This window comes from Scardinius erythrophthalmus (genome assembly GCF_964197995.2).
Source record: "Scardinius erythrophthalmus genome assembly, chromosome: 7".
NCBI classification, from domain to species: domain Eukaryota; kingdom Metazoa; phylum Chordata; class Actinopteri; order Cypriniformes; family Leuciscidae; genus Scardinius; species Scardinius erythrophthalmus.
Genome location: NC_138227.1, coordinates 37,212,204 through 37,356,382, shown reverse-complemented (window position 1 = coordinate 37,356,382; position 144,179 = coordinate 37,212,204). Strand labels below are relative to the sequence as shown.

The window sequence follows — 144,179 nt, the reverse complement described above, 5'->3', positions numbered from 1 at the left end:
GCTCCACCTTGGTCAGTCGGCGTTGGTCAGGCAGAGGCCTGCGCCACAGACTTCCGGTTCTTCATCTGCGCCTCGTCCCTCCACCCCTTCAGCTCCATCAGGCTCTGCCTTCCCTCCACCTCAGTCCTCTGGCGCCCTGGCTCCACCTCGGTTGCTTGTCACTGTGGCTTCACCCTGCCCTCCAGGACCTTCGCCGTCCCTTCCGTCCCGCGGCTCCACCTGAATCTCCACTGACAGCTGACATCTTGGTCAGTCATCTTCCTCGGTCCAGCTGCCAAGCCTTCCCCATGCCTCCTCCCTCCCTCAACTCAGCCGTGGGCCTGCATCCTTGCCCTCCTGCTGAGGCTTCTGCCCTGGCTCCTCCCACCTTCTGTTCCTCCCTGGTCCCTATTTTCTTCCATGTTCCAGCCCTGTCCCCCCCACCTAAGCCCCCTCCCGCCCTCCTCTATTGGACTGTTTATGTACATAGATTCACCTTTGTGTGTGTGTGTGTGTGGGGGGGGGGGGGGTAATGTGACAGCAATGGCAAAGAGCACTTTTTCGCTGTTTGCAACATGGAATAACATTAGGCAACCACTAGAGACCAAACTGCCAGCCACTGGCGATATGCAGTGACAAAGTCGCTGATGGTGTGAATAGGCCTTCAGAGACTGACTATTGTGCAATGATGTACAATTATTTGTCGATTTCTTGCACTAGAGGCAGTCATATGCAAATATAATTGTCCGTGTGACGTCACAGATACCATAACATCCCATCGAACCATTAAATAAATGCTTAGTTAACACACTCTGTGCTTAGTTAGCAAATGCTGTGTAATTTCACACATCATAGGAATGATGCCTAGACACACTGTATTGACAGAGTGTGCTTACATGCATTTATTAATGTGTGTGTCCTGCATTTGGGAATGTTCAGTATTTTTGAGCTCATGTGGGTGTGGGTTAGAGAATGTTCGTGTATGTTTGTGTGTCTGTGTGTTTGCAGGACAGTGCGCTGTTTCAGCTGTAGGCTATTGTCGCACTGTGATTCTCCCTTACTGAGAAAATATTGTGGTACATCTGTTCACACTTAGCCTTACCACACACACATACACACACACAGGGAGAGATTAGAGATCAGATGAGATTCTGAAATACTTTAGGGTGTTTTTAGAGAGCTGAGGCAAGAAATTATCATCTGAGCATTCAAACATCATTAAAAGTCATAATGCCTATGTAACACAGATGCACCACTCTTTAAAAAGTGAAAGCATAAGGAGTGTGCTTCAGGAGCAACTCGATCTGCCCCTAAAATGTACTTTTGTTGGTTTAGGTCGATTCTGTCTAACAAATAATATTTGAGGAATATTTATATTATAAAATAAATAATATGTGACTTGATTACTTGATTAGAGGTTCAAGCCCTAATAATAGGTTCAAGTAATTGTTAAAATTTCCATGGATCAACATTCTCACCTAAAACTGATGGGGCAGACGGCAGCATCCAATGAAGTTTGAGCAGCTATCAGACAAGGTTTACGGAGGCTGATCGGAACGAAACTTGCTGGGCCTGTTTGACTTTTGGCCCTACAGGCCTGTGAGAAATTTGAAAGAAATCGGACACCAGGGGGCGCCTTCACGTTTTTCACCTGCGTAAAGGATTGTGTACCACGTGATTTTTTGTACAAGCCCACGACATTCATACGGCATGGTAGAACTCTTCATTCTGAGCAACTTTGCCTCTAGGACCACCGCCGTCAATCATTTCAAAGACCAACTTTCGGGAACTAGTCCTAGGTTTTTGGCTCAACCTCGATAAAACCCCTGCGACACAATTCTCGGGACTCTCTAAGTCAATAATTATATATATATATATATATATATATATATATATATATATATATATATATATATATATATAAAGTGAACTTTGGCCTTTGGATGGGGCATTTAGAAAATAGGCGTAGACAAGTTCACCCAAAAGCCTATCATTCCTAAACGAAAACTCGATAATAGGTGAGAAAATGTGACATGATTCTAAACAAGCATGCACACTTTTATGGGGATCGGCCCATAGGTGGGACTATAGCTGTCAAAAAGCTTTAAAACCTTATTATCCTCTGTAAATTGCCTGTAAATGGTGTTTTCCATCAATGATCTTGGTTGTTACAGGCGAGTTATGCTTGTGCTTAAAGGCCTTAAAACGTCCGAACCTCAATAATTGCTGCTTGCAGCTATATTTTATATAGGTTTATTTTCAAACCACACTTTTTCAAACACATAGACCAGAAGCTATATTAGTGAGGACCTCCCATAACAATTTCTCATAGTAGTAACATTTTAAATGCTGAGAACAACTTCAGATGTCCTTACAAGTATTTTTTTTTTTTTGACAATTTCACTGTATTTATGAGGACATTTTCAAATATTATGTATATACGGAATAACATAGTGAACATAACTTTGTCTTTGCTTGAGTGTGTGTGTGTGTGTGTGTGTGTGTGTGTGTGTGTGTGTGTGTGTGTGAAAATATAAGCTCCAACTTTTCCAACTACACTGTAGTGATGTAGTCATATAGTCATATACAGTACTGTGTCTGAAAAAAGTCTTTGGCACGTTAGTATTTTTACCCCCCAAAAAGAGTTTTAAGCCAGTTATTTATTTCTTTAGCTGTAGTATGTCAGTAGGAAATATCAGTTTACATTTCAAAACATTCCTTTTGCCATTAATTGTAATAATCCAGTGAGGTTTTTGTATTCATAAGGAGTCTGACAACAGCCGGTGCTCCACACAGAAGCTGTTGCTTTTCTCAAATGTGAAATTTTGGTGTTTGAATTCAAAACCATCCCTTCCTCTGAGATCTCAAACTATAATGCCTATTAAAAAAAACAACACTTAGTATGATTATAAGCCGTTTTCCTCATGGGAACCAAAAAAATTCCCCACAAGGACAAGGATTTCGGATATTGTCATAGATAGAAATGGAACATTTAGTTGTTTTCCAGGACCCCATACGCACACACACACACACACACACACACACACACACACACACACACACACACACACACACACACACACACACACACACACACACACACACACACACACACACACATATATATTTATATATGCGTATATACTCACACATTGACTTCTATGCATTCTGTGTGCAGAATGACCTTCCTTATTTCAGATGTGGTAACTGTATCTTCGCTGACCCCTTCAACCTTTCCAAAGCTCACCCCCTGCCATCTCTGCCTCTCTCACACACACATGGCCGGGGCAGCTCAGTCCCTTATTTGTTCAGTATGCAGGACTAATTTTTCGCATGTAGCGAGTGCACAAGTTGTGCGGCTGACCGATCTCAACCCTCACTTACCTTATGGAGTTAGTTACTGTCACACACAGTTCAACCCTGACACTACCAATCCAATCATGCGATCCGACAAAGAAAGAGAGAGAGAGAGATTGCTTGAAGGGTTCCAATGTCTTTCCAGCCAGTGTCTCACCCCCTGTTTAAAGCTCTGATCCTTATCGTAATTAATTCAATAAACCCGCAATGTGCCGGCAACCTCTTAGCCCCTCCGTCAGACATGGATTGATTTTCACTATTCATGTCTCTATGCTTGTGTGTTATGTGTGTGTGTGTGGACATACAAAGCAAACTGTTCTCTGTGAGGAGTTTTCAGTTCGGTGTATGAGCTACTTTTTTAGCAGTTGTCTCTGAGTGTGTGACTGGGATTGTATTGGGTGTGTGTGCACGTTGATATCAGGGATAATCAGGAACAGACTTGGCACAAACCTTTTTCTTGCAGTGGGGCAAAGTATGAAAGGCTACTTAATTTGTTTAAGACTTTAAAAAGGCTCATAGAGGTTTGTCTTAATAACTTAATAAAAACAAAAAAGGGAAACCCTAGGCCTAAAACCTAAACCCTAAGCACATCAGTGTCACTGCAATCATTTCCAGTGTGTGCCTTGTCTGGACCTCAAAATTAATTGAAATAATTGTATCTACAGAACATTGCTTTATTGACTTCATTCTACAACATTTTTGAAGCTAAACTAATTAGCTTGATTCTGAATGACTTTAATGAGCGTCATGATACTTTTTGAAAGAGGTTTTTCCTGTGAATATGAGTATGACCGTGTCTCAGAACCCAGTTAGATGACTTGCTGTCTACTGCCTTGTTTATTTTGTTTAAATTACTGTAATTACAAAATAATAACCGATAAATGAATCAGCCTGATTCTAATGACTTGAATAATGCTTTGGAAATTTTTAAAAGAGCTTTTCCTGTGATTAATTGACAAGATCACACTAACGTGAGGACTGTGTTTTAAAACCAAGTAAGCTTCATGTTTAAATTAGCATAATTACAAGATTTGACAAGCTGTTCATGTCCTCAAAAATGATTTGCTCCAACCACAATGGGTTTAGGTATTTTAGAAAGTAGCATCATTTTGCTATTGTAATTTACAAATTCCCATCATGCATCATCACATCATACTACTGTAAATGCGTACATCATCAATGTACTGTAGATTCAGGGGTGTGCAACAAAAAAGCTAGTCAAGTCAAATCAGCTTTATTTATATAGCGCTTTTAACAATATAGATCGTTTCAAAGCAGCTTTACAGTGATAATAGGAGATTACAGTAACAGAGATTATTTTGGCTTTACAGCAGCTCTAGAATAACGTTATTGTCCAGCTAAAGTTAGTTTTGATTGATTCACTTCCGTCGCAAAGATCATTAGTTATTAACTTAGGGGCCGCTAACACGACACAGTTTTAACTGAAAACAGAAAACTTTTAATGTGTTCTGGCCGTTCATTTGCACGACAACAGTGTTTGGTGGATTGACAACGCAAACTTTAAAATAGGTTCCAAGGACCAAGTTTTGAAAATTCTTGAAAAATGTTAGCATCTCTGTGTAAACTTCAAAAACGTGAATCTGTCAAGCTAATCAACTAGTCTGTCAACTAGTCAGTCCCCTATAGGTTTTGGTACACACAATTTTTATATAATCACACACACAGCACTTAGCGTTTCAATCTTCTTCCAGGATTTCAGTGCAGTGCTGATTGATGCTATGGTAACCAGATTCACCAGCACCTGGCTTCATCTGCAGGCTTCACACAGGTAACTGAACACTACCTATCTCAAGGAAATCAGGCAGCACAGATGCATGCAGGTCACATAATGACTACACCAAACGCCATTAGCTACGATAATATTAATATTATCAGTATAAACAGACTAAATGTCATCATTGAGATTTAAAATAATTGGGAAGGTGATATGGATGGACTCGGAACAAAAGCGATCGGCATGTTATGGTTTGCTTGGAAGTTTTTTTAAGCTGCAGGTTGTGTGAGTAAAGAGCGGAGACTGCTAACCGTAGACGAGAGGCAGATTTGCTCAGGGCTCAACAGAGCTTACTGAGAGTTTTTTAGGATTCGGGGTAAGCTGGGCCACCTATATCCAGGGTTTATGTTTATTTTTTTGGGTTTATCTCTCATAAAACAGACATATATAGATACGTGTGTTTCTGTATGGATCTTTTCCTCTGCTCACATATTTCTGACAAAACACACCTTTTCAAAAGTGTTTCAGCTGAATTAATTTGGGTAACACTTTAGAATAATGGTTCGTCGTAACATAAACATGTCTGAGATTTAAACAATTGTCTTTTATTGTTATTTTTTACTTTTTTTACTCTCAACGTGTTATAAAATGCATCACTAATAGTTGCCTAGTCATTCAAGAACTGCTAGTGATCTGGACCATTATTTTATAGATCACTAGTAGTTCCTGCAGAGTGACTAGGCAATACTTGACTAATTAGTGTTGCATTTTATAACTATATTCAGAGTAAAAAAAAAGAAGAAGATTTGTTACGTCTCAGACACACAATAATGGGTAACACTTTATTTTATAGTGTCCTTGTTATATATGTTACATGTAGTTACCATAGTAATAACAGTAAATTAGGCATATATAATTAATTACATGCAACTAACCCATTACATGTTGTTAATTATTACTCAGTACTTAAATATATAATTACACTATAACAATGACACCTTACAATATAAGTGTAACCCAATAATGTTGCCATTAGTAATTAACTGGTAATTATTTATAATTTGTCATAGTTGATAGTTCTTAATGAGATTAATCTCATTTCGTAATTATTGATTACCTAATAACCACATCTTAGTAATTTGAAATTACTTACTGATTAGTTAAGCTTTTCTCCATATTAGTTAATAGTAGCTGAAGTGTTAATGTAGTACTACTCATTTGTCCTGCATTAATTCCTGCATAGTTACCTATTAATGTCGAACCCTTATTCTAAAGTGTTACTGTTATTTGTATTCAGAGGTGTGTGAGCATTGCTGCATTATCAGTTCTTTGAGCATTAACAGTCTGCTAATACATATACATATAACATAATCTACAAAGCAGTAAATATGAATTTCCCAAATGTAAGATGTAACAAATTTGCTAGGTTACACTTTAGACATTCTTCTAACTATAAGTAACTTTGCAACTACAGTCAAACCAAAAATTATTCAGACACCATATATAATGTTTTATATTTTTTTTGCTAGTGGTTGCAGGACACTATAGTTAATTTATGTAAGTTAGGATAGCAAGATGTCTGAATAATTTTGGTTTGACTGTACAGGTCAACTTATTCTTCTAACCCTACCAGTCTACTAATACTCTACTAATGAGAGTTAGTAGACATGTAGTTGCAAAGTTACTTATAGTTAGTAGAATGTCTAAATTGGACCATCAAAATAAAGTGTAACCTATCAAATAAGTACTATGAGCAACTTTACAGCTACATGTCGACTAACTCTCATTAGAGTATTAGTAGACTGTTAGGGTTAGTAGAATAAGTAGAATATAGTCAGTATAATGTATGTTGGAGGAGCATCACAATAAAGACTTAAGAGATATTAAGCAGACAGTCTACTGATACTCTAATGAGAATTAGTTGACATGTTGCAAAGTTACTTATAGTTAGTAGAATGTCTAAAGTGGGCTATTAAAGTAAAGTGTTATTGCTACAGTATTCGGAGATCAGGAAGAGTGACCGTAATCAAACTGTGTCACGAAATAGAGCATCAGTCAAATACAAGTTCAGAGAGATGCAGCGTCCTGCGGTCACCAACTTATCACATTTCAGAGCATGTTACGCTATTTACCGCTGACCCGCGGCCCCACCGGTGAGTCACAGTGACCGCCATGGATCAGGGTAGGGAAAGGGTTTCGGGGGGGTAATGCATTCAGGATATTTGACCAGAATTTGCCCTCTGCCGCACCCCCGCCCGCCCTGTCCTCTCCGTTCCCTCTCAGATCAGTCAAATTGGATCAAGATGACACCAATAATTGATTCAAGCTGCAGTCGCGCTCAGACCCAACGATCCATATCTGAGTGCGTTTGTAACTGGTGTCTGTGTTCACAGCGCTCACGCAGCCCAGTTTACCTTGGCTCGGCCCGGCTATCCTTTCAGCCCGATCCCCCTCAGAGAGTCCTTACGCCATGACATCATGAGAGGAACAGCGAGGTTACAGTTTTCACAGATATTTGGGAAATTACAACTCCATCTTTTCATCAGCTTTTCATTTTGCACAATTAGCATGTGCTCTCTTACAAAATGGACAGTTCTGGTCAGTCTGGATGTTTGTGGAGTTGCTGAGGATGTAGAGGGAATTTTGAAATTTTGTAGCCTACTATATTAATACCATGGTACTGTGATATACTGTATACCATGGCACTGAATGATCACCATTATCATGTACCATTGAACTTACATGGTACTCCAAGTACTTCAAAGAATACCACGGTGAAGGGATGCACGATATATCGGCCACCGTATCGGAATCGGCCGATATATGTTCATTTTTAATGTTAGCGTTATCGGCTCAATAAGAAAATGTGGCCGATATATTAAAGCCGATGAGTAATGGATTATTTCCTTCAGCTGAGACACTTCAGATGCGCACTGTTCACCATGATGATTTTTAATAGCTTGAAATATGATTGGAATCACTTCAAAAAAGAAAAATACAGTTCAGTGCAACATGCGCAGCGCAAACATAGGCTACATAAAATTATAATGAGAACATTATAATTGTGTGTTTGGGACGTGGCTTTTAATGGTGAGACTTTTGTTTTTGTAATCAGTGAAATTTGCAATGTGTATGAAATGTAAAGTCACCATAAGAACCGGTACATCATAAAACTCAAATGCTCTGACAATTAGAATGTTTTTTCTACACTCAAAGGTTGAATGGAGTTCTATATAGAACCTTGGAGTTCTTGACTCAATTTTAAGGAACCCTTCATGCCAAAAAGGTTCTAAACAAGGAGAAATGCATAGTTGCTCATGTTATTTCAGTTTTTTTTTCCTGTAGGGATAAAGCATTTTAAAATCTTTTTAATTCATACTATTAAAAAGGAATTCAAACAAAATGAATGAATTAAAATTAAATCCATAAAATGATTCCATGAACCCTGTATAAAACCTGTTCTACTAAGAGTGTAGTTGCTCCAATGACAGTATATATAAGAGAGGCAGAGTTCAAATGGTCTATATAGATTAGCTTGACATTATTTGTTTAGAGTTTTAAATATTTTCCCACTTCTGATTAGCAATTGTCAGCCTGCTTGGGTCCAAGGAAAATGTTTAAAGTTGTAATGAACTTAAATCAAATAATAACAGAGCAAAGAGAGATATGAGCATGCTTGCGCACAGTCAGTGTAACGTACGGACAGAGGCGGTCAGATCCATATGCAGCACTTTATTTCAGCATCAAACACAAGCAGACATAAACTCCGGCATACAGTTAAACAAGGGGCAATCCAGTAACTCGTGGTGATAACAGGCTTTGGTCGAGGCAGGCAGCACAGGTTCATACACAGTCCAAGAAGCAGGCAAGGGTCAAGAGTCCAGAGAAACACGGAATACACAAACATGGAAGAATGCTCAGAGATGTACGCTTACAGTGTGACAAGACTTCGCACCGGACACAGAGATCACTCAGACTTATATAAGGAACTCAATAACCCATAATCAAACACCACTGAAACATAGTTAAACATAATGAGTCCATGGTGAAACAATGCAGGGAGAGAGTGCCCTCCAGTGGCTCACACGGGCACTCCACATCACATAGCCCCCCCCCAAAGGAGCGGCTTCCAGACGCTCCTAAAAACTCTGGGGGGAGGTCAACGGGGGCTGGGATGGAGGGCCAGGCCCGTGGAGAGGTAGGAGGCCAGACCCATGGAGAGACCTAGGGCCTGGAAACCCGAGCAGGGTAAGAGACCATGGGGAAGCACGTGTCGTAGGCAACCAGGGTAGAACACACTTGACCGGAAACCAGGGTTGAGCACACTTGGAGAGGTGCCAGGACGAAGCCCACTTAGGCGGAGACAAGGACGGAGCAGACTCAGGACTGGACGTAACCAGTGGCATGGGAAGCACAGGATCAGACAGGACTAGCGGCATAAGAAGCTCAAGTGGAAATAGCACAGACAGGGTCCATGTCAGCGCCACCTCCATGGCCCTCACAGGATACCTACTGCCCCCCCCCAAAAAGTTCTTGGGGAAATTTAAGGCTATAGCCTCCGGGCTGGAAACAGCCTCTGGAAAAGGCTCCCAGAGCTTGATAGGCGTTGGCGAGGTGAGGCGCAGAGGCGGGGCCGGCAGAGCGAGGCGCAGAGGCGGGGCCGGCAGGGCGAGGCGCAGAGGCGGGGCCGGCAGGGCGAGGCGCAGAGGCGGGGCCGGCAGGGCGAGGCGCAGAGGCGGGGCCGGCAGGGCGAGGCGCAGAGGCGGGGCCGGCAGGGCGAGGCGCAGAGGCGGGGCCGGCAGGGCGAGGCGCAGAGGCGGGGCCGGCAGGGCGAGGCGCAGAGGCGGGGCCGGCAGGGCGAGGCGCAGAGGCGGGGCCGGCAAGGCGAGGCGCAGAGGCAGGGCCGGCAGGGCGAGACGCAGAGGCGGGGCCGACAGGGCGAGGAGTCTAGGTACGCTCACTGGAGCCTGGCGAGCCGAGTGAGTCCTCCTCCTCTTCCTCCTGCGACGGCGCACTGTTGGAACTGATAACTCTGGATCCAGGGGAACATAATCGTTTCGCTTAACTGGACCTGACTCCATAAATTCAACCGAACTTGACTCACTTTCCACACTGGATTCACTTGATTCGGGACTTGATCCACTTGACTCAGGGCTAGATTCACTTGACTCGGGATTCGGTTCACTGGACTCGGGATTCAGTTCACTGGACTTGGGATTTGGTTCACTGGACTCGGGATTCAGTTCACTGGACTCACTGGACTCGGGATTCGGTTCACTGGACTCACTGAACTCGGGATTCGGTTCACTGGACTCACTGGACTCGGGATTCGGTTCACTGGACTCGGGATTCAGTTCACTGAACTCACTGGACTCGGGATTCAGTTCACTGGGCTCACTGGACTCGGGATTCGGTTCACTGAACTCGGGATTCAGTTCACTGGACTCACTGGACTCGGGATTCGGTTCACTGAACTCGGGATTCAGTTCACTGGACTCACTGGACTCGGGATTCGGTTCACTGGACTCACTGAACTCGGGATTCGGTTCACTGGACTCACTGGACTCGGGATTCGGTTCACTGGACTCGGGATTCAGTTCACTGAACTCACTGGACTCGGGATTCAGTTCACTGGGCTCACTGGACTCGGGATTCGGTTCACTGGACTCGGGATTCGGTTCACTGGACTCACTGGACTCACTCGACTCGATACTCGATTCTTTCGAGTCGGCTGGCACGCGCTCAAACTCCAGTTCGGCCGGCGAAACCTCCGCTGTCTCCGGATTAACAAGTTCAACAAGACCAGTGAGGAATACGGGCTTGAGGGGTCCGACACGAAGAATGGGTTTGGCAGAAACTGTATACTTGAAAGCCCCTCTAATGGTCATCAAGGGAGGATCGAACAGCTTGGCGAGATGAGGCTTTAGTGGCGTTCGGAATGAGTGAGAGAAATCCGCCACATACGAATCTCCCCGACGCAGAGACAAGAGCAGTTCTTCAGGATCCTCTTCTCCTGCGGGGAGTTCAAAAGCCTCTCTAAATAGAGCGATAAACACATCATAAGAAGGGAACGATACCCGACCTGATTCCCAGAACGCGCCTACCCACTCCAGAGCCTTTCCAGTGAACAGTGAACAAATGAAAGAAATGCGGTCATCATCCGAGGTGTAAAACTGGGGCTGATGATTCATATATAAGCTGCACTGCTGAAGGAATCCTTCACACGCCACAGGTGAGCCATTAAACCTTTCAGGAAATGACAGACTAGAATAATTAGATGCAGCACTCACACTGGGTTGCGGTGGGACAGGTGCAGCGGGAGCTTGGACTTGATTAGTGGCTGTGCTTGAGCTCTGCGAAGACACAGATTGCGTAAAGCTTGTAAGTTCCTCGAGGAGAGATGTTAGTCTCGTCAGCTGTAAATGATGAGAGGCTAGCATGGAAACTTGGGTCTTGGCCACGGTGGATAAATGCTGAAAGTCCGCTGGATCCTGTAGGGGCGAAGTCTTCTGTAACGTACGGACAGAGGCGGTCAGATCCATATGCAGCACTTTATTTCAGCATCAAACACAAGCAGACATAAACTCCGGCATACAGTTAAACAAGGGGCAATCCAGTAACTCGTGGTGATAACAGGCTTTGGTCGAGGCAGGCAGCACAGGTTCATACACAGTCCAAGAAGCAGGCAAGGGTCAAGAGTCCAGAGAAACACGGAATACACAAACATGGAAGAATGCTCAGAGATGTACGCTTACAGTGTGACAAGACTTCGCACCGGACACAGAGATCACTCAGACTTATATAAGGAACTCAATAACCCATAATCAAACACCACTGAAACATAGTTAAACATAATGAGTCCATGGTGAAACAATGCAGGGAGAGAGTGCCCTCCAGTGGCTCACACGGGCACTCCACATCACAGTCAGACACACACACTCACACACACACACAATATGAGAGAGCGAATGTGCAGTCTTAACTAGTAATGACATATTTATTTTCATTTCACATCTAGACTACTGAAACCTTCATCACCCCACACTGCTATCACAACCTCAAGCTCACACACAGAAACACACTCAGCACTGATACACACTAAAGCACTAATATTATCCGTGTATAGAGGAGGAGTAAAAAATAAAGAAAGACCTGGGGTAGTTATTAGATTTGGTAACACTTTACAATAAGGTTTCATTTGTTAACATTAGTTGATGTATTAACTAACATTAACTAATCATGAGCTATATATATATATTTTTTTTACTGTATTTGTTAATCTTTGTTAATAAAAATACAGCTTTTCATTGTTTGTTCATGTTAGTTCACAGTGCATTAACTAATGTTAACAAAAACAACTTTTGATTTTAATAATGTATTAGTAAATGTTGAAATTAACAAAGATTAATAAATGCTGTAGAAGTTCATTATTAGCATTGAAAATTAATGTTAATTAGTGTTAACAATGCTAATTAATGTAGTCAACTAGTGTTAACTATTGAAACCTTATTGTACCTTGTATTTTTTTATCTTTCAGATAAACTTTTTGAAAGTTAGATTTTTTTTAATAACAAATCTTGACAACAAAAAAAGCAAATTAACATTCTCCTAATTTTGCCTTAGAAAAAAAAAATGAATATAGGCCTATTTTGAATCCAACAAACGTTCATCCCCTTTTTTTCATCATCCCTCCGCCACCCCGACTCCTCACTCTCGGCTGTTTCTATCCCATCCAGGGATACGGGGGAGTACTTCGAGCTCTGAGTCGTCCCCTTGGACAGCACGCTAAATATTTATACTCCTTTACTATATCAGATTATTTGTAAGTGTAACTCGTGAAATGATGGTATTGGAATTTTGGAGCAGCAATCACAAAATAATTGTACTGTAGTTTAAGACAGTGTTGAATAGGGATTGAAACTAATATACAAAACCAGAGAAAGCAAGCATGTTCGAAATGTACTTTTTTATTATTATTGCTTCATATCCCAGCTCCTGGTCCTTCCTTGGTCCCGTCCCTCTAATTTGCTTTCTTTTCATACTTTCAAATAGTCCAGTCTGAATAAAGGCAAAAATGCCAAAAAGAAACTTTTAACCAAAGCAATATGCAGTGCATTCAAGGTATAGCAACATTTTGCATTTAGCAACAGTCCATATGTGTGTGATCCCTGGGAATTGAACCCATGACCTTGGTGTTCTAGCACACACACAGTTTATTTACATAAGCGTGACCTCTCACCTCACTATCAACAGCAAAAGCATCATAATTTTAGTCTTTTTGTGTGTTTCTCAGTGTCACTCATCTGACGTCATGGTGTAGTCCATTCTGATGCTGCTACCACAACACAAAGACCATATCCTCCTATTGTGCCTCTCTCTCTCTCTCTCTCTCTCTCTCTCTCTCTCTCTCTCTCTCTCTCTCTCTCTCTCATTCACTCACATACGTCTGGTTCACCCTCTTTGTGAGGACTCTCCATAGACGTAATGGTTTTTAAACTGTACAAACTGTATATTCTGTCCCCATACACTAACCCGACCCTTAAACCTACCCATCACACCAAACTTTCGGCATTTTTACATAAAAAAATAAAATAAAAAATCATTCTGTATGATTTATAAGCTTGTTTCCTAATGGGGACCTCAATTTAGGTCCCCACAGTGACACAAGCCCCCATGAGTCTGTGTGTATTCTATCCCCACCGGGATAGAAAAACATGTACACACACACACAGGATTTTTTGTTTGTTTAATTTAAAAAATGAATCAATACATCAATCTTTTTTCCAAAATGTGTTTTTGTCTTACCCTGATTCTCTATGTGAAGAAAATCATACGTGTTTATAGTTTTAGACCTGTCGGGATGGTTTTCACTGAAAATTGCGTACATATGTCAATCGCCCGTGCCAATCTCATCATATCCGTATAAGAAGTTGCTCCGGCTACTTTGACGTGTGTCTGGTGTGGGAGTGTCATAAGTTAGTTGTCACAACGAGTGAGAAAGCTTGACATGGATCAGCTAAATCTCCAACCTCCGGGGAATCACCCGTTTTAAACAAACGAGTCTGCTAGGAAAGAGAGAACGCGACAGAGCTCGTAATAAAACAAGAACCAAAATTGGATTGGCTTTTCAGAGATGGCGAGAACTGAAGGATTTGAAATGTTATAGAATCGATGCAGAGATGGCTTTTTTATTTCTCAACAGGTGAGTAAGGTATTTAACTGAACAGATAAACTGTCATTTGTAGCTCTCTAACAGAGTTCATTGTAAAGCATTGTCTATTGTGAAGGGTCATTTCATTATGGTTGTTGTAGCACTATGCCGGAATATATTTTCAAGGAAGTACCGTGAATACTAATGGGTAAAGCTACAGTAACGTCTTCAGATAATCAGCTTGAAATAGTTAATTCCATCGAAACTTGTTATATCTCTAGTAGTGAATGTTTTATGAGCAGTAAAATAATCTCTCTCTTTGGCCAGAATATCAGTTTTAATTTATTTTTACTGCATTTGAAAAAATCAGACTGGCAATCATCATGATAACTTTTGTAACATCATTCATTTAAAAATATCAGTGTTTCCAATTAGTCAAAATAACATATTATAACAATAATAAAATATTGCACTTTCATGCAACAATTGTCACCTGATGGCTAGAGGTATGAGGAAGACGTACATACTATAATTTAAACACACTCCTATGCAAGCAGGTGGTTCGCTTTATTTTACAATACGAAAAATATAATTTACATAAATGAAAACACAAAAAAAATTATTTACAGCTATATACACAACTTAAGCAAAATAAAAATGATAATTGAAATAAGCCACATAGAGAAAGAAGATGAGCAGTGCCAAGCAAACAAAAATAACAAAACCAAAGCACACACTAACTAATCCCCACCCTCTAAACTAACTGAAGACAAAAACAGAAAATATAGAACTTTTTCAGCGTTTAACACGCCATAACTAAAGCTTCACTAACTAAAACAAAACTTACACAGAGTTGCACACAGAGTTCCCTAGTGTGTCTAACAGAGGTAATTCTACGTGTTTGCAAAATGTATGCACTAACCCTTGCCCCGGAAGAGGAGCTCTCTAGTAAGTCTGACTAGGGGTGTGAGCCCGAGACACCTGTGGCTGAGGGTATACTGGTGGAAATAGAGACTGAGGACTGGCTGAGGGACTTCAGCGCTTCAGCTGCTTCTAAACCACACTATGAACTGTTTGGACTATGATTTGTCTCTAGACAGCACTAAGAACTGTTTGGACTTTGATTTTCCTGAATCACCATTACTGTTTCTAGACAGCACTGAGACTGTTTCGTTGACATGTTGGGAATTGGAATTACTATAATTTATCTCGTCAAGTCTCTATCTGCCACCATCACTGCAGAGCTCAGCCAGTCGTCCCGCCTCTGCTGGAGGTTTGAAGCCCTTCACCATCTCCGGGGATGCCCTGCTGTGACGTCGAGCCTCAGGTCTTGCAACCACCAGCAGTGCATGAGCGGACAGATCCTGTGGCTCTGCATCCGGCCTCAGATCACCTTGCTCCATCTTGGCCCATCAGACTGTCAGCTCCGCTTTTGCTCCTCCCACCTCAACCAAACACCCTCAGCCTTGCAGCTCCACTAGGTTCCCTCTCGTCCCACCAGCTCCCCCTTGGTCAGTCTTCATTCCACTTCCACCACAGACTTGCGGGCTATCCACTGTGCTCCGTTCCTCCACCCCTACGGCTGCAGTGTGCCTTCCCTTCGGCTTTGCCTCTGTCCTCATTGACAATTGATCATCGCCTCAGTCCTCGGGCATTCTGGCTCCACCTCAGATGCTCATTGCCACTGCATCGCCTAGGTCTCCAGTGCCAGCGATGTCTATCAGCTCCATCGGCTCTCTGTCTGCGCCTTTGGATCAATCGGCCTCGTCTCCGTTGATCATCCCCCAGATGTCGTCAGCCACAACTACATCTTGGCTCCTCCTTCACTCGTCATCGAGCCCTTTCTCTTTCATCGCCGCCCAGGTCTCGTCGTCCTACTGTCACCATCCCTCCGCAGCCAACTATCGCAATCCTTTCGCCGTCTCCTACTATCGCAATCCTTTCGCCGTCTCCTGTCACCTTCCCTTCATCCGCCTCCTAAGCCTCCGCCTCTCCACGGCGCAAGGTCACACCATCCAGGAGGGGGCGTTCTGTCACCATATGTCATTTGTGTTTGTTAGTCTCTTTTTCATGGACTTTTAGTTTGTTTTCATCAGTCATATCTTTGAGAAAACATTAGGTGAAACCTCTATTGTTCAATATAATTCCCAGGTAGAAACAGGTGAAATTCCCCATGGCGAAACCAACATGGAGGAATCTTGGAATAATCTATTCCTGGCGGAACCTATATCCCAGTCACTACCAGGGGAAGTGGTTGCTGATATTGTTTCTTCTTCAATCCTTGAGTTTACGCCATTCTTGGAATCAAAAGTTTTACATGTTTTGCAGAACATTGATTCCAAGAAGGCAGCTGGGCCAGATGGACTTGATCCTGTTTTTTTAAAAATGGCAGCAGAAATTATAGTGAAACCACTCACTTATATCTTTAACCTGTCCATTTGCACAGATACAGTGCCTATTTCGTGGAAGCAGGCTTACGTCACACCATTACTAAAATCTGGGGATCCATGTGATGCAAATAATTACAGACCTATCTCAAATCTTTCGGTTTTAGCTAAGGTTTTGGAGATTTTAGTGTCTGATCAATTAAAAACTTTTTTGGTTTCACAAAATATTCTTAACAACATGCAATCTGGTTTTAGATCTGGCCACAGCACAGTTGCTGCCTGCTTAAAAGTTATCGATGATATAAAAGCGGCAATTGATAAAAAGTTATTCTGTATGGCTGTGTTCATTGACCTTACAAAGGCATTTGACACAGTGAACCACTTCATTCTAATCAAAACCTTGTTGAATATTGGTGTTGGTCATAGAGCTGTAAATTGATTTCACAGCTATCTCTCTGAACGGATGCAAATTGTAAGACATGGGAATGTAACATCTGACCCTGTCGTTCCTAAAAAAGGGTGTCCCACAAGGATCAGTTTTAGGTCCTTTGCTTTTTATTATCTATATAAATAATGTTTGTGGTGAATTTAAATATTCACAGTATCATTTGTATGCCGATGACACAATTATGTATTCTTGTGCCTCTACACCTGAGACTGCCTGTGCAAATTTGCAGTCAGATTTCACCTCATTACAATCCGCCTTGTTTGATTTGAAGCTACTTTTAAATGCAAAAAAGACGAAGGCAATGATTTTTGCCCCCGTAGGTACTAAAGTCCCAGTTCTTGCTATTAAGATACTCCAAGATGAAGCTATTGAACTTGTTGATACTTACAAGTATTTGGGTATCTGGCTTGATAAAGGTTTTACCTTTAAAAAACACATTGAAGCTCTCGCTATGAAACTTAAATTCACTCTGGCATTCTTATATAGATTAAAATCTTGCTTTTTTAGGACTATAAGAAAAAGACTGGTTGCAGGATTATTCCTGTCTCAGATAGATTATGGGGATATCATCTATCAATTTGCTTGTCCATCTACTCTGTCAATACTAGACCCTCTTTATCATGCGGCTCTCAGGTTTATTACAAATGCTGATGGCTATCAGACACATCATTGCATCTTATACAATATGGTAAATTGGCCGTCACTTAAATCGCGCAGGATGCGACATTGGTACATTTTTAATTATAAAGCGATTTTAGGTATCTTGCCGTCTTATATTTGTTTAAAATTTGTTCGTACCCAAAGTACATATCGATTAAGATCTAGTGATGTACTAATTTTTAATGTACCAAGAATGAGGACAGAAGCAGGAAAGAGGGGTCTGTCATTCTATGGTCCTTCGTCCTGGAATGAACTCCAGTCTAGACTTAAGATTGGTGCGCTAATTTCATTAGCTGCTTTTAAAAAAAGAATATCGGATATGCGGACGGACATGTGTAATTGCTTTAATTAATGGTGGGTGGATATTGACTTCTAGCCACTATTTTCGTTTGTTTATATATTTTAAACTCACTGCATCTTCACATGCAAATATTTTGTAAATTTTGTGTAAATCTGCATTGTATTTTATATTGTAATTTATTTTCTTGTAACCTATGATTGCACGTGCTATACAGGACTCCCTTGTAAAAGAGACTGTGTCTCAATGGGACTTTTCCTGTTTAAATAAAGGTTATATATAGTCACGTTTTCCAATTCCTTCACCCTCTTAAAGTTATGATTAGGATATTTAAGGAGGTCATGGGTGTTCTACTGAGAACTGGAGGGTCTGAACAAGTTAATAAGGAGACAGAAGGCTCAGACTCTTTGAAGGATCAGCTGATCTAAGTGTCCTTTCTAGTCAGCACTGATACAGTAAATGACACAGGACCGGACTGAGCAATCACATTGGAGGGCACCCATTTTGGACCTGAGGCCCAAAGCGAGTTACCACATCTTTGAGAGTAGGATATCTCAGTAAGTCAACCAGCTGCAGGCACTCTTACACAAGAGAGGCTGGAGAGGGTGACACCAGTGAATGCCTTTTTGACCTTGAGATGCTCTTGGACCATAACCATTGGTCACTGGGTAGTAAGGAGATGATTTAGTGTGTTGTATGCCACAAGCTAAGACAGAACTGTGGTCCAATGTCATTGATGAGCTACTCAGGGTAGTCAAAACAGCTATTAGCTATTATCTACTGTTTCTCAGCAGTTGTGAAATGCATGAAGGCAACTTGCTATGTGAGTCTCCTACCACAAAAAGCATTTTGTCTTCAGTTGGACTGACAAAGTCCACATGTATATGCAGCCAGTTCATCTCAGGCTTATCTCATGGGTATAATGGTGCAAGCTAGGATTTATTTATTTAGCTAGTCTGGTGTAAAATAAATTTTAGACTAAATGTCAGAAAATCCCTGCATCTATGTTCAGATGTGAAAGACTGATTGAAACATTATAATAAATAACAAATACCTCAAATTTCACAAAGAAAACCAAAATACGGATGTCAACTAGGGGAAGCATCACAGAAGTCATCCACAAAATGCTCTGGTTGGCTGTGATTGATTGTGAACATTTTGCTGTTCAGTGTCGACAGATAAATTACCTGTTGACGGAATTTTGTCCCATTGCAAAGGACAAGGTTATAGGGAAAGGAACTTGGAAAGCTATGGATGTTCATGGTATTAACACTAACTTTTTAAAAACCTTTTTTTTTTAAATTTGTAAAGGTTTTACACCACTGCATCAAATGCAGTTCGGTTTCCGGCCCAACCACTCCACAGAGACAGCGAATTACTTTTTAATTGAAAAGATCAAGTGTTTACTGGATAAGAGTCCTTGTGTAGGAGCCGTATTTTTAGACCTTAAGAAGGCGTTTGACACAGTCAACCATCAAGTACTGCTTACCAAGCTCACACACCTTAACTTTTCCACAGATGCTATATTATGGTTTCAATCATACTTATCAAATAGAACACAATGTGTTAATATAGATGGTGTCAAATCCCCTTCCCTTAGCTATCATGTTGGAGTTCTGCAGGGCTCAATTCTCGGGCCTCTATTATTCTCAATGTACATTAATGATCTTCCAGATGTCTGTATGGATCTTAATGTACAGCTGTATGTGGATGACGCTGTGATCTTCATACATGGTAAAGATGCAAAGATAATAGCTACAAATCTTACAAATGCACTAACCAAAGTTCAAAACTGGTTAAATCAAATTTGTCTCGTTCTTAATACCAAAAAGACCGTTGTGATGATGTTTACCAAAAAAAATAAAAAATCTGTGAAACCAAATACTATAGAATTTGACTGTAAAGGCCTGTTCACACCGGGACGAATTTCGCGCGCGATATTCGCCGACGTTTAACGCCTCATGACTAAACAAAGGGCGCCAATGTGAGTGTGCACACCGGCTCGAAAAACGCCACGCGTAAAAGCGTCATTTTTTTAAAAACGCCTCGGGTTCGTTTTTTTGGTTTGACGCGCCACATCAAAAACTATCCGACCAATGAGATTGCCGCTTTTGTTTACGTGTCTGGAGCTTCTGAAGTTACAGTAAAACACAACTTGGGGGCGCTCAAACACAAAACGGTCTTGCCGAGCACACATACGTAACGGCGAAGAAGATATACACCAAGTAGCGTCTACACTGCCGGGAAGAAATAAGACGAGGAAGATGCAAGGCAAGATGAATGTAGAGCTGCTGGTCTCGTTGGTGTCGGAACATAAAGAACTATATGACGAACGCGACAGCGACTACAAAAATCTTGATAAAAGAGAACTGTTATGGAGTGGTTTCTGTTTTACATTAAGCGCCATCTAATGTCAGGGAATGAATTTGCATGTTCACTCGGCTCATCGTCAGCGAAAATCGCTTGGGTGTGAACACAAAAAACGCGTTGAAAAACGCTGGCGAATAACGTGCGCCGATATTCGTCCCGGTGTGTAGGGCCCTTAAGGCCTGTTAAAAGCGTAAAAGCGTCATTTTTTTAAAAAACGCCTCGGGTTCGTTTTTTTGGTTTGACGCGCCGCGTCAAAAACTAAGTCTAAGTCTTGCCGTGCACACATACGTAACGGCGATCAAGATATACACCAAGAAGCGTCTATACTGCCGGGAAGATATAAATAAGACGAGGAAGATGCAAGGCAAGATGAATGTAGAGCTGCTGGTCTAGTTGGTGTCGGAACATAAAGAACTATATGACAAACGCGACAGCGACTACAAAAATCTTGATAAAAGAGAACTGTTATGGAGTGGTTTCTGTTTTACATTAAGCGCCATCTAATGTCAGGGAATGAATTTGCATGTTCACTCGGCTCATCATCAGCGAAAATCGCTTGGGTGTGAACACAAAAAATGCGTTGAAAAACGCTGACGAATAACGCGCACCGATATTCGTTCCGGTGTGTAGGGCCCTTAAGACGCCCACTGAAAAACCACCAACAAGAAGTAAATCTTCTGTGTTTTTGGGAGGTGAGGAATTGGAGTTGGTAGCCCAGTTTAAGTACCTTGGGGTTATTCTAGATTCAAAACTCACTTTCACAAAGCACATACAAAAGGTAACTAATGCTATAAAATTTAATTTACAAAATTACAAACAAATCAGGTCTTTCATTACAACAGAGGCTGCTAAATCCTATCTCCATTGTATGATTTTTTCTCACATTGAATACTGCTTCACAGTCTGTTTTTTTTTGTTGTTGTTGCTGGTGTTACTGCACTAAAACCCATTGATCAACTCTACAAAAGAGCAATTAAGGTATTTGACAGGAAACCTCAGTCGTTTCGCCTTTGTTCAATTCTAGAGAAGTATCAATTCCTAAGTTTTGAAAATTTTAAAGTTTTTAAAAGTAGCTGTCTTGTATATAGATCAATTAATGGAATGGCCCCACCACCACCCCTGGGGGATTTTATCATAAAGAGAAATAGCGAGACTAGTACTAGATCAATTACTCGGGGGGGGATTGTGAAGTACAATTTAGAAAGTCTACTTTTGCACAAAACATCCTTTTTATTAAAGGCTGCACAAATTGGAACAGTATGCCAATGGTAATTAGAGGTAGCCCCACGTTTGTTTAATTTAAGAAACAGCTTAAAAGATGGCTGAATAACAATAAAAAATGTGCACATAAGGTAAGAAGGTAGATTTTGATAGGTAGACAGATAGATTTATATATTTATAACAAGCACTTTGGGATGTCTATGCACAGGCATTTACGCACCTTAAATAATTATTATAATAAGTACTTTATATAGTATAGGTACTTTTACTGTTTTTTTAGCTTTATTTGTCTATTAGTTGTTATGTATGTTTTTTTTTCTTTGTTTTTTTTCTATGTCTGGGACTACGGATGGAAATTAGCATTGTGCTAAATCCGAGTAGCGGCGTATTTACGTTAATTTCTATTGTACGTTCATTAATATACACTGTCCCATCCAAAAAAAAAAAAAAAAAATGGTACTTGCAACCAGACGGCCCTCGTCATAGATCCTCAGCAAAGACCACGAGAACCAAACAAATGTCCTCTGCATAGACCCATATGGCCAGCTTCAACTCCTCCTCCCTCCAAATGCCGGCGTGATGTATTCTGATCTTCAAGCAGAAGGCACTGGATGAAAATACTCTGAATGATCAATCCATAATCTGACTTGTGATGCAGCCTGGAAACACACTCACACCATAGCCGTTTTTCCACCATCGGGCCCGTGTGAGATGGCCGTATCCAGACCAGATGGAGGACCTACGCCTAGACACGACCACAATGCATGATGTAGTCAGCCAGATCCGGGCCGTACCCAGATCAGATGGAGGACCTGCACCTAGACACGACCACAACATATGATGTAGTCAGCCGGATCCAGGCCGTACCCAGATCAGATGGAGGACCTGCACCTAGACACGACCACAACATATGATGTAGTCAGCCGGATCCAGGCCGTACCCAGATCAGATGGAGGACCTGCGCCTAGACACGACCACAACATATGATGTAGTCAGCCGGATCCGGGCCGTATCCAGATCAGATGGAGGACCTGTGCCTAGACACGACCACAACATATGATGTAGTCAGCCGGATCCAGGCAGTACCCAGATCAGATGGAGGACCTGCGCCTAGACACGACCACAACATATGATGTAGTCAGCCGGATCCAGGCCGTACCCAGATCAGATGGAGGACCTGCGCCTAGACACAACCACAACATATGATGTAGTCAGCCGGATCCAGGCCGTACCCAGATCAGATGGAGGACCTGCGCCTAGACACGACCACAACATATGATGTAGTCAGCCGGATCCAGGCCGTACCCAGATCAGATGGAGGACCTGTGCCTAGACACGACCACAACATATGATGTAGTCAGCCGGATCCAGGCCGTACCCAGATCAGATGGAGGACCTGCGCCTAGACACGACCACAACATATGATGTAGTCAGCCGGATCCAGGCCGTACCCAGATCAGATGGAGGACCTGCGCCTAGACACGACCACAACATATGATGTAGTCAGCCGGATCCAGGCCGTACCCAGATCAGATGGAGGACCTGTGCCTAGACACGACCACAACATATGATGTAGTCAGCCGGGTCCAGGCCGTACCCAGATCAGATGGAGGACCTGTGCCTAGACACGACCACAACATATGATGTAGTCAGCCGGATCCGGGCCGTACCCAGATCAGATGGAGGACCTGTGCCTAGACACGACCACAACGCATCCCTGAAGTGTCAGCAGAGGTTGTGTCAACTAGACTCTCCCCTGTGAAGGCGTCATCGACACGACAGCCATCGGCACTGATCCTCAACAAACTCCTCTCCATATCTTCCATACCTGACTCTGATCTTCAACCAGATGGAACTGGATAATACTCTGAATGTTCTGATCCAATCTGACTTCTGACCTGTAATGCTGCCTGAATCCATAATCATACATTGTTCGTTCGTTGGCCAGAGGAGAACTGGCCCCCGACTGAGCCTGGTTTCTCCCAATGGTACCCCCTCCATTCTGTCACCTGATGGAGTTTTGGTTCCTTGCCACTGTTACCTTTGGCTTTTGGCTTGTTTAGTTGGGGACATTTAATATTCAACAATTTAACAAGTTCGTTTGCCCTTAAAATCTTTACGATTTAAACTTATTTGGCTTGCTGCCCACTGATGAGGGGTCGATGAAGCAGCTTCAACTCGAGCTCTGATACACCTCCCCACAGTGGCTAAATGTAGGTTATGATTGCGAAGGGCAAGGTACCTTAGATGAAGGTGGAGTTTGGGGAGGTGGAGGGATGCTGGAACAGCTGATGCTCGAGAGAGGTAAGCGGCTGCTTATATACTCTGGCTGTTGATTGAAAGCTTAGATGGGCTCACTCCTCCCCTAATTTACGTTCAGGAACTTCATATCTGTCTGCATTGACACCATTATATGAGAACTGAACAGAGCTGGACGATAACAACACTGTTTTCTTCAGAGCAGCTATATAGATAAAGATAATATAAAGATAATTTCCCTGTTATCACTATAACACTATATCACGTTATAAGCTGCTTTGAAACAATCTGGTTGTAAAAAGCACTGTTAAATAAAGGTGACTTGACTTGACTGAACAATATTGAATGCTAGAGCTAGTTCATTTACACGACAATGGCATTTTGGGTGCCTGAAAATGCAAATTTATGAAAACAGGTTTCACAGCAAGATTCTGAATACGGTCTCCATGTAAACAACAAAAACATGAATCTGTGAAAAAATTATGTCATGCACATGCTTTATTATGTGTTCAGTCTAAATCTGACTCAAGTGTCATAACAGGGGAATAGTGTGGTGCAAGTATGACGTCATTTTAAAGGCCAACCACTCTTGTTCCCTCGACAAACCCCCGATAGGATTTTGGATTGTTGCATAAAACAAGCTCTGTGATCAACAAAAGTTTTTGATACTTGCACATTTTGTCCATCAAGATAATTTTCACAGATGAACACAACTTTTATGAGTTTTTAAGCCTGAATGCAGTCGCTAGAAGTAAAAAGCTAAAGGTAGGCTATAGACGAACTACACCACTGTCCCACGACTTCAACGTCACAATCGTTAAGCTTCCAACAACTCTTTTTATCTAAAAACATTTTCCCAGAACGTTTGAGTTAGAATAATTTATAATAGCACGATTATAAAGCATAATGAGGCTGTAAAAGCGGACTGAGTTTACCCGAGAGGCTTCCTGACAGCCTTGGAAGTCCCATTTAGCCACTTGTTAGCAACAGCTTTTTTCAAGACACGTAACAGCTTTAAAAAATCACGAGTGGTGTAATACTGATGTATTTTATGTCGTAGAATAAAACGTGAAAGTGTCTTGAGCTTGTGTTCACCTCAGACCTTATTTCAGCCATTTAACCAAAACCCCAATAAAAAAAAAAAACATTAACTTCGGGATGATGGAACCGTGCGTTTCAGCCTTACAAAGTGATTTAATACCTGGACCACTCCATTCCCTGAACCTGTTTATAGTTCAGGGAAATGCTTTTTATTTTTATTTTATAAATGGGGTTATTGTTTGGAAATCTTTGTTCAAAAGCTTGGTTATAGAGTTTAAGCAATTGAGAAAAACTGTAATAAGACAAAGGAGTCGGCAATCTTATTCCAAAAATGTGTATAAATGTAATTTGCTCAACGGAATGCTGTTAAACACAATAACTGAGATGAAATGACACAGTGGTGAGAATTTTCATGACTGTAAGAAAATTACAAAAATTGTAGAATTCATATATATGCTATATGTTTGTCCACTGTCAGATATCGATATGAGGCACATTAAATAGACTGAAAGTTTTCACAGGACCAAAAGTGTGTGACAAGACCAAGACAATATACTGTATATATATTTTTACCTTTGACTCTAACTCATTTCTGTATTCTTTTCTGCTATCTAGGGTGTTTTCCTTCTCACGGCCCAAGATACTTGGAGCATCCCAGTGACAAGGGGTTTGGAAAATTGATGGATTTTTGAATATCGTTTTGTCACAATTAAATATTTTTGTGTATAAAAAGTGCAACACTAAATTCAAAATGCACATGTTGTTTAGCCAAAAAAAAAAAAAAATCCACTACTTCTTGAAAAATCCTACAGACTGCATGATTAGAGAGAAGGAGAGATCTGATGAGGGAGAGAAAGAGATGAAGGTCTCCTCCACACAGCTGTCTTATTATCAGTGTGTGTGTGTCTGTTATGTGTGGTAAAAGTACAGTTTGCGCTTATCTTCAGGGTCACTGTGCACTGCTGAGATCCAGCTGCTGTGTGTGTGTGTGTGTGTGTGTGTGTGTGTGTGTGTGTGTGAGAGAGAGAGAGAGAGAGAGAGAGAGAGAGAGAGAGAGAAAGAGAGCAATTTCTGTGATAAGAAGTATCATTGCCAAAAGTGTGTTCAGAAACAATGCAAGTCCATCACTGTTTTACTCTTTGTGTTCTCGCGTGTAAACTCATTTCCAGAGTTTCTGGAGCCGACAGTGATCAACAAGCATCTTTTCCGCAGTTTCTGATTGGTCTGTGAGAATAAGGCAGCATTAAAATGAGGCCTATATTTAGAGTCCCTCTCATTCATCAGCTAAATTTGCTCTGTGTGTGTGTTTGTATTAGTAAGTACTTTCCTGTATTGTTGGTGATTACAGTCTTCCTACTGTTGTCTTTGTAGCATGGTATTTGTGTGTGTAGATATAGTGCCTGATTCTGAATTTCAGTGACTTTCTATTCTTCGGTTTCAGTCACGGGACCTTTTTCTCACAGTCACCATATTTATAACGCCAGTGGAAGGAAAGCAATGGCAGAGAATTCAAAAACATTCGACAATCCAAGAATTAATATTGATCATGTTTTTGATCTGTACCAGGAAAAAAAATCAAAAGAGTCAGCAAAGATATTGACAAATCTGACATTTGCAGATGCGACATCGATGTGTATCAGTATGTAGAACTTATATAAAACTTGCTGTTTTAAGGATTTGGTCTCAATATTACAAAAAAATACAAAAATATAGTGAGATGTCCCAGCCTGAATGAAATGGGTCCTCGAAAAGGCAACCAAGCATACATATGTGCCAAAGCTTTTGTCATTTGCCAGTTATTTTAAAACTGTTGCTTTTTATTAATGTTGTTATTCATTTAAAAGTGTCCGTGTAAAATGTGAGTAAACAGCGCACATCACTTTATCAAGCTTTAGAAACAGAAGTAAAAGTTATAATGCACAGTCATACAGTGACTGACCAAAAGCTTAAAACAACATTAAATACAACAAGACCAGTGACACTTCAAGGGAAATCAAATTATCTAGACTGTAGCAAAGTTTAAATGTGAAATAAAAAGCTGTGGTTACATTTTATTTGGTAACATTTTATTTTACAGTGTCCTTGTTACATATGTTACATGTACTTACCATAGTATTAACAGTAAATTATGCATAATTACATGCAACTAACCCTCAACCAAACCCTAATCCTACCCTAACCCTATAGTAAGCACATGTTGTTGCTTAATATTACTCAGAACTTAAATATATAATTACACTGTAACAATGACACCTTAAAATAAAGTGTAACCTAATTAATAAATAATTTTAGCCTGGAAATCCAGACCTAAATCTGAAAGATTAATGGTCTGGCGTCGACTAATGAAAATCGGCCAGCTCGAGGGGCGGCACCAAGCATGCATTTGAAAATCTCACTGCACGCAATTGGATAACACTACGACCAATCACAACAATAAACCTCATACGCTTAGCTTCCAGCAGAGCTAACTGGTAGATTATACTCTTACCAAATCCGGTCAGCAAAACAGCAAAAACGTCCTTCTTGCAAAGGAACGATTTGAGCGCTGTCTTCTGTTCCTCTTTTAGATAAAAAGTCTAAATCTTTCATTGTAGCGGCCAAAGCCGTTTCAAACAACTGGTGTTCATCCATAGCCATCTTGCAATGTTTACTAATGACTTGGACGTCACAGCGCTGTCGTCTTCTGTTTAGCTCGCCTCTGGCCTGCCTATATCAGATAACCCGATGTGATTGGTGCAGCTCAGATCGAGGGGCATATTTAATGAGCATCATTACTCAACACCAGAGTAACTCGCTGAGCAAATTCAACTTGTGCTCTCGCGAGAACTCTGGATTACCAGGGTAAAATAATTTAGCAATATTAAATAATAACAGACACTCCTATAAGGTTAGGGTTGGGATTAGGTTCAGGATTGGTTTGTAATTATGTATAATTTAGTAAAACACTGTAAAAAAATATTTTACCCAAACTGTTTATTTATTATATTTAAGTATAGGGCTGGTAAAAACTTTAAGATAAAGCTTCTACAAGAACAAACGGCTGGTTAGTTGAGAAAACAACAAAAACTATTTCGAATTTAGAAAGGCAAACTAATCTTACTATTCATACTATTTTAGCAATGCCAAGGTTGTGGGATTGATTCCCAGGAAATGCATGAACTGATAAAATGTGTACCTTGAATCAAGGTTGTTTTTGGGCAAAGGCATAAATGTGAGACCAATTGGGTTTATATATATATAAACTGAATTAAAAATGCAAATGAATGAAAATTGCTCATGAGATAATTTGGATGCTTAATTAAACATGCAGGCTTGTGAGGTCATAGAGGGGTGACAACAGTGTAGTGTACTAGCGTTTGTAGTGAGCTAATGATATTGTTATCCTTGATTATTACTATCATTTTTTTTTAGGATTTGATTTATTTATTGTGAAACAAACAAACAAAACTTCTAATAAACTTCGATATCACTGACAAAAAATTATGCAGCATTAATAAAGATTGCAAGATTGCTTTTTAAAAAAGAAAGCAGAAATATAATGGAAAGGAGGAGTATGAGTGATTGTGATAAGGATGAGAGAAAACAAGAGCGAGTAATTCTGGAAAGCACACAGAGCTTGAGTGTCACTATGCCCTTTCCCAATCTCTCCTTCACTTCCCTCCCGCTGAAATGAGAAATACCAATGCTCCAGTTCTTGAAGCCTTGTAGCTGCCGCACACACACACACACACACACACACACACACACACACACACACACACACACACACACACACACACACACACACACACACACGCACACACACACACACACACGCACACACACACACACACACACACACACACACACACACACACACACACACGCACACACACACACACACACACACACACACGCACACACACACACACACACACACACGCACACACACACACACACACACACACACACAGCTCACAGCACACCAACAAACATCTTTCCATTTTACTGAAGTAAACCAAAACAAGCACACACTGAATTAGTCTTTATGTACAATATTGTGTGCATACACACGTGTAATAACACAATCACACACGTTCCCTGTGCAGGCAATCCTGGGTCAAGCTCTGACCTTCCTGGAGACACAATACACACACGTTTACTTGGCTAACTGAATGGGGATAGTGCATAGACTTCTGTTGTTTTATATACAGCCAAACCCTAATCATAAAACTTTATTTTTATACTGTGTTTGTTTGTTTGTTTGTTTTGCGAATGAGAAGGTTTTTGACAGACTTAGTTCACTTCTGAGTAATTTTCTCTCTGAAATTATGTAGGTACACACACACACACATACACACACACACACACGTGTGTGTGTGTGTGTGTGTGTGTGTGTGTGTGTGTGTGTCTGGTTCAATATGGAGACAGCTGTTGCTTGTTGAAAGGGTAAGTCTTGCCTCTGGTGACTATCCTACACCATTAACATGTTCACACACACACACACACACACACACACACACACACACACACACACACACACACACACACACACACACACACACACACACACACACACACACACACACACACACACACACATATTATTTTTTCATGTTTTTTTCTTTGTTTCAAGAATTTTGTGGAAAATTCACTAATAGTTTTGGGACAAATTTTTCCACAGACAAAATGTCCCTTCGAGGACATTTACAGTTGTTGTTTTATTATTTGTATTATAATTTAAAAATGCTGTAGATTTTCTTTTAGCGGATGATTTAGGGTTAGTGTTAGGGTTAGGTAAGTGGCCTATACATCTACTGATATCAGCAGGTGTGTGTGAGGGGATAAAGGTAGAGGTTGCATTTTACCAAATGCAATCATCGCTGTATAAAAAACTCTCCAGTCTATGTGATATCCTCACTGTTAAAGGGACACCAGTGTGTGAGCATTATTAATATATCCTTCATCAGCTGAGTTCACACCTGCAAAAGACCTTTATTCTGACTCTTATCCATTGCTGCCATCTATCACTGATACACACCATACGCACATTTTTTGTTTGTTTCACCATATTTTTTTTTTTTTACAATCGCTCAGACACATTTCACAATACTTAGGTCACTTTTTCTACGCTCTTCACACAGTGATCACAACAGCAGTCTATGTGAGCTAAACTGTGGATCATTTATCATAGCTTTGGCACAAAATGCATTCAATGACGACATTTTGAAAATTACATGAATACATTTCTCAGTTATAGAGTAGAGACAAACAAAAAAACTCAAGTTTCAAAACTGTTAAACTCAAGTTCAAAGCCTAATAATAAAAACATGACAGAAAATGAAGAGTGTTCTGGAAGAATGACTTTACTCGAGGCATGAATGAAGTGTTTTTAGAGCATTATGAATGTGAAATGAACTGCCGTGCCAAGATGAAAGTTGGTAGGGGAACTGAGAGTTGTGAAAAAGTGACGTGAGTATTGAGAAATGTGTGTAGCTATTGTAAGAAAACTGTGGACATCTCATAGACTTCCATTGTTTATGTCAGGTTAATGATATTTTCTTTTGCCTATAAGCATAACCCTCATAGAAACTTGTGCTAACATTATTTGATTACACTTTATTTTAAGGTGATGGATCTACATACTTACTCAAATTAGTACTGAGTAATATTAATGAACTACATGTATAGAGTTACGGTTAGGATTTGGTTTAGGGTTAGTTACTTGTATTTATGCATAATTTACTGTTATTACTATAGTAAGTACATGCAGAAATGTGTAACTATGCTCCGCCTTAAAATAAAGTGTTACCTACTATTTAATTATAAACATGATTTGACCGATTTATAATTTAGGTCCAGCTTAGTAATGGATGTTCAAAATATTTTAGTAATGAGGACGTTTTGGACTTCACAAGTGTAGTCAAACACACACACACACACACACACACACACACACACACACACACACACACACACACACACTGGTTTAATCTTGGTCAACAACAGCAATGAAAACGGAGACAGTATGACTCCATCAACAAATCATCAGATTTTTGTAAATAAATTACTTACAGTAATAAGTCTGTTAGTGGTGAGACAGACTGACATCCTAAACTCTCAATAAATGAATGAATAAAAAATAATATCAAATGAACATTATGTGAGCCACATGCAGCAACAAACAAACACAATCTAGGGGTGGGGCTTTACATTACATCAACATTATATAGTTGGTATGTGGAGATATTTTTTAATTACCTTATATTTGCTTGCAAAACTGTATGAAAAATGTCAACATAGGGCATAGCAATCGAGCAAAATATGAGCAAGCACATCAGCAAGAGTACAACATGAGAAGAGGTTGATTAATAACATAATTGCTTTTACAGTGAACAGAGCTTTATGATCTGGGCATAACACCATGGCTGATAATATAGACGATCTTGTTTTTAACTATATCTTTTTAATCATTAGATTAGCTATATAACATTCAAAAAGCAGGAAATGTCATTGGACATTGGAATGTGAACTATTTTTCTATTTTGTTTTTCTGTTTTCTATTTTCTTTTCTTATTTTTTTTTTACTTGTTTATGTTTGTGTAGGTAGGCTATGAATAAATAAATAATAAATATAAATAAATGAATGAATAAACAATCATATCAAATGAACAGTATGTGAGCCACATGCAGCACCCATCCAAAAGTGAAACATTTTTTTTTGTCTATTTTGTTTTTCTATTTTCTTTACCTATTATTTAAACATACTTACTATGTTTGTGTAGGTAGGCTATCTATTTTTAAAGTATAAAGATATGTTTAGTCGTTGTTGCGCATAATGCATCAGTGCACGGATGAGTGTAAACCTCTGGCGCCATCTACTGACTGAAATCTGCTCATGCAGTCACGCACACTTACTGTAAGCTGATTTGACCTGCAGGTTCACCTCTGTAGTCTGTACCAATACATATTTTGTGGTCTAATAAATTATAAAAACATGCGCAGCAAGAGCTTGTGCCATTCTTTTAAAAAACAAGAGTTTTAAAATGATTTGTTTCATGGTAGGCCTTATGAAACACACACACACACACACACACACACACACACACACACACACACACACACACACACACACACACACAAAAAGTCTTTATTCTAAATTATTACACGGAGTCTGGTTTCTGTACTTTAACGTGGACTAATATGTGCAGGGCTTGCCTTTAACCCTATCTTTTTTTAATCTTTTTATCCCTATATTTGTTGTATTTGTAGGCCTATTTGGCCATGCAACTGCACTTTAGATAAACAAACATATTTGCTTTTTTAATTATTATTCTAATGAACCTACATCTCTTCTTTTGTGTTATACTGGGTAGCTTTGCATCATCGATGCGTCATGGGGAATTGGTCTATTATTATTATTATTATGAACGGTAGACCTACACGCGATCTTGTTTTGGCCCTCTCAGTTGCTGGCTGTGTCAATACATGCTTCATTTTGTCATGTAATTTTTATTGTTACGCAGAAAGAATACTTCTGTAGAGTCATTCAGTTTCTAATAATAGCCTATATTACTTATCAAATTATTTGTTTCTAAAAAGACGCTGGTAGTAAGAAATGGATTAATCATGATTTTTGTTTTAAATATATGTATGTATGTATTTATGTATGTATTTACTTATTTAGTATAAAAACGTTATTGCGCAGATTTTATGCTCAAATATTTTACGGTTAGAGAGGAGAAGTCCCTGGACTACATTTCCCAGCATTCCCAGCGGCTCTCTGAAAGGTGAAAGTTCAACACACAACCGCAGTGATGATGTCACTTACAGCATGGCCGCGCTCAGTGTTGCAAGGCGTTTAGTAAAGTCTTACTCTTGCGTTAAATGTGTAGATAAAAATGTGCACTCGCGGTTACAGACCACAACGCGAATGTTTTGTGTCTCAGCAGCATCACGCAGCGGTAAGTACAGTCGCTGGAAATGTGACGTTTACGATTACATGCTTTACAGTAGTGGAGAATTGACCTTGTATATTAACGTTTTGTCGTTTTAATGTCTCGTGTGGTTAACTATATGTAAAACAGCTTTAGAGTCATTAGAGCTCAAGCCTGATGAAATAGTACAGTAGATTTGATGTTGTTATACTTATTAGATTTTTTTTTTTTTTTAATTCATTCTGCAAGATTGTCTGTTAATAAAGATCACTTCATCTGGGAAGCATCTGCTGTTTACAAACATCTGATAGATGTTTTTAAGATGTCAGTTTTACATTCTAAATCATAAACGTCTTAAAGACATTCTAAACGTCTATTTGACATCTGACAGGAAACGTCCTATAGACGTGTTGCAGATGAGCAAACACTAAAAAATATGTCTTCCAGTTGTAAATACGCACATCAAATAGACATCTTTGTGATGTACGTGTGCTATCAGTGTATGTAAAACCGACATCTTAAAGACGTCTATCAGATGTTAGTAAACAGCAGATGCTTTCCAGATGAAGTGATCTTTAACATACATCTTGCAGACATACGTGTGCTAGGCTATATATGCTGTTTGAATATGGTTAAGTATGTCAATAATATTATACAGTAGTCAACATTTGAAGTGGATCAAAACCTTTCATCAAAGTTATACATGAATTTTGAACAATACCCGTTCTTGTCTTTGGACAACTTTTTGTTTGTTTGCATGTAAGCACAATTACTGAAGTTGATCGATGTTTCTTTTTCGCCGTCCAGGCTCCGTGGATGTGCCTAAAGCTCAGTTCACAGATACAGAGGTTCAAGACATCCTGAGCAAAATCACGGGTCTGGATCTGGAGAAAGTGTTTCGACCCTTAAGACAGAAGCTAACGCCACCTAAATACAAGCTCATGACAGACGCAGAATTAGAGGAGGTGAGATTTGATGATGGGCTGGAAGTCATGAGGGTTTGAGATGCATGACGTAATGGAAAGGGATTCAGTATAGCGTTTTGGAATAACTTGAGATATGATTTGTGATATGATTGTACAGTTATGCTGCAGTCTTGATCATGTTCATGTGTAGGCTGTGGTTAAAGCAGAGGAACAGGCGAAACATTTGCTGAAGATGCCGCCGGTCCTGCCTGAGAGGAAGCCCATAGATGAGGTGCTTTCTGAAGATCGGATGCTAGAAGGCATGGACACTGCTAAATATGTATTCACAGACATCAACTTTAACGTCCCGCATCGAGTAAGAAAAAAGGCATTCTGTTTTATGACCAAGTTTAGCATATCTGTGTCGTAGGGCTGTGGAACCAAAATAAAAGCTTGTGTTTACATAATGTAGGCTATATGTGTGTGTACTGTGTAAAATTATTTTGTATACAGGTGAAACTCGAAAAATTTGAATGTATTTCAGTAATTCAACTTAAAAGGTGAAACTAATATATTATATAGACTCATTACATGCAAAGTGAGATATTTCAAGCCTTTATTTGTTATAATTTTGATGATTATGGCTTACAGCTTATGAATATTTTCAAAATTTCTGAGATTTTGAATTTGAAGCTGTAAAACCATAATCATCAAAATTATAACAAATAAAGGCTTAAAATATCTCACTTTGCATGTAATGAGTCTATATAATACATTAATTTCACCTTTCAAGTTGAATTACTGAAATAAATGAACTTTTGCACAATATTTACATTTTTCGAGTTTCACCTGTGTATAAATGCATGTATATATTTAAGAAAAATGTGTTATTTACATATACAATATTTATTTTTATATATAATATAAATTATATATGAATATATATACAGTATATACATGCAGTTATTTCTTAAATAGATACATGCATGTGTGTGTATTTATATATACAAAATAATTGTACACAGTACACACACATATGTCATTTTACATTGGTTTTAAATGCAATTATTCAACGTTCCTGTTGTTCAAATATAATAACCCAGTAATGCAATACTTTATTTCCTGTAATTTCCTGTTCATTTTCTGATCTTTTAATGTGATTTCAGAGAGATCTGGTACAGTGTTATTTATCTTTCGTGTTGTTGGCCTGTTTCTGTTTCTCTCACCAATATCCCAAAGGAAAGATTCATAGTCGTGAGAGAGCCCAGTGGAACCCTGAGAAAAGCATCATGGAACGAAAGAGACAGGATAATACAAGTCTATTTCCCCAAAGAGGGTCGCAAAGTCACGCCACCAGCCATCTTTAAAGAAGAAAACCTCACGGTATGAGAAGTGCAAAAGCTGAAGAGGTCTTGCCGATTTGCACATGTATTGAGTGTTTCTCTCTGTGTGCAGGTGGCCTTTGAACAGGATAAACACGAGGATGTGCTAAACCAGTGCGTTGCCCAATTTGAGCCGGACTCTGCAGAATTTAAAAATGTGAGTTTTTGTTGTGTTTTTTGTTGCTGACAGACACATTTCTAAAGAAAGCAAGGGTGGGCGATGCTGTACCAGTGCATAAAAACATCTTATTCTGTTTCTCGAAGAGTGCTCGGTAACATCGGTGTCATGAATGTGTGGTTTGCCCTGTTTCTCTTGTTTTTTTGTGTTGTCCAGCACTCTGGACAGCTGTGTTTGCTGATTTGAAATGTGCTAAATAAATAAAACAAACTTGAAACTTTGTTTTAAGGTGACATAGTTACACATTACTGCATGTATCTACTATAGCAATAACAGTTAATTATTCATAATTTACAAGTAACTAATCCTAAACCACACCCTAACCGTAACTCAATAGTAAGTACATGTAGTTAATTCATATTACTCAGTACTTATTTGAGCAAATAGAGTGTAACGTCACCTTAAAATAAAGTGTAACCGAGCGCTCTGGTTACGTCACTTATTTTCTGTGAACTGCTGTGGCAATTGAGGGTTTGCATTGACGTCACTTTCCCGCCGGATCGCACTCGCATAACCTCTATATCTGTGGAAGGACTGACTAATAATAGTAATATGGTCTTGTGCGATTAGGTGCTCATGCTGACCTATGAGGACATTGAAAAGCATGGGAAATACGATGTGCTCAGATCCACACGGTTCTTTGGTGGTTTGGCCTGGCATCTGGTCAACGGTCGGCGAATTGATGGCCTTCTGGTGGACATGTTGCAGAGAGACCTGTGAGTATGTATGTGTGTGTGTGTGGAGATCAAAAAGGAAATGCTGACAGTTACCACAGAAAATGATTTTGATTTATGTAAAAAGACGAAAACGTGCTTAGAGTGATGCACTCGCAATGAAAGTCAATGGGTGTACCTTCTATTATTGACATGAAGTATTCCATAGCAATGTTTGTTGTCATAAAGATGTATAAATCATCTTCTTGAGGTGTTGCCACTTTTCTAGGTGGCTAAACTGAGTCCTGCATTGCAGATGTAATTCCAACAGGGAAAAGTTTACTCCATGTAAAAATCGCCTTATAAATAGTGTCATCACTTCCCTTTCTGGGATACTTGCATGTGTCATAATGAGAGTTTCTGGGTTAAACAGGTTTACACTGTCATGACATGAACTAGAGCTGATGTTCAATGATTGACCTGTATCTATTAAACAGGTACGATCACAGCGAACATTCAGATCTGCTTTAAGTTGCTGCCGCTGACCCAAAGAGAGTCTTTTCAGTCACACAGTATCATTATTTCAGTGTTACAAATATGCATATTATTAGTACTGGGATAAAAGTTTATAGTTGGGATATAAACACTGATATCCGCGGTAGTGATCTAAATGGAGCAAATCAGCTTTTGAAAGAAACTTGACACTTCAGCGATTGTATCGATTATATCGTTACACCAGTAGGTGGCGACAAGTGATGTAAAAAACGTATTTGTCATTGAATCGTTCATTCAAAAAACACTGATTTATCCAGTAATTAAACGAGTGAAGTTATGTCAGTCAGTGAGTCATTCATTCAAACCCTAACCCTTTTTAAATCATTTATTCAGATTAATTAAACATTTTAAAAAGATTGCAGCAATTAACATAGTCAGAACCTCTAGTAAATGACGTTATTTTCTTCAGTTGTCTGTTCAGAATCGTGGGAGAATTTGTGCAGCTCTAACATGAACTGACAGATTGGATATAACTTAACACAGACAAGTCTGAACGTATCACACAAGTCTGATAATAATGTGATTTTTTTTTTATAGTTTTTATGATACAATTGTGAAACTAGTAGTAGTAGAGAAATTCGCCTGTATTGTAATCGCTAATATATAGCTATAGCCCTATTCGGAGTGGACTAGACGTTGGAGAAATTCATGTTTCACGGGTGTATTTTGTGATTTTAATCCTGTCCGAATGTGAATGTCTGTGATGGCTGATATTTGTCCTGCAATATCACACAGATTTCTGCCGCCTATAAGTAAAAATAGGCTCAGTCTGGGTCTGACGGAAGGTCTTGCTTGGTTGGCGTCACTTACAGCACCTTTAATTTCAGTAAAAGCATGTGTTATGTTGTGTGTCTGTTGGCGGTTGTCTCTGTGTGATGCGCATGTGTTGTCATGGTTGCAGAATGCCGGATGCGGTGAGGTTGGTGCGTCTGCTTCATCTCGTTCATCCTCAGAGTGAGTCTGCGCAGGACGCCCGAAGACAACAGGCCACGCACCTCGACCTTCTGAAGGTGAACAACTCATCAATTCCACAATACAGTTCAAACATTACCAAACATTACTGCATATAATGCTGTGAAATCAAGGTTTCCTATAGAGTGCATTGGCGCCGTTAGTTCCAGAAGCGTTTTTCCCATATTTTGGGTAGCCTATATTCGATTAGTGTATAGCTCATTTGCATATTCAAATTCATTTTCAAAGAAACTTGTAATACAAAATTTTTTACTTTTCATGGGTACTTGCATTGCGTAAAGTTTCATTTTGATAGGAGTAAAGGAAAAAAATAGCCCCATTGGGGTGTATTGTTGCCTGGCCTCGGATCAATCTCGGATTGATGAGAAAGAATTTAACATATTTCCTCAACTAGGATTTCTTAGGACTTTTAGTATGTTGTTCTGGACACCTCATAGAAATGATCTATGCTGAAAAAATTATTTTACAATTAGTTCTATTTTTGGCTCCAAAATGAGATACTTTGCCTGGACTAACAATACAGTTCAAACATTACTGCATATAATGCTGTGAAATCAAGGTTTCCTATAGAGTGCATTGGCACCATTAGTTCCAGAAGCGTTTTTCCCATAGGAATAAATAAATAAAAGGCTTTTAAAAATAATATTTTTTTATATAAAATAACGTTTTTGAATATAAAATGATTAAAAAAAGAAAAAAGAACTAAAAACCGCCAGTAGGTTGCAGCAGATCATTTAATGAATGAATCACAGAATCATTTATTCAACCGATTCGTTATAAGCTGCTGATTCATTCAGCAACGAAACACTGCAGTGTGTTGCTCGGAAACGCACAGCAATAGGATTCGTTTGAAACTATTTTTGTTGCCGAAATAGAGAAAAAAACTTGTTCAAAATTGTGTCTAAAATGTGAGTCGCTTAATATTAACTGAATATTAGTATTATCAACACTTAATATTAACTAAAATCAACATCACGTTTGCAGTCGTGCTCATATTCATGAAAACTGCTCTCTTTTCCTCTTGTGATATTGCTTAATTATATATGTTATAATATAAAAAACAAGATTCCATACAAGTAGCTACTTTTTTTGCAATCAAATCTTGAAAGTTTTGGGCATTTGTATTAATTTTTTTACATTTTTGACACCGTTCCCCATTTATTTCTGACCTGGCACAACAGTAACAAAAGAAATCAAATTAGAAATAAGTTATTGATTGCATTTGAGTTTTACATCAAGTCACAGTAATAATGTGAACAAATAAATCAGACAGTGCACTGGCAATTTACTGATATCCAGACGCTGGGGTCTAGACTGGTCTTGAAATAAAATCCTGAGTCTGAAACCAAGACTAGACAAAGTATAAATGCCTTCAAGACATTAATAATACATTTTCAACATTAATAATAATGAGGAATGTTTCTTGAGCATCAAATCAGCATATTAGAGTGATTTCAGAAGGATCATGTGACACTGAAGACTGGAGTAATGATGATGAAAATTCAGCTTTACAGGAATAAATTACACTTTAAAATTTATTAAAATAGAAAACAGTTCTTCTAAATTGTAATAATATTTCACAATATTACTGTACTAAAATAAATGCAGCCTCTCTGACCATAAGAGATTTCTTTCACATATATATATATATATATATGAAGAGTTCAGATGCAAAAGCCTCTAAGTGCCATCTGAAATTTTCTTCTAGAATGATCATTTTTATCAAGCTTGTATATTTAAGTTATGTAATTTCACTTAAATGGCAATGAAAATTACCTATTAATTGTCATTTAAGTGAAATTACTGAACTTAAATATACAAGCTTGATAAAAATAATCATTCTAGAAGAAAATTTCAGATGGCACTTAGAGGATTTTGCATCTGAACTCTTCATATATATATATATATATATATATATATATATATATATATATATATATATATATATATATATATATATATATATATATATATATATATATATATATATATATATATATATATATATATATATATATATAATATTTCCAAATCTTTGATGGGGACTGTATAGTAAAATAATAAATTATTATTATAATAAATGTTTAATTTAAATGCCCAAAACCTTCATAAGGGACATAAGCCAAGAATCCATAACGTTAGACTATAATACTACAGTGTTAAATAGGGCGTAAATCTATCCACAAATACACTATAAACATTTACTCAAGTGCTAAACCATCTCTCTCACATGAGAACATGACTGATATGAGCCCTGGAAACAGGGAAGACGGGGTCAGGCTCAGGGTACATCACTTCACATCAGCCTGTGGTTAGACCTTTAACCCGCGCCTGGACGTCATCCAGAGAGAACGCAGTAAACCAAGGCGAAAAATGCCACCAGTAATTTGGTAGAGATGGTCGAGTGACAGGTTTTAATGTGTGTGCATATTAGATTCTGTGAAAGGAAATAGGAAAGCATGGCAGACCTGATGAGGGGCCCGTGTTTAGTCACGGTTCAGGATTACTGCACGCTCAACCCTGTTTATGTCACATTGACCCTGTGACCCCTGTGACAGGAAGTCAGCATTTCAGTGTTTGTTTTGCTAATTAAAATAAGCAAAATTATTCTTGCAAAAACAATAAATAGCACTTATAGAAACATCATTAACTCTTTCCCTGCCAGAGTTTTAAAAAGTAGTTACCAGCTCCTGCATTTTGATCATTTTCACAAAAATGTTATGGCCATCAGAATATTGTGTGGCATGAAGATCTGAACATGCAATATATCAAAAGAAATAACAGATCCTCTACTTTTAAACAAAAAAACTTGTTTTATTCTAGCTTCATGCTTCTTTTTTTAATCAACGCTTTAATGTGGATAAGTTTGGTAACACTTTATTTTACAGTGTCCTTGTTACATACAGTCCTATGCATAAGTTTAGACACCCATACTGAAGTTGACTAAAAAGAGGAATAAAAAAATCATCTTTTGGAAACTGAACTTAATGCCTTAATTTAAAAAAATTGGAAAAATCCAACCTTTAAGGACACCAATTTTCTTTGTGAATGAATAATGTATCGTAAATAAATAAATGTTCTTCCTTAAAATACATGGTGCATAAGTTAGTACACCCCTATGTTAAATTCCCATAGAGGCAGGCAGATTTTTATTTTTAAGTATTTTTTTTTTTTTAGGATACTATGCATCCTGATAAAGTTCCCTTGGCCTTTGGAATTAAAATAGCCCCACATCATCACATAGCCTTCACCATACCTAGAGATTGGCATGGTTTTATTTCAGTTAGCCTAAAAGCTAGTTTGATTTGCATTGAGAGATGATCTTATGGAAAGTACCCCATGCCAATCTCTAGGTATGGTGAAGGCTATGTGATGATGTGGGGCTATTTTAATTCCAAAGGCCAAGGGAACTTTATCAGGATGCATAGTATCCTAAAAAAAAAAAATACTTAAAAATAAAAATCTGCCTGCCTCTATGGGAATTTAACATAGGGGTGTACTAACTTATGCACCCTGTATTTTAAGGAAGAACATTTATTTATTTACGATACATTATTCATTCACAAAGAAAATTGGTGTCCTTAAAGGTTGGATTTGTCCTAATTTTTTAAATTAAGGCATTAAGTTCAATTTCCAAAAGATGATTTTTTTATTCCTCTTTTTAGTCAACTTTAGCATGGGTGTCTAAACCTATGCATAGCACTGTATGTTGCATGTACTTACCATAGTAATAACTGTAAATTATGCATAATTACATGTAATTAACCCTCAACCAAACCCTAATCCTACCCTAACCCTATAGTAAGTACATGTAGTTGCTTAATATTACTCAGTACTTAAATATATAATTACATTGTAACAATGACACCTTAAAATAAAGTGTAACTGTAAGTTTCATTAAAAAATAAAAAGAAGCTACATTTTGAACAAAAAGCTGAGAAAATCACATTTTTTGTCAAAGATTCGTCTGGATGGGGTTCAGAACGATGATCAAAACACAGATGTCCATCAACACTTCAGTCCTATAGCTCATCCTGGGTCGTCATTTCATTCAGTAACATCAGGTTTAATGTTGATGATCGTGTTATTATACATATGCGTAAGCAATGCTTCCATCACTTGTTTCTGCTTCTACTTTTCCTGTGTTTCGCCTCTTTCAGTAGATGCGTGATAACCCCTGCCGTATAACAGTGAAAACATGGATTTCCATACATTTTCATCAATGGCAGGGAAGCGTTGTTAGAAATGACGGAATAATCTGTCAGTGGCGGTGAAAGAGTTCAAATTATACACAATTATATATATATAGTTTATACTCGTATCAGTTTTATAAGACATAAAAGCTGTTTTATGCTGGCTGCCATCTTAACATCAATAAAGAACAACTGTTAAGAGAAACAGTTTGTCTGCGCATCCTCACACAAACGGGTCCTAATGCATTTTGTGTCTTTCTTTCCCTCTCATTCTTAGATCTATGCCCAGCACGAGTCGAACAGAGCTGGATTCATCGAGCTGGCCCTGCAAAACTACCAACAGACTAAAGCACTGAGCTCTGTTTAAATACAGCAAAGCGCTCGGATTCTGGAAAACTAACATTTATCATGAACGGAAGTATCTGTCGTATTGTTTCAAATGTTCATGTCAAGTTTTGAAATGCACTCATTCTGTACATAATAAAGAAATCTTTGTGTACAAAGTCTCAGTGTCTTTATGTAAATATCAAGTGTAGTTAGGGCAGAGCTTGTAAAAGCAGACCGAAGACGATCACATTTGCTGTTGGCAGGAATGATTTTGTGCCCTTCCTAAAATGTAAAGGACGGTAGCTATTAATCTCATTCATAAATTCCCATTTATACAGTGTGAGACATGTTTGCATAATAAAGAATGTAACATAGTATCAGGGAAATATTGACTCTGGTAATCCTGTGCTTTCTGAACATCAACATTTTTGAGTTTAGTCCATCTGAACAATTTTAACGTTAATTAAGTGAATCTATTTAGCAATTAGTTGAATTTCATTGAATTTATTTTAGACATTTGGACTAAGATTCTGAGAGAGAGAGGACTCCTTTTAATGAACACTATAGCGGCACCGGTTTATCTCAGAAGATTTTTTAGTTCAAACATGGACATTAATAATTCAAAAAGTATAAGGCATTGTAGTTCAGTTCAGAGTTTATGAAACAGAATAACATCAACTAACATAAAATGAACATATATTAAAATAATATTAATACAAAAAAGTACTGGGATATAAAGTGCTATATAATGTGAACATGAAAGCTTTACATTTTTTTTTGTTTTTATAAGCTTTTTGTTTTGTGATCTCAAGTTTGAAAGGATTTCAAAGTGTATAGTGAGATCAGTATTACAAGGTAATATATGAAAGTTTCTTTGAGAGTTATTTTTGTCTTATGAATATAACATTTTGACAAAATAATTAAAAGATTAATCATGTCATTTTGTTTTTCAGAAAGATATGGGTTTTAAAAACCAAGTAAAATGTTTAAATTAAAAGTTTTGTTTAAATTCTTTGCCATGTCTATTTTAAAGTCAAAAAATAGAAAAAGGGAAATAAAAATAAATGTTCAGTATCTTGGAATGATGTGTTACAAAATGTACATTTATCACAAACAGTATGAATAGTTTAAATGAATGAATGAATACTTTAAAATAAGGTCTCATTCGTTAACATTCGTTAACATTAGTTAACGTTAACATCATAACTAACATGAACTATAAGCAATACATTTGTTACAGTATTTCTTAATCGTTAATCTTTAATGTTAGTTACTAAAACAATGGACTGTCGTTCATTGTTTGTTCATGTTAGTTCACAGTGTGTTAACTATCACATCAATCCATTAGAGAAGGCATTTAAATTATATATATATATATATATATATATATATATATATATATATATATATATATATATATATTAGGGCTGTCAAAAGATTAATCATGATTAATCCATTCCAAAGTAAAAGTTTGTGTTTACATAATATATGTGTGTACTCTGTATAATTATTTTGTATACAGTATATAAATACATACACATGCATGTATATATTTAAGAAATATTTGCATACATATACTGTATATATTTATATATAATTTATATTATATATAAATATATTTTTTTTTTACATAAATTTAGAAAGAATAAGAAACATTTTTCTTAAATATATACAAGCATGTGTGTGTATTTATATATACAAATTTAATTATACACAGTACACAAACTTTTATTTTGGATGCGATTAATCGCGATTAATATTTTGACAGCCCTAATATATATATATATATATATATATAATTTTCTTCTAAAATGGTAATTTTTATCAAGCTCGTATATTTAAGTTCAGTTATTTCACTTAAGTGGCAATAAAAATGACCTATTAATTGTCATTTAAGTGAAATTACTGAACTTAAATATACGATCTTGATAAAAATGATCATTCTAGAAGAACATTTCAGATGGCACTTAGAGGCTTTTGCATCTGAACTCTTCATATATAATCTCTTAAAAAATATGAGAATAGACATCAGATCAGTTAGCAAAAGAGGCAAAAAAAAAGGATATAGAGATTGAAGATTCATTAGGAAGAGGAGAAATTAAATCCAATTATTAAATCAAATACTCAAAAAGAGTTGCAGAGGAAGTGACAGCTGATACAGCTAGGACACGTTTTATTATAAAATTAACTAATCAGTCAAAGAAATATATAATTTTGGAAAAGGAATGAAAGATGAGGTGGTTTTAACAACATTACAATTTGGACACACAGGTCTAAATGCATCACTATTCAAAATAGGTATTACAGGTAAATGTGCCTTTTGTGGGGTAATACAAACAGTTGAACATGTAATATTAAAATGTAGGTAATATAATAGAGAGAAATAAAATGTTAAAGAACTTAAAATGTAATACTAAGGGGAAAATAAGATAAACTGGACATTAAAGGAGTATTACAGTAATCAAAGGGTATGAAATATATAGACAAACGAATTTGATTGGGAATCACATTACTTAACCCTCAGAGAGTCTTCGTTTAGCAGTCACACTCAGTGCCTTCCCGGTCAGAAGTGACCGGACACCTAAAAATGAAACTTCCTCCATCCCAGTAAAAACCAATGCAATTTATTTTTGTTCTATAATATTTATTCTTTTTAAATTAGTATTTTGAGACAATTTGATTGAACTTATTAATATTTATGCAATATTTATAGTCCATTTTTTGCCATTGAAAATAATGTTTTTTTTTTAATTATTATTATTTTTTATTTTTATTTTTCTATGCGGTATTTTCGGTTAAAATAGAGACTAGGCTTTCAGAAAAAAAATAAAAATAAAAAAATAAATCAATTTATTAAACATAAAATTAAATAAATCATGTTATTGCATGGGTTTACCACTAGATGCCTGTAATAGCTCTAAATGGAGATGCTTGTGAATTCTAGTTGTTTTTGGACCAAATTACTTACTTTTAAGATGTGGATTGATTGTATTTTTTTTAGAAATTCTCAAATAATACTTTTTGCCAAGGTTTATAACATTTTATTAATTATTATTTTAATAATTTTAATAATTATTATATTAATTTTATATATATATATATATATATATATATATATATATATATATATATATATATATATATTAATTATAATTATTAATTATGTTATGTTTTTCACTCTTGATGTTTTAGAGTTTCACCCCTTCATTGCTGAGCACTTTTTTTCTGCATCGTGGCCGATTTGTAGCGAATTTTTGTGTTTTTGTCAATTTCCCATTCATTTACTATGGGGGTCATTTTTGACCGAAGACCATGAGTGTGACTATTTTTTTTACGACCACTTAGCATGCTCGGATCATGACCTCAATTTTTTTCTGTGTTCACATACCTAATGCCAGAAAAGTCATAAAGTTTCGTAACATTCCAATGAAGCTGTGATTTTTAAAAATTCAAAACAGATTTTTTGTAATCTGAATTTATTGGTGTGTATGTGTATAAAAGTGTGTTTCTATGTGTGTGTGTGTGTGTGGGTGGGTGTGAATTTTTTGCACTCTTGATGTTGTAGAGTGTCACCCCTTTACTGCGGTGTACTTTTTTTTAGAATCGTGGCCAATTTGTAGATTGTACAGACAAAAATTCAGAGAATTTTTGTGTTTTTGTAAATTTCCCATTCATTTCCTATGGGTCGGTCATTTTTGACCGAAGGCACTGAGTGTGACTATTTTTTTTACGACCACTTAGCATGCTCGGATCATGACCTCAATTTTTTTTTGCATACACATACCTAATGCCATAAAAGTCACCAAGTATCATAACCTTCCGATGAAGCTGTGATTTTTTAAAATTCAAAACAGAAAATTTTTCGGTCAGAAGTGACCGAAGACTCTCTGAGGGTTAAAACACAAAGGTACAGGCTGGGAACACACAAGCTGGGGATTTACCATGGGAACTGAACACACAGCAGACAGAAATACAGAAACATGTAGCCTACTGTGAACCCGAAATTATACAAAATAATAGAGATGTGACCATCATCCGTGTAAGAACAGGAACAGTAGATGGCGGTGTGTGCCTGTGGTGCAGAGTTTCAAAGAAGAAGAAAAAGAAGAAGAAGTCTTCAAGAAGAAGAAGATCATCTGGAGGGGACTCTCGATTTCTCACAACATAAACCGCTGTACGTCAGAGGAAAACATGATGACGTCCTAAAAAAATAAACTACTCTTCTTAAAGACAGAGGCGGATATTATCCGTGTTTTCATTGTGTTGTGACGAGTATCCTCCAGTTAAACAGCTAAAGTCCACATAACTACAGTGCTAGTCTTCATACACAGCTCTGCTCTGCTCTGGGATTGTGAATATATAACGATTCTGGTCAAAGGGCATCGATGGCATTCGTGTTCAGTTCTGCGTTCAGAAGTAAGTCTCACAGTTTGATCAACTAACGTTAACTGCATTTGTTCTGAATACTCACATTAACCACATTTACCGTTTCTAGAAGTATTAAGGATTGAACACTAGAAAAAATTAAGAATCAACACTCAATTTTGTTCGTTTTTTAAACCAATGTGTTATTAATTGTAACTGTGACTGAATGTAGGTGAAGGTGTCATTACAGACTGTTAACTGGGTGAAAGGTCACACACTCAATAATATGTTATTTTCTCTTTGAGTGAATTATTAAATATATTTAATGGGTAAATCAAGTTTTAAAACGTGCTGTAATTGCAAGCTGGAACGGGTATATAAATTAATAATATAAAAATGTATGGAAACATTCTATGAAAATGTCTTGAGATATTATTGATAACAATTAGTATTTGGACACTTAAAGCACGCATTTATGTTTTACATAACTTATCAAACCAATTGGAATATATTTTAAAGAAAGGTAACCTAAGCCATTTTTCAACCAAAACAAAATACTATATATATTTGGGATAATTTGTTAACATTTAACTTGAAATAAAACGTATTAAAACTTTGTAAACATATTTCATGTGGGTAATATACTATCTTATTCATTTTCTTTCTTAATGCATTAAAATGTATTAGGATAGAGTATGCGGAAATTAGCATTAACCTAGATTAATAAATGCTGTAAAGTATTGTTTGTTGTTAGATCATATTACCTAACGTTAACGAATTAAACATTGTATATGTTACCTTAATAATAATACAATATTTCGTCAGATCAGGGATGTATTATGGGCCAATTTCTCATCCCCTTTTGCCTAAAATGCCTTTATTTAAATGCTAATATAATATGATTGTAATTTAAAGTGCTAGAATTTAAAACACCTGTGGGATCTTTATGGCAACAAACTCCATAAAGTTTACAAGTTAGCTAGAACCAGTGATTGCAAAAATGGCTAAATTAATTCTGAGATACAGTTTAGTATCATTTGTTTGCAGATTGTACTTGGTTTGTTATTTTGATATCCATTGGAATGAATGATGATTCATCAATGATGATGACTGCAAAATTATTGGTTTCTCTTGATTTACTATACAGTCATGTGAAAAAGAAAGGACACCCTATTGCATTCTATGGTGTTATGTCTCAGGACATGATAAAAAAGTCATCTTGGCACATCTTAAAATTAGGTAAGAAATCACAGGAATTAAGAGGGCAAGTATCCGTCAGGCGCTGCTAATCAAATGCCTTTGATTAACTGATCATCAGCAAGTGTGATCACCTCTATAAAAGCAGAAGTTTTGTCAGTTTGCTGGTCTGGAGCCTTCTTGTGTGTGTTAACACAATGACAAGGAGGAAAGACATCAGCAATGATCTTAGAGAAGCAGTTGTTGCTGCCATCAATCTGAGAAGGGTTATACGGCCATTTGCAAACCATCTGAAGTCCATTACTCTACAGTGAACATTCAAAACATTCAAGACAGTTGCTAACCTTCCCAGTAGTGGACGTCCCAGCAAATTCACTCCAAGGGCATACTGTGCAATGCTCTGAGAAATCACAAAACACTCAAGAACTACATCTCAGACTCTACAGGCCTCAGTTAACATGTTAAATGTTAAAGTTCATGACACTACAATTAGAAAAAGACGGGACAACTGCGGCATGTTTGGAAGGGTTGCCAGGAGAAAGCTTCTTCTCTCTAAAAACAACATGCAGTACAGCTTAGGTTTGCATAGTTGAATCTGAACAAACCTCAAGCAATGTCTTTCAGACAGATGAGACCAATGTGGAGATGTTTGGCCATAATGCACTGCACCACTTTTGGTGAAAACCAAACACAGCAAATCAGCACAAACACCTCATACCAACTGTGGTGGAGGGGTGATGATTTTGGCTGGTTTTGCAGACACAGGACCGACTGGGAACCTTGCGGTCACTGAGTCGACCCTGAACTCTATGTGTCAAATGTGAGGTTATCTGTCCGACAGCTAAAGCTTGGCTGAAATTGAGTCATGCAACAGGACAACAATCCCAAGAACACCAGCAAATCTACAACAATTTCTGAACAAGAAAAGAATCAAGGTGTTGCACCGGCCCAGTCAAAGCCCAGACCTCAACCCGACTGAAATGTTGCAGCGGGACCTTGAGAGCTGTGCATAAACAAATGCCTGCAAACCTCAATGAACTGAAGCAACGTTATACAGAAGAGCGAGCCAAAATTCCTCAAGAACAATGTGAGAGACGGATACTGTCATACAGAATTCGATTCCTTCAACTTGATAAAACTCGCTCTACAAGCAATTGAATCATTGGGTGAACTTAGTTTGTTATCCATGGCTTTTCCTTTTTGGCTTAATTTTTTTTAAATACAGTAAGTAATGACATGGTGTAATATGTCATTTGTTGTTGTTCATCTGAGGTTGTATTAACCTAATTTTAAGACCAGCTTAAGACCAAATGATTTATTAAAAGTAAAACCATAAAAATTTTAAGGGTGTCCTTTCTTTTTCACATGACTGCATGTATGCACACACACGCATATATATATATATATATATATGAACTTTTATGTTAAATATGATTCATCTATTTGACAGCAGTAATGTATTTATATATATGTGTATATGTATATATGTGTGTTTGAGTTAAATGAAAAAAAAAATGTATGTGTTCTATAAACGACTGATAACATTTCTTCAAAATTTCAAATAAAAGTATTGTCATTTAGAACATGTGCAGAAAATGACAACTGGTTAAAATAAGGAAAAAAGATGCCATGTTTTTAGACCAATTCTAATGCTTTAACTTAGGAAGAGCTCAGAAATCAATATTTGGTGGAATAACCTTGATTTTCAATCACAGCTTTCATGCGTTTTGAGATGATCTTTGCCAGTTTGCTGTTGGGCGACTTTATGCCACTCTTGGTGAAAAAAATCAGCTCGACTCTTCCTCTTGATCACATTCCAGAGGTTTTCAATGGGTTCAGGTCTAGAGATTGGGCTGGACATGACAGGGTCTTGATCTGGTGGTCCTCCATCCACACCTTGATTGGCCTGGCTAGATTGGATCATTGTCCTGCTGGAAAAAACAATCCTCGGAACACTGCTGAGCAGAAGGAAGCAAGTTTTCTTCCAGGATAACCTTGAGTCACGCCTGACTCTGATCTTCTCTGATGAGTCCTGTTTTCAGCTTTGCCCAACACCTGGTCATCTAATGGTTAGACAGAGACCTGGAGAGGCCTACAAGCCACACTGTGAAATTTAGTGGAGGATCGGTGATGATCTGGAGGTTCTTCAGGAAGGCTGGAATTGGGAATATCCAAATAAATGCTGTAAATGACAAGAAATGTTGGCGATAGTTTATATAATCCATCAAAAATGTTCTTTTTACTCAAACACATACATATAAATAGTAAATTCAGAGAAACTGCTATATATACTGTACATGTACAGTATTCCTCACTAGTTATTCAGATTAATATCAAACAGCTGTGTCCTCTACATGCCAGAAGTGTAAACTTGTGATTTTTTTCTGTGTTTTGTGATTAGAACAGGGTCTGTTCGCACCTTTCCTGAACGCTGTAAGAGGAATGTCTTCATCAGGAGGGCCCACCCCCCCTTTCACAACCCTGTCAGTCAGCCGGCCAGTGGACACCGTCACTCACGTCGAGATCTGCCGGCCGGAGAAACGCAATGCGATGAACAAGGCATTCTGGCTGTACGACCTCATGTCCATATTACACACTGATATCCATATCAATAATTCATTTAATTTCTTTTAAGATTTCCTGTAAGGCTTTGTAAACAAACAAGTGTAGAGTGACATGAATAGTACTTTTATTCAAGTCAGTGCTTTATAAAGTACATTAATACAGAGAAGAATGACAGAATCAATGATGCAAACTTCATCAAACTCTGCTGTAAAAAAGACAATAGTCAGTTGAGTTCACTGTTGATTAATTTCAGTTCAATAACATTTAATACAATATTAAAATGTTTACAAAGTATATCTCATCATTCATGCTAGAAAGAGCGACATAAAAGTGCCCATTTATGCCATTTCTATGCTCTCTTAAAATATTCAGTGTGAGATTGGAATTTGAAGTGCACAGTGATCTCAGTTATCTAAAATAATTGCAATCACATCATGACTGAATTAGTGTGTGTGTGTATTTTTGTTGTACCTGCAGTGAAATGGTTGACTGCTTCAATCAGATAGCTGAAGACTCGGAGTGTCGTGTCGTGGTTTTCTCAGGCGCTGGAAAGCTCTTCACTTCCGGTAAAGCTATCATTGACATTTTGTTTTAGTCAGTTCAACTTAGATGTTCTTGTACTTCATGTGGTAACATCTACAATAACTGTTTTTTTTTAAATGAAATAAATGATTTAAGATTACTGATTAAAATCGAGTACAACCAACCTTAAAAAAACACTCAATTACTGAAGCATAACTGACACTTGATTTCTCCAGCTAGATAGCATTAATTAATTAAGTTTGATATAATCTTTTGTTTTATACGATGAAAGTCCTTTTCCACCTTGATGTAAATATACTAAAACTAATTAATTACCCTTATTTACTTTAAGTGAAGACATTTTTATTTGAAGACACAACTTAATTTAGTTTATTCAAATTAAATCAGTTTAGTTTTGTCAACGATGTTTTTCATCATTATGTGCAATGTATATAATGAACTACTAAGTAAAGTCAGGTGTCAGTACTGACATTAGCATATAAGCACAAGCGCTACTCTTCAGCACAATGATAACCACAAAATTCAATAACAGAAACTCCTCTAAATGTCCAACTGAACAATAAACATTAACATAACCTAGCAACATCTTTCCCTTTACTGTAAAACACATAAAATAACACTTAATCCCTAAATTTACTCTCCTAATGCAGTCACTTGCAAAGCATGATAGGAACTACAGATCCACTGCCCAGGGCTGCGTTTAGGATTGTGAGCCCTAGTAGATTGTAGAGCCTTTGCCACCAATGGTCTGTAAGATCAACTTGGCTCACGATGCTTTTGAGAAATGCAGCCCTGGATCTGTAGTCCCAGCATGCTTTGTCGCTTTTTTTGTTTGTTTGCTTAGGCACGCTGTCAATTGCGATTGGTCAAATTTCACTTTGATGTAACTTAATGTGTTTAATAACCACAAATCACAATTTCTCATTTAAAGGGATACTTCACCTCTGGGAAGATGAATGTGCATTTAAAATAGGTCATTTAAGTAGAAGAAATGTGGAGAAATTTTTGAATTTGGAGCTTTCTAGACTGAGAAAAGCCAGAAAATGTATTTTTGGCTTATGTGGATGAAAGACAACAACTCCCAGAATGCACTTGCTTCGCTGCCTTAGGAGGCCACGCCTACCGGTTAGAGAGCACAGTTGAAAACAACAAGGCTAGCCTAAGTAAGTGATGAGTTTGCCAGGGATTTAGAGACCCAAAATGTCCGGGATTCGGCTTTTGCGTTCTACAGTCGCCATTCATTATGTTTACTGTGGCGAGCAGGACGAGGCTGAGGGACGCGGGAGAACGGCGCGAGGCCGGTGGCGTCATTACTGAGACGCGCCGGTCTCGTATCTCTCACGGAGGAGCGGAAATTTTCTTAGCAAGGGTAAAGCGCACATCAACCGATCACTTGTTTAGCGTTCATGTAAACACTACAGTCAGATTCACCGATCGGAATTAATTCAGTTAGATTGAAACGAGAGGTGTGCATGTAAACAATGAATGGCGACCGCAGAACGCAAAAGCCGAATCCCGGACATTTTTAACAGTCTCGCCCGCCGGACAAGTCCGGGAAAAGGAAGATGGTAACCCCTACTTACTCAGCTTTCTCCTATTATTCAGCTTTCTCCACAGAACAAGAGCCTACAAGCTTAGCTTCCAAAGAAAGACGGCTGATACTGTGTACATTCTGTGAGTGAGATCCCACCCTCTATGGGCGGGCTGAAAACATGCGGAACAACGCCTTCTACTGGCTGTAGTCTTTAGCCTCTGGACAGAAAATCCTCCGATGACGCGAAATGACGATTTTTGCGTCATCGGAGGATTTTTTCCAGACAAAAAATACATAAATCTCTCCTCTCAGGGGGATATGAGGGGGGAAAGCATGGTAATTCGAAAATACTACAGGTTTTCTACTAATACAAAGCTTAATGCTAAATCCTGAAGTAACCCTTTAAGCAAAATTCGCTGTGATCAGCAAAGAGCAGGTGCGCATGTGTTGAATATATCCATCCTGAACTTTAATGGAAATTGTATGTTGGGGGAGTGTAACTCAATTAAGTTAAAACAGCTTTCCCTTGGTTAATGATGTATCAAACTGATTGAAGGAGGTTACAACAACAAAATTTGAATTTGTAGGTTGAATCATGTAGAAATACCTCCTTAAAGCAACAACTGCACATGTTCACTTTTAACACACTGTTCTTGCAACATCTTACCAAATTTGACCAGTTGCCTGGTCTTTTCATTTTTTGTTTGTTTATTTTGTTTCTGAAAACTGTTCAGTTTTCAGAAACTGTTTCTCATCATATGAAAATACAAATGATATTTTATCTCAACAACATTTTGACAACTAGCAACTGAAATTAAACTAAGATTCTTTATTTTGGCAACATGGACTGATTCAGCTAACAATAGCTAGATTTCAAATTTTCTAACAATGTTTAACACTTATAATGCATTTTTATGTATTATATGCCATATATGTAGCCTGGCAAGCCAAACCTACATCAAGATGTTAGGTCTGGCAACTCACCATTGGCACAGCTCAATCCGAGGGGCGGGATAAACGGTTGTCTCTCAGAATCCCTCTGCACGCAATAGGATAGCGCTACAACCAATCAGAGCAACGAAGATGGCTAGTTGGTATATTAAACTTTTGCCGTATCCAGTCGGCAAAACTCCGAACACATCTTACTTTTTTAAAAATGACTTAAGTGCCATTCTTTGCTCTTTTCTCAAAGAAAAGCTTAACTCCAAGTCCTCCAGAGTCGCGGCCAAAGCCGATTCGAAAGACCGCTGTTCGCCAGCAGCAGCAACTCTTCTTTGTTTTCAAGTAGCAGGGAACCGTCGCAACTCTGTCGTCATTATGTTAAGCCCGCCCCGCCTACTCTATACTCGATGTGATTGGCCTGACCTGAGTTTGGTTTTTCCAGCTCGAAAGTCAAAGGAGAGTTGCTAGACTACACTGGCTGCAAAATTAAATTTGCTGCCGCTAGGGTGCATCTAGATATTTAGGCTACCATATATGATTATTTCATCATTAACTGAATAGTAATGATCTGTGTGCAGGTATTGACCTCATGGGCATGGCCAGTGATATCCTACAGCCTGAAGGAGATGACACCGCCAGGATCTCATGGAACGTGCGCCGCGCCTTAGCTAAATACCAAGAGACCTTCACTGTTATTGAAAAGGTTACTATTTTAAAACATTATTCATTTACCCTGAAAACATCTCAGTACATACACTATATGGACAAAATTATTGGGACACACCTCTTAATTCCTGAATTCAGGTGTTTCAATCAGACCCATTGTCACAGGTGTATAAAATCAATGCAGTGTGCATTTACAAACATTTGTGAAAAATGGGTTGTCCTGAAGAGCGATACTGTGATAGGATGCCACCTTTACAATAAGTCAGTTTGTTAACTTTTATCCCTGCTAGATATTCCATGGTGAACTGTAAGTGGTATTATTGGAAAGTGGAAGCGTTTAGGAACAGCAGCAACTCCATGAAGCAGAAAACTACGTAAAGTCATAGAGCGAGTGCTAGGTCACCGAGTGCTAAGGCACATTTGTGTGTAAAAATCACCAACGCTCTGCTGATTCCACAGCTGAAGAGATCCAAACTTCCACTGGCATTAATATTAGCACAAAAACTGTGTGGCGGGAGCTTCACGGAATGGGTTTCCATGGCCGAGCATCTGCATCCAAGCATTACATCACCAAATACAATGCCAAGCGTCAGATGCAGTGGTGTAAAGCACGCCGCCACTGGACTCTGTAGCGGTTAAAACGTGTTCTCTGGAGTGACGAATCACACTTCTCTGTTTGGCAGTCTGATGGACGAGTCTGGGTTTGACGGATGGTCTGGAGAATGTTTCCTGCCTGACTGCATTGTGCCAACTGTAAAGTTTGGTGGAGGAGGGATAATGGTGTGGGGTTGTTTTTCAGGGGTTGGGCTTGGCCCCTTACTTCCAGTGTAGGGAAATCTTAATGCTTCAGCTTACCAAGACATTTTGGACAATGCTATGCATCCAACTTTGAGGGAAGGCCCTTTTCTATTTCAGCATGACTGTGCCCCAGTGCACAAAGCAAGGTTCATAAAGACATGGTTGGATGAGTTGGGTGTGGATCAGTGGCGGCTGCTGGTCTTTCAAAGAGGGGAAGCTCATTTTCGGCCTACATTATAAAAAATATTCATTTATACGTAAATTCTACGTTCCTTTTCAAGAAAATGCTCTGTGAAAAATGAATGTAATAATATAATAAAGGTAGAAATAATAATATAATAAAATATAATAATAATTCTACAAATAATAATATTTTTTTTTAATTATTACTAATAATAATAATATTAAAAAATATAATAAGTAATAATATAATAAAGGTATAAATGTATAATTGTGTGAAATGTATTATACAAATTGGCTAGAAATTTCGACAAGCAAATACCAAGAAATAAAATGCAGCAGTTTGTCTTTGAAAAATCCGCGATGGGACTGAGCTCGAACAGCTTCAACATCAGCGACTTTTTATCGTATGAAATCGCTGTCAATCAAAAGGAGACGCAGCCTCGACAGACCCTCCAATCATCACCCGGAAGCCCGGAGTCCGGGCCAGCCCACTCCCCATTCACTACCAGAGAAGCTGAGCTTCCATGGGCGGGACATAATCGCAGCATTTATCCAATGACCGTCTAGTTTCGAAGCGCTGGAAAAAAAACGTTTGAAGCAGCCCCATAGAAGTCAATGGAAGCTGGGCTTCAACGGGGGAATGCACTGTGACGCTACGGGAATGTAAGGAAATCGAGTCAGCCGACCTGTAACTGATTCTGAACGAACTCGTCTTTGAGACGAACGTCTTCTAACGCATTTTAGTCAATAAAATGTTAATACAATAGTACATATTTGACCATTCATTTTTTGACATTATAGGGGAAGCCGAGCTTCCCTTGCAGTCTTAAAGAAATCGCCACTGGTGTGGATGAACTTGACTGGCCTACACAGAGCCCTGACCTCAATACCATTGAACACCTTTGGGATGAACTGGAACAGAGATTGCGAGCCAGGCCTTCTCGTCCAACATCAGTGCCTGACCTCACAAATGAGCTTCTAGAAGAATGATCAAAAATTCCCATAAACACACTCTTAAACCTTGTGGAAAGCCTTCCCAGAAGAGTTGAAACTGTTATAGCTGCAAAGGCGGATTAACTTCTCATTAACGTCTATGTCTTTAGAATGAGATGTCATTACAGTCCCTGTTGGGGTAATGGTCTGGTGTCCCAGTACTTTTGTCCATATATTGTACAAGAGAATATATGTATTGTATACCATAAATGGGATATAGGTAATATGGGAAAAATACTCAAAAGTTCGTACAAAAATGAAGATTTGTTCTTTATGCATATTTGAGAACAGTGGCAAAAAGGCATGACATGAAAATGATAAGAGGATTGTAGTATTTCTAGATGGACATTAATATTTGGCTATTACATTCAATGGCAACTAACTAACTACTTTATCTCAATGCACAAGTCATGTTTCATCATGTCTCTTGTGTTTCTTTGTACAGTGTCCAAAACCAGTGATTGTGGCCGTTCACGGTGCATGTATAGGAGGAGGTTAGTTTCCCTCTGTTAAGAAATTTCCACAACATTTATACTTTATTGTGAATATATAGAACAAATTCATTATAGAACAGATTCCTTCTTTACTATTATTTGATGTTGAAGAAATCAGTATTTGTTCCCTATTGTATTTTTTGTTTATTATTATTACTGTAGTTATTATAGCTTGCTATAATTATGACAGACATTAAAATGTCTTAATGGAATTATTGATCCATTTGACTTGAAATTTTGCATGCAGTGTCTTTATCCAAGGCACCATCATTGTTTATAGTTATGCAAATAAAATCTGGCCAGCAATGACCAATAATCATTGAGTAGTTATTAGACAAGAATGTCCTACCAAGCCAAACTTTGGTGGGCCTTTGGACAAATGACCTCAAAGACAGGAGGCGCTATGATGTAATGATACAGACACAAGTAATTCATGTAATTCATTCTTTCATGATCGGCCTCCTCAACTTAAACAACTTTGTACTAGTGAAGTTAGTTTCTCCATTAGAAGTTTGCTGCTTCACCAGATAGAAAATGATTCTTCATAACCATATATAAAACGTTATCATTTCATTGTGTCTTCTTTTACAGGAGTGGACTTGATCACAGCATGTGATATACGACTGTGTACGCAGGATGCCTGGTTTCAGGTCAAGGTGTGGGCAGTCTCATTAGATTGTCGTTGTGATTTTAATTGACCATTTAATGCCATTTTAGAATAACCGTAGATTTGCAGAGATTTAAATTTGAATGCCTGATTTGATCACCCATTCCTGTTCAGGAGGTTGACATTGGTTTGGCAGCTGATGTCGGGACTTTGCAACGTCTCCCCAGAGTGATTGGAAGTCGAAGGTACTAGCTTGATCTTAAAGCATGTTATAGATAGCAGTGCCCTGTTTTTATGCAATTGATAGTAAAGTTTGCTCCCACTGTCTCTCAGTCTAGTGAATGAGTTGGCTTTCACTGCAAGGAAGATGTACGCTGATGAAGCCAAGAGCTGTGGATTGGTCAGGTGAGATATTTAAGCAATAAGATATGAGATGATGTGCTATTTTGAATTTATAATATATACTGTACATTCACAATATAGTGATTAGTGATTTTAAAAAATAAAAACGTTCCTACTGTAGATTTAAGAACTCTGTAATGATTGGCTATCCTCTTCACATGTGGAAAGAGTGAACACAATTACACTCATTGGCCATATTATTAGGTCCACCTGTTCAACTGCTCATTAACGTAAAACATCTAATCAGCCAATCACATGACCTCCTATCACATGACCTCAACTCAATGCGTTTAGGCATTCAGACACGTTCAAGACGATCTGCTAAAGTGCAAAACTGAGCATCAGAATGGGGAAGAAAGGGGATTTAAGGGACTTTGAACGTGTCCTGGTTGTTGTTCTGGGTATTTCAGAAACTGCTGATCTGCTGGGATTTTCACACACAACCATCTCTAGGGTTTATAGAGAATTATCCGAAATAGAGAAAATCCAGTGAGCGACAGTTCTGTTGGAGAAAATACCTTGGAGAATGGAGAGGAGAATGACCAGACTGGTTCAGCTGATAGAAAGGCAACAGTAACTCAAATAAGCATTAGTTACACCCGTCTGCAGAAGAGCACCTCTGAACACTCAACACATCAAACCTTGAAGCAGAAGAGCATCTCTGAACACTCAACACATCAAACCTTGAAGCAGAAGAGCAACTCTGAACACTCAACACATCAAACCTTGTAGCAGAAGAGCAACTCTGAACACTCAACACATCAAACCTTGTAGCAGAAGAGCAACTCTGAACACTCAACACATCAAACCTTGTAGCAGAAGAGCAACTCTGAACACTCAACACATCAAACCTTGAAGCAGAAGAGCATCTTTGAACGCACAACACGTCAAACCTTGAAGCAGAAGAGCATCTCTGAACACTCAACACGTCAAACCTTGAAGCAGAAGAGCATCTCTGAACACTCAACACGTCAAACCTTGAAGCAGAAGAGCACCTCTGAACACTCAACACATCAAACCTTGAAGCAGAAGAGCACCTCTGAACACTCAACACATCAAACCTTGAAGCAGAAGAGCATCTTTGAACACTCAACACATCAAACCTTGAAGCAGAAGAGCATCTCTGAACACTCAACACATCAAACCTTGAAGCAGAAGAGCATCTCTGAACACTCAACACATCAAACCTTGAAGCAGAAGAGCATCTCTGAACACTCAACACATCAAACCTTGAAGCAGAAGAGCATCTCTGAACACACAACACGTCAAACCTTGAAGCAGAAGAGCATCTCTGAACACACAACACGTCAAACCTTGAAGCAGAAGAGCATCTCTGAACACTCAACACATCAAACCTTAAAGCAGAAGAGCATCTCTGAACACTCAACACATCAAACCTTGACGCAGAAGAGCATCTTTGAACACTCAACACATCAAACCTTGAAGCAGAAGAGCATCTCTGAACACACAACACGTCAAACCTTGAAGCAGAAGAGCACCTCTGAACACTCAACACATCAAACCTTAAAGCAGAAGAGCATCTCTGAACACTCAACACATCAAACCTTGTAGCAGAAGAGCAACTCTGAACACTCAACACATCAAACCTTGTAGCAGAAGAGCAACTCTGAACACTCAACACATCAAACCTTGAAGCAGAAGAGCATCTTTGAATGCACAACACGTCAAACCTTGAAGCAGAAGAGCATCTCTGAACACTCAACACGTCAAACCTTGAAGCAGAAGAGCATCTCTGAACACTCAACACTTCAAACCTTGAAGCAGAAGAGCACCTCTGAACACTCAACACATCAAACCTTGAAGCAGAAGAGCACCTCTGAACACTCAACACATCAAACCTTGAAGCAGAAGAGCACCTCTGAACACTCAACACATCAAACCTTGAAGCAGAAGAGCATCTTTGAACACTCAACACATCAAACCTTGAAGCAGAAGAGCATCTCTGAACACTCAACACATCAAACCTTGAAGCAGAAGAGCATCTCTGAACACACAACACGTCAAACCTTGAAGCAGAAGAGCATCTCTGAACACACAACACGTCAAACCTTGAAGCAGAAGAGCATCTCTGAACACTCAACACATCAAACCTTGAAGCAGAAGAGCACCTCTGAACACTCAACACATCAAACCTTGAAGCAGAAGAGCACCTCTGAACACTCAACACGTCAAACCTTGAAGCAGAAGAGCATCTCTGAACACTCAACACGTCAAACCTTGAAGCAGAAGAGCATCTCTGAACACTCAACACGTCAAACCTTGAAGCAGAAGAGCATCTCTGAACACTCAACACATCAAACCTTGAAGCAGAAGAGCATCTTTAGCCGCGTTTCCACCGAAATTACCCGGAACAATTTGTCCCAGGAACTTTTTTCCCAGGAACTTTTTTTGCCCCAGACCGGTTGCTTTCTGCGTTTACACCGCGGTCTAAAGTACCGGGAAGGTAAACTGCGCGCAACTGCTCCTCCCAGTCTGCGACGGACAGTAATCATGGAGGAGACTCAAACTGTGCTGCAGTTATGTATTGGTTTACTAACGAGGTAATTAACAAAACAAAATAGACTAGCACTGACACTAAAGCGTGTTCAGAAAACTCGTATGCGTATAAAATTAGACAACGTGTTATCAGTTATTGTGAGATGCCAGGGACGAACGCGCAAAAATTTCCTCTTTCGCAAATACTCTTAAAAAAAGCCTGAACCCCGTCTATCAATCATAAATAGTTACAGTCAAATAGTTGTTTGTTACCAACCTCAACGCGCTATTTCAATCCTGGCATAGTAAATTTATAACTTTAGAGTGCCTTGCTTTAGAGTGCCTAGATGATGTGTAAACATAATGACTTAATATTATAATAAAAGCTGTGGCAGAAAAGAGACGAGCACTGATACAGCGTGTTCAGTAAGCTCGTAATGTTTAGATATAAAATTTGTATATGTTATCAGCTATTGCGGACAGACCGTGAGATGGCTGGGACGAACGCGCAGAAAGTTTCCTCTTCCACAAAATAAAGCCTGAAACTCATTGTCAGTCCACCAGTTTTTTTTAATTAAATTCCATATTTGCAGACAGACAACTCTTACTGCATGAAGCCACGACACGAAACGCAATTGATTTTTTTAAAAAGGGAGGTTAAAAATAAATAAAATGCTGCGTGGAGTCATCCAACCAAAATGCGGCGTGAACACAACCAATCAGCTTGTGCAGCGCGCAAGTCCCACCCCTGAAAGTTCCTGAACTTTGAAAAAGTACTACCTCGTGAGCAGGGACTATCGGAGGGGGAAATATTTACCCGGAACTTCATTTAGACCCTGGTTCCTGCGGTGTAAACACATCGAGTACCAGCCCAAAGTTCCTAGTTCCTGGGGAAAGTCCCTGCGGTGGAAACGCGGCTTTTGAACACTCAACACATCAAACCTTGTAGCAGAAGAGCATCACTGAACACTCAACACGTCAAACCTTGAAGCAGAAGAGCATCTCTGAACACACAACACGTCAAACCTTGAAGCAGAAGAGCATCTCTGAACACTCAACACATCAAACCTTGTAGCAGAAGAGCAACTCTGAACACTCAACACATCAAACCTTGTAGCAGAAGAGCAACTCTGAACACTCAACACATCAAACCTTGAAGCAGAAGAGCATCTTTGAACACTCAACACATCGAACCTTGTAGCAGAAGAGCATCACTGAACACTCAACACGTCAAACCTTGAAGCAGAAGAGCACCTCTGAACACTCAACACATCAAACCTTAAAGCAGAAGAGCATCTCTGAACACTCAACACATCAAACCTTGAAGCAGAAGAGCATCACTGAACACTCAACACGTCAAACCTTGTAGCAGAAGAGCATCTCTGAACACACAACACATCAAACCTTGTAGCAGAAGAGCATCTCTGAACACTCAACACATCAAACCTTGTAGCAGAAGAGCATCACTGAACACTCAACACGTCAAACCTTGTAGCAGAAGAGCATCTCTGAACACACAACACATCAAACCTTGTAGCAGAAGAGCATCTCTGAACACTCAACACATCAAACCTTGAAGCAGAAGAGCAACTCTGAACACTCAACACATCAAACCTTGTAGCAGAAGAGCATCTTTGAACACTCAACACATCAAACCTTGTAGCAGAAGAGTATCTTTGAACACACAACACGTCAAACCTTGAAGCAGAAGAGCATCTCTGAACACACAACACGTCAAACATTGTAGCAGAAGAAGAAACACACCGGTGAAACTCCTGTCAGCTGACAACAACAAACTGAGGCTACAATTCACCAAAACTGGACAATAGAAGATTGGAAAAACGTTGCCTGGTCTGATGAGTCTGGATTTCTGCTGCAACTTTTAAATGGTCGGGTCAGAATTTGGTGTAAACAACATGTAAGCATGGATCCTTCCTGCCTCATATCGTCAGTTCAGGCTGTTGATGGTGTGGAGGATATTTTATTGGCACACTTTGGGTCCCTTAGTACCAATTGAGCATCATTTAAACACCCCAGTCTACCTGAGTATTGTTGCTGACCATGTCCATCCCTTTATGACCACAGTGGATCATCTTCTGATGCTACTTCCAGTAAAGGCCATGTCACAAAGATCAGATCATCTCAAACTGGTTTCTTGAACATGCTCTATACTGAAAATGACTCCACAGTCTCCAGATCTCAATACAATAGAGCAGCTTTTGGGATGAGGAGGAACGGCAGATTCACATCATGGATGTGCAGACGACAAATCTGCAGCAACTGCGTGATGATATCATGTCAATATGGACACAAATCTCAGAGGAATGTTTCCAGAACCTTGTTGAGTCTCTGCCACAAGGAATTAAGGCAGTTCTGAAGGCAAAAGAGGTCCAATCCTGGACTAGCAAGGTGTACCTAATAAAGTGGCCTAATAAAGTGTATGAAAAATCTAATAGTTTCTGTGTGCGTTTGTTCTCTCTCGTTGCCCACAGTCGTGTGTTCCCAGATAAAGAGGCTATGATGGCCGGAGCTCTGGAGATGGCAGGAGAGATCGCCAGCAAAAGTCCTGTAGCAGTGCAGGGAACCAAAGTCAACCTCGTTTACTCCAGAGACCACAGTGTTGCAGACTCCCTGGACTACATGGTGAGATCACAACTCACATCAGCCAAACATCCAAACAGACAAGTGTATATAACATGACATAGTGGCATAATAATATAATTTTTATAATAACAAGGAAAAATACAGAAAAACTAATATGGGATCAAATTCCCGCCAAATATATAGCGGTCGCGTATAAAAAAATAATGAGCGTGAATCAAAAATTTAAAAACACATGTAAAAATATATTGCACAAACTGAAAAAAAGAATGCAAAATGATCAGAATAGCAAACAACGTGGTCACGGATCAAAATATAATAAGCGTGAATAAAGAAATAACAAGCATGAATAAAAACTTTAAACACATTAAAAGTTATTTTGCACAAAACTTAAACTTATGGTCATGCTTTGTTAAAAAGTATGGTTTTATTACTGTGTACTTTGGGCTTTCTTGCATTTTCTGCTCATATTTTACTCTTTTGTACGCTTGTGATGTTTTTCTCTTCGCTCTTCTTTCTATGTTCTGTGCTTGCTCTTCCAAATGTTGCAGTTCAAGTTTCATGTAAATTAGGGCGGGCTTAAGCGTCACCATTGGTCCACTAGTTCTAGATTGACAGATACTCCTCTAGCCAATCAATCGAAGAGGGGAGTTGACGTCACACCAATGCGACTCGTGGTACAAGCTGTTTATGTTTGTACAATTTCTTCAATTCCATTATAATATACTAAAATGTTATTTTTCTAATACTTTTATATACTGTTCAATTTCTTATTTGTGCTTTGATATGTGCATTTATTAAATTAATTATTTTCGCTTGGCATACCAGCGTGATTGCGTCACCGCCATAGACTGTAAAAAAATAGGCCACCGCACACTTCAGTGGGTGGTGCGCGCCCGTGAAGCACTTCATTCTGAGTAAATATAACAACAAAGAAGCACTGCTGCACTCTCTTTTATTTCATTTTTCTTTAATCGTTATACTCCTTTTCAGGAGTGCTACACTTACATGAGAATCTTGCGCTGGCCAGTGTTACACTCACTTATACTGACACCTACTGGCGTGCCTCTGTGCAGCATCACGCAAAAATAAAGGTTTACAGTAACGGACGCGACTGTTAATACGTTATTCGTAGTGACCCATGATAGATTTGTTTCGTGTCTTTCCTAGAATGGGCAGTTTGTGACTTTGCGAGATAAACAACATAAAGTAGCTCTGGTATTACAAAACATTCAGTGGCACATGCCAATCAAATACAGACGTGACACAAATAACACGTTTGAAAAAATATTAATGCACTTTAATTGGTATTTTAAATATCACAAAATTATGCTATTTATTTAGGATTTTGTGCCACAAATACGTCAGTAGGCTATGAGGTGTTCGATTAATCTGTCAGTCACTACTGGAGGTGTCGCAACACGGTGACATGTTCCGCGACTCGGTGTCAGTCAGGTGACATGTCAGTGTCAGTGTGTTGCGATGTCAGTGCACTGCCACTGACACATGCCACTATCCACCACTGGCACATGCCAATAATGTCAGTGACACATGCCACTATCCACTGGCACATGCCAATGAAGACCGGATGTGCCACCGGATGTGCCAATGCGCATAGTGGCATGTGCCATTGGCTTCTGTGCGTCAGATGCCATGTCACTTAATGTTAATACCGCCTCTCCAATATTACTTGGCTCATGATGTCAATATGTTAAGGCTGCTTGTAAGCGAAACATCCTGCAATTATGAAACACTACAATTCGTTGCAAAAACTAAGTTAAAAACGGCCATTGTCTGAAGACTTTAGGACTTTGAACTGTCGCCGCTACGCATTGCCTACCTTTTTTTTATTAACCTCGCCAAATTTGACAAGATTATTGAAAATGATTGTGTTACAGAGAAGATATAGAGAAACCAGTTGAATTTAATACAGTGGTTTATTACAAACTTACTGTGTTTACTTACATAGCTACATAATTGCATATTACTTTAGAATTAATGTTTTAAATATAGCTTAAAATTTGAATACAGCAACATCTCCATCAGCGATGTAACGCTGTTTCTAGAGTGCCGCTGTCCTGCAGAGTTTAGCGTCAACTCCGATTAAAAACCTCACCTGTCTTAAATATCCTAAAGACGATGATTAGCTGGTTCAGGTGTGTTTGATTAGGGTTGAAGGAGCTAAACTCTGCACCCAGGACCGACATTACACATCCTTGTTATTGATTAAATATGAAAGTAAAACGGCCAGTAGGTGGTGGCTGCTCGGAGAAGATCGACGCTCGCGGTGCCAGGTCAAGTGCATTAGAGGTGAATGATGGATCATCAGACAGGCATAACTGTAACAGGTCGTTGTTAGGATGACGAATTTAACTATACCATATTGCCAGGTATACGTATACCGGCAACAGTTTGAGTTGCAGGCACACATGCAGTTTAAAGGTGTCCTGTTGATGGTCGTCTTCCCCTGTATAACAAGTAAGCATCAGTAGCCACGAGTCGCATTGGTGTGACGTCAACTCCCCTCTTCGATTGATTGGCTAGAGGAGTATCTGTCAATCTAGAACTAGTGGACCAATGGTGACGCTTAAGCCCGCACTAATTTACATGAAACTTGAACTGCAACATTTGGAAGAGCAAGCGCAGAACATAGAAAGAAGAGCGAAGAGAAAAACATCACAAGCGTACAAAAGAGTAAAATATGAGCAGAAAATGCAAGAAAGCACAAAGTACACAGTAATAAAACCATACTTTTTAACAAAGCATGACCATAAGTTTAAGTTTTGTGCAAAATAACTTTTAATGTGTTTAAAGTTTTTATTCATGCTTGTTATTTCTTTATTCACGCTTATTATATTTTGATCCGTGACCACGTTGTTTGCTATTCTGATCATTTTGCATTCTTTTTTTCAGTTTGTGCAATATATTTTTACATGTGTTTTTAAATTTTTGATTCACGCTCATTATTTTTTTATACGCGACCGCTATATATTTGGCGGGAATTTGATCCCATAAACTTAGATCCAGATTGTACATGGGAATTAAAATAACATCAGCATGGAAGCAATGAGAGGCAGGTTATATCGTAAATTAAACTGGGAGAGCAGTCTTTTTTGAGTGGATCTTCCCCAAACTGGAAGTGCCTCCCATAATCTAAGATGCAGTAGGCTCATCAGGAAAAAAAGTGGATTAAATCATTTATCTAGTTTAGTTTCTAATCAATAGTTTTTGTATTTTTGTTTTGGCTTAAACCCTTCTCGAAGTTTACGTTGTTCATTTATTTCTTCCTGTTAATAAATTCCTCTTTTTTTCTGCACTTTAAAAGTGTTCTGTGGTTGTAAAAGTATTTGGGAGTGAGAGCGGGGACTCATTTTAATACGATCCCTGTTAATTGTTACAGATAATTTCACTCCCTTTGAATAGGGATTTAACTAATTTGTGACATTATTTATACTTGATTGATGTAAAAGGATGTGAATGCACACCAGTAACAACATGTGACGTCCCGTGATTAAACCGAGAAACTGTGTCTCCTGTTGTTGTTTGTTTGTGTAGAGCACCTGGAATATGAGCATGCTCCAAACCCAAGATTTAATGAAGTCAGCGCAGGCCGCGATGGAGAAGAAAAGCCTCAAAGAAATCATTTTCTCCAAGCTCTGAGAGTCTACACACCCGAGTTAGATCCGATCCGCTCGCTTGTCTAAAGCATATCTCGCGATTAAGAATGTCAAATCCGTCTCTACCTTCAGTGAACTCTATGGGTTTGGTGTTGAGCCTTTCTAGGACTGGTTCATTAAAATGAAAGTTTGATTTAATGTTTTCTAACGGGTGCCTTGAAGTCTGCCTCACAAATGTCAAATAACTAACCAAAAAAATGCTAAACATGTTCAGTGCTGAATGCACACTAAAATCTAAACGTGTACAGAAACCTAAAATGAAATAAAAAAATGCTAAAATGAGTGTCAGTATGGACTTTTTGTGAAGAGAAACTAGTTTGGTTTTGTAATATGAACATCATCGCAGCGTGGATATCATGTGCTGATCTCCGCGTCCAGGTTTCAGGTGTTCATTATATCACACCGTACACACTGGGAGCCGTGTCGCATTACTGACTCCCCAGCTGGGTATAAGAGTATAATCCACTGGAAACCATCACCACTAAACCAGAGGGTTCTGTGATCCTGACATCTGTGTGACAATCCGGGACAGTGATGTCTGTGCTGAGATGGGTTACGGTGATTCTGCTCTTCCACCTGGTTTACTCCGGTAAGACTCATTCTGCTCTTAAACTTCTCCAGTGTTTAACACAACTGAAAATAACAAAGCTGTGAAAGTAATGTATCTGTTCATATAGCCAGGTTACAAGTTCGAGTTATTTCAGTGGGTGAATGCCAGAATGACCTGTTTCTCTTATTCTTGATAATAACACAAGATATGTAAAAGTATGTCATTCTCTTAACAGCCCCATGACTTGCTGTTGATATAATAAAGAAAATAGTGCTTTTATTTATTTATGGTATTTACTTTTGCAGTGTTTGTCTTGTTTGGTATGTAAAGAAGTTTAATGGAAAACTACAGTATACATTTTTTCATCTGAATATCATCATCATTACAGTGGGTTATATGGAATTCTGCTTTGTATTGAAATGACTGATATCGTGCTTTTACTTCTAAAGTGATTTATTCATTTTAAAGCATGTATGATTTGTCTGTCACTTACTATTCAACCTGTTATGCTATGACCTTTCCCATCTTTCTGACATAAAGTTTAAGGGAATAAGATCACATGATTTAAGTTTCTCTTACAGTCTTTATCAGTATGTTTACACTTACACTGCCGTTCAAAAAGTTTGGGATCGGTAATTTTTTTTATTTTATAAAAGAAGACTCTTCTGCTCACCAAGGCTGTATTTAAATGATTAAAAATACTATATATATATATATATATATATATATATATATATATATATATATATATATATATATATATATATACTATATGTATCTTTAGTATATATATATATAGTATAATAATTATTATTATTATTTTTTTATTTTTTATGACAATTTAAAATAACTGTTTTCTATGTGAATATATTTTAAACTGTAATTTATTCCTGTGATCAAAGCTGAATTTTCAGCATCATTACTCCAGTCTTCAGTGTCACATGATCCTTCAGGAATTATTACAATATCCTAATTTTAATGTTTAAAAAACATTCATTATTATTATCAATCTTGAAATCAGTTCTATGATTCTATGATGAATAGAAAGTTCTATTTTATTTATAAACATTATAAATGTCTTTATCAATTTAATTGATCCTTTCTGAATAAAAGTATTGTTTGAAAGTATTGAAAAAAACTATTGTTATTGACCCCAAACTTATGAACGGTAGTGTATAATGTAACAAAAGCTTTCTATTTCAGACAAATGCTGTTCTTTTGAACTTTTATTCAAAGAATCCTGAAATTTTGTTTCTACACAACTGTTTTCAACATTGATAATAATAAACATTTCTTGAGCATCAAATCATCATATCAGAATAATTTCTGAAGGATCATGTGACACTGAAGGCTGGAGTAATGATGCTGAAAATTCAGCTTTGATCACAGGAATAAATTACTTTTTAAAATATATTCAAATATAAAATAAATATACCAAAGCTTTAAAATTACAACATTAGCTAGTGTCATTTGATGGGCTTGAAATCATTTTAGTCAGTGCTTAAGGGTTGAACAATGATAAATATCAATGTTTTTCAGGCGTATTTCCACACTGATAATGAAAATAATGATTAGAATGATTTCTAAAAGATACTGAAAATTCAGCTTTGATCACAAATAATAAATTACATTTTAAAATATATTAAAATAGAAAACAATTATTTGAAATTGTAATATTTCACAATATTACTGTGTTTACTGTGTTTTTGATCAAAATAAATGCAGATTTGGTGAGCAGAAGAGATTTCTTTCAAAACATTTAAAAAAAAATTGTTCTATATTTTTTTCTAGGTCAAATTCTATGGCGAATGAAGGACCACGTGCATAAAATCCAACAGGCCCGAATAAAACACACTTCCACTGCCATTCCCAAGAAAGGCACAATTCACCAACCCCTGAACCACTATGACCAGCAGAATAACAAAACCTTCCCACAGGTACAAACTATAGACACAACCTCACACTCATCCTGCTCTAAATGTGATCAGACACAAGAACAAGACATGGGGAACACTTTTTATAATGAGTATACAGTAGCCTAATAAAGTACTTAGATCATTTGCAAAGTATTATAGTTAATTATTGTAGTATCTTCATTGTTAATCTATTAATAAGCTATTATATAAAAATAGGGAGCTCTTCATTCATTGTCATTAACTCAATTATTGTTTAATTAGCTCATGTAAAGAGTAAAATAATGCTTGTTTGATTTGTAAATACGTTATTACTGTTTATTTATTATAAAGTGTTACCGAAATGGGTCGTTTTAATTCCTACTTTCAAAATCATGTGAAATAAAAAAAAATGATTGAAGTTATTATAAAATGTTGTTTTAATTAGGCCTATATTAAAACGAATTAATTAATCATGTCAATTATTTTGCCATCATTTATTCTTTAATATTTGTTCTCCACAGAAATTCTTTGTGAACGACGTTTATTGGCAGCGTTCAGATGGACCGGTCTTTCTCTACATAGGAGGAGAGGGACCCCTCTCCAAATTCAGTGTATTGTTCGGTTAGGAGCCTTTTTTCTTTTTTGGGGGGGGGGGGGGGGCTTCAAGTCATTCTGCTACTTTCAACCTGATCTCCTGAGAAAAACGTGATTATAGATACGTTTTATAAAGCCAAAATACCCGTCAGTTCCTCCTACACCTCACTCAACTGTCCACTGGGTGGCGCCAAATGTTGCAGGTTCAAAACAAGTTAATCTAAGACGCATCATCATGCTGTCATTTACTAGTACACAATATATTTGTATAACTTTTGGGAGGGCTCTTAATATAATTTCTCTTAATATCAAAGACTTACAATATAGAATCATCAGTCACATAACTGGTTGCCTCAAAAATGCATTTACATTTATCCAAAGCAATGGCTTGCAAATAAAGAAGAACATCACAAAGAATTCAAAAAAAAGGTTATTCCAGAACTGAGTGTTCATGAAGCAAAGGTTGTGCGTATGTGGACCAGACGGAGAACGGGGACAAAGAATTGATAGTAACACTTTAGAAAAATGTGCCGTCATTAATGAATAACTGCAGGAACAAATGAGTAACACACATCTACTATATATCTACTATCTGAACTATAGTTCACTTTGAAATTAAATTTTGGTATGTTTTAGCTTACCTCAAGGGCATCCAAGATGTAGGTGTCTTTTTTTCCGCAGTAGTTTCAATTTTGATATTTTTAGGTCAAAACGTTCTTGTCTGTCAGTCATATAATGCAGGTCTATGGTCACTGTCTCAAAGAGCAAGCACAGAGTCCAAATTAAACAATTCCCCATCGTCCAAATTAAACAATTCCCCATCGTCCAAATTAAACAATTCCCCATCGTCCAAATTAAACAATTCCCCATCGTAAGTACACACTGATGGCCTAAGACACGAAACGAGCAGTTTGTGTGAGAAAACGAACAGTATTTATATCGTTTTTACCTCTTATACACAGCCACATCCAAGTGATCTGGTGCAGACTGGTGCATAGATATAAAACATTGCAAACTTTTGAGATTTTTGTGAGATTTTTAATAGTAATTCCTTCCGATGGATTTGGTAACACTTTAGTCATTACTGTGTTCCCATGATCTTCACTTCATAATACTGATCCAAATAATTAGTAGTTCCTTTAAAAGGATGTAGTAACTATTGATTCATTACTAATGGGTTACCATTACCTTATATTATCCATTATGCATTATTAATTATGAACCTGCATATAGTAGTTCTAGTCTTCAGTGAGGTATAAAAAATAGTAGTTATTGATTAGCTAATAGTGAACTACCACATTCGACTGAGCGCTATTACGTACTAATACGTTAATCAGAGTTTCTTGTTAGTTAATAGTAATTGCTAGTGTTAATAGTGCGTTACTGTGTAGTTACCTGTGTAGTTATTCATTAATGAAGGCACAGTTTTCTAAAGTTGAATTAAATTCCAAGTTGAAGTTAAATTCGAATTGATTCTCTAATTTTGAGAATGCTAATCCAGAAGTGTGCTTTGCGTTTGACCCCCCTCCTCCTCCATCTGTCAGGGCACCATGTGCTGATGGCAGAGAGTCACGGAGCGCTGCTGGTGGCGCTGGAGCACCGCTTCTACGGGCAGAGCATCAACCCTGATGGACTCGAGACCGAGACACTGAGACATCTCTCCAGCCAGCAGGCGTAATGACGACTGACCTTTCACTCGTCACAATGATGATCACAGTGTCAGTTCTGATGCATGTTGTTTCCTCTCCTCCCTGTCTCAGTTTGGCGGACTTGGCTGTGTTCCGGCACTACATCAGCCAGCGCTTCGGCCTCTCGCACAACAACACCTGGATCAGCTTCGGAGGCTCCTATGCTGGAGCTCTCTCGGCTTGGCTGAGAGGAAAGGTTTGTTCCCAAACAAGTTCAAAAATTCGATGAAAGTGTTGGTCCCGTGTCTTTAACTACTAATGTATGTACTTATTGTGTCCATACACGTGTGCTGCTGGGATGCGGGTGAGGTTCGGCACAGGGTTGGTGGTTTAGGAGGGTGGGTTAAGGTGTAAGGGAAGGGTCAACAGTATAGGGGTGTAACAATATATTGTGTCACAATATATCGTAATAATAAAATGCATCAATATGTATTGTGTATAGTTCACCCAAAATAAAAATTAGTGTGTGAGAAAAAAATCACGTTTTCAGAGTTTCAGTGTCAGCACTACATTAAACTACTACAGTATATAATGTTGAATATAATGTATAATAATGCAATGGGGGAATATTTGTGGGTCCTGGTAATGCCAAATGTCTTATGTTATCAGTAAAAGGTGGCCTACATTATTTTAAATATATCTTGTCAGTGAAAGAGCGCAAGCATATTTGTCTGAAATAATTCAGTATTTTCAGCTTCAGAATCATGAATATTGTTATTCTGGTGTCTCTATTGTCCTGTGCGTTGGGTTTCCAGCACCAAGTCCAAGCCTATTCATTTACACACACAATGCAAAACCAAATTTAGCATTTTAATCAACAGTACATTTTTTGTTAACCTTTTACCATAAGTCTTTAGTATCGCAATAATATCACATCTGAGTTCAGTATCGTGATATGTATCGAATGTTATTACACAGTTATTTTTTAAAATGTAAGTACAATGTAAAAACATGTATGTACTCATTAAGTGCACTGTATCAAATGAATAATTTAAATGTTAGTACAAAGACATCATTAAGTGGAACCAAAGTTTTGAATTAGTTTTTAATCTTTAATTCGAATACATTTTAGAGGATCAAATCTCCACCAAGGTCTATCACCTGCACCTTAAATGGTTAGTTAACTAAAAAAAAAAAAAAAACTGTGTAACACTTTAAGGACCCATTATTTATCATTAGTTAATATCAATGAGCACATGAGTAGTATTGATTAATCATTGTTAATGTTAGTAAAAATACAAGTGTTTATTGTTTGTTCATGTTAGCTCAAGACCATAAAATAAAGATTATAATTAGTTCTGGGCAATGATTAATCCTGATTAATCGCATCCCAAAAAAAAAAGTTTGTTTTCATAATATGTGTGAATATAAACACACACACATGCATGTATACATTTGTTCTAAGAAAAATTGTTATATAATAAATGATATATAAACATATACACTATATACATGCAAATATTTCTTAAATATATACAAAATAATTATACACAGTACACACAAATATATTATGTAAACACAAACCTTTATTTTGGATGAGATTAATCACAATTAATCATTGCCCAGCACTAATTATAATAATTAGTAATAATAATTAGTAAATGTTGAAATTAACATGAACTATGCTGAATAAATTAACTTTAGTAGTATATTTCATTGTTCATGTTGAAGAATGTATTAACTATTAACAAATGGAACCTTATTGTAAAGTGTTACAGAATTCTGTCATCATTTTCTTTTCTTTTTTTCTTTTTTTGTAACACTGAAGAAATGTACAAAAATGCCTATGCTGCTCTTTTCCATTCAGTGACACTCCAAAATGGGTTTTTCTTCTAGTTTCCTCATCTTATCTATGGAGCAGTGGCATCCTCCGCCCCTGTTCAAGCTCAACTGGACTTTAGCTCTTATAATAGGGTGAGAGTTTCATTCTTGTGAAGTACTTATTGTTATTATTAATGTTATTGTTGTTTTTGTTCTGTACAATTGTCCTGTAAAATAAAAAAGAATTAACATTTGATAATTACAGGCCTAATAATAATTTTATTTTACATGTCAAGTTACAATACTAATATTTATGTTTAAAAAATTTTCACTTTCATACGTTCAAATCTTCAAGCGTTTATTTTGGCAGGATACTACTGGAACTTCTATCCACAGAAATGCTGGAAATCGTGTGAATAAAGGAACCTAATATGCATTGTTTACCCCAATTCTATGGTGCTCTTCGGTCACTCTCGACTGAAAAAAAATTACGTTTTAAAAATGTATAAAATCGTAGCATCTCCAGAATAGTACAGAAACTTGTTTTCTCTCTGTTCAGACTGTAATGACCCGTCAAATGTTTATTTGAAGAGTCAGTTTTTGCGTTATACAAAATTGACTTATCAAATAAACATTGCAAACAAAAAATAGACTTTGAGATTGTCTAAACTTATTTTCAAATCCACAACCTAATAAAAGTAATTATGTCTAAAACCAACTAGAGAATTTGCAAGTCTCTTTAAATACAGCTATACAGGCATCTAGTGGTTACAACATGACATCAACGTGTGTTTTTTACTCCAACTGATGACACTAATCTGCCTTCAAAAATGTCATTTTAAATACTGCTAATAATAATAATTAATAATAATAATAATAATAATACAAATCTTAGAAAAAAAAACTATTACTTTCAATCAGAAATCAAGTGTGACTCCCAAATTAGGGGATAGGAGATTCCCAACACCAACAAACACCAATTTGGGGAAACTCTGAGCTAGAGCACAACACTTTCAGTAGTTATTGCGTAACTTGTGTGGTTTGGCATTAAAACCTTTATTTTGCAGGTGGTTGCTTATAGTCTTATGAATGAGGCAGTGGGTGGCTCTAAAAAGGTAAGAGCACATTTAGGGTTGCTATGAATCCCTCTGTGTGTCTATCTGAGTGTGTGTGTCCTCACTCAGTGTGTAGCAGAAGTGAAGGCAGTGTTTGCAGCAGTCGAGGCAGCTCTGCTGATGGGGAATGAGACCGAGGTGGGAAAAGACTTCGGCTGTTGTGAGATCCCTCTGAAGCCGGAGGACAAAGCGGAGCTGTTGCAGAGTTTGGCTGATATCTTCATGGGAACCGTCCAATACAACGAGGAGGGGGTCGCGTTCAGCATCGCGGAGCTGTGTGACATCATGACCAATAAGAGTGAGGCCTGTGAGCAGAAGGAAGAGGCGTATGACCGTCTGGTCAAAATAGTGGCGGTAACATTTCTTCATCTCATTTTATGTGGCATCCAAACTATTTGGTTCAAAGAAAAAGTGGAATTGTGTGTAGCTTTAATAAAGAAATAAAATAAATTCAATTTAAGTTTAGATGTATTTTAAAGTTTTGTGGTATAACAGTATGCATTACCACAGATAAGGTAAGTACATTTTGTGTTGCCTTGATTAGAAATTCTAAATGTAAATGCTATACAATACTACAGTATTATTTCATTGGTATATATATATATATATATATATATATATTGGTATATAACTGGTCAAAAGTTTGGAATAATTAAGATTCTTTTTTTAATGTTTTTTAGTCTCTAATGCTCACAAAGACTGCATTTATTTGGTTGCAAATACAGTAAAAACAGTTTTAATATACTGTATTTTAAAATGTAATTTATTTCTGTGATCAAAGCTGAATTTTCAGCATCATTACTCCAGTCTTCAGTGTCACATGATCCTACGGAAATCATTCTGTGTGTGTGTGTCTATGTAAACTATTACATTTTTAGGATACTTTTAAATTGTAAATACTAAGATTTCACAATATTACAGTATTACTGTAGTTTTCATAAAATAATTGCAGCCTTGTTGCATTTAAGAGACTTCTTTCAAGCACGCATGCACGCACGCACACACACACACACGCATCTTGAGCTCAAAATTTGTGTCATGAATTTATAAATTTACAAAGAATTATCATGTGAACACTTAGCGTCCATTTCTAGTGTGATAAATGAATAAAAAGTTCAGATATTTTTTAAGATATTTACTCAAATAATGTAATAATGTAACAAGGTCATTTGGCAATAATTTAGCACACTATCTTCTATACTGCTTCTATACGGCTAATAATATTCTAATTTTGCACAGATGTTATGCAACTAAAATGAAAAACACAATATCATTTCTAACCAGCTGAGGGCATCACTGACTAAAAAATGTTGTCCGATTCTTTTAAATCTCTTCCATTTGAAACACAACTCTACACACAATACTGTACAGTTTCCTCTTACTATAAAATACATTTTGCTAAATTAAAATAGTATTTAAATGATAAAATCATCACAGATTATGTTGATAAAGCTCAACAGCCCCTTTGAGACGCAGGTGTAAGTCTCATCATGAACATATTTCTGCCATATCTTCAGATGTACCTTGCCAGAGAGAATGTCCCGTGTCTGGATGTCTCTCACGAGAAGCTTGTGCTTGAACTCAGTAACACTAAAGCTTCGTCCAGTTACAGACAGTGGCTCTACCAGTCCTGCACTGAGTTCGGCTTCTGTGAGTATTATATAAACTCTACTCGTTTTGATCATCCTCTGAAGCTCATTGCATTAGATAACAAAATATCAAAGCAAGTGGCTTTTTCAGAATTGACTTCATCTTTCTATCCTTGTTGCACATTTTTAACAAACTGGTGATTTTTATATATGTTTAGCAATGTTTATGAAGCATGAAGGCAGTTCCCTCGAGTTCACACATGTGGAGTAACAATTGGTGTAGTTCATCATATTGGCTGTGTGGACATTTTACTAATGCTTGACATCCAAAAAGTATCACAATACTTTTGGTCTTTATCTTGAACACTATATCTATTTTTGGATCATTTTAGATCCTGACAAACATTTTTGTAAAATTATTTGCTTGAATATCGTGTTGGCACTATCTTTAAAATAATTGGCATCTGGTTTGACACACATTTTATCCAGTGCAATGACGTTTATGACATTTTTGAGTGCTGGCAAATCTTTTCAAGGTCAGTGTTTTGTCCAGAGGAGAACTGGACTGAGCCTGGTATCTCCAAAGGTTTTTCTCTGTTTCTGTCCGCCTGCACGGTAAAATCAAACAGCTGTTCTAACTAACACTTTTTAGTTAGCTTTACATAATGTCTGAACTTAATTGTACAAATCTAGTGATCTGTACTATTCACATACTGTTCCTTGATTACTCTGAAAACCCAAGTTAAGATTAATAGATTTTTTTGAGTGCCGTTTTGTCAAGCAAAAAAGGGTTGAGGCTGGGAAATTCTTAATAGACTTCCGCTCATGTCCTCCGCTTCTGCCGTTATCTTTCTCTAGTTGCATTCACTAATTTCCCAAAGTCATCTTGAACGTTGAATTGTCAAAACAACTGAAAAATTTGAGAGAACATCACATAAAGCTGATGTCATAAATTGATGTTGACAATCAATTTTGACAATGAAACTCGCCATTATGGTGATCAGTGTCCCATTGGTTGGGTGCTTGGAACTACATTTATATTACTGTAATTCTCTTCCAATTAATGCAACAAGAAATCACAGTTATTTGATTTTAAATGAAGTGAAGTGATACATAGGGTTGCTTTTAAAAGGTGACCTGACTAAATCTTTAACTAGTCTATTTTTCATGTCGAAAAAATTGTTTTTAAATTTGATTGCAACACCTAGTTTTAATTGGGTTGATATAATCCCTCTATATTTGTGATAATATCTGGCAATTGACCATGCTTGAGTGACACACAGACTTCAAGATTCAGCATGCAAAATTGTATTTCTTATTTATTAATTGTAACTAACAATTTTATTAGATTTTTTTGTTGTGCTACTAACTGACACAAGACAGCAAATAAAAACTGGCAAATAAAAGCAATTGCATAATTTATTCATGCTGCAATGCACTCTGGGAGTCAGTAATTCTGAGTAGTTATACTAAGTCAAGAGTAAATCTAGTCAAGTACTAGAACTCTTGAACTCTTGTGTAAGTGAACTATACCAACTACGCATTTGTTAGTACAACATATTATTCCTATTTCACTTTACTTAGTTTTTGTAAGGCAATCGGTTTGCTTCTTTTAAGTAAGACTAACTAATTACATTTTACAGTGTGATGCAGTTTGTGTATGTCTTGCCACTGTTGCCTCTGGCTTGCTTAGTTGGTGATATTTAATATTCAACAATATTATTGACTTGACTGCACTGACACTGAGCTGATGATGCCATCTCTGATTTCTAGATGCTTTATAGCCGAATTGAGCTCACTGATGATGTTCGCACATTTATGAGTACTGCATTATCACTAAACTCATTTCAACTGAATAATAAATGTGTACTATTGTCTTTTTAGAGCTGCTTTACCGCAGAATTGAATCCATTTGCATCATTGAATCATTATTTTCCTGTTATCTCTGTAAAGCTGCTTTGAAAATCTGTATTGTATAAAGCGCTATATAAATAAAGGTAATTAAATATTCTTTTACGAGGTTAGTTTTCATCATGTCTATTAAGTCTTAATTTCTAATCCAACTTTGTACCTTCTGTGTTGGTTTCTGGATCAGATCAGACATGCGAGGACACTCACTGCCTCTTCTCACGTGTGTCAACCCTTCAGTCTCAGACTGAGCTCTGCTCTCGACTCTTCAACATCCCTCAGGACAGTCTGCCGGTCCGCATCGACTTCACCAACCAGTACTATGGAGGGAACCGGCCCCAAACACAAAGAGTGCTCTATGTCAACGGTGAGCATGAGTGCCTTTGACTTTCATGCAGATTCTTAGACCCTTTCACCTTCGAGTTCATGTCCGAGTTCATTCATACGCATGTAATTGATTGATTTAACTTTATTGTCCTTAAAGGCGATTCTTTATGTAGACAGCAGTATACACAACACACACACAAAAAAACACACATTTATAATAAGTCATTTAAAAACTGCAGCAGGTATAAAGGATTTCTTATATCTATGAGACAGTGAAGTTGCCTGTTCAGAGTACAGTGATTGAACATTATCTGATGTGATGTTTTTCTGACCAAGGCAACATTGACCCGTGGATGGAGTTAAGCGTGGTCTGGAATGACGCGATGGCGGACGATGACAGAGTCATTCTTATTGACGGCACCGCCCACTGTATGGACATGAACGCTGATAAATCAATGGATAAACCTGCACTGCACCAAGCCAGGAAGGTAACATGCAATGGAGATTGTAAAAAATAAATATCATGGAATAATGATTCATTTTAGTTTACTTTTACTTTATAAATAAGGGAGTTGACATACCTTTTAATAGTTAACATGAACTAAGAATGAACAATACTTCTTCAGCATTTATTAATCTTAGTTAATATTCATTTCAACATTTACTAATACGTTATTAAAATCAAATGTTGCATTTGTTAACATTAGTGAATGCACTGTGAACTAACATGAACAAACAATGAACAGCTGTATTTTTTATTAACTAACATTAACAAAGATTAATAGATAATGTAACAAATGTATTGCTCATTGTTAGTTCATGTCAGTTAATACATTAACTAATGTTAACTAATGAACCTTATAGTAAAGTGTACCCTATAGAAAATGCACCGATATGAAAATTTTGCCCTATACTGATAACCGATAATTCTTTATATTTGAAAGCCGATAAATCTAAATCCAGATTTTATATAATTTTTGAGAGCATGATTACAAAAAAAGTCTCATCATGTCCCAATCACACAATTATAATGATGTTTTCATTATAATATTATTCCGCCGATATGACACTTGCATGTTGCACTGAACTGTATTTTCCTTTTTAAAGTGAGTCCAATCATATTTCAACCAATTTAAAAACATCATGGCGAACAGTGTTCATCTGAAGTGTCTCAGCTGAAGCTCAGCTTTAATATATTTCTTATCGGGCCAATAACGATAACAATAAAAATGAACATATATATATATTGTATTTTTTCTCATGCAGTTTTCCATGTTGTTATCCCCATAGGAGATTGAAAGACGTGTGGCCGCGTGGCTCAAAAGCGCAGCATGGCACCATAAGGTTTGATCAGCACGACTTTTTCATAATCACATGGCGACGGAACAGTGCCAACTGGGTTTCTTTTTATCTTTTAATTGAAAAAGAGAGATCTGAGTGCTTGACATCTTGAAATCTGCTCTACATTAGACTTCTTAACCTTCCTTAGGAGCCGAGAGACTGGTTGAGTTTAGCAAAAATGTCTAAATTATTTCCATGTATGTAATAGTACTCAAATATGTCCACTCACATGTTTGCAGTCCAGTCTTAAATGGTCTAAAAATTGTCATTGCCTGATTAATACTACTCAAGCTGAATTCATAATTCTATACGAGCATACTAATATTACGATCCCACTTTAACTGCTATGTACTTACATTATAAAACTAAGCATTTGATATGTACTTATCATTACAAACATGTTCTGCAAAAGTCTTGCCAGATTCGCATTTGCTGAGGTTAGGAGTACTTTTTGGGTTGGGGTTTGGTCATCAGAGTAAATAAGTATGTCATTTTGTGCAAATACTTTAATTAAATAGCATTTTATTTGAATATTATATATATATTTTTTGTAAGTACATATAGCTAAAGACAACCTAAGGTAATATAAAGTGGGTTCATTGTTACTCTCTGACAGAAATAGAAAGAGTTTTGCTAGTATGCTGCTCCAAATTCAGTTTCAGTCTTTTTTTTTACTTTTGCTTTTATGAGACACTTTATATAGCAGGTGTCTGTACAAAATCCGACACCACACTTGTCCAGCAACACCCAAAACACGTCCTGCACCTTTAATCATTGACTCTGTATGCAAATGCATATACTACCATGCTACTCTTCCTCTTCCTCTACTGCAATGCACAGTATGCAGATTTTCTATGTGCACAGATTTATATTTATAACAAAAATCTAACTAACTATATATAACAAGATAATAAAAGTACATAAATGAGAGATACACTGTGTGAAAATATCAATATGCCAATGCTTTACCTTTTTCAGTAAACTAATGTAAGTTAACTTCTAACTAATACTCTGTATACAGTGATTAATAAAGCCTTTAATGATAATAAAATGTGTGTTATGCAGAATTCATTTGTGTTTGTGCTGATGTGGTAAATTTCACACCTTGCTAATTCCTCGGGTAGAAATGATCATGCAGTTCAGAGAGTGAAATGTATAAGTACTGGTTTAGTGCTTTAATTTATATAATAGACGAGTCTTGCAAAACTTTCTATACTGTACATTTTTACAAGTTCAGTTATAAATTTCCAGGATCAAGAAAAATATGTTGAGATGCATGATGTTAAGAACAAGAAAATTATCCTGTATTCTCAATATACTCCCATTGCATGATCTGTACATTACAGGAGTAATCAGTCATTTCTATGCAAATAATTTACAAATAGGGGCATGTGCAATGATGTCTGAACAACAGCAGAAACACAAAATCAATCATACTCAAATCTGTGAATGTATGTGTGTGTGAGGTGAGCAAGAGCCAGTTGTTACAAGGCCATCTGCTTGGCGGCGTGTGTGTGTGTGTGTGTGTGTGTGTGTGTGTGTGTGTGTGTGTGTGTGTGTGTGAGGGGGTGGTTTAGGGGACAGGGGGTGTGTTCAGCTCCTGCTGTTTGGTCCTGCCTCTCGCTGATTGATGATCTCCACTCCCCCAGGGTCGACCAGGTCACGACCTCCCACTACTGACCCCCCCTCCGAGAGAGCTCATTCAACACACACACACACACACACACACACACACACACACACACACACACACACGATCACTCCATTTTGCTGTCTTTCCCCCTTTCCCTTTCAAACAGATCTATGAATATATATATATATATATATATATATATATATATATATATATATATATATATATATATATATGTATATGTATATATATATGTATATATATATATATATATATACACTTGCCAATATACTGTACATGATCATTCATCATGTCTTAAATATGACATGTAACAGTATGATCCTGCAGCCATATGCTCCATGTCATCTAAAAGTGTTTTAAACAAATATTATATAATTATATTCAATAATATAAATTTATGTTAACTGAGGGTATAAGTGTTTGAAATATATGTATTTTAAATGGCACGTCAACTGCCCTCAGTTAAGACCACAAGGCTATTTAAGTAAATAAAAAAAGAATGAAATAATAAATAAATAAATACATTTCAACCAGTTATTGAATATATAGTCCTTTATATTATATATTATATATTTCTATAAATATGTGTACATTTGGCTATTTGTCAACTGTCCATAAATATTTGTAACTAAATTCCATATTCAAAATATCCATGCACACATCATGCATGTGTGTGTGTGTGTGTGTGTGTGTGTGTGTGTGTGTGTGTGTTATATTTGCATGACTTCAGTGTGTTATACAGGTCCTTTTTCTTTTCTGTGACTTATGTGACTATACATGATTATACGACAGCTTTGCATTACACACATACTATGTTTAGACCAGTGGTTCTCAATTCCAGTCCTTGTGACCCACTGCTCTGCACATTTTGTATGTCTCTCTTATCTGACACACTCAGTTCAGTTCATGGAGTCTCTCCTAGCAAGCTGATGATCTTGTTCAGGTGTGTTAAATAAGGGAGACATACAAAATGTGCAGAGCAGTGGGTCACGAGGACTGGAATTGAGAACCACTGGTTTAGACTATGATCAAAACACCTGCAACTACACATATAGGCTATTTTAACCATGCTATACTGTACATAATATCACTATGAATTATTTTTTTTAATCAGCCTGCAAACATGGTTTATCTCATCACTGCAACCAGATAAGCAGAAGCTAAGAGTGTGTCATCTCTCTCTCTCTCTCTCTCTCTCTCTCTCTCTCTCTCTCTCTCTCTCTCTCTCTCTCTCTCTCTCTCTCTCTCTCTCTCTCTCTCTCTCTCTCTCTCTCTCTCTCTCTCTCTCTCAGCCTGTTCCCTTGATCAATGAGCAAGTGCCAGAGCCACAACTATTAATCAGGGCCTATCGGCTATCTGTCTACCACAACAACCAATCACAGCGGCCCGACAGCTACTCCATAACAAATGGAGCGGGGGGAGGGGGGCATACTTTATCTGATCTTAGCCAGGTCACAGCACAACGACACTTACAGATGACTACAGATGCTGATTGAAAACACACATGCGGTCTAAAACAAAAGCACACACGCCCGTGTAAACAGGGACGCCATGCTACATGTATGTCCCATATCAAGAAGAGCTCTGTTTCTGAAATAAAGTCCTGGGGAAAGATTTGAATTACCTTACTTTAGCATTTTGATAAATCACAAAGAAAATTAATTTTGGCTTGACAAATTCCTCCCAAGTTTATGAGGCATATACTGTATACAGCGTTAAGGGTTGGATATATGCATGTGGCCTGTTTGATCGTCGACTAAAACCCAAACGTCTGATCAAGATATAAGTCAGAACCGGCTGAAAGGACTTCACCAAATTTGGTGGATGTAGCTTGAAATTGTATATTGTATAAAGTGCTACATAAATAAATCTGACTTGACTCGACTTAAAAGCTCTGAGAGGAGTTAGTCAGAAATACTGATCTCGAGTTAAGGATTTAGAAAAATAGTAGGTACAATAACAGTACATTGGCTTTTTCCAACTCAGCATAACTAATTTAAACCAGTTAAGAGCTCCAGCACGTCTTAAAATGAAAGTGTATTCAGGGAATTTTCCCCTATACTTGACGGCCTTCAATCATCGTATTATATCATTTTGGAGTTCACTTCCGGTTTAGCCCATTATTTGAACCTGTTTTCAGGTCAGCATGATCATCAGAAACTATAATACTAAAAAAAAAAAACTTCTTCTCTCGCATGAGTCGACGCTAAACGCCATCTGTCTCTATCTTACGCAATGCAATGTCGTATCTCGCCAGCACTGATGACATCCACGTTGTTCTTGGACGTCCTCTTTTTGTGGGACCTTCTACTCTTCCGTGCAATGCGATGTTAGCAATCCTGTTTTTATCCATACGAAGTACATGACCAAGCCACTGGTGTTGTCTTTCATGTACTTCTCACACAATCATTTCTATCCGATAAAAAAAAACTATAAAACTGCACACCATTCTACAAAAGTATTTGCACATCAGAGCCTTTGTTATTAAAGGATTAGTTCACTTCAGAATTAAAATGTCCTGATCATTTACTCCTACCCCACGTCATCCAAGATATTCATGTCTTTCTTTTTTGATAAAAACATTCCAGGATTTTTCTCCATATAGTGAACTTCAATGGGAACCAACGGGTTGAAGGTCCAAATTGCAGTTTCAGTGCAGCTTCAAAGTCTCTACACGATCCCAGCCAAAGAATAAGAGTCTTATCTAGAGAAACCATTGGTCATTTTCTAAACAAATATAAAAATATATATACTTTCTAAACACAAATTCTCGTCTTGCACTCGCTCTGCAATGCATCAACGTAATCACGTTGGAAAGGTAAAACGCGACGTAGGCAAAAGTGCCGATCCAGTGTTTACAAAGCAAACGTGCAAAGACTAGTCAAACGGCATTTACAAAAAAAAAAAAAAAAGATAAAACAATGATGTCAGACGATTTTGAAGTTGGAGGAGAAAATTAGAAGGGAGTTTTTCTTTCCAATGCGATTACATAATGTGTGGCGCATCGCAGATCTAGTGCAAGATGAGCATTTGTGGTTAAAAAGTACAGAAATGTTTATTTTTTTAGAAAATGACCGATGGTTTCTCTAGATAAGACTCTTATTTCTCGACTGGGATCGTGTAGAGACTTTGAAGCTGCACTGAAACTGCAATTTGGACCTTCAACCCGTTGGTCCACGTTGAAGTCCACTATATGGAGAAAAATCCTGCAATGTTTTCCTCACAAACCTTAATTTCTTTTCGTCTGAAGAAAGAAAGACTAGAGTGAACTAATCCTTCCATACAAAGATTCAGACAATGTAGATTTGCTGTGAAAATTACAGTGAAATATGTCTGTTGATTAGAGACATTATCAGATTCTCTAAAATAACACAAGCCTCACATTTGATGACTTCAGTCGGCTACAGTAACATTCAAAAGTTTTGATCTCAGAATAGAGATTTACCAAAAAAAAAAAACCTTTAATATGTAGGATAACATACTGTATGTTGGCTTTGTCAAGTCGGTATAATGACAACAGCTAATCTAAAACAGTAAAGAAAGTCAGCATGTAATGAAAACTGTATTCTGCCATTTTTCTTGGCTGGAAACTTCAAACGCCTCAAATAATAACTGTTCCCAGATCAGCAGGACCTTCAGAAACGGCTGCTCTCGTACTGTACCGACTGATCTGGACCCTATCTGTGTATACTTACAAACACACAGCGAAAGTTTCAGCTCTCCTCTCCTCAAAAGCATGAAATTCGGTCCAATCAGCAAGCGGTAAAGCGGCCGTTCATCATCACACCTCTGCAACAGTCTGTCAGTGTCTGATGCAAAGCAGACCTTCCCTTAGATTTATCGAGCACTTGGCTTAGCGTTCCTCCCTTGGCCTTCTCTCTTACCTCCCTCTGTCCTTCTCCACATCTGTCCATCCATCATCTCGCTGGCCAGCGGAAGAGTATTAATCCCTCCACCCCATCCTTCACTCCTCTAGACTGATGAGAGGGAGGGCAGGAAATGGGAGAACCTTAGATTTTTCATAACATTTTTGTAACACTGGAAAGGAAAAACTGTATCGCATTACACCAAGCGTATGCACATACGTTACATGCTACTCTGGGTTCACTGTAGGTGTGTGTGTGTGTGTGTGTGTGTGTGTGTGTGTGTGTGTTGTTAGTTGGCTGTCTGTCTGAGAGTGTATCATGACATTTTGACAAATTAAGTCATTTTCTCTTGTGTAGTGCTATTCTAGTGCCTTTCATCTTCAAGGAAATCTGCTAAAAGCTGTTCAACTATATCAAGTTGATATCCATTGGAGCGGTGCCATACCTTTAGCAACAGGGCTCAACATTACATTTTTTGCACACCAGCCACTCTGGCTAGTGGTTTTCCAAAGTTACTAGCCATTTAGCATTTTCACTGGCCACAATTTTGACATTGATACAATGGGGAAAATCAGCCATTAGATTTTTTTAGCATCAAAAATCACTATTTTTAAAACACTTTAAGGCTCGACACAACATGAAACTGCTCAAAGTATCACCAGGGGCTCTACACATGAACTCCAGCATTGTGAACATTGTTTGTGTACAAAGAGTTTACTAAAAAGAAAGATTTTGAACAACTCACTGTGTAAAATTTAAAAATGTTCTCATGAAATTCCAATATCTCAAAAAGTTGAGCTCCTTCAAAATGAAAACGCCAAAAGAAAAGTTTGTATAGAACCAACATCTTAAAGGATATTAATCAAGATATCTTTAATGATTCTTGAATTAAAGGCAGAAACTTTGAAAAAAAAAACTTTTGAAATGTCACTATTGGCATATAATGCACTAAAGCTTAAGTCGACAGATTTTACTAATAATACTGAAAAACTATATAAAAAATGTCCGTTTCTTAAAATGTGGTTGATTTTACATAGAATTATCTATAAATATTACATTTATACACATTTTTGAGTGTAAATGGGAAGCAATTTCTTAACACTTTTCTTTTTTACAGTGTCTCTGTTACACGACATGTACTTACTACAGTAAAAACAGTAAATTATGCAGAATTACAGAACAAAAACCACACCCTTACCATAACCCTAAGGTAAATAAACATAGTTAATGAATACTCGGTACTTAAATGTATAATTACACTAATAAGTACACCTTAAAATAAAGCGTATCATTTTAAAAGTTGATAAGCCTATGTTTCAATCTTAGTTGTGTTTTATTATTTGCATTTAGTGACCCTATCAAAATATCACTTGTCTTAACAGAGCCTTCATATTCCAATCGATGATTGTTTTAAAATGTTTTCTGCAATTAAAAATAATTCAAATCAAAGCAGGAAGATTTGCAAGATAAGCCAGATGAGAATCTTTTCTCTTTATTTCTCTCTCTCTCTCTCTCTCCCCCCGGAGTGACAGGTAGATTAAGGCGTGTGATAGATGCCCCTCTCTCTATCTGCTTCTCTCCATCTCCTCCCTCTCTCCCTCTATCTATCATGGGCCCTGCTGTAATTGCGCTTGTGTCGGGCTGGCACTGCAAGCCACCATCCATCTCTTTAATAACAAACAGTCAGGGAAACGGATGGCGCTCGGGCTCCGAGTTAATCTCCATCTGCAAGAAGACCATCGGGGGGGGGAGAGGGGGAGAGATTGAGGGAGTTGAGGATGAAGAGGAAGACAGACTTAGGCTTCTGGAGAAAGAAAGGAAAGTCTGCCATGGTTTCTTTCCTCCTGAATATGGGGAAAACAAACAAGAACTATACAAATTCAGAAGAAGAAAGAGGGAAAATAATGACGCTTGAACATAAACACATTTTTGAATCTCTTTTAAACTTGATTTTTCATTTTCCAAGGACACATTTTGGGTGGATGCTAGAGTATTGTTTACTGGCCAAGCCCATCCCGAGATCTATGGTTTTCTGGTCCGTCTTTGGGATTTTCTCCAACCATTTTATGTGACATTCTGATATTATGTGACAATTTATGTGACATTATCCTTAAATGTATAGTCATTTTTGGTTTCACTTTATTTGATGGTCCCTTTAACACATTCTGTTGACTATAAGTGACGTTGTCAGCTAATTAGAGAATACTCTCATTAGAGTATTAGTCGAGTAAAAGAGCCTTTTCCCAATTTTGAAATGTCACCATTTGCATGTAATGCAACAAAGCTTGTTAAAGTCGACAGATTTGACTAATAACCCTATCTATCTATGTGTAAAAAATATAGTAGAATATTCAAAAGGGGCCATCAAAATAAAGTGATACCTAATTTTATTTTGCTTTGCAAGTTTTGGACATCCATCAGGGCAAATCTGTAAATCCCATCCCAAAGTTATAGACCCTATCTCGTCAAACAAGCCCCACAATCTGAGGCATCATTCATGCTCATTCATGCCCTAAGTATGAGCAACAGTCATAGTTATGCTTGCCTTAGCAAACACCAATCAATAATACTAATCATTTATAGTGACTCGTTCTGTTTAGAAATGATCTAGATTCAGCTTTATAGTACTCTGGAAACATCTATAAGAGGAGGTGAGCATTTAAAGGAAGATAAAGTTCAGGCGGAGGGTAAACTCATATATGGGACAGATAAGAGGCCTGATGAGAAAGATCGAAAAAGTGAAATAATATTTATGGGTGCAGGGCCAGACGACACAGTAACTGGAGAGGAACGTGCTCATAAAAAATCTCTCTCTCTCTCTCTCTCTCTCTCTCTCTCTCTCTCTCTCTCTCTCTCTCTCTCTCTCTCTCTCTCTCTCTGCTAGATGTAGGTAGACTGACTTCTCTCTGATGTTTTGCACTAAACTGCTGCATGTCAGGGCCGTTCATGTCATCCCACCAAAAAACAACATTTCGATATTCAAGTATCACGTTTGAAGGCTTTTTTTATAGGGTGTTCTGTGTACTTTGAAGAATTACCATGGTACATGTTGGTTGATATTGTAAGATTAGTGGTTAAACATGTCTTGGCCAGTTAGTAGTTGAGTTGGTTCCCCTTGTCTCAGTTCTAAAATCCAAGTCAAGTCAAGTCAAGTCAAGTCATATAGCGCTTTTTACAATACAGATTGTATCAAAGCAGCTTTACAGTGATAACATGAAAATAATACTAATACTTGTCACTGGACAATGACAGATCATCAAATGCTGGTGCTGGTGCACATCAAATGCTTTTTGTTTGTCAATGCAATGAATGTACTTCATTTTAGTTTGATAACGTTTTTTATTTCATATTTTGTATTTTTTTATACTAAATTCTATTTATGCTGCATTTATAATCCATTTATTCACTTTCTGAGCATAGACCTGAAAATGTAATTTCCAACTCAAACTGTGGTAAATCGTGAAGCATTGATTTCTTTTCAAAGACGACACTTGGCAGATTATTGCTGAAGTGAAAAAAAAAGTTTAAAAAAGAGAACTTAAAAAAATTATTTTCTAGTATTGTTATGAAAAATGCGCACAGATACTATTTAAAAAAATGTTTTTGACCGAAGAGCACCAGAGGGTTAAATGTTAATTATTTTAACACCTAACACTTTGGTGTGTACACTTTATTTGATATTAAAGCCCGTCCTTAAAGCCAGATAATTAAATGTGTTTACAAAAAAAGTGTCTATTGTTCATAGGAAAGCAGCAATTAATTGCTATTTGAATCAATTAATTTAATAGATTATTTTACTCACAAGTGAGGAATGCTGCAACAAAAGTCATACATCCTATACAGTGACAGTCAGTGTGTTTACATTTAATATTGAGCTACAGTCTTTGTGTGTGTGTGTGTGTGTGTGTGTGTGTGTGTGTGTGTTGTTTATGACACAATGCATAATCAAATATTTGACGGATTAAAAACATGCCGCGCATCACTTCTGTATTTCGGAGGATGCGCACAATGCAAGACCAATTGTAATTTGATTAATATGTAGGCTACACATGCTAGATGCTACAATCACTTTATCTAGGTCTGTAAGTCCGACTTTGCAAAAAAAAAAAGTTTACAAGACATTTTAAAAGACAAATTATCGCTTTAGTCTGACAGAAATCAAACTTTGAGAGCATGTAGATATTCTGTGTAACCCGAGAAGTGCCATAAAAAGCCTAATAATAAGCATAAAACGGCACCAGAACCATTATGAGTATGACAGAGAGATCCTGACCTGAGGATCTGGGGTGAACGGACACCAGAGAACGACTCCCTCAGGGATACGCAACGCTCACAGCAGCAGATATTGATCCAGGGGTCAAAGGTCAGGCCTGAGAGACTGTGTGAGGTTGTTGGGATGGTAATTTGTGAGGTCAGTTCTTTAGCATAAACTGTGAATGTAGGACAGGCCCATACGATCAGTAAGCTCTGGAATGATATTAAACTTTATCATACAGCGCGTAAATGAGAAAGTGATTTGTTGCGTACGAATCGCTGCTGTTGTTTATCCGTGGTGTGTTTTTGGCTCTCGATTCCTCGACACAATGTCTTTCACATGGCACACACACACACACACACACACACACACACACACGACAAATACTGTGACAAATGCCCCAGAACAAACATTCACATTTTGAGAGGAAGTGACAAACAGCCACATTAAACAAAACAAATCACACTAGCCTTCCTCGCACCAGAACACTAATGAGCTTATTCTCTAAACACAACCTGCCCTCACTTTCACTCAAACACACAACTAATGTTAATAACTCATTGATGGCATTGGTCAAACCATCGTGGGGTTTTCAGTTTCGTTAGCATGGTGTATATGTAGCCTAATGCATATACACTGTAAAAAAACATTTTCATTATCACAATTTTTTATCTTTTGTCAAATCAGCATAGCTAATTAACGTGGTTCAGATATTTTGAGTTTCCATTTACTACTAAACCAATCTCCATTGAATTAACTCAAATTTTTAATTTCAATGAACTCAAAAAAGAAAGTTTCCTGGTTGCCTTTAAAATTTTAAGTTAAACCAACTATATATATATATATTTTTTTTTTTAAGTTGTAGCTACTTTACATTTGTTTGTGTATTCAGTTTCATTCAACAAATAGCCTATTTCACTGAGTAGTTAACAATATTGGTATTGGTAACACTTTAAGGTTCATTAACATTAGTTAATGTATTAATGAACTAACAATGAGCAATACATGTGTATTATTTGTTAATGTTAGTTAATAAAACCACAGCTGTTCATTGTTTGTTCATTCACAGTGCATTAACTAATGTTAACAAATACAACCTTTGAATTGAATAATGTATTAGTAAATGTTGAAATGAATATTAACTGAGATTAATACATGCAGAAGTATTGTTTGTTAACTAACCAATGTTAACTAATGAAACCTTATTGTAAAGTGTTACCTAATTATTATCATTATTCTAAAAATATTTACAAAGTTATAGCAGATGTTGTATTTATAGAGCATTTTGTGGGATGAAATGACAACGCATTACAAGTGGAAATATCCGATTAAAGTCGGCTTTGAAAAGGCGTCGCTCCTTTCCAATCCCCGTTGTTCCGCTGTCAGTGCTTTATTTGTCTCTGATCATCTCTGCTGGCCGATGGCCTCCTGTGGCGTTGAAGAGCCGCAGACCTCCAGATCTCCAGATCCTCTGCGCGCTGTGTCACGCGGCGCGTCGGTCCGGCCGCGGAGCGTCACTGCGCTGAGAGCCGCGTCGCGCTGATTGAAGTCCTGACCGCCCGCGACGCCTCGCCCAGCGGGGCAAGAGTTTAGGGGACGCATGGAATAATTATTATGTTATTTAAGGGTGATTTACAACACAAACCGCGTTTGGGCCGCAGTGGAACTGTTTCCCTGTCACAGGTTGAGCTGAATGATTGTTATGCTGGCCATTGTTTTCACTCAAACGCGGTGTTTAAAATGTTTTATAAGCTAGTTTTCAAGCAGTAAAACAATTAGTTTCGGAATATAATGCATTAAAAACATATAGGCTTAAAAAAGCACACACGTGGCAACTTGCACCAATCTAATGCAAAATACTAGTTAGTTTGTCTTGAGAAAACAATTTTACCATTTATTTGTCTTGATGTGGTTTTATTAAGTGTGGATATTGAGAGTTCAGTCCCTGTGACAGCTTCTCCATAATACAGCCAGCCCAGTCTCCCCATTAGACAGTCATAAATAAGAGAAACATATTGCTGTAATTTGCCTTGCAATTAAAACAATTACATGGCTGTTATTTATTAAGTTAAGTTGGTAATTGTTATCAGCTGATTGGTACCTGATTGTATTTGTCTCATGTCTTTTCTACTTTCTAGCAAAAAAAAAAATTGTGGTGTACAGTGTCTCCCAAAACTATTTTGACAATTTTTGATTTTAATTGTCATTGATTTTAAAGGACAGCATCAAGCTTACTTTTCAAGCAAATATTTGACTATAAGAAGTGGGTGTTAAATCAGATATAAAGAGGATACCTGGAAATGTCTGTAAAAGTATTTTTTATATTCATTTATTTTGTTTTATGAATCTTTTTATTTTTATTTTTTACCAACCACCTCTTCCTCGGATTCTTATTTCATTGTAAGCATTTAAATATGATTTTTTTTTTTATATTATTTTACAATAGCAAACAATTCGTTTTTTATTATTGTGAGTATAGGGTTGAATTCATATAAAATTGTAACCCAGAAGTTAAACGTTGATTTTTCTATATACCTGTCATGTAAACCCTATATATTTTTACAGACACTTAAAACTTCTACTTTAAATGATTCATCATTATTTAAAAAAAAAAACATGATCCAAGGGGCTGCAACAATGTCCCACCCCATATTTAAAATGAACAATGCTGACTTTTAGTAATGAAAAAATATACTCTTTTAGTGGCTATTTTGACACATTCTGGTTATCAGACATAAATGGAACATAACCTGTAGGCTACAACAGCTCTAGTAAGGACAACTGGGAATTTAATGGGAACTGTCTTCGTATATATCGACTAAAATCACCTTGACACCAGTTGTTAAATATGCAAATATGGCTAAAGTTAGTTCTGAGAAAATGTCTTTCATGTGTTTGCAGATGCCATTTGCTCCGATACGTTTTAAAACCCGACATGAGTCTGCAAATAATTTTTGGGGCCACTGTAAACAGTATGAGGTGGTGTTATAGCATATGATGTGACGCGCTGGAGAATAATAACGCATGTGTGTACAATTCTCCAGTTCAACCCAGACAAGTGATTGTACACCGGAATAGCGATGATGAAACTCGGTAAGCACGGTGTGTGTGTGAGAGAAAGCGTCCTTCAGATAAAACCAAAGGCTCTGCGTTTGTAATGCGCGAGAGTGTGTGTGTGATGCGCGAGCGTGTGTGTGTGTGTGATAAGGAGGTGGGGGTGAGAGACCCCGTTGTGTTTTGACCCCCTAAACAACTCCCAGTCTCCATCTCTCCATCTCTCTCTCTCTCTCTCTCTCTCTCTCTCTCTCTCTCTCTCTCTCTCTCTCTCTCTCTCTCTCTCTCTCTCTCTGGTTTAAAGCTCCATCGCTCATCGCGGAGAGACGCATTCGAGCTCAACGCCTCGCTTCATGGACATCGATAGCGCGCGAAGGACGCGACATCATCTGAAACGCGCCGCTAACGCTGGATACTCGGCCCGCGTCTCGCTTCTGCTGCTACAGTCTTCTTAAGGTGGGGGATCTTTACGCCTTCTCATCATATCCTCATATTCATAATACAAGCCAATTTACACAACCATAACATTTCCGTGGATGTAATAAGTCGTTATGGATAATAACATGCGTTTCTCACTCTAGTACAGCAACACTTGCGCTGTTATTTTGGTGGATACTTTTTGAGTGAAATAAGCAATCTTATCCACTACTCTCATAGGCTATGTGCTTGCATCTATTTAATAATGTCCCCAAAATCTCAAATGCTTTTGGACCAGAATATGATTGTGGTGTCAGTATGCTTATGTTACAATGCATGCTGATTTTTTGAACGCTTTATTTCTTCTAGAGAGTGTGTGTTTTCTGCCGCTCGGGTGTGTGTTGTCCTCCGTCAGTGAGTGTGTGAGCTCGGCTTCCGTATCGCATGGAGAAGAGGGTAGGTCCTGTTTCTTCCCTTGGTTTTACAGATCCATTTTCCTGCTGTTTTGATGCAAAGCTAGTGTTTGATCCTGTAGCGTGGATGTTAATAACACACAAACAAGCTTAAAAAATAAAGATAACTAGTTCTACAAGCAGTATGTTGTCTAAAATACAAAAAGTTACTTCCTATTTTGCAATTGATAGATTTTTGGCTGACGCTTTATAATAACTTACATTATTAATTCAGTTGTAAACCACATTCTATTACGTGATGTTTAATAGATTCGTTAATGTGCGTTCAAATAGTAAGAAAAATAAATTATTTGTTAATATTTTCAATCATTTTCATGTAGCCAGGCCTACATTATTTGGAAGACAGTTGAGTTTACAAAGATTGCAGTAGTTTCTCCTGACTGAAATCAGTGAGTTGTCTTGAGAACTGCAGCAGAAGGCCAGCCTCAGATTGAGTGCAGAAAGCCAGGCCGTGGAAAGGCAGATGAAGTGGGTAAGTAGGTCAACTTTTGTGCTACAGTGAGCGGCCAAATGGAAATTCTGCTTGTGTTCTGTCTTCTTACGAATGGTAGTTAAGATCCTGTTCATTTGGCATCAGTGTATGCGATCTCAAACACAAGCTCTTATATCAGTCCCTGCAACCACATTAAGAATATTTTTTTATTGTTAAATTCCACTAAATAAATGGGATATATTTGACGTGCTGTTCTATACCACGTCTGAGTTTTTAAGTTTTAGTAAAGTACACATTCATTGCTCATTAGTTTGTAAAAAAGCATTGCTGCAGCATACAGCGTTACACACATGTGGTTTTTATATTTAAATATATTCAATTGATTTGAAACTGCTACTGCAGTTTGTCTATAATAACTTTAATTATTCACACTAATAGTCATTATGCGATTACCAGTTCAAATACAGTGTGTGCATCAAAGTTTGATGATATTTCCATCAATAGAATCCAGCTTTATCTATGAATGTATGGTAACACTTTACGAGCAATACACTTGTTACAGTATTTATTAATCTTTGTCAATGTTAGTTAATAAAAATCCAGCGGATCATTGTTTGTTCATGTTCACAGTGCATTCACTAATGTTAACAAATACTTTTGATTTTAATAATGTATTAGTTAATGTTGAAATTATTAATAAATGCTGAAGAAGTATTGTTTAACTAATGTTAACTAATGAACCTTACTGTAAAGTGTTACCGAATATATTATAGCTACTTATAATGTCTGTCAAAATGAAAGTTATTACAAAGTGTTAAAGTACTGATTACCAGCACTGCATAAACCAATTATCAGATTTAATACTTTTGATCCTTTATGTGTTTAACTGCTTCTTATCCGATTGTAGTAACGCAGTAATGATGACTGGTGTGACTTGAAATTTCAATTCTTACATTGTCCATCTTCATAATAGACCTACTTATCATTTCAGCTCAAAACGTCTTTTTTTATTTTTTATTTTGGTTAATTCATTTTATTATGAGAGTTGGTAGCAGCCAGTGCACTAATTTCACATATAATACATATATATATTTTCATAACAGCATGTTCATTGGACATATTTTAAAAGACTGCGAATCCCAAAATTGCTTTCTCTCCTTCTCGTTCGCAACTTCAAAAATCAAGCCAAATGAAACTGCCGTTAACGTAGTGCGCTAAAAATATTTTCATGGTAAGAATATGAGCATGTGCTACAGAAAAGCCTGATTATTAACAAAGGCCTGTTTTAGTTCAAATGTTCTTTGCAGAGGTTATGGCTTACATTAAGTAACGTTATTAGTAATGATACTACAACGTCCATCTGAATAATAGGTGAGCAGTCACTGGAAATGGTTCATATGAATTTCATAGTTCATTGAAAAATCAGATGTTTTTCTGATTATTGATGATTCAGAAAGCTGTCCCATTGTGCAGCGCATGTTGTTGTTCTGATCATATATCTGACTACAGCATTAATCAGAAAGATCACTTTAAAATCACCTAATTAGTATAAAAATGAAGGCTGGATGACTTTATGTAATTGTATGTAAGGCTGTTAATTATAAATCAGTTTTCTGTGGAGTTTATGTCCCTGGGTGAATGTTGTTTGGCACACTGAAAAATCGCACATCAAAGCCTCTCTGCATACAGTGTTTATTAAGGAGGAGATACAATTATCAGCGACTTCAAACAGCCTCTCATGCTCAACTGTACAGTCAATGCTGTATAAACTCATATCCACACACACACAGCACAGTTCTCACTAACATAAGGCTGAATTAGGCCATGTCTCATCTTCGAGTTTTGTCTCGTCCTGTGTCTCCGTGTCTAGTATGAGGAGTTGGTGCAGTACCCAGGCTCTGACGGCATGCCTGTGGGAGGGTACCGGGACGTCATGAGGTCACTTCCTCCGCATCACTACGGCCACACGGTGCCCGACTCCCTGAAACACCACCGGGACCTGATCTACGGGTGAGAGTCACCATCTGTTTCCTCACACCAAACATGTAGGAGCGCTGTATATTTAGCCTTCAAATCCTGCCTGGTTTTCATGAATTTGTAAATTGTGGCATCGTACAAGTTCAAGTGATTTTGCTCACTTGAAGTTTAATTAATCACACAATATTTTGAGGCCTATTTTTAGGGTAAATCAAACCATATGGCTAGACACATCTCTTTCTCTTTTTTTTTTTTGTTTCTGATGAAGATACAAAGTATTTTAGTTCAAGGGCAACACAATGAATAAGTAAATGTGTGCATTAGGTATTAACTCTTTCCCTGTCAGCATTTTTGATGTCCCTCAGAATATTTTGTTGAATGAATATCTGAACATGCAATATATCAAAAGAAAGAACAGATCCTCTGCTTTTAAACCCGCTTTATTCTATAGCTTCATGATTCATTTAGTTTCTAAAAAAAGCTTTTTTTTTTAGCAAAAAGCTGAGCTTTTTTTTTAAAGACTACATTCAGATCGGATTCAGAACGATGATCAAAACATAGATGGAGTAGATCGAGTCCATCAACACCTCCAAAGCTTCACAGTCCTGGGTCGATATTTCATTCCGTACCGTTAGGTTTGATTTATATGCTGTTTAATGTTGATGATGATCGCATTATTTTACATATGCATCTTCTTATGTATGATATTGCTTATTTCAGAAATACTCTTTCAGAAGATGTGTTATAGCGCCCCCTATCTTTATAACAGTAAAAACACGAGGAAGGCGGGGAAGCATTGTCTCATAAATGATAGAAATATCTGTCAGTGGCCTGGAAAGAGTTAAACCATGTCATTTATGTGTTTTACTGTTCAAGTGCTACCACTGAGAATGATAAAAAAAAATTTCAGCACAAAAAAACACAAAATTTAATATTTTCAGACAGGCTGTTTTTTCAATGCACAATATTTACAAACTACAATGTTCATTCACAATGCACAATTAAAAACTTAGCGCCTTGGACAGTCAGAAAGGTGAAGTGTGTCATTTTCGCACCACTAGTGGCACTAACTGGAATTGCAAAAATAATTACTGTTTTCAGACAGGTTTTCCAAACACTCCCATTGGTCAGACCAACAGTTGGTCCGGCCCCAAACTCATGCCATTGGCTGAGCCAGTGCTGCTGTGTTGGGCTACTAAAACAAACAACATTTCAAATTCACCTTTTAGCCAAGTCAACCTACAAATAGTTTACTTATAGTTGTCTATCCACATTAATCTGAGATAGAAGAAAGGATATAATATCAAAACTATTACACCCTTCAAGAAAATGACATTGCGGCATTGCGGTGGCATTAATTTGTGCTCATCACATAAATCAATCATTCTTAGGCAGCATTAGCTGTGTTGCGTTTCTTACCCTGCAGTGTTGTCTTACACGGAGTGTGTGTGTGTGTTGATTTGCAGTCATCCTCTGTTTCCACTCCTGGCTCTGGTATTTGAAAAGTGTGAACTTGCCACTTGCTCACCACGAGACTCAGCCTCCATGTCAAACTCCGCCCACCTCCACGGCATGACCAATCACAGCGACGTCTGCTCCTCTGACTCCTTCAACGATGATATCGCAGTCTTTGCCAAACAAGTGAGTAACTCATGGGTTGGGTTCATTTTTAAGGAAACCATGTTTTTTTTTTTTTTTTTTTATACTGTACAAACTGTATATTCTATCCCCTCCCCCTAAACCTACCCCTCATAGAAAAGTAATAAGCATAACTCAGTATGATTGCACACACACACACACACACACACACACACACACACACACACACACACACACACACACACACACACACACACACACACACACACACACACACACACAGGGATCTGCAACTCCTTGTCTAGTTTAAATTGTCAAATATGACAGGCTTGTGTCTTGTTATGTACTAGAGAAATGCCTGCATAAACATTGAGCATCAAAGCCGGTACCTAATGATTTTTTTCTTTTTTTCTGTTCACTATTTTAGATTCGATCAGAGAAACCCATCTTTTCATCAAATCCAGAACTGGATAATCTGGTAAAATAATATACATAAGCTTTAAAAAGAAATGGCTTCATGTAATTTTGCAATTAATTCTTCAACCATATGATCTCTTTGCACAGATGATCCAGGCCATTCAAGTTCTACGGTTTCATCTATTAGAGCTAGAAAAGGTATGTGTTGTCTCCTGTATCACACGATGAGTGTTTTTATAGATTACCCTTACAATAAAGCAATATGGTGAAACAATGAAAAAATGATGGTATCAGATGAGAATAATATGGCACTTTATGGTAATATATTATCAGTACTGATGATAACAGTAATATTTAGATGGTAATATCAATTACTTCAAAGAACATTATTATGCTACATGTTGTAAAAAATTGTTTTATGGTAACACATGACCAAAAACATGCTATTACCTTGATACCATGTCAGAAAATCCCATCATACCATGGTACATTTGGTTACCCAGCAAGCAATAGCCGTCATTTCACAGTCTAGGTTAACTATAGACCAAATATAGTCCGTCTATATGAGAAACCCACTTCTGGGTTACCCAGAAAATAACCCACAGCCAAAATAACCTTGGATTTGGTCACATGTCGTTTTTGCCAAAATAACCTGCGAGATGTATGATGTTTATGATGTATGATACATGTATTATCATGTAAGCAAAGTCAACAGTGATAACAAGGTGTTTGGTTTAATGTTCTATGTCTATGACTAGTCTATTCTTGGGCTATGGTTTAGACGTCTATTACATTTTCACTGACAGCCCAAATTTTAGCCTAGACTATGTTTGAATTTGCTTGTTGAAAATTGCTTCCTGGGTACTTTTGTAATTTTTCCAGTTTCCAGATATTGCATTTAGTGTGTGATTTTTCTTAAATGAAAATCCTGTTAAAATATTGTCACGTCATGTCATTTCAAACCCCTTTTTATTATTTTTTCTATTTTATTTGTCTTTTTTATCATTTCTATTTCCTTATTTCATGATATCCTTCATAAAATCTCATTCACGCTTCCACATATTAAAACGTGGCAACTTTGCATGTTTTGAAACCAAGCCTTCTCTCTCTCTCTCTCTGGTCTTTTATTGAATATGAAAAAGCAGCATTAACATTCTTTCAGAATGAATGGATGTCAACGAGTCTGTTTTCTCTTATAGGTTCATGACCTCTGTGATAATTTCTGTCATCGCTACATCACCTGTCTAAAGGGCAAGATGCCCACTGATTTGGTGCTGGAGGACCGGGATGGGGGATCCAAATCTGACATGGAAGATTTCACTGGTTCTTGCACCAATCTGTCAGAACAAGTGAGTCCAGGGTGTTCGTGATTTCAAAGTCCCTTCCAAAGAAAATCTGTTCACTCGGCAGCCATAAATGCTGTTTTGGGCATCCAAGACCAAGTCCTGTCCACTTGAATGTGAATCCTGAAATCTCAAAAGCTGCTTGCTGAACTCACTCTAGACCTTATTCACAGCAGCGCCATCAGTGACGAAACACTGCAAAAATATCTTTCCATGAAATGCCAGTAGACAAAAAACTGATCTGGACGCTTTATACAGGTTTTTACAGTGGATGCCATTGAAAACACAGTAAGTCTTTCCCTCGCAGCCTCGCTTTCATACGTCATGGCGCTGCTCTGAATAAGGTCTATTAAATAACATATTTCAAATCAGCAACAAAATCTGACATGAACTCTCTCATAAATGTTGTTTCTTATAAAAGTGACGTGTTGCCAAGTATGGTGTACTATACTCTGAATTTGTGCTCTGCATTACACCCAAACAAGTGCACACACACTCATACACACACAGAGAAGTGAGTATAAATGCAGTGACTACCCAGACAGCACCATAGTGTCGGCCCAGATCCGGCCCACATCTGGTACATGTGGATACAATGCGAATAAATAAATGCAGCAGTGAGTATTTATGCTCAAATAGCATTACATTTTTCATTACAATCAGCGATTGGCTCGTTTATTTAGGAGGCGGAGTTTGTTCCGGCAGATATTATGCCTTTCTCGTATTCATACTAATATGAGTGCAGCGTCTTTCTGTATCTAAAGTCTTTGGTTTCCTCTTATTGTGTGTGTGTGTGTGTGTGTGTGTGTGTTCCTCTGATCTAGAATCAGTCTTGGTTGCGGGACCCAGATGAGTGTGTGTCGACCCCCTCGGGCACCCCGAGCGCCTCCTGTGGCCTCACCTCACACAGCGCAGAGAACTGCAGTGATGCCGGTAGCCATTTTACACACAATCAAGTACTGTTTACACTGCATACTGTTCTATTCAAATATTTAGTGAATTGTATAAACAGTAATGAATGTTTCCAGTAGTAGTATGCTACGTTGTTGCATGTTTAATTCAGTGACTAGCGTCCTGTTATTATCTGATGGGACATTTCATTGTGGGGTTTCAGGTGATGGATTGGATGGGAGTGTGGCGTCGCCCAGCACAGGAGAAGAAGACGAAACGGACAGAGACAGACGAAACAACAAGAAAAGAGGAATCTTTCCCAAAGTTGCAACGAACATTATGAGAGCATGGCTCTTTCAGCACCTGTCGGTAAGATCCAGTTACAGTTAAACACATACTTGAACACTTTTCTTTTTGTGTTCTGCTGAGAGAGAGAAAATTAGCTGCAGTAAATAAGTAACATGAAGTTAATACGAGTGAACTCTCTTTTTATTTATTGTGATGAAAAAAATCGTTACTTTGGTAAATTTATATAAGGCTTGAAAGAAACAGTAGCATTTGGTGCTAAAATTGGTGGCAGAAAAACAAAGAACGGAGCTTGAAGAAGGATAACAAAGACAACACAGGAAAGCTAGAAAGAAGTGATAAAAGGCTTGGAAAAGGTAACAAAAATTATTGACTTAATTGACCATCTCAAGTTAATATCTGTGAAATATGAATTTATGAGCTCTTTGATGGTTAGGCCTAATATGGCATAGCTGAGTGCAGTTGAAATGAGTAAAGCTTTTAAAGATATGGTAATGAGCATATGGTAATTGCCAACTAATGATGCATCTGTAATTACAAATGGCTGAATATCCAGAAGTTACTAATAATAACAAGAACAAAAATAATTGTGTAGGTAACAAATGTGATAATATATATATATATATATATATATATATATATATATATATATATATATATATATATATATATATTATTAATATTATTTTTTTTTTTTTTTTTTTTTTTTGTGGTCAAATTCCAAATTCCTTAATATTTAATCAAGCTCCACATGTAACCAGTAACCATTATTTAGGAGCATCTTTATAATTAAATGCATTTTTATATGTATTTTAAAGGCAACAAGTTACATTATTGTATTACTTGTAATCTACATTGTTGCAAATATAATTCTAACTAATTCTAACTAAAATTTCATTCTAACTAAATAATGGTGCAAATTCAAAAATGAACGCATTACTTTACTTGCTACTTTCAGGAAGTAATCTGCCTGTGGAACAATGCAGCTGCCTATTTTTGTGCGCTCACAAAGGTCACACCAATAACCTAACCTTAATTGCATTACAAATCTTTTGTCCTCTCTCAGCACCCATACCCCTCTGAAGAACAGAAGAAACAGCTCTCCCTAGACACAGGTCTCACCATACTGCAGGTCAACAACTGGTTAGTAATCGCTCTCTTTCACTAATAATCAACCGCTCTCATTACCTGCCTTCATCTGGGCATATTTACAATCATGAGCAACGTAATTCAAAATGTGTGAAATATAATATACATTTTAGGGGATTTTTTTGTATTTACTTTTTTGTTCTGCATTTTTAGTGTAAAATGGATTCACATATTAAATTTGGTTCTTAAATTGTGGTTCTTTGGTCAGCTATTGTTGCATCTAATCGTGTGTTTGCTCCTGCTGTCTGCGCTCAGGTTTATAAATGCCAGACGCAGAATAGTCCAGCCAATGATTGACCAATCAAATCGCTCAGGTAAAATAAAGTTATTCTGGATTTGCGCATGTTTATCTATGACTTGTTTTACATTCTGATTGTATAGTAAATCAACATTTGTGGCTCTCTGCACTGAATAACACATATCTGTGTGTGTGTGTTTTAGGCCAGGGTGCCCCGTACAGTCCAGAGGGGGCGGCTCTAGGAGGATATGGGTTGGATGCTCAGACTCATTTAGGTCTTAGGACAGCAGGTGAGAGCATTACTTTCAAAGTTTCTCTTTTGTACTTGGGGGGGGCAAAAAGTATATTGAGGGTGAAGTCTGAAGAAGCATATACTGTATTCAAAATGAACTCTTAGGGCTCTATTTTAACGATCTAAGGCTCATGGTCTATAGCGCACAGCTCAAGTACACTCAGGGCGTGTCCGAATCAACTTTTGCTAGTTTAACGACGACGCATGGTCTAAAAGGGTTGTCCCTATTCTCTTAATGAGTAATGGGTGTGTTTTGGGCGTAACGTGCAATAAACCAGTCAGAATCTCATCTCACCATTCCCTTTAAAAGCCAGTTGCGCTCGCGCCATGGCGGATTCTCTATTTACATGGAAGAATTTGCTATTCTGTAGCGATGAAACGGATCTGCTCGTGCGCGAGGTTAAAGTGCGCAAGTGACCATTTACGGGGACAAAGTGCACACGCGTTGTGGACCCGCCTATAGGCGCACATTACTAACACGTTCTTTTAAATAACAAAAAAACAATGGCGTCATTGACTTTGTTGTCTTTAGACCAGGTTTCAGTTGGTCAATGGCGCAGTCTACTTCAGTTGCCTCAAAAAACACACCAACAATGCACCTGAACAAACTTCGTTTTCATACCAGAAAACGACAAATGCCGCACAAATGGGCGCAAATGCATTTGCTATTTAAACAACGTGGAGCAGGACATGAAAATGAAAAGTGCGTCGGGCTGAAACTAGCAAAACACACTTGCGTCGCACCTGATGCTGCATTGTACCGGGTGTATGATAGGGGCCCATAGTTGCCCCTCTTGTGACGAGTTTTACATGTTTACACTGTTATTCGGTAGGGGGCGCTATTACGCATCTTCTGAAAGAATAGTGAATATCCAAATCCAAAAACAAGCGATAGAAGCAGCAGAAACAAGCGATAGAAGCACATAAATCAAAACTGCCTAATGTTACTGAATGAAATGTCGACCAAGGATGAACTATAGGACTGTGAAGCTTTGGGGGTGTTGACAGGTTTTTTCTATCACTACTTATTCTGTGTCAGTCCAACACATGACATCATCTAAAGCAGTTAAACGGGCTGGTTTGCTGGTTCGCTGTGCGAACACTTCCTTTGTAAGACTAGGGTGATGTACCTGTTCTCAGGACTGACGCTGTCTCTCTTCCTCCACTGTCAGGGCTTCAGGGAATGCCGTCCCTGCCCACGGATTACCCCGGGGCCCTCCTGCCCCAGCCGGGATACCCCCACGCTGGCCCGTCCCTGCACCCCTACCCCGGCCCCCACACTGCCATGCTGCTCCACCCACCCCCCCACAGCCACCCCGCCGAACCCCTCATAGGACAAGGCCTGGACATTCACGCCCACTAACCCAAACTGGGACGCCTCTCACCAAACCTCAGTCCGCACATAATGACTCTGAGAATGTCTTAAATGCACTGACCTGGCATCATATTAATGTATCAAAACTTCCACTCAATGCTCATCTCAAATGCCTGACAGACTTGTTACATTCCTCATCCGCTCTCCTCATGACAATGCTCTGAATGCACTGCACCCATTACATCTAACTACTGGTTTTAATGCACATCGCAGCGTTTGATTGAATATACCCTTGTCTTCCTATGGCCTTAGGGGTGAGTGAGCTGAAATCTCCCTTCATCGAACATTAAAGGCCTTCATCGCCTTTCTTGCCTTGGCTCCGAAAACCCTCTCGAGGAGCACAACTGGAAAAACACAGGATATACCTCCTCAGTCAGGACCCGAGAAAAGCAGAAGTCCTGAGATAGTCTTCTGTTCTGAGATGAACTGTTGCACCAAATCCTTATAACTGCTGAACATGCTTAATAAAATCTAAGGGTGAAGCTCATGAAACAAGACCAGGTCTCGTTTCACCCCGAAATCAACAGAAAACATAAAAAGATTTTGCACAAAAAAAATATTTTCAAATAATTAAGAATCATTTTGCACGGTGATATTATTTTCAGAACAAATAATTGCATTTCCCCTCCCAATAGTGGTTCTCATTAGTTTCCCATTGGTGTAATACAAATTTTCTGGGAAAAATAATTAATTATTCTTATTTTATTTCTTTTGATTTGGGGGTGAAACCTGCGGCATAGTGAAGGTAGGAAATATGAGATGGGAGGAAAGTTTTGAGAGTGAATGCAAAAGCATATTTTCTCATATTTTTTCCATCACTTTAGTAACAGATTTTGACAAGTTCTTGAGACGTTTCGTGAGCTTTACCTGTTAAAAGTCAGCCAAGAGTCTTTGTCTTCCTAGCTGAGGGCCGTCACATACATTTCTCTCAGTTCTCCTCCTTGCAAGTCAGTCTCACTTTTATACATTATTTAATTAAAAATGTTTGTTAATTGTTTTCGTTTGTATTTATCTGTGTCAGAAATACGGCTAAAGTTACAATAATCCACGTTTTTGGAATATCTGGATTGGATAAAGAAGTGATATGTTCTTCAGTTATTTGAAGTTTATGTGAATGTTTACCTGCTGAGGTCCCGACAGGCACGTTTTTGGTTTGCTCTAAAGGACCTGACTCACGTCATCATCAATATTTCATCCATTTTTATCACACAATACACATGTATTTCTGACTATACTTTTTGGAGATTTTGTTGGAATGCAAAGGATTTCAATCTTGGAAACCTGTGCTCTTTTTTGTCACTCTCCTGTCTGCATTAAAACATATGATGTGACTGTTGATTATGTCTTTATGATGATATGGCATAAGCCATTTATATCATTATATCAACAAAACCTTTAATTTGAAAAGTTCAAAGAGCAATTGAACTCATATTTAATTAGAAACGTTTTTTAAAACCAGACTTATTTAAAGAGCACAAATCCACACAGACAAGAGACTTTCTTGAAAAAACTATTTATGAATTAATCATACAATTGTTTACTTGTCTGACATAAAATACAAAAAAGACTGAAAAAAGAAGACATTTGAATTTGAGAGAAGCAACATTTGAACTAATTCAATAAAATCACTGCTACTTTTTATTTCTTTTTGCCACTTTGGGGGCAATTTTTATCTCTTTTGTTTAAACGGTATCAAGGAAATGACATGAATTTCAGACAAAATATAAAAATAAACAAAAGTTTCTACCCGTGGGTTGGCTTTTACTTTCCTTGTCATCACAAATCTCTGCCGAAGTGTTTGACTACACGCACGGCTGGTTTCCCGGCTCCACGTCGACCCCCACACAAGCCCTGTGTGAGAGATTCAGCCCACAGCAGGGGTCAGAGTTCACTCAGGGGTCAACAGGAAGAGGCCTGTCTCTCTGACCCCTTAAGGTCACCCAAATCCCTCCAATTTCATTTCTTTTCATTTTTGACCATCCATTCATTAGCTTTTCATTTGAGTTACATTTTTTCATTTTTATAATTTTTTAATCTTTGTCCTTCAAGTAGACAAAGTCAAGTCACCTTTATTTATATAGTGCTTTTTACAATACAGATTGTATCAAAGCAACTTCACAGTGATAACATGAAAATAATACAACAAAGTTTGTTTCCAGAAGAAAATTGCATCATCGTCCACCTTAAGTAAGGCAGATCAATAATATTGTTGAATATTAAATGTTCCCAACTAAGCAAGCCAAAAGCCACGCCGACAGTGGCAAGGAACCAAAACTCCATCAGTGACAGGATGGAGAAAAACCTTTGGAGAACCCAGGCTCAGTCGGGGGCCAGTTCTCCTCTGGCCAACGAGCGAACAGTGTATGCACAGGTCAGAAGTCAGACTGGATCAGAACATTCAGAGTATTATCCAGTTCCATCTGGTTGAAGATCAGAGTCACGCCGGTATGGAGATGAGTTTGTTGAAAAATCCCTTGATAAGACACATTGTCTTTCTTCATCTGTTATTATGCCTGAAATTTATTTGAAAGGCCTGTTCACACCAAGAACAATAGCTAACTATATTAGTGTCCACATCCATCCATCCATCCATCCATCCATCCTTCCAACCAACCATCCAACTATCCATCCATCCATCCTTCCAACCATCCATCCATTGAACCAACCAAACAACCATCCATCCATCCATCCATCCATCCATCCATCCATCCATCCATCCATCCATCCATCCATCCATCCATCCATCCATCCATCCATCCATCCATCCATCCATCCATCCATCCATCCATCCATCCTTCCAACCAACCATCCAACTATCCATCCATCCTTCCAACCATCCATCCATTGAACCAACCAAACAACCATCCATCCATCCATCCATCCATCCATCCATCCATCCAACCAACCATCCAACTATCCATCCATCCTTCCAACCATCCATCCATTGAACCAACCAAACAACCATCCATCCATCCATCCATCCATCCATCCATCCATCCATCCATCCATCCATCCATCCATCCATCCATCCATCCATCCATCCTTCCAACCATCTATCCATCCATCCATGCATCCATCCATCCAACCAACCATCCAACTATCCATCCATCCTTCCAACCATCCATCCATTGAACCAACCAACCAAACAACCATCCATCCATCCATCCATCCATCCTTCCATCCATCCATCCATCCATCCATCCATCCATCCATCCATCCTTCCAACCATCCATCCATCCATCCATGCATCCATCCATCCATCCAACCATCCATCGATCTCTATTGTATCCCATTGGCAAATTAAAATGTCTTGTTTTGATCGAGTGTAACCCTTACTAAATGTTAGTTAAATATATTTATCAATGGCATAAGACCTGAAATAAACCTATATTTTTCGACAAAATAAACAAATCTGTTTAAATAATAATAAAAAATAGGCCTATTTCTTGTTTTAGGGATGTTTATGGGAATTTTATGGGAAATCAAGAAAACAATGATGATTAACAAAATGATATCTTACATTGTAAGTCAAAGCCTACTTTTGCAGTCATGCAGCTCCACTTTATAATTATACGTCACTGTTCACAGCACTATCTCAGCAAAACTGTCGTGAACAAGCTGCTGAAAAGATACATTCACATGCGCCCATGACAGAAGAGAAGTGTAAAAGTGTGTGTGAGACAGAAAGGAAAAATCCAGGCAGTTGTTAATGATCCATCCGTTGGTTTAATGTAGAGAATAATTGGTATAAAAGTGCTGGGGTGCATTTTGCCACTGGCACTTCTCTATTTATCTCCATTAACTCACACTCCTCACAAAGCTGTCAATCAAAGCATCACAAACTCAGAATTTGTGTATTTAAAAGGCAGTTGCTCTTTGTTGCTAAGCCTTTAAATACCTCAGGCTTCAACCACCTGTGTATCCAAGAAACGCAAGAAAGGGTCATACTGTATATCCAATGAGTGAATCCAATGAGTCCCTTATGAGTGAAAAGTACATGATGGTCAAAAAGTTAAACTGTTTATTTTTATCACTTAAGTTCTGGATTTTGCTGCAGATGGGAAACAGGTTAATTATATGTAAGATTTTAATTTAGACTTAATGCCACATGTCTGAATATATAATCGGGCTTGTGATCTGGTTCCTTATATATGCATTGTTCCAAACAAACAATTTTAAGAATGTAACAGTTAAGTGCTAAGTGTTTGTGCTCACCATTCACAATAAACTGCCAAGTGATAGGAACTAGAGTTTTTTTTTTTTTTTTTTGCCCTTTCAAAGTGTAATGGTATAAATGATCACACCTAGGCTGATTATGTGTTGTCTGTTAAAGAAACATGAGAATTGATACAAGAAACCAAAATATACTGCAGTCCACAAAAAAAAAAAATGCATTTAAATTACAACCCTCTCCACATAAATAAAAAACAAAGACAAATGTATGACCAACACAATAAGAATTCAAAATCTTCGACGTTTCTGGTAACAAATGAATGGAGAAACATGTACAATAGTTCCCCCTAGTGGTCACAATCAACGGCAGAGAATTCATAGTAGGCCCTCATACTAAGAGCCTGTTCCTATACCCAAAATTGCGGTGTTGGCCACTTGAGAGCGTGTGCATGCGACAGGAAAGTGTACAAGACTGTCCCGTCTATCCATCAATCCATGAAAAATGCCAAAGCGCACTTAACCCACATGAAATAATAACACTCTAATACTGCTTCAGAGCTAAGCATATATCTCAACATTCAGGAACTTTCCAGTGCAGGTAAAATATATTAGATATTACATTGATAATAAATGTAAAGTTTTGGAAATTTTGTTGGTGGAGAGATTTGGTGAAAAAACCTTTATATATTTGTGTTTGTTACATAGCGACTGAACAGACTCTATTTTTAAAGAGTACTGAAAATCATCATGTGTAAATAAAGCTCTTGCATTTTAACATTTTATTCTATGTTGTAAGTGTGTCCCATCCGGTTATCAAAAGTTCTACTTTTGTACACTTGCGGTCTTCGCACCCACTTGAGCACTTGGGCCAAATACAGGAAATACGTCATGCATGCAGACAAGGTGCGGAGACCACAAGTGTGGGTATCAGGACAGGCCCTTAACTCTGAAAGGGTAGACTGAAAGACAGGAAGAGGAAATGTCTGAATTCAACAGTCACTCAACAGAGGAATTTCATTAGTTCAATTTCCTTGTTATCTGGACGAAACAGATGACGTGTGCTGGTTAAGATTTTCCTCTTGTAAACCTGATTCATGTTGTTTTGCTCCATTTTGAACACTTTGGAATAAATTAAAGCATTCTGTGGCACTGGAAAACTTCTAGCATGACATTAAAATGGAAGTCATTTATTAAATATAGGCCTACTCATGAACTCAACCAATCAGCATGTTCAGCGCCCATGTCCCACTCCTAAAAGTTCCTGAACATTGAAAAAGTACAACCTTGCGAGCAGGGCGACATTTTCCCCCAGAACATCATTTAGACCCTGGACCCGGGACTAGTCCCACCCCAAAGTCCCCAAATTGTTCCTGGGGAAAGTTCCTGTGGTGGAAACGCAGCTTAATAAGTCCAAAGTTAAGTTCTTTGATACCACGTGCTTGTTAATTCAGGATCCTGTGATTTCCAGTCGTCTTTTCTCCATCAGTTCTCTCGGGACAGGTGAGGCCCAGCGTCTCTGGTACCTGTGCTTGTTCTCGACCTGCACTTCCCTCCTCTTCTTCCTTCACAGCCTCTAACTCTTCATCCAAACCCTGGAGTGGTTCCTGCAAGCTGTGGGTGACGTCGCTCAGACTGCTGGACTCCACGCTCTCGTTTAAAGAGTTCCCGTCCTCAACCAGCGGTCCATGCCTCCGGTTGGTCCTGCGGTTTCGGCTGTGGCGCGATTGGTTGCCGTGAAGTGTGCGTCTGCGATGCCATTGGCTGAGAGACTGGTGTGCTTCTGCACTGAGTTGCCGCTTCGCTAGACGAGGCTGGAAGCTGCTGATGTAAAAAAGGGCAGCGTAGAGAGACGTAAGGTAGTACCCACCTGAGAGAAAGATGGAGAAAGAGGAGCACGTCATGCACAGCTGTGTGCGAACCTTTGACTACGCACCCGACCTGGGCCAAAATACCATTAACGGTCATTCATTTGAGTATTCTAATGCAATAAATGAACTTTTTCAAGCAACAAATACATCACAAAAAATTCACAACATCCTCATTATCCTCATGTTTTTCCAAATCCGTATCTTTCTAGAAGTTGCATTCTGGAATTTGGTCCCAATTGTGTTTATAAGAGTTTTATATAAACATGTTTTAATGATTCATGCTGCCGGTCACCTTTATCAATGTATTTTTCCGCGTTGAAAGGACAAAAAAATCTGACAATGGAACACACTTATTGTTGCGCTTTACAAGCGGAGAGAATCGTATCTGTCCGGCTGAAGAATCTGAGAAGCCAGAAAGACTGATAATGACAAAAAAATTAAGTAAACATTGGTTCGGCATACACAAAGTGGAAAGATTTGATGACGGAGAAAAACCTCTGTGCATTTTTGTTGTATAGGTAATAATTAATAATTGTTTAGATCAGGGTTCCTCAAACTCAGTCCTGGAGGGCCACTGTCCTGCACAGTTTAGCTCAAACCCTGATCAAACACACCTAGCTGTGAGTTTCTAGTGATCCTGAAGACATTGATTAGCTTGCTCAGGTGTGTTTGATCAGGGTTGGAGCTAAACTCTGCAGGACAGCGGCCCTCCAGGACTGAGTTTGAGGAACCCTGGTTTAGATCAATGGTTCTCAACTGGGGGCCTCCACAAATTCTTATCATTCTTATGATGATACAAGTCTTATTATTTACATTTAGTTATATTAACATAATCATAATGAAATATGCTTAAAAAACATTAAAAACAAAGATGCACCAAGTTTCAGCGTAGACAGGAGGGCCTTTGAATATTGAATATAATGGGGCGTTGGTGTCAAAAGGTCGCGACCCACTAGTTTAGACCATTCTCTACAACACTCCAGTGTAATTTACACAAAACTCAGGGATGATCATACTGATGTGATGGCAGTTTACCATTGTGGTTTTGCTAGTTAGAGAATGATGCTGTGTCGCTAGCACTGAATGAAATTATTAAGGAAAACTCTGCCACTATATAAATCTGTTTGAAAACCAACAATGTTACAGTCAGTGTTGTGCAGTAAGTAACTGATAACATGTAATCTAAATTATGTAATTCCATTAAGTACTTGGAATTAGATTATATTGCATTGTAAAATACTTGTAATCAGACTATATTAATTTCCATTGATAGATTAAATGATATTCTCACAATGGCAGTAAATTATTCACAATGCATTGATTGACCCTATTACAAGCAGATCCCTTCTACTTAGTGTATTATTTTAATTGTTTTGATTTTAAAATTGTTTAATTACTTTTCATTAAACTCACAAATCCCCCCAGTTCCACCACGAACCCCGGTCTGAGAAACCCTGACGTTCTTTTTATCTTTTAAATCTTGCTTTCTAAAAAAAGCCTAATGTTTATATCCGTTCAGAAGCTCTTTCAGGTTTGTTGAATCGCACACTAAAAACAGCCTCTAGTCATGTGACTATCACTGAAAACTGAGAGCCACACAGCAGTTGATCACAGGATTTACAGACATAATTTCACTTTTAAGAAGTGTTTTCTCAACACTGCAACATTGCATACTGAATCATCTCCTGGCAAACACATTCATTATTATTTGAATTATCACTTTTTTGGAAAGCTTTTGTCTCTCAAACACATTAAAATATGCAGATTCACATCATTAGATTTTAATTCAAGTTATGAGATTTTAAGTTAATAAGTTCTCCTTAAAACTGCAGTGAACCAAAGACAGTCTCTAAAACACGGTTTGAAATCGCTGGTGTTTCTGACGTCACAAACTACCTTGTAACCAATCAGATCAACGTGTGATCGTCAACGAGTGGATCTCTGAGCTGGTGTGAGTGCGTGGAGGCGGGGCTCATTTGCATATTCATAGAACCATGTGTACTAAATGAGGCAAGGGTATATAAGGGTAAAATTCAAGCTATTTTAAGGCATGAAGAATTTTTTTTTTCAAGGAAAAAACATTTACATGTGACATTTTGGTGATCAAAGATGAGTTTTAAGGGATAAAATTACTGACTACAGGGGACTTTAAGTTCACGGTTCTCTGATGTTGGTTAATGGTCACATGACATGGAGGTAAACAAATAAAATATGTAATATTTTTTAGTAAGTGTTTTATTTTGATTGTTTATATTTTAAAATTGTTCATTTTAATCTTACATTTTTATGATTTAAATTATTTAATAGCTTTTTATTAAACTCATGAACCCCCTGCAGCTCCATCATGAACCCCTGTCTGGGAAACCCTGATGTATTGTAATATTTAACGCATTTCATTTTGTTGATAGCAAATCAGTGTGATAAACAAGTTAGGCCAATTGTAATAGTCAGATAATATAACATTAAATGAGTAATGTAATGGATTACGTTACTAAGAATAATTTTGTCTTGTAATTTGGAATCAGCCACAGACAATTTTTTTTGGTATTTTACCCAGAACTTGTTACTATGAAATCATGTGGATTCTTATTAAAATGACTGGTTTCAGTCACAAAAACTCGCTATTTAACCGCACCTTTACAAGCAAAGTGAATGTAAACTAAAGTGGTCAAAAAACGACAAAGCCACAACATTTGCTAAATTCCAACTCTTCTGAAGCAATAAGATAGGCAAACAGAAAACATTTAAAGGTATGGAAAAATAAAATGCGTAAACAAGAAGTCCAACATATTAAAGGAACAGCATAGTCCATAGTAATGGTCAATGGTATGATTCAGTACATTTGCAATCCATCAATCCAAACAGAAAAATAAGAATGAAAACAAAGTATAAAGTGTATTCAAGGACACACTTCAGGTTAGTCGCAAATTAAGGGATTGGGATTGTCCTGCCACTGAGATGAATCCGAATGCCAGTGGATAGATCTCTACAGATGATATAGACTCTCTTGGCTCAGACAAACAGCCATTGATTGAGCCAGAAGCTGACATGTTGGACAGAGTAATGCTTTTTAAAGAGTTACAGTGTTTGCCTTCATCAGGAAGCCAACCATAAAACTAGTGGTGTGAACACTGTTAATGAGTGTGAATGTGTGTGTATCCCCTACCCTCTCCTTGTAGTTGCATGGGGTCCAACAGCTCCATCATGTAGTCAGTGTCCACCTGTAGTATAGATAGATCACTACGCAGCAACACCCACGTCAGGCACGGCAGGAAATCATCTGCCCCAAAAACCGTTCCTGAACATAAATCAATCAACAAAATCAAATCTTCTACAGCTTAATGACTCAGGTATTAAAATGTATGAGGTGCCTTGCAGCAATCATAGCTACATAGGCATGTATGGACAGTGCCGGGTACTAATTGATTACATGCAATCTCGATTACGTAATCACATTACCAAAATTAAGTACTTGTAATTAGATTATTGTCACGATTATTCTTAGTTTTACCCTCATAGACTTTTAGTTTGTATCCTTCAGTTACATGTTGGTGCTGTTATCTTTCTGTCAATAAACTCGTCTTTGCGTCCTGCCTACATCACATTCAGCCAAAGTGTGACAATTATATTGCATTTTAAAATACCTGTAATCAGACTATATTTAATTTTCATTGATAGATTAAATGATATTCTCACAATGGCAGTAAATTATTCACAATGCATTGATTGACCCTATTACAAGCAGATCCCTTCAACTTAGTGTATTATTTTAAACGTTTTGATTTTAAAATTTTTTAATTACTTTTCATTAAACTCACAAACCCCTGCAGTTCCATCACGAACCCCGGTCTGAGAAACCCTGATGTAATGTAACATTTTATATACTTCATGTTGTTGGTAACAAATGGAATATATTTTCTTTCTCTTTGTATTTTCATATAAAAATGGTACAGGATTATCCTATTCAAATCAATGCGATTAACAAGTTAGGTCAAAAGTAATCTAAAAGTAGTCTTATTATACCACCTTAAGAGCCCTATTTTAACGATCTAAGCGCATGGTCTTAGTGCATGTCCGAATCCACTTTTGCTAGTTTAACGAAGAGAAAAATGGTCGGCGCTCCCGGTGCACAAAGGTTGTCCCTATTCTCTTAATGAGTAATGGGTGTGTTTTGGGCGTAACATGCAATAAACCAATCAGAGTCTCATCTCCCATTCCCTTTAAAAACCAGTTGTGCTTGCGCCATGGTGGATTCGCTATTTACATGGAGGAATTTGCAAGCGGAAAAACTGAATGCTTCTCTAGCGAGGAAACGGATCTGCTCGTGTGCGAGGTTAAAGACCATCTACGGGACAAGCCGGATATTCCACCATATCTTTAAAGTATGTACACAATATTAATCTTTTACATGGTAATCCTTTTATTTTTAATATTTGGCATGTTTGTGTGCTGCTGGGCATGCCTGTGTGTGTAATAAGCAGAGTGTATAGCGTTGTGCACCCACCTATAGGCGCACATTACTAACACGCTTTTTAAATACCAAATAAAATACTGTGCCAATGACTTTAGACCAGGTTTCAGTTGGTCAATGGCATAGTCTATTTCAGTTGGCACCGTCTGGCGCTAGATTGCGACGGGTGTATGAATAGGTCGTGTGTAAATGTGTAATGTTATGGATGATGTTACCAACTACAATTTTTGTCATGTTATTTGGAATCAGTAACTGACTAAAAATTGTAAGTAATCTCCCCAGCAATAACTATTGAATTCTTGGTTTTTCGGCACAGGACACGTTTCTGTATGTGTGGAATGGGGAGTATATAAACAAAGAGCATACAATTTCAGAGGAAGTGGAATGTGGAATACCAAGAGAATCCAGAAAGTTTGCATTGCGTCTCTACAGTAGTTCACTCACCAGGCTTAGCATTAGCATTCATGCTGTGGTAGATATTCTTGCAGACTTTGAGCAGGGTGTTTACTTTTTTACTAGGTGAGTAGGCCTCATGCATTGTGGTCCATCGTTGCTGGATCTTTTCCATCATGCTAGAATCAGGCACTCCGGCTCCGGCTGCTCCCTCCAGCTCCTCCAGGCTCCGGTTCTCCAGCGTGCTCTTGTTGGCCTCTAAACGCTGCAGAGTGCCGTCATCCCTGCGCGCTGTCTTCAGATACACGTAAAGGTGAGTGTAAACTGGTTTTAAAGCCACTTTATGCAAGGCAAGCTCCAGCATAGCATCTAAAGGCAGAGAGGAAAAACAGATTTGTCAATAAATTTGGTTTTAGTGGAGGCGAATCAATAAGAATCAAAACAATATACTAGCAAAACATTTGCTTAGTGTGACCATAGAAAGCTCTCGTTTATTGTGTAGGCATACCTATAATGGAGAATGGAGAAATTCAATTGGGTTACACTTTATTTCGATGGTCCACTTTAAACCTTCTACTAAATATAAGTAACTTTGCAATTACATGTCAACTAACAGTCATGAGATTATTAGTGGACTGTAGTAGACCGTTAGGTGCAGTTTAGTCGAATAAGGCCGACTAATAAAATGCGTAATAATAAAAAAATATAAGATGCGTTTTGGTTGATCGGATCACAAGTAGATGTAGGAGACACATTCCCGTTTACACCTGGTGTTTTAATCCACAAATAATGTTCACGCACCAGGTCAGTAGGAGGAGAGTTGATGGTCTTTTGTGGCTGTTCGAACACATTCAACCACATGAGTGTTTACACTACAAAAGCAATCCGGTCGAATGTGTTTTCAACTACCTCTGGAAGTGGTGGAAAGTGGACAAGCTCAAAATGTTTAAGACCCCGTTTACACCTGTATTATGCGTTGTCCACTTGTGATCCGATCAAAATGCATCTTAATACCAGGTGTAAACAGGGCCTAAGTTGACATATGGTTGCAAAGTTACTTATAGTCAGAATGTCTGTTGGAGGAGCATCATAATGAAGTGTTAGCAGATATTAAGCAGACAGTCTACTAATACTCTAAAGAGAGCTAGTTGACATGTAGTTACAATGTTACTAATAGTTAGTAGAATGTCTAAAGTGGACCATCGGAATAAAGTGTCACCTTCAATTGTAAATCAATTGTATTTGTTGATAAAAGAATAATAAAGATAAGCTGAAAAGTTATGTACGTTAATCATTTTGAGAAAGGAACTCAGGTATTATAACGCAATTTAAAAAATAACGTTACTTCATCAATTGATTCTGATTAAATAACACGCCTATAACTCATTATAGTCAAGGTTGGGGGGTGAAGGGATGAAGCGAGGACTCAAAATGCAGAAGTGTTGGGCTTTTAATGATAATTAAATAAAACTAAACACAAACGTAAACTACCCCGAGGGGGAAAAACTAGACTTGACAGCCTGACTTGACTTGACTAGAAGGGAAACCACACAGAGGGAACATAGATGAACCCTGACAGTTATCTCCAACACATCCACAGGCCATACCCAGCTCAAAATCAGGAATGTCTCCACAGCTGTCTGTGATGCTTTGGATCTCTGGACAATCAAACAGCATTTCCCTCAGATTAGTGAGAGCCGAGCGCACGTCCTGCAGCATCTCGGTGCAAGTCACTCCAGGGGCGTCTCCACCCGCTAGAGTCTCCTCTACAAACCCCCTGACCGCCTCTGCAAAAGCCCCAGTCCTCCGCTCGGCCATCTCTTGAACACGCTTGCTCAGTCTACGCTGAGGAGACACAAGTCCACCAAGAGCCTGACCCACTGCCGAAAGGCGGTTCTTCATCTTGTCTGCCAGCTGGAAGCGGGACGAGGATAGGGATGGGCTTGAAGCCGGTTCGAACTCCTCCTCTATGCTGCTGACTGACAGCGAGTCCAGCTCTAAGCAGGGCGGATGAAGCAGAGAGGAAGGCAGTGGTGAATTCAGCCATATCTTGTCCTCTATCCAGGACACGCGGTGTGGCGACTGTGGGAGAGGACTCTGAATGGAGTCTGTGCTTGCTCTTTTTAGGGGGTCTTCCTTGCTGGTGGCACTCGCCCTTCGAAGCACAACTCCACCCGGGGTACATGGAGAGACTGGTGACGATGATCCTTTGAGAAGAAACAAAGACGTCAAAACGTGACACTTTCTAACAGCCTTCTTTTTTTTATCAGCACATCCAATATATAAACATTAGCCGCTTTTTCCACCATCGGGCCGAATAAGTAAGGAATAGTTCCACTTGAGCTTGGTTTGGCATGGCACGATTACAAACCGTCCCAACGTGGGAAAACGTAACCATACCCGTAGCAGCTGGGCAAGAAATGGAAGGGTTTGAGTTTTTCCATATTCTTTGTTCGGTGGCTCCCAGTTATCAAAACACCTCCGATAATGCTTGCTACGGATGCGAAAAACGCAGAAAAACAAACCTGATCCAAATTTTTTATGACAAACAAAATTTTCAGAGGCAGTGTGTAAACGTGATTGACACCACGTGAGGTCGTTTTTGTTTTTTTTTTACGTGCGAAAATTTTGGACGAGTATTTTGGACTTAAGCAACAAAAATGGTTTGGCCCAAGAGTGGAAAAGCAGCTATTGTTTGTCGGTTCCTTGAAATCAGTGTTATTATTGTTTACTAAAGCTGAAACTATTACAAATCTTTTTCGTTATATGAAATTAAGCTGAATTCAAATAAAATATAAATATTTGATGAAAAACTTAAAAATTCTGAAATATATATTAATTTTTTTTATAAAAATGACCCTAAATGGCTAATTCTAAATACTATACTAATTAATACTTGAAATTATATAACTGAAAAGAAAAAAAAAGGAATAAGTCCACCACTACCTTTGTCATGGTCTAAACTGCTAGAGTTGTCCTCGGCTAGTGTAGATGACCTCAGTTTCAGTCCTCTCCCTTCCCATGCTCTTGTGGTACTTAAACGCTTGTCTCGCCTCAAGCCGATTGGACGACTGACTGAGCTGGCTGGAGACTGAGTCAGCCAATCATCCCCATGCTCTTGAAGGTACAAGGGATTGATGAAGCACAGGGCACCATTGGCGGCTGTAACCTACCAACAAACAGAAATAATTTGAATATCACGTCTCTGTAGAATACAGCCTCAAGTGTCAATCATTGTGGTCCAGTTAAATCCCAAATTAAAAAGAATAGATCCTTATGGACAAGTTTGTTGTGTTGGTAAATTTCAACTTCCTTGTTTTAACGTGATAACCCCATTGGGTGAGTAGATTACTTAGAAACTGCAGTTGGTTACTTATTCCAAATGACGTGACAAAAATTGTAGTTAGTATCATAATCTATTACATTACACATTTATGGTAATATAATCTGATTACTTTTAGATTACTTTTGAACTAACATTGCTTTGAATAGGATAATCTTGTACCATTTTGATATGAAAATACAAAGAGAAAGAAAATATATTTTATTAAGTGCATTAAATATTACATTACACCAGGGTTTTCCAGACTGAGGTTCGTGAGTTTAATGAAAAGCTATTAATTAAACCATAAATAATAATTAAAAAATAAAACCAATCAAAATAAAAAACTTACTAAAAAAAGATTAAAATATATATTTTATTTGTTTACCTGCTGGGTGAATCAATGAATTATGAATAATTTACCGTCATTGTGAGAATAACATGTAATCAATAAAAAAGTAACTGTAATCTGATTTTATTACTTAATCCAGATTGCATGTAATTAGTTACTATGCAGCACTGTTCATAGTTGCACAGGTTTTCTTCCTTTTAAGCACCCGCTAGCATCATGAATTGATGTTTGGACTTTGCACTTAAAATAAATCTTGGTTTGCCAAATGATGATGGTTTTGATAATGTTTTGTCAGTGTCTAGAAGAGACATGTTCATGTTAGTGTTAGAAATGTGGTTACACTTTTGGTTTCACTTTATTTCAAGGTTTCCTTGAAATAAAGTAACTGTAATCTGATTATGAGTATTTTAAAATGCAATATAATCTAATTACAAGAACTTAATTTTTGGAATTGTATTACTTAATCCAGATTGCATGTAATCAGTTACTACGCAGCACTGTTCATAGTTGCACAGGTTTTCTTCATTTTAAGCACCCGCTAGCATCATGAATTGATGTTTGGACTTTGCACTTAAAATAAGTCTTGGTTTGCCAAATGATGATGGTTTTGATAATGTTTTGTCAGTGTCTAGAAGAGACGTGTTAGTGTTAGTGTTAGAAATGTGGTTACACTTTTGGTTTCACTTTATTTCAAGGTTTCCTTGTTTACTTAAACACAAGTAAGGACCATGTTTTATCAATTTATAGCACGTACTTACTTAAGGGTTAGAGCTTAGTTTATGGTTAGTCACTTGCTATCTATGGCTTGGAATAATGCATAATGACTGTTACCTCTACAGAAAGTAGATGTGTGTAACATAAGTTTTTTTATAAAATAAGTTCAATACGTAAAACAATCTATAACTTTGTAGGTTTGCTTTATGTTACTGATTACCTCAATTCACATACAATTCAAATCCAGAAATTAGAATCTGGAATTGGAATTTCAAAGCATTCTCAGTTCCGAATCACTTCTTTAAAGGATTAGTTCACTTCAGAATTAAAATTTCCTGATAATTTACTCACCCCCACGTCAATCAAGATATTCATGTCTTTCTTTCTTCAGACAAAAAGAAATTAAGGTTTTTGAGGAAAACATTGCAGGATTTTTCTCCATATAGTGGACTTCAACGGGGACCAACTGTTTGAAGGTCCAAACTTTAGTTTCAGTGCAGCTTCAAAGTCAGCTTCACACGATCCCAGCTGAGGAATAAGAGTCTTATCTAGAGAAACCATCGGTCATTTTCTAAACAAAAGAAACATTTATATACTCTTTAACCACAAAAGCTCGTCTTGCACTAGATCTGCGATGCGCCACACGTAATCACATTAAAAGGTCATGTGTTACAGGCGGAAGTATCTTTGTATACGTCCTATATATTTGTATTTTTTTTATTTAGAAAATGACCGATGGTTTGGCTAGATAACACTCTTATTCCTCGGCTGGGATCGTGTAGAGACTTTGAAACTGCAATTTGGACCTTCAACCCATTGATCCCTGTTGAAGTCCACTATATGGAGAAAAATCCTGCAATGTTTTCCTCAAAAACCTTCATTTATTTTCGACTGAAGAAAGAAAGACATGAATATTTTGGATGACATGGGGGGGGGGGGGGGGGGGGGTGAAGTGAATTAGTTCACTTCACTAATTCTGAAGTGAACTAATCCTTTAATACTGAATATAGTGAAGTAAAGCATTAGAGAAGTAAAGCAGAGCTAACTAAGCTCAATATCACCTGTATAGTGCACAGGACGGTTTCTGGCATTTCTGCTGTGCTTTGTGTTTCTGAAGTCATACTGTAAGCCTGCAGATCTGAGGAGGGGCACAGCCAGGTCTCTGAAAGTCAAACACACAAAACCCTTGAAACGGAGAGAGTCTGACTGACATAACAGCAGATTTATAGTGTAGCACATCGAATGGTGAATGACAGGGGCAAGTACTAACTTGGACCAAGCTGAGGAACAAGGTGATCTGGTAGCTTGATAATGGTGTAAACCCACGAGGGAACCAACAAACAGACAGGCAAAACATCCCTGAGAGAAATGTGAGTGGAGTGGAGCAAAGAAAAAAAGAAGAAGGTTACAACACCACATTATTTATACAGTTTAGCACTTATTATAATCTTTGGTGTAAGGGAAACAAGGAGATTATTCATTCTCTTTCAAGAGCATTAAATGCAACTGTTTGCCCCATAAGATATTTTTAGTATAATTTGCTATTTAACACAGCGGTGCAGTATTTCCTGTGATGACACTCCTGTTATCAAGAAAAACTAGTTAATAGTTGCTAGATAATAATAACTCATCCGCACCTGCTCAGTGTGTAGAAATGCAGCAGCTGAAAGAGATCAGGAAAAGCCAGGTGTGATGTTGTTAGTTGAAGCGCTGTGAAAGAAAAAAAGACTCAGTCGGACTTGCGCTATGTGTCATAGAGAGAAACTGGACAAACTAGTCATGAACTTTAAAAGAACACGGATGTAATGAGGAAATAGAAAGGCTGCAGTGTTCATGATGTCAACTAGAACAGCTTGCGCAAATAGAGAAGAAAGTACAGTTTAATGAACTGCACAAACTTCTCATGAACACTATTTGCACATGGTTTCCCACAGTGTGCTTCCCATGTCTGTTTGTAACAGGAAATGTAGAAAACCTGCAGGCTTTACATCCGTATCATGCCTGACAGCTTGTGTGTTTCTTTTCATGCAACATAAAAAAAAATGCTATGAAGTCACTCCTTCACATCTCAGGAAGCTTAGCTGTGCTTTGCTAAATGTTTCCCTTATAAAATCATATATAAACAGAAAAAAATCTATTAAAACAAACAAACAAATGGGGCTGTAGTTGATGTACAGTAATAGTATACAGCTATAAACTGTGGACAGCATAGCTCAGATACGTAATTTGATGTTGAGAACATGCTGATCGTGACTGGTGTTTGAGTTCATGCTGAAATCTGACTTTTGATTGAGTATCAATAAAGACTACAGAATAACACAAGTCTCTCGTATTGTTTTGAATGGGGAAAAGTGCAACGATCAATATATTGGAATAAGTCCCGACTTCCAACCATAAAGGAATTCCACATCTCTGCCGTACGATATCCGCAACCATATTTTGCCAGACTACAGAATAACACAAGTCTCTCGTATTGTTTTGAATGGGGAAAAGTGCAACACTCAATATGGCGGAATAAGTCCCGCCTTCAAAATAAGAGCCAATCGCCGATTGGTAAAGTCATTAGTAAAGCAGCTGTTAGAAGCTGAAACAGTCGTATTGCGCTTCCACTGCACATTAGCTTGATCCAGCTTGAAATTTGTTATTTTCTGTCATGATTCGAGCATTTAGAAACAACATTTACAAGACAGTTGTCAGATTTCATTGGTGATTTCAAATATGAAATTTAATCGTAAGCTTGGCGAACAGTTTTAGAGAATTTGATGTTTCCCCATTCAAAGAGAGACAGAAGCTGCACTTGCACGCCCGAAAGGCGTTTCAAAGATGGCCGCCGAGTGAAAGGACTTGTCTTAAAGGGACTTTGGTATCAGTCAAGGATGAAAGCTGTTTTCAGTACCTGTTCCAGTGGTTTTGATGGGGAATTCTTTGACCGGCTCCCCACTGTCCGCTACAGACACGCACAGAAGCTGGTCTTGAGACAAAGACTCTTGGACCACCAGGAAACTCTGTGTAAAAGAACATTTTAATTATTTCATTGTTATGCGAGTTTAATGAAAGGGTTATATTGAGATCATTGAGGATTGAAAGTTTTTGGAGAATATTGTCTCATTGCCATATGAGAACTCATGAGAATGAGTGACACAACCAGCTTTGACATCAAGGAAACGCACACTTTGTGGGTAAGCTCTCTCACAAGAGGAAGTCAGTGCGCACACAAGTCGGGTGCCAAAAAAAACTAAAATAGATGACACTGATAGCTACTGAAGTTATTTGAGTTTATTTAGTTTATCGAAACCAATGATGAATATGCTTCTAACGATATTCACAGGATATATGTCATTCAAATTCACTCCCTAAAATATAAACAACAAGAACCCTCTTAGGAATTTATTGACCACAGGGGAAGTGAAATGAGATCTTTGATAATTTTGACATCTAATTATACAGAGTAAGAGTGTGCTGGACTATGGGAGTATCTTTCACAGCTTTGAAATCGCCTTGGCACAGACTACACTTCTAAAAAGTTCAACATTGGATCCTTAGATATGCTGCTGAACAACTCTGCTGAGTCTGAGAAACTGGAAATACAATTTTTTTTAATTCATTCTTTCTTCTTTATTCGGATCGCCATTAGCTTCCACAGAGTGGTTGCTAATCTTCCTGGGGTTCACAAAGCAATATTATGCAGATCTTGTATTATTTTTAACCATTGCATGTTGAATGAGGATTTATACCAGCAAAAGCAGGGAACAAAGTAAAATTGCATAATGCTCGATTATTGACCATTCTGAATCAGCATATTGTAAATAACCACTTGCATAAATTGTAGAATAGATCTTACCTTACAATACTGCGCTCCTTTAAGACATCAGTGCTCTACTCTCTCTCTCTCTCTTTCTCTCTGCCTCTTCTTAAGTACACTTGCACTCATGCTTTCTGCACTCTTATCTAACTCTACTTCTGCAATTGTCTGCAACATAATGACAGTTTATTTCATGCAACAACTTATGCTCATAGTGCTGGTTAGGTTAGCAAACCTTAATAATTGTATTATGGCACATGTATAAACAGCCGTAAGTCAATCATTGAAGAAACTTCTCCTCAATAGGAGACTACGCTTCCACTAAGTATTTAGAAAAATAAATTAAACAGGTTTTATTAAACAGGGTCAAAGATCAGCAAAGGGAACGGTGACTTTCCACAATAAAAATAGCATCAGTAATGCTATGTGTTATATAATATACATATTTCCCTGAGACTCAGTGCTCAGCAACAAGAAATTCACAGGCTAAAACTAAATGGCTTTAAGGCAGTTGTAATAGGCGAACATGGTTTCCCCAAGTAAATCAACCAATCAGATTTGAGGGACAAGTTAGGGATAGGGTTATGACTAAATTTTGATCGAGAAACATGTCTTACTTGGCAAAATTACCGTGATCTGTATTAATAATAAGAGATGAAAAAGAGTGGTTAACAATTAAAGTCTAGCTTTCATGGAATTTGAAGCTAAAACATTTCAAGCAATGATTGGATTGGCGTTACATTTCAAGCCACACTAAAACTGCTAGACTCTTTTTATTTTTATTGACAACATTAGGGTTTACAAGACCTACTGTTGAAACAGCTGAATGACTGATTTAGCAAGCATTGCAAAAAAGGAAGTAAAGGCACCCACCCCAGGAGGTCTGCCCCACAGAGCGGCGTGCGCCCCATGGCTGTCCCAGGGGCTCTTGGGAGCCCAGGCATCCTGACACAAGCGTAAACCTCGCAGTAGACTCAGGGTTTTTGTCTGATCCCCGAAGACCCCGTTGGCTACCGTCCTGGCAGCATTTTGTCTATAAGAAATAAAAAAAGGTGTTTAAATAATAATAAAAAAAATAATAAAAAAAGAGGAACATATTGAACAAAATGGCGATTGTATCAATGTTATCTCTCACCTGTTCCCACTGCTTGTGAATTCATCTTTTGACTCTTTCATCATCATTGCACTGGACCTGTTCAGGAAATCTGTTCCAGCACAAGATCTTCCATTTTAACTATGTTGCTGTAACCCTGTTGATATTTGGAAAGAGAGAAACAAAATTAATTATGAAATATTGTTTCTCTCCAACCCCACATCCTTTCATTTGTATGTCTTTTCGTTCACTCTTTGTCATAGTTCCTTGTTAACAGTTGAACATGTTTTATCAGCAGTGAAATCTAAAGTCTAAAAGGATAGATATTTTTTTTTCTTCAAACTTAGGGGAGGAGCTTCATCTGTGAAGTGCAACTTTGAAAACAGAGGCCATGTGCTGTGACAAAAAGAGCTACTTCCAGCTTGTTGAAATACATGCACTATCTTTCAAAAAGATTTGGACACACCAGTTCTTTGCTACTTATTATTGTTATTTGTCACATTTTAGAATAATAGTAAAGTTATTAAAACAATTGCACTTTATTTTACAGTACTTACAGTGTACCCATGAAAGAATATAAGATAACTACATTAGTTAAGTTTGGGTTTAGGAGTAGGTTCAGGGTTAGGTTTAGGTTAGATACTTTAATAAACAGGACTGCAAATTAAAGTGATACCATTAAAACAACTCACATATGGGAATTATAGTGATCAACAAACCGTTTAAACCTGTTTTTTCTTCACTGAGTACTTTGATTAATTGATTAAAACCCTTAATTAAAAATGGAATTGTATTTACACATCTTAAATTTGTCTTCATAACAAACTGGCACAGTAGTTTATACTTTGGATGGATGACAAATGAATAAATGGTTAATTTCGCTCACATGAAGGCATTCTTCCGTTTGCTTTAGTTTGACAGCTGGGAGATACATTGCTGGGTTCCCTATAACAATAAACAATGAGCACAAATTATTTTGAATTCATTGGGCAAAGAAAAAAAAAATAATTTTACTGTGAAATAGAAACTTACCATTAATAGCCACTGCTGTAAAATCAAATTTGACTTGCATAGAAATCTCACACATTGACCTCCTGAGAACACACACACACACGTTAACACACATAACCATATAATACAAGCATCATATATATATATATATATATATGCATAGACATAACATAACAATAATTTAAATGGTTTTGCAGTAAACATTTTTTTAGAAAACATCTTGAATGTTGAGTGTGGTTGCTTTTTCCATTTAATTTTTTTTGTATTTAGTCATCTGTAGAAGATTACGTTTTTGAGAAATTTGCCCAACAACTGCTACTTTATTTCATAAAGTGTTTAAATATTTAAGCTTGTGCGGCAAACTATATTTTTTCGTCAGCCCTTTCAGCTGTCAACTCCGTTGTCATCAATAAGAACTACCTGTTTGACAGCCTGTTTATTCTTAATCCATGTTTAATGTCAATATTTATAATAAGTATTTTTCATTGCAGTGTGTATTATTTTATATCTAACACTTTTGACAATTCTACTGAAAATGGAAAAAGCATGTGATTGCTCCCAAAAGTGTAAGCAACAGTAAATACATAAGTCCTTGGTAGGCTACAGTACATAAACTTGATTTTTTTTTGTCCCATGTCTCAAGAATAAGTAGATAAATATGCATTAAAAGTAACACTCTTGGAATGATGCAAACAAACATCTTTGCTTAACTCACATGTGGTGTCTTCAAAATGTCCTCCTACATGAAGAAAAGACTTCTCTGAACATCTCTGAAAGCTGCTCCAAACACCTCCACCCACTGCAAGTTTGCGCGTGGAGTAATAGAGACTCCTCATTACTAATCTTTTCTGTACTTAGTCATGTCACCTACAGTGAGACTCAGTTTTGATCTGTGACATACATATAAACGTTCAATTTCAGTCACACTAAAGATCAGTATCAGCTTTGATAAGAGTGACAGAACTCTTGATGATGTCCTTTGTGTCTCTCACACCATAAGCTCCACCTACTTTTCATGACTGTGGTAAACCTCACTGTGACAAACTTTCAAGTGAAAGTAAGATACATCAGAAAGATTATATCTGAATGAGTGTTACAGTACCAAGTACATCAGTTCAGTTCCATTTTAGTCAAGTCAGCAGTTACGTTTCAAAAAATAAACCCGTTTCCTTTTATAATAATTGAGCTTAAGGGAAGAAGACAGTTACCCGTGTTCCTCACTCTTACTATAAATGAGACCATATTAACCCACAATAAGATCAAAATCATAGCCAACTCTAAAACCAGTTGACTCTAAAAAACTACGATTTTTTTAAAGGTTTTAACAAATTTATGAGATGCTGTAACGTTCTATATCTTTAGCAGTCAGACAAACATCTAAAAAAGTCCATAAAGGTCTATAATAAATCTGCCGTACTAATGATCACATAGGTTGTTTTTACCAGAAATAGTTTTATCACACTGTAACTATAGCATAGAATATGTACAGTGTGATGAAACGATCTATGAAAAATTCTTATGAGAAAAAGATAATGAGAAAGTTTTCCTAATTATTTCAATAGTCCACTTTACACTGTTAAACCCACAGCATCTACTCTCTCCCAGAACCGCCACCAGAGAGCTTCATGCCCAGAGGTTTAGCTCTTTACTCTCACAAACTGCATTTCCCATGGACCTATGCCCAGACTCATTTTTACCTCGCACCTGTTTCCTATTAGTCCTCGACTAATAAGCTCCCCGTGTTCTCTCATACTTTGCAAAGTCTTGTTAGCCTAGCCTGCAATTCTGAGCGCCTATATTTCTGTCATTTTTTCCTGTTTAACTTGTGCCTATTTATTCTGCCTATTGGTTTGCACTTTGTTCGCCTAGTTGGACTGAACTTTGTGTACCGAACCCCTGCCTGTTTACTGTAATACGTTTTTGTCGTTATCATTAAACTGCACATGGATCCTAACGACTTCACCTCAGTCTCTACTCAACAGAAGACGTCAATGCAATTGGATCCTGCAGCGGTTCAACAGCTACACAAAATTGTTGCTGCACAAGTGGAAATGCTGTCGGTCAGTCAGCAACTCCGCAAGCTCACCATGTTGACGGAGGAGCTCGTCAGATCTGTGCAGCTGCAATCCAGCATGAGCACGCGTCCGGGTGAACTAACCACAAGCATTCATGCCGGCAACACAACGCATATCGCATCTAGCGCCTAGAATCTCGACTCTCTCCCTGAGAATTTTGTGTCGAGGCTTTCTCATGCAAAGTAATCTCTTTCTGACCCAGCAACCACTTCACGAGTTCACACTTACATATAATTAGAAAGGTTAATATGTATTTGGCCTGAACCCAGAGTACTCCCCCACCCCGATTTGGGATAGGAATAGTAAGAAGTGAGGAGATGGGGTGGTCGAGGGATGCTGGGAAACTGTCATAGAACAGAGATAAGTCTGCTGTATATATACCTCCTAATGTTAATTGAGTTGACTAGATGAGCTCCTCCCATAATAATTAGGTTAATTATCTGAATGTGCTTCTCCCGAACTTTGTTAATAAAACATCACATCTTTATCCCACTGAAGAGTCTCGAGATTCCTTTGTAGCATCACAGTTGTCAGGAAGAGCGCTAGACTGTGCCACCACCATTTGGAATCATGAAAGCGAATTGCGACGCTCCTATACCCGGTTCATCTCCCGCATTCGAGAAGTGTTCAAGCATTCTGACGTGGGAAAGATACAGGGGAGATTCTGCTGAGCCTGAAACAAGTACAGAGTTCAGCCGCTGACTTCGCTTTATCGTTCCACATGCTCGCCGCTCAAACTGTGTGGGTTGATGACACTTTAAAGCTTTTGTTTTGTCAAGGGATGAATTTCAACCGCCATGCTGAACTGGCCTGTTGTGATGAGGGCAACTAACGTTGCCATCCGGTTGGGCAATTTGATCAGGGCGTTGACCTTCCAGACACCTGCAGGCCTTCACAAGATGCAACCCAGACACCTGCGATCCCGAACCCATGCAGTTGGGTCGATCTTCTATGTTGGCTGAGGAGCATAAGAGCCCATCTGTGCCTTTACTGTGGACAATCAGGACACCTACTGGCTGTCTACCCGATTCGTCCCCTAGGAAGGGGTGACACATTAGGTGGTGAGTTTGGATTTTTCTAATCTACTTTTTGTAGGCCAGTTAGAAGTCCCAGTTATATTATATGTTCATGATGAGGCACATTCTGTATCAGCCCATTTAGATTCAGGAGCTGCGGGCAATTTCATAGATTTTAGTTTGGTTGATTCCCTGAATTGCTCTCTTGTTCTTTGTGTTCCTCTACAGTGCCAGAGGGCCGCCCGTTTCAAGATTCAACACATCGCTCCACCCATTTGTCTGCAAGTGGGCCTTCTACACTTTGAGAAGATCCAATTCCTAGTCACTCATTCTCCCGAAAAAAACGGTGGTCCTCGTTTTGCCCTGGTTAAGATTTTACAATCCTGAGATTTCCACCTACTCTCATTTCTGTCTCAACCTTCTGGTACAAGCCACTCTCCCTCCAGTAAGCACCACAGCAGTGACCAGTGATGAGAACACTCTGGCCCTGCCCTCCTATTATTCTGATCTCCATGAAGCATTCACCAAGTTTAAGGCCACCCAACTTCCTCCACATCGCTCCTGTGTATGTGCTATTGACGTTTTGCCAAGTACCTCTCCCCTCACGGACGCATATATACCCCCTTTCAGAACCTCAGGCCAAAGCCATGGAGGGGGACATTTCTGAGGCACTGGAGAAAGGCTTCATCCAACCAGGTACCATGCCTCCGCCGGCTTCTTTTTCATGGGAAAGAAGAGCGGGTTTCTCTGTCCGTGCATTGATTAACGGCATGTGAATGCTATCACCATTAAGTATCACTTTCTTTTACCCCTTGTTCCTGCAGCCTTTAAAACAGTTGAAGTCGGTGAAGATCTTCACACAACTAGATCTTTGTAACGTGTACAACTTGATCTGCATCCGTGAGGGGCACGAATGGAAGGTTGCCTTTTCCACTTACACAGGGCACTATGAACATCTGGTGATGTTGTTCGGGTTATCCAACAGTTCATCTGTCTTCCAGGCCTTTGTCAATGACATCTCCAGAGAATTCCTGGGGAAGTGGGTCATGATCTATATTAGGGGTCTCCAAACTTCATCCTGGAGGGATGTCCTGCAACTTGCCTAAACACACCTGCCTGGAAGTTTCTAGTATGCCTTGTTTGACCTTGATTCGCTGATTCTGTGTTTAATTGGGGTTGGTGCTAAACTTTGCTGGACAGTGGCCCTCCAGGAACAGGATTAGACACCCCTGATCTACACCCCTGACCGCTATTATCCTGATCTACTCCTCTTCCCTTGATAAGCAGGTCCAGCATGTCAGAGCTGTTCTACAATGCCTCATTTAACAGCAGTCTTATGCCAAGATAATTTTTTTTTTTTTAATTTTTAAAAGTTTTACAAGACCAGAATCTCCTTTTTGGGTTAGATCATCTCTCCTGAGGGTGTAGCCATGGATTCATCTAAGGCACAGGCCATCCTGGACTGGCCACTCCCCGCATCAGTCAAAGAACTGCAGCATTTCCTCTAAACTTTTTTAGATGCTTCATCTGGGGTTTTAGTTTAGTGGCCGCTCCGCTTACCTCCCTGCTTTGAGGCAAGTGCAAGAAATTTTCGTGAAGTTTACGTTTTTCAAGTATCTCAAACTACGTTTTTCAGCGCCGGATCTGTGCTCACCCAACGTCATGGTTCACCCACAAGACTACCCCAGTGCAGCTCTCTCATGGAAGATGTCAGGCGTACCCATCCCTTTGCACCAGAGAAGTCTCCAAGGGGTTCACTGCCATCCAGGAATCCAAGCTTTGGATTTTGAGAACCGGTTTTCACTTGCCACTGATGTCGCCACCTATGTTACTAATTGCAATGAATGTGCCACATCAAAATATTCCAGACAACTTCCCTCTGGACTCCTTCATCCTCTGCCTACTCTATGTCGTTCTTGGTCTCATATTGCAGTGGATTTCATCACGGACCTATCCTGCTCACAGGGTTTTCAGCCATTTTGACAGTTGTAGACAGATTCTCCAAGGCCTGTTGACTCTTCTGCCTTCCCCAAGAATGACTGTACAGTTTGTCTTCCACTTCTATGGGCTATAGATCTGGGAAAATTGCTCCGTGCTTATTGGCAGCTGAACCAGACGGACTGGAGTTGCTTCCTTCCTTGGGCAAAACACGCTCAGAATTCTCTATTCAAACCTGCTACTGGGACCCACCCCTTCAAGTGCATCCTGGGCTTTCAACCTGCACTCTTCCCATGGTCCGGAGAGCCATCAGATGTCCCTGCAGTTGACGATTGGATGCTACGCGGTGAAACCATGTGGAGCCAAGCCCATGTCTATTTGTAACACGGCATCTGTTGACAGAGGGAGCAAGGTCCCACTATCGACCAGGTCCCAAATACTCTCCGGATCAGTGGGTGGGGCTGTCGAGCAGAATTCTTAAGGGGAAGATATCTCACTTGTATAAAATTTTGTCTGAAAGCTTCCAGAATTCTTTTTCTTCTTTGAAAACAAACTGGGAATTAAAGCTTAAAAGGAAGTTCAGTGAAAAATAATAATGAAAAATTGTGAAATTGACCTCACCTTTGACTACAAATATTAATGTTAAAGAAATTAATTATAAATTTCTGTATAAATAATATATAACTCCAGTGAAGCTTAATACATTTGATGATACAAATTCTCCTAGGTGTAGAAAATGTGGAACTGAATTAGGAACATTCATGCATTTATTTTGGTATTGTAAAGCTGTTTACTCTTTTTGGGAGAAGATTCATAAAGTAATTCAAGATATTTGTAACTGTACTTTTGAGCTATGCCCTAGGTTATATTTGTTGAATTATGATGTGGAAAATAAGTTTCCCTATACAAAAAGATGTTTACAATGTTTTCTTATTTTGCTAAAAAATGTATACTTACATTATACAGATATATATATATATATATATATATATATATATATATATATATATATATATATATATATATATATATATATATATATATATATATATATATAGATGTATACTTACTACATGGATTTCCCAGTCAGGACTCACTTTGGGTCAATGGCTGGAGCAGATAATAGACTTGTTCATTGAAGAATTAACAAGTAAACAGCATTTAACACTGAACGATTTCCAATCCATAGTACTGAATTATATAGAGACTATAAAATGATAAACCCACATTGAATAAGGGATAACCCACAGACTGTGGTAGTGTAGATTTTATTTATTTTTATCTTTATTTTATTTTATTATTATTTTATTTTCCCTCTCTTTAATGTCTTGTCGATATATATTTAGCGGTATTCTCTTTACTGTTTGGTGTGTTGTTTTTGGGTTGTGTGTGTAATATGTGCTAAATTGTGAATAAAAAAAAAAAAAAAAAAAAAGTTACAATGCCCTATCTCACCCACTTTTCATGTTTCTCTGCTTTAACCAATAAGGGAGGAGGGCTCACAAGACTCACATAAGTTGACATGTACTAGCAAAGTTACTTCTAGTCAGGAGACCATCAAAATAATGTGTTAGATATTAATTAGACAGTCTACTAGTACTCTAATGACTCTAATGGTTGTTGACATGTAGTTGTAAAGTTACTTGTATGTCCAAAGTGGACCATCAAAATAAAAGTGTTAAGCAATAAATAAGGACGGGTCGTTCATGAATATATTACAACAACATTAAGAACAAAACAGTGTTCCTAATTATTAAACAGTGTGGAATGAGAGGTAATGCTATTATGAATATATTATTGCTTATTGCTAACAAACTTACAGCACAATAAAATTAAGGACACATTTTTTCATCAAAACATCAAGTAATCAAATTACTAAGGTGTCATCCTTAAGCTAAAAGATATGGACCTGACACATAAAATAAGGTTAATAGTTGGCATGTGGGTGTTATGTAGTTTTAATGCCTTTTGATAACATCATACCACATGCATACATACAAAACTTGTTCTTGTTTCCTAATAAGGATGCGTAGGGCTCAATCTGATATGATAGTAATGTTGTAATGTTAAAACACAACTGGGCCAACTTCCTCTTACACAACTGAAGCATAGGGTGGATATCATTCCAAATCAAAGATAAGCATCAGAAGAAGAAAAAAAGAAAAAAAAAAAAAACCAGCCAAATGTATTAGAATAGTTTATATACTGCATATAGTATTAATAATTCATTAAAAGAAACATTAATTAACACTTTTAAAAATATAACATTATAGTCTACTAAAGTCTACAAATGATTGCACAAAAAAAGAAAAGTCTCATTGACAAGGTACACCCTCATTAAAATTATGTTGAATATCATGAAACCTGTTAAGTACGCTTCATTTTCTTTATGTAGAATACATTTTTAGTTAAATGTGACCTCAACATGTTTTCCTGTTTCACCCATAAAAAACTTTTCAAGCCAACAGCCAAGTTAGCCTGCGAGTCTCATTTGACACAACACGCCACATCCCTGCGGCTTGTTTCAGACACGTTTGCTTTTGCAAGATTAAACGAGACCTTATGTGATAAAGCCAAGTGTAATGCTTATCAGCTTTAAAAAATTACATTTAAAGCATTATGTTTTTTTTCATAATTGTGTTTCACAAACTGTTTTTGTCAGAGCAGTCTCTTGGCAAAGCAGAACACCACACTTCTGCTAAAGTGTTTGCTGTCTATCTGTCTCACTGTTCCTGTCTGAGCTCTATGTGGTTTGTATACGATTTCTATAGCATCCAGAGAAAACAGCTCAGAGAAACAGAAAAACATGATGGACAGTAGATACGAGAAGGCCAGAGTGGAGTGAATTAAGGAGATCTAATAGGACTGCCATGCAAACCCTCTGCATGCTCTGATTGGTTATTCTGTCTTGTCAGCCTTCACAGGCTCCGCCCCAGTGCTTCTGGAGCTCTGATTGGCTTCCTTGTCTTTCTTTTTATCATCTTTGCTGTCAATCAAAGCATGTTCACGCTTCACCATCTCATCCAGCTCTGCCTGAAACCAAAAAGGTTGACATCTCATGCAACAAACAGTTTAAGAAGGGAAAATTTGAACTTATTAAAATTAAATGTCAGATCTGCATGTGAATATTTACTGGATTTACCTTCCAGCCCAGCAGTTCGGCAAGAGCCATGCAGCCGTCATCACAGGTGCTCAGGTGAGCCACATCTCTGTGAACGATCAATAAAACCCCACTTATACATGTACGTGTCTAAATGCTTATTCACACCACCTGCCATTTTAAAAGTATGGAAATCCTTTAGACATTTTATGTTTTTGATATATTCAGTAGTGGGGTATAAAGGTGTATATATGAGTTGAAGGGGAAAATCTGGAATCTACTGCTGCTTAAATGTATACAGTATCTAATGATTATAATCAAGGTATTAATATTTTTCCTTCTAAATATCAAATGAGTTTAATTACATCTCTAGGCTTATGAGATTTTACTTTGTTATAGAAGTTACCAAGTGTGATCACTGAAATGTTCTTTTCAGGTATTTTCAAATGTCTGTATTTGATATCTGAATGATATCTTTGATATCTTTTCTAGGGTACCCTGACAACTATGGTCATTGAAGTCTATACTGTAGTTTAAGGGACCATTTCCCAGTTAAAGCTTTACTTTACGGTGTTATTTTAAAGTGTCCTCTCCTTGAGAGAAAGAACGCATTATCTTGATGTTTTGAGAAGACTCTCCTGTTTATAGTAAGAGCCTGGCCAAATCCAAGCTTAAAGAAGCTGTGTGTCAGTGTGTGTGTTCTTGGTTACAGGTTAAGGAACAACTGCATTATTGGAAAATGACTGAGTTGTTGTTTTGGATATGTTGGCACCCAGCAACCCAGATCTGAGAACTGGAAGGTCACAATGTGCCTAACTTCAGGGTCCAAGTGTCAGCTGCATAATCAATGATTATATGATTCAGTCTATATGTATATGTGTGGAAAATTACTATGTTTATCTATTTCTTAGCCAATGAGAATCATTTAACCTGAAGCAAGGATGTAGCTTAGACCTTGGTGTAGTAGGGTATAACTGCTGTGATCTGTGTAACTGTGAGCGGGGCGGCCTACAAACTCCTGTGTGAGTCTTGAAGCTGACTTCTGCTAATGAAACTGCAAACTATCTTCAGTAAAACTTTTCTTTAATTTATTATAATTCTGACTCTTGTCTTAATTAATCGTTCCTGGTTCTGGGTCTTTGACTGTTAATCCCCTTACAGAGTCATTTGTCATATGCCATTTGTGCCTGTATTTCATAAAGTTCATAAAATAAACTTTATTTATTTATTTATCATATCAAAGGTTAATGCTGAACTGAAGAAATCATATTTGAATAGATTTTTACAATTAAGTTTAGACATTTAGTTAACTAAAAAGTATTAGTTTGAACAACTGTTGGATTTTACAGTGCACTTGTTTTATCCAGCACTTCTCAATGCTCTTTGTGTGAACAGGCCTTAAGAAGACACGCTGTTTAACATGACAATACCTGGAGACCTCACCTGTAGGCTTTATCTGAGTCAAAGTCCATTCCTCCTCCAAAAGCGAATAACCCCATGCCAAATTCCGACTGTCGGAGAAAGACACGTAATGCAAGAATGTAATTGTAAAAAGAATTTGTTTCATTCAAATGTTTATTATAATTAGATTAGCAATTACAGACCTGTCCGGTTTTCTCCATATTGATGAGCAGTCTAGGACAGCTGTTCGACACTCTGCAGATAAGACAATAAATGAGCCAGGGATTTAAACAACTGCAGATTTGCACAAAATTCTATTTTTTTGATGCGATGCGCTAGCCTGGCTCCGCCCTCCTACGTTCTTACGCTCAATTTTCATTTTCCTTCAGTACTCCGTCTGGGTTTGAGGTATATTTGTGGGTTTTCTCAGGCCAAATTTTTACCGGTCCAATCAGTGAACAGAGGGAGTGGCTGAGAACGATGACGTTGAGGTTGTGCGCTAGTTTGAGTTGTAGGGTTACGTCACGACCAAACGTTAGCAATTGGCTATGGCAGATCCAGAGTGGCTCTGGGCAGATCCAATAGTTTTAAACTTCAACAGAGTACCCGCCTTCAAGGAAGTTAACGCTTGTCAATGGAGAGTGGCCAGACTCTCTGTACAAATGAAATGTACGAGATTCTGATAGGACCAGGCTAGCGATGCGCATCATTCAATGTTAATTGTTGGAAAAATAAAATTAACCAACATTATTCATTTGAATTTGAATTTAATTTGTGAATTTAATGCACATTAATTCGGATACCTGGAGACATGCTTACCTACTGACTAGTGATGCGAACGGCTGAACCTGTAGGGATGTGCCCAATATGATGAGAAGATCACATCGAGGAAAGTCCTGCGGTACACAGTGGGATGACAGTAAGAGTCGAACTGAAAATGTGGAACGGCTGGCTTTGAGCTTAAAGATGGGCTGAATTCTCACCATTTTCATTGAAGTGAAGAATCGGGCAGGTAGATTCTCCCCAAAAAACACAATATCTAAAAAAGGACGAGAAATATATCCACAAAGAGGCTAAAGCCATCAGAATATAAAAAGAGACTAGTCACCAATGAAAGCAATTTAATGATGGAGTGAATATAGGACTGTTCCTCACACTGAGCTTGTATGGTATGGTATTTTTATGCCATAAAAATAGTTTCATTGAGTTTCATTCAATTTATTTGTATGCTAAAGGGATTCTGCAAGATATCTTTTGTGTTTTGTGGAAGAAAGAAAACCATACAGTTTTGGAACAATATGAGATTAAATAAATGACGACAGAATTATCATTTTTGGGTGAACTACTGTATGTCTTGAATCCAAAACTAATTCTAATAAGAAAAAGAAAAGGCTCCAGATATTATTCTTGTTCTTAGAAACGATTGCCCTTACCAGGTTTGACCAGGCTTCCACAGGAATCGCACTTAGGAATATCTTCAGAGAAAATTTTATCTGTGAGTCAGAAACATGGAATAAGAATAGTGAATCGAACCAACATTCCCACATCTCATTTAAAACTGAAACCAGAAACCAGAGACATGTCAGTGTTCAATCCTGTACCTTTCATCCAGTCCATGGAGTACTCCTTACGACAGAGGAAGCTCACGCAGTGAGAGGTGTGAAATGTGCCATGAGCTTCAATCAGGTCCTCGCCTTCCAGACCGGCAACTCTCTCTAGAGTATCGATATTCTGAAAAAAAAAAATAACAATAATAATTGTAGAATATATATTATTTTCTCGCTCGCAAAGTAAGTGCTTATTCAAAATATGCAGCCGAACACTGCCTTACCTGAGAGTAACAGCGACTCAGTAGGCCTTTGTCCTTCAGCATCTTCATGAAATAGTGACACACTGTGGGCTGGAGAAACCAAAGTGCGTGCATTCATGGATGGCTCATTATTTGTATGTGGTGCCTTTTTGACCACATGACATGGCAAAGAAGACCATGTAATATGTGTAAAATAATAATAATGAAATGTGGAATAACATTTTTGGTAAGACTTTACAATAAGGTCTCAATTTATTAACATTAGTTAATGCATTTACTTACATAAACTAAAAATGAGCAATATATTTTTACAGCATTTATTAGGGCCCAAGCCTAAGGGGTGAAGGGCCCTATTGTTTTCCTATGGCAAACCTTAAAACTTTCAGGCACTTTTGGTGCCCTTAACATGCTCAAAATCTCTTGAAACTTTGCACACACGTTGGAATCGGCGGCCATCAGGACCGGGCCCTAGCACACAGGCGGAGGAGGGGGGGCTCTGTGGTGCAACCTTTTATATGGTTGTATTTGAGGGGCTCTGTAGTGCACCCCTTTTCATCTACAGTAACCAAACTTCATATATTTATAGATCTCATGGCACCAACTGCTGCAGTAACTGTGGCATATTCAAATAATTTTGATGAAGTTATTTTACATTTACCCACTTTACTTTTGATTTTAACTTTGATTTTACTTTTGATTTTAACTGATTTTAATAATGCTGAGATTAAAATGAACTAAGATTAATAAATGCTATAGAAGTTGTTCATTGTTAGTTTAACTTAACTAATGTACAGTAGTTAAAGCCACACTAGGTAGGAATTCCGTTTTGGTCAAACAACGACCCCTAGAGTAAATACCACTCACGCAGAGCAGTCTCTTCACTCACGGCCTGATCCCCTCCCCCCTGTATACCGGTCCCTATTCAGTTGGATGGAAGCTGTAACGAGTGGCAATAAGGTGTGTCCCCTTTAAGAGCTGTGCGCGCCCTGTTTAACTTTCGGCAGTCTGTATTGTATTTGCGCCTCGAACATTCCGTAAGCGGATTGTTTCTGTTTGATGCTCATTCGTGTCCTATTTTTGTCTATCAAGTAATGCTGTGGACGGTAAAACGTGTGACAGACAGTTACACGAGTTCGATTGGGTAATAACAGAGACAATTTATATAAAAGGACTTTGGGAATAAACACAACGCGTTTCAAATCGTCGGACATCGAACATCGAGCTAGCCTCCGAGGATGTCTAAGTTACTAATCCATCAACAAGAACGCCAGGTGCTTTTTAGCTCACACCAACGAGTGAAAGCTTGTCCGAGTGATATACAATATAAGCAATATACTTACAAGTCCAACAGCATGTGAGGACGTGTTGGGGGAAGTGAGGTAGCCTATGCCGTAAAGCAGTCGAATTTTGTAGTTCTTTTTGTGCGCGGGGGTTACTACCCGAACCCCGAAGTTTAAAAGTACGATTAAAAACTATACAGACCCCGTCAGGCTATGGCAGACATATCATTCAACCTATTGTAAGTCGATGTACCATCACAAGAGTCTTGGAAATATATTATGAAGGTTGAAAAGTTACCTAGTGCTGCTTTAACTCATGTTAACAAATGAAACCACACTGTAAAGTTTGCAGGATTTTTCCATTTGAAGAAAAAAAAAAAACTAAAACAATTCAAGACAAAGGTGTATAAAAAGAGAAGAGAGAAGATTCATAAACTACCTTAAACTGTCCTGGGTAGAGCTCTCTGGCCAGAGCAAAGAAGGGCTCCGGATGTTTCTGGAAAAAGGGAATGGAAAAAGACTTTGAAATATGACTTATGTCCTCTTAGATGACAAACAATGAGAGTAAGACAGCAGCATTTCTTCAGAATCACAATCAGACCTTGAAATAGTCGATCTGAAAGATGGCCTCTGGGTAAGGCAGGTTGTACTTCTGTAAATTGGCATATAGACCAGTGCCAGGAGAACGGAAATCTGGGATTCCAGCAGCTAAATTATGAATAATTTACAGGTTAATTAAAGGCACACTATGTAACTTTTTTTTGTTCAAAATTAACACAATTTAAATAATGAGTCAATACATCATCAATCCTTCTTCCAAAACGTGTTTTTGTCTTAAACCTAATTCACTATGGTAAGCAATTATAAGCGTTTATATTTTAGACCTGACAGGATGGTTTTTACGGAAAATTGCGAACATGTCACTCGCCCGTGATAGTTTCGTCATATTCGTAAATAGAGAGAAGTTTTGACGTACTTTGACGTGTGTCTGGTGTGGGATTGTCATAAGTTAGTTGTTACAAAGAGCGAGAAAGCTTGACATGGATCAGCTAAATCTCCAACCTCCGGGGAATCACCCGTTTTAAACAAACGCCGAACAGAGGAGAGTCTGCTAGGAAAGAGAGAACGCAACAGAGCTCGTAATAAAACAAGAACCAAAATTGGATTGGCTTTTCAGAGATGGCGAGAACTGAGGGATTTGAAATGTTGTAGAAGCGATGCAGAGAAGGCTGTTTTATTTCTCAACAGGTGAGTAAGGTATTTAACTGAACAGATAAACTGCCATATGTAGCTCTCTAACAGAGTTCATTGTAAAGCATTAATGGGTAAAGCTACAGTAATGTCTTCAGCTAGCCAGCTTTCCATCTAAACTGGTTATATAATCTCTTAAACCTAGTAGTGAATGTTTTATTAGCAGAAGAATAATATTCATCCACACAGTCACGCAGAGCCGAAGCACAACCAAAACAATGTTCTCCTGCAAAATGCACGGAGCTTTGATTTTTAAGAGGAACAAAAGTGACAGTGTACCTTTAATAAAAACGTCATTAATAAAGTCAATAATAATACATTTAAAATTAAAATAGTATGACCACAAATAATTTGCATCTACAGAATATATTCATGCAGCTCTGGAAAAAAATAAGACCACTGCAAAATGATCAGTGTATCTGGATTTACTATTTATATAGATTGTATTTATTTGAGTACATTTTTTTTATTTTTTTTATTATTGTTTCATTCTATAAACTAGGAGTGAAAAGAATAATCAGAAGAGTTGTCCAAGAGCCAACACCAAGTTGTATGGTGTTTTTAGGGTAATGTGCACTGCCATTTCTCCTCAAAATATGGTGTGTATTATGGCATCCAAACAGTTCAATTTTGCTCTCATGTGACCACACTATATTCTCCCAGTATTTCACTGGCTTTTCCAAATGTTGTGCAGCAAACTTTAAATGAGCTTCAACATGCTTTTTTTTCAGTAATGGAGTCTTGCGTGGTGAGCGTGCATACAGGCCATGGCGGTGGAGTGCATTACTTACTGTTTTCTTTGAGACAACAGTACCGGCTATCTGCAGGTCTTTTTGAAGCTCTCCACAAGTGATCCTTGGCTCTTGGACAACTCTTCTGATTATTATTTTCACTCCTCTATCAGAAATCTTGCGAGGAGCACTGGTCGAGGCAAATTCATGGTGAAATTATTGTCTTTCCACTTCCGTATTATGGCCCCAAAAGTGCTCACTGGACCATTCAGAAGCTTAGAATGGCGCCTATAACCAATGCCATCATTATGTTTTGCAACAAATAGGTTGCGAAGGTCTTGAGACAGCTCTTTGCTTTTACCCATCATGAGATGTGCCTTGTGTGACACCTTGGCAATGAGACCTTTTTGTAGGCCATCATTTGGGACTGAACCAGCTGTTATTAATTTCCACTGACAGGGGGCTGGATTGCTTTTTAATTACTGTAAGTTTTCAGCAGTTGTCTTGGCTTTCCATGCCTTTTTGCGCCTCCCTTTCTTCATGTGTTTTTTTTTTTTTTTTTTTTTTAATTATTTTATTATTTATTTCATTCATTTAAAACAAATGCAACAACAGCATTTAACATGAATGAAAAGGAGCAGAAAGAAGTAAGACAATGTGTTCAATACATTTTCCCTTTTACTACTTTTACTATTTTTGTTTGTTTCTTTGTATGTATGGCTTACTTGGGTTGTTACCAACATCTGGTGAAATGTCAATAGCACCTTTGGAAATATATTTACTGAGAAAAATGATGACGTGTTCAATGCTTATTTCCCCCGCTATATATATATATATATATATATATATATATATATATATATATATATATATATATATATATATTCTGAATTAATTTGCAGAAAGATCAAGACTTAATATTCTGCAATATTACTGACTTGACTGCACTGATATCACTGTTTTCTCCAGATGAATTGAACTCTTTCCATAATTGATTATCTTTACACAGTTATTGAACCAAACTGAATCAACACTGAACTGACTTCACAATTGTCTTTTTAGATTTGCTTTACAGAAGAAGTGAAGTTTTTTTGTGTCATTGAATCATTATTTTCTTGTTGATCATTGTAAAGCTATACAATCTATATTGTATAAAGTGCTATACATAAATAAAGGTGACTTGACTTGACTTGTTTTCTTTGCATTATTTTAGGTCTGGCATATTTTTTTTGTTATTTTGACCAATTGTTATTTCTCAAATAAATGCTCTAAATCACAATATTTTATTTGAAATTGGAAAGAAATGCTATCAGTAGTTTACAGAATAAAACAAAAAAATGTTGATTTTACTAAAACACATTCAGAGAAACCAATAATCTTGCTTTTTTCAAAACTCACAAAAATCCAGCAGTAGAAAATACTACAAGTATTATAGCCTGTTTAATTCTAAGGATCAGTGATAGGAAATGGTCTAAAAAATGAAATTATGACTCTATCAAGCTCTATCATTATAACAGGTTTAAAAAATATGATCTATTAAAAAATAGCTATGCTTAATTTAAGAAAATTGTATTTTATGATAAGATATTTACTTACATGTAGATATTCCAGCTCCAACCATACAGATAATGTTCTTGCCTGTTGACACAGACAGACACATCAAACTTCCCGAACAACAGACTCCTCAAACAGAGCATTATTTTCACAGCACCAGTGTTTACACTGTTCAGAAAGACAACCTTCAATTGGCTTTCTTATAGTTGGCTGTACATATTGAATGGAATATAACAGAGTATTTTAACATCGAAAAAATGACACACTTCACACCTACCACCCTCATATGAGGAGTCAACTCACATTTGTCACTCAGGATGTAGCGGGCGACCCCATCCAGGGTCAGCTCATCCAAGACTTTCTCTCCAGGACTCAGACCAAGGGTCCGTGAGAAGAGATTGCGCAGGAAATCCACTGAAAAACATTGAACTTTAGCTAAGATCACATGAGCTCTTTAGATGTACTTAAGGGATAAATTCCTTGACACATACTCTCAGTGTCTCCTGAAGCTTCGCCCTCGTCACTGCTGTCGTCAGACTGACCCTGCAAAAAAGAGTTACAAAAAGAATTACAGAGATTACCAATCCACTCCAATAATAGAAAACAACACTCACTATTAAAAAATGTCTTAATAATATATTAGGAGTAAGAAATAAAGTGTGAACTTGTACATGGTGGATGTTTGCTAAATTGACTTGTCTCATGTTTGTCTAACATATTCATCTCCTATATATACACACACACACGTTTTGTGAAAGAAAAAACACTAGAAAAATATGACTGATATATAATATATGGCTGAAATTTGGCCTTTTTAAAATATTGGCATTGGTTGATAATGATGCCGGCTTGATTAACAGATGTATTAGTTGTAATAACATATTGTGTAAAACAAACCTTTTTATTAATTAAATTAATTATTATAATGCTTTACTATTTTATTTTTACTTAACTTTTAACCACTGAAACATAGACCAATAATAATGTTGATATTTATAGTAATAATAATAATAATAGTGTAGCACTACCTTGGTAAAGTGATGGCACAAAATGGTAGTACCACGGTATTTTGATAAATACTTCAGAGCACTTCAAATAATACCATGTATTTCCAAGGTCCCAAAAAAAGGGTTTTAGCTTTTTAAAAGCCCCAAATTACATGGTATTAGTAAGGTAAATGTCCTTGATTAGTATAATGATGTTTTTAGTGTCGTGTGCCAGGTATAATGAACATATTTTGTTTAATAAATACAGACATTCATCTCTATCATTAAAACAACTCGTGGTTGTATCTTTATTTACCTCGAGATCTGGTGTCTCAGCTTCCTCTTCTGCCCTTTTAGAAACCTCTACAGGACACAATAAATCATATCACACTGATGTGACTGTCATAATAACAAATGTCAATCACACAAACAGCGAAAAACTTCCAATGCACACTTAGCTTTCTCTTTTGCTAAAAGCTAACTGGATCTGACAACACCCATATATACAAAGGCATAATTATATTACCTTCAGACATCTATCCGCTTTCAAACAGTACTATACAATTCCAAAACACATAAAGTTAAGAGATGACAGCACTGTTTTTATTAAAGGGACAATTGCTTGTGTGCGTCGCTAATATTTCTTTGGGTGGCTTGGCTAATGTTGATAGTAAATGTTTAATATGGCACATGTACATGTGTTCCTCAAGGGGGCGCATGGAGGCACAGATTGCCATTTAAATCTCATGCCGGTTTTTATATTTTTGGAGAAACATATACGCTAAAAGTATGATAATTTAAATTCATTAATGTAAAGGATTGGACCTGACAAATGAAAATCCGCCCTTGTAATGGATATAAAATTAAAACACGGATCCAGCGATCACAAACGACTGTGATTGGTCCTTCCTGACAGTGATGAGACAAGTAACACGCATCACATGCCTCGCTTAAGTGTCGATCGTAAATAATTTACACCGATATAATGAAACTGAAAATGTATAGCCATTTAATTTGTATTTATTTATCTCACCTGACCAATTAGAAACAGCTTTTGGGCCTCGCGTGCACGCATAGTTCAGCTATCGTGAAAATTACCATTATTTACAATTCCATATTATTTATACATACTAGTTGTCTACAATTTATTGTTCAGATCTTCAGGGTGGAAACTAATGATTTGTTCTTATATTATATTTGTTCAAAACATGTGTTTCAAGGACAATTTACAAACCGTAAAGTCAACTTTTAAGTCTAATATTTCTCTTTTTTGATTGAAAGTAGATTGTTCAAATATTTACATTAGAGAAAAACATTACCTATAGCGAGATTTCCTCATCCACCTTTCCATTGCATGTGCCTCAGTCTGTCTAACACTTAGATATCCTCACACCTCCATAAAAAGGATTACAGGATTTACTCCGCCTGACTAATTAGACTCAACACCTTTTATGGATGGTGCCATAGTATTACCATGTACCACCACAGTGCTGTTTCATTAGGGAAAGTGGTAGCACTTTATTTTACAGCTTTGCATGTACATACCATGTACTTGTTGACTAACTGCGTCCTAACCTTAACCCATGTAGTTACCTTACATTGCTCAGTGGTTTTGTGGCTAGTACACTGTAAGCAAAGTGCAAGTGGGAAAGCAGCGATTTATATGGAACAAATCATGTTTTAAGAACAAGTTCTCAACATTTACACATAAAACTTTGTGTCTGTCTCAAAAGTACAATGTATTTTACAACAGTTATATATAAGTACACAGAACATACATGAGAGCAACACAATAACTCAGCCATGTAGTTTATATATGTCTGACTCCGTCTTTGCGGAAGCTTCATGATCCTCCTCTGTTGGCTCTCGGGTGTCTGGCTGGATCAGGCCCTGCTCGTATTCAGCTCCAGTGACCCGACAGTGCGGCAGCATTTCCTCCAGCAGAATCCGGACCAGGCCTGGACTCTGAAGCCGGGCAAGTCCCGAAATATCCAGACGTTGTAGCTTTCTGTGGGGTAAAGACAGAGGGGGGATCAAATAACACAGAAAACGAGGTTTAAAAAAACATACAAGGTATGATTTGGTTATTTGTTGCCCTACAAATATTTTGGGACACATGTCAGACTGAAATAAAAACCAAAGGACTACTAAAACAGTATTTTCGGGCATAAGTCCCAAGTGAAGACTGATTAAATCACCTGAGGTTTTGTAATGCAGCGAGACCTCCTACAGTGACACAAGGGCAGTGGGACACGTCTAACTCCACCAGACTTTCTCCAAAGACATGAAGACGTGCAAGAAACCAGTCGTCCACCTCAGGACATCCTCGCAGAGAGAGACTCTGGAGTTTATTCTGCTTTACTGAGAAGAGACAGTTTGTTTGAGTGAGCCAGAGAACTAAAATACACCACAACAATGTTTTACTAGCAGCTGAACACTTCATAATCTTCATATGGATCATATGTTTTGTTCCCATTTGATTCAGGAAGGGATTTTCTGTTGGCTACGTCTATACTGTTCAACATCAATCATGACAACTCCCTGAACAGATGTAAACAGCATTTATTGATAAGAATGGGTTAAGGCAAATACATTTCAAGAACAAAAACTATATTAGCTGCTGCTTTGCCGTCTGAATCTCGAAACATAATTTGGCTTCATAATAAGGAAGGATTTCATACTTGACTAGTCAAAGGCTGAGACATCAGGAGAAGTTGATTACCAAGGTTGTCAAGTCCATTATGGTTTATTATGGTGCCACTCAGATCCACTTCCTCTATTTGTGCGTCAGGTGTGTTCATGAAGTCATAGCTGAATCTTCCTCTCGAGTCTGGACGAAACCATTCAGACTGGCCTGCAAATCTAGAGACACAAGGGTTGAGCAATGGAGACCATCTACAGGCTGGATGGGTTCATAAACATTTTATGATCAATGACATATAAAAGTGTCCAAAAATATATTTAATATCAAGTAAAAAAAAAAAAAAAAAAACAGCTTCGTTCTGCTGTATTCATGTTGGTTTCATATTGTTATATTTCATATACAAACTTTTATACCATTCATTTCAATACCATTATTATTTTAAAGGAATAGTTCACTTCAAAATTAAAACTCTGTTAGCATTTACTCACCATCAAGTTGTTTCAAACCTGTATGAGTTTCTTTCTTCTGCTGAACACAAAAGAAGATATTTTGAAGAATGCTGGTAACCAGACATGGTAGGAACAAAATACTATGGAAGTCAATGGGGTCCATCAACTGTCTGGGTACCAGCATCCTT

At 37.8% G+C, this 144,179-nt stretch overlaps 7 protein-coding genes across 9 annotated transcripts in view; 4 read left to right on the top strand and 3 right to left on the bottom strand.

The window, feature by feature from the left end:
- Nucleotides 1-32,676: 32,676 nt before the first annotated feature.
- mrps22 (mitochondrial ribosomal protein S22) lies at nucleotides 32,677-42,395 on the top strand. The gene is made up of 8 exons (XM_081371720.1): nucleotides 32,677-32,849; nucleotides 33,630-33,787; nucleotides 33,939-34,103; nucleotides 34,967-35,110; nucleotides 35,183-35,266; nucleotides 35,858-36,003; nucleotides 37,397-37,505; nucleotides 41,938-42,395. The coding sequence occupies exons 1-8, from the start codon at nucleotides 32,720-32,722 to the stop codon at nucleotides 42,025-42,027; spliced, it is 1,026 nt and encodes a 341-aa protein (XP_081227846.1). The 5' UTR covers nucleotides 32,677-32,719; the 3' UTR covers nucleotides 42,028-42,395.
- A 3,516-nt stretch (nucleotides 42,396-45,911) lies between these two features.
- ech1 (enoyl CoA hydratase 1, peroxisomal) lies at nucleotides 45,912-66,877 on the top strand. Its single transcript, XM_081371705.1, has 10 exons — nucleotides 45,912-46,403; nucleotides 49,951-50,119; nucleotides 50,592-50,680; nucleotides 53,712-53,836; nucleotides 56,219-56,267; nucleotides 56,859-56,923; nucleotides 57,049-57,119; nucleotides 57,208-57,279; nucleotides 62,265-62,415; nucleotides 65,929-66,877. Exons 1-10 carry the CDS (start codon nucleotides 46,373-46,375, stop codon nucleotides 66,031-66,033), a joined length of 927 nt encoding a protein of 308 aa, XP_081227831.1. The 5' UTR covers nucleotides 45,912-46,372; the 3' UTR covers nucleotides 66,034-66,877.
- Nucleotides 66,878-68,408: 1,531 nt separating this feature from the next.
- On the top strand, nucleotides 68,409-78,827 carry prss16 (serine protease 16; the record flags this gene model as incomplete). The annotated part of the gene is made up of 11 exons (XM_081370929.1): nucleotides 68,409-68,537; nucleotides 69,017-69,116; nucleotides 70,634-70,763; nucleotides 70,850-70,973; nucleotides 72,614-72,691; nucleotides 73,606-73,653; nucleotides 73,723-74,007; nucleotides 75,171-75,303; nucleotides 77,338-77,517; nucleotides 77,814-77,965; nucleotides 78,768-78,827. The coding sequence occupies 11 exons, from the start codon at nucleotides 68,409-68,411 to the stop codon at nucleotides 78,825-78,827; spliced, it is 1,419 nt and encodes a 472-aa protein (XP_081227055.1).
- A 13,145-nt stretch (nucleotides 78,828-91,972) lies between these two features.
- On the top strand, nucleotides 91,973-103,872 carry meis3 (myeloid ecotropic viral integration site 3). Its single transcript, XM_081369902.1, has 13 exons — nucleotides 91,973-92,103; nucleotides 92,434-92,520; nucleotides 94,841-94,980; nucleotides 96,414-96,588; nucleotides 96,974-97,024; nucleotides 97,111-97,161; nucleotides 98,163-98,312; nucleotides 99,131-99,239; nucleotides 99,421-99,566; nucleotides 100,570-100,646; nucleotides 100,908-100,966; nucleotides 101,094-101,180; nucleotides 102,355-103,872. The coding sequence occupies exons 2-13, from the start codon at nucleotides 92,509-92,511 to the stop codon at nucleotides 102,543-102,545; spliced, it is 1,248 nt and encodes a 415-aa protein (XP_081226028.1). The 5' UTR covers nucleotides 91,973-92,103; nucleotides 92,434-92,508; the 3' UTR covers nucleotides 102,546-103,872.
- A 2,138-nt stretch (nucleotides 103,873-106,010) lies between these two features.
- Nucleotides 106,011-124,744, bottom strand: rinl (Ras and Rab interactor-like). The gene is made up of 14 exons (XM_081370721.1): nucleotides 124,472-124,744; nucleotides 123,778-123,839; nucleotides 123,632-123,690; nucleotides 122,788-122,902; nucleotides 122,526-122,685; nucleotides 120,747-120,855; nucleotides 119,488-119,560; nucleotides 119,121-119,209; nucleotides 118,912-119,012; nucleotides 116,409-116,631; nucleotides 115,070-115,669; nucleotides 113,514-113,831; nucleotides 111,765-111,896; nucleotides 106,011-108,597 (listed from the first exon to the last, which is right to left on the bottom strand). The coding sequence occupies exons 4-14, from the start codon at nucleotides 122,832-122,834 to the stop codon at nucleotides 108,173-108,175; spliced, it is 2,277 nt and encodes a 758-aa protein (XP_081226847.1). The 5' UTR covers nucleotides 122,835-122,902; nucleotides 123,632-123,690; nucleotides 123,778-123,839; nucleotides 124,472-124,744; the 3' UTR covers nucleotides 106,011-108,172.
- A 6,225-nt stretch (nucleotides 124,745-130,969) lies between these two features.
- sirt2 (sirtuin 2 (silent mating type information regulation 2, homolog) 2) lies at nucleotides 130,970-141,592 on the bottom strand. The gene is made up of 16 exons (XM_081370548.1): nucleotides 141,425-141,592; nucleotides 141,215-141,261; nucleotides 140,404-140,455; nucleotides 140,216-140,326; nucleotides 139,955-139,996; nucleotides 136,978-137,084; nucleotides 136,816-136,872; nucleotides 135,118-135,186; nucleotides 134,888-135,017; nucleotides 134,720-134,779; nucleotides 134,270-134,325; nucleotides 134,106-134,182; nucleotides 133,490-133,541; nucleotides 133,329-133,396; nucleotides 131,928-131,994; nucleotides 130,970-131,818 (listed from the first exon to the last, which is right to left on the bottom strand). Exons 1-16 carry the CDS (start codon nucleotides 141,432-141,434, stop codon nucleotides 131,684-131,686), a joined length of 1,140 nt encoding a protein of 379 aa, XP_081226674.1. The 5' UTR covers nucleotides 141,435-141,592; the 3' UTR covers nucleotides 130,970-131,683.
- dmac2 (distal membrane arm assembly component 2) overlaps nucleotides 141,573-144,179 on the bottom strand; it is a 5,128-nt gene continuing 2,521 nt past the window's right edge. For all 3 annotated transcript variants that reach the window (XM_081370549.1, XM_081370551.1, XM_081370550.1), the window contains 3 exons: nucleotides 143,621-143,760; nucleotides 143,097-143,259; nucleotides 141,573-142,906 (listed from right to left, as the gene is read on the bottom strand). In XM_081370549.1, the coding sequence (XP_081226675.1) occupies nucleotides 142,696-142,906; nucleotides 143,097-143,259; nucleotides 143,621-143,760 (514 nt within the window). In that variant the 3' untranslated portion in view covers nucleotides 141,573-142,695. The remainder of the gene's footprint in view (nucleotides 142,907-143,096; nucleotides 143,260-143,620; nucleotides 143,761-144,179) is intronic.

Excerpts from the sequence above, each read along its gene's own strand:
- sirt2 (XM_081370548.1), bottom strand. Across the intron at positions 134,780-134,887 it reads CTCCATGGACTGGATGAAAG|ATAAAATTTTCTCTGAAGAT; the intron begins GTACAGGATTGA and ends TCTGACTCACAG. Across the intron at positions 131,819-131,927 it reads CCGAACTGCTGGGCTGGAAG|GCAGAGCTGGATGAGATGGT; the intron begins GTAAATCCAGTA and ends TTTTGGTTTCAG.
- rinl (XM_081370721.1), bottom strand. The coding sequence starts at position 122,834 with ATGATGATGAAAGAGTCAAAAGATGAATTCACAAGCAGTGGGAACAG. Across the intron at positions 120,856-122,525 it reads TGTGGGGCAGACCTCCTGGG|AGTTTCCTGGTGGTCCAAGA; the intron begins GTGGGTGCCTTT and ends TCTTTTACACAG. Across the intron at positions 115,670-116,408 it reads CAGTTTAGACCATGACAAAG|GATCATCGTCACCAGTCTCT; the intron begins GTAGTGGTGGAC and ends TTCTTCTCAAAG.
- ech1 (XM_081371705.1), top strand. The coding sequence starts at position 46,373 with ATGGCATTCGTGTTCAGTTCTGCGTTCAGAA. Across the intron at positions 46,404-49,950 it reads GTTCAGTTCTGCGTTCAGAA|AACAGGGTCTGTTCGCACCT; the intron begins GTAAGTCTCACA and ends TTTTGTGATTAG. Across the intron at positions 56,268-56,858 it reads CGGTGCATGTATAGGAGGAG|GAGTGGACTTGATCACAGCA; the intron begins GTTAGTTTCCCT and ends CTTCTTTTACAG.
- meis3 (XM_081369902.1), top strand. Across the intron at positions 94,981-96,413 it reads CACCGGGACCTGATCTACGG|TCATCCTCTGTTTCCACTCC; the intron begins GTGAGAGTCACC and ends GTTGATTTGCAG. Across the intron at positions 101,181-102,354 it reads TTTAGGTCTTAGGACAGCAG|GGCTTCAGGGAATGCCGTCC; the intron begins GTGAGAGCATTA and ends CTCCACTGTCAG.
- mrps22 (XM_081371720.1), top strand. The coding sequence starts at position 32,720 with ATGGCCGCGCTCAGTGTTGCAAGGCGTTTAGTAAAGTCTTACTCTTGC. Across the intron at positions 34,104-34,966 it reads ACTTTAACGTCCCGCATCGA|GAAAGATTCATAGTCGTGAG; the intron begins GTAAGAAAAAAG and ends AATATCCCAAAG. Across the intron at positions 35,111-35,182 it reads TTAAAGAAGAAAACCTCACG|GTGGCCTTTGAACAGGATAA; the intron begins GTATGAGAAGTG and ends CTCTGTGTGCAG.